Source organism: Solea solea, chromosome 7, assembly GCF_958295425.1.
Source record: "Solea solea chromosome 7, fSolSol10.1, whole genome shotgun sequence".
NCBI lineage: Eukaryota > Metazoa > Chordata > Actinopteri > Pleuronectiformes > Soleidae > Solea > Solea solea.
Window position 1 is genome coordinate 28,382,807 of NC_081140.1, and position 144,179 is coordinate 28,526,985.

The 144,179-nt window shown below is 38.9% G+C and overlaps 8 protein-coding genes, 1 long non-coding RNA gene and 1 other non-coding gene across 15 annotated transcripts in view; 4 read left to right on the forward strand and 6 right to left on the reverse strand.

Annotated features, from left to right (window-relative positions):
• Positions 1–16,467: 16,467 nt before the first annotated feature.
• On the reverse strand, positions 16,468–18,193 carry LOC131463230 (uncharacterized). The gene is made up of 3 exons (XR_009240962.1): positions 18,139–18,193; positions 17,174–17,266; positions 16,468–16,827 (listed from the first exon to the last, which is right to left on the reverse strand). It is a non-coding gene; the product is annotated as an uncharacterized LOC131463230 (long non-coding RNA).
• A 5,228-nt stretch (positions 18,194–23,421) lies between these two features.
• On the reverse strand, positions 23,422–32,290 carry socs9 (suppressor of cytokine signaling 9). 2 transcript variants are annotated; one of them, XM_058634635.1, is made up of 2 exons: positions 32,125–32,290; positions 23,422–27,990 (listed from the first exon to the last, which is right to left on the reverse strand). In XM_058634635.1, the coding sequence occupies exon 2, from the start codon at positions 27,831–27,833 to the stop codon at positions 26,172–26,174; it is 1,662 nt and encodes a 553-aa protein (XP_058490618.1). In that variant the 5' UTR covers positions 27,834–27,990; positions 32,125–32,290; the 3' UTR covers positions 23,422–26,171. The 2 variants fall into 2 exon arrangements, with proteins under 2 accessions (XP_058490618.1, XP_058490619.1); XM_058634636.1 differs by lacking the exon at positions 32,125–32,290 and adding an exon at positions 30,672–30,734.
• A 1,299-nt stretch (positions 32,291–33,589) lies between these two features.
• On the reverse strand, positions 33,590–53,532 carry LOC131462482 (protein Smaug homolog 2). The gene is made up of 13 exons (XM_058633737.1): positions 53,208–53,532; positions 49,380–49,908; positions 48,256–48,726; positions 46,880–47,122; positions 46,683–46,792; positions 44,937–45,023; positions 43,608–43,887; positions 43,170–43,255; positions 41,824–41,939; positions 41,318–41,522; positions 39,600–39,726; positions 39,009–39,092; positions 33,590–38,393 (listed from the first exon to the last, which is right to left on the reverse strand). The coding sequence occupies exons 2-13, from the start codon at positions 49,573–49,575 to the stop codon at positions 38,365–38,367; spliced, it is 2,034 nt and encodes a 677-aa protein (XP_058489720.1). The 5' UTR covers positions 49,576–49,908; positions 53,208–53,532; the 3' UTR covers positions 33,590–38,364.
• Positions 53,533–54,845: 1,313 nt separating this feature from the next.
• paf1 (PAF1 homolog, Paf1/RNA polymerase II complex component) lies at positions 54,846–62,528 on the reverse strand. The gene is made up of 14 exons (XM_058632968.1): positions 62,255–62,528; positions 60,584–60,616; positions 60,011–60,103; positions 59,793–59,914; positions 59,640–59,706; positions 58,675–58,776; positions 58,038–58,143; positions 57,795–57,863; positions 57,459–57,562; positions 57,250–57,366; positions 57,028–57,156; positions 56,330–56,435; positions 55,513–55,600; positions 54,846–55,433 (listed from the first exon to the last, which is right to left on the reverse strand). Exons 1-14 carry the CDS (start codon positions 62,299–62,301, stop codon positions 54,871–54,873), a joined length of 1,746 nt encoding a protein of 581 aa, XP_058488951.1. The 5' UTR covers positions 62,302–62,528; the 3' UTR covers positions 54,846–54,870.
• A 1,356-nt stretch (positions 62,529–63,884) lies between these two features.
• trnan-guu (transfer RNA asparagine (anticodon GUU)) lies at positions 63,885–63,959 on the forward strand. The gene has a single exon. It is a non-coding gene; the product is annotated as a tRNA-Asn (tRNA).
• Positions 63,960–65,387: 1,428 nt separating this feature from the next.
• On the reverse strand, positions 65,388–92,506 carry taok1a (TAO kinase 1a). Of its 2 annotated transcripts, none has more exons than XM_058633586.1 (20): positions 92,195–92,506; positions 84,307–84,557; positions 83,048–83,119; positions 82,849–82,950; positions 81,020–81,065; positions 80,211–80,307; positions 79,989–80,102; positions 79,066–79,157; positions 78,869–78,962; positions 77,365–77,446; positions 77,112–77,279; positions 76,803–77,003; positions 76,588–76,719; positions 75,347–75,583; positions 74,164–74,292; positions 73,841–74,044; positions 72,714–72,953; positions 71,479–71,691; positions 70,628–70,810; positions 65,388–68,743 (listed from the first exon to the last, which is right to left on the reverse strand). In XM_058633586.1, exons 2-20 carry the CDS (start codon positions 84,436–84,438, stop codon positions 68,195–68,197), a joined length of 3,087 nt encoding a protein of 1,028 aa, XP_058489569.1. In that variant the 5' UTR covers positions 84,439–84,557; positions 92,195–92,506; the 3' UTR covers positions 65,388–68,194. The 2 variants fall into 2 exon arrangements, with proteins under 2 accessions (XP_058489569.1, XP_058489568.1); XM_058633585.1 differs by having other exon boundaries at positions 92,003–92,506.
• A 4,358-nt stretch (positions 92,507–96,864) lies between these two features.
• LOC131462400 (microfibril-associated glycoprotein 4-like) lies at positions 96,865–99,864 on the forward strand. Its single transcript, XM_058633588.1, has 5 exons — positions 96,865–97,052; positions 97,575–97,757; positions 98,144–98,240; positions 98,342–98,521; positions 98,891–99,864. The coding sequence occupies exons 1-5, from the start codon at positions 97,047–97,049 to the stop codon at positions 99,142–99,144; spliced, it is 720 nt and encodes a 239-aa protein (XP_058489571.1). The 5' UTR covers positions 96,865–97,046; the 3' UTR covers positions 99,145–99,864.
• Positions 99,865–99,969: 105 nt separating this feature from the next.
• Positions 99,970–102,593, reverse strand: LOC131462908 (microfibril-associated glycoprotein 4-like). The gene is made up of 4 exons (XM_058634474.1): positions 102,172–102,593; positions 101,689–101,785; positions 101,408–101,587; positions 99,970–101,095 (listed from the first exon to the last, which is right to left on the reverse strand). Exons 1-4 carry the CDS (start codon positions 102,202–102,204, stop codon positions 100,848–100,850), a joined length of 558 nt encoding a protein of 185 aa, XP_058490457.1. The 5' UTR covers positions 102,205–102,593; the 3' UTR covers positions 99,970–100,847.
• A 2,659-nt stretch (positions 102,594–105,252) lies between these two features.
• Positions 105,253–117,151, forward strand: tsr1 (TSR1 ribosome maturation factor). Its single transcript, XM_058634862.1, has 15 exons — positions 105,253–105,408; positions 106,676–106,779; positions 106,860–107,088; positions 107,249–107,383; positions 107,814–108,268; positions 109,454–109,604; positions 109,770–109,951; positions 112,438–112,652; positions 113,750–113,909; positions 114,019–114,129; positions 114,288–114,420; positions 115,232–115,348; positions 115,461–115,604; positions 116,432–116,506; positions 116,870–117,151. Exons 1-15 carry the CDS (start codon positions 105,291–105,293, stop codon positions 117,046–117,048), a joined length of 2,508 nt encoding a protein of 835 aa, XP_058490845.1. The 5' UTR covers positions 105,253–105,290; the 3' UTR covers positions 117,049–117,151.
• A 16,382-nt stretch (positions 117,152–133,533) lies between these two features.
• hic1 (hypermethylated in cancer 1) overlaps positions 133,534–144,179 on the forward strand; it is a 19,393-nt gene continuing 8,747 nt past the window's right edge. For 2 of the 4 annotated variants that reach the window (XM_058633455.1, XM_058633454.1), the window contains exon 1: positions 133,534–133,734. Coding sequence is in view for 2 of the 4 variants with exons in the window: in XM_058633452.1 (XP_058489435.1) it covers positions 135,144–135,195 (52 nt within the window). In the remaining 2 variants the exon portion in view is untranslated. Of the gene's footprint in view, positions 133,735–134,979; positions 135,196–144,179 lie in introns of those variants that run through there. The other 2 variants (XM_058633453.1, XM_058633452.1) reach the window with 1 other exon arrangement.

Sequence of the window (144,179 nt, forward strand, 5' to 3'; positions counted from 1 at the left end):
CTCAAATGTAATAGGAACATATTTGGGTGATCACCTACCCATCACGAAATATTCAGACTGACCCATGTTACATTTGTCCTTCCAAATCCATAATCTAGATCTGATCTGGATGAAACCAAGTCTGATGGTAGAGCGTCTGATCCTTCACACACAAACCAAATTTCGTTCAAATTTGATGTTTCTAAATTTCTTGAAAATTCTCTATTGTCTGTGACGTCATCAGTGGGTAAACTCTGACCAAAATTTAACGGGAACATACTCGGGTGATCACCTACCCATCACTAAAGACTGATCCTTGAGAAAACTGTAGCCAGGATGTTGCTAATAGAAGGACAACCTTAATTATTAAACCTCGAAACACCTTCATGCACAAAATCAAACTTTGTAACTGAGAAACTTGACCCTAAAGATCACATTACAGGGTTTTTCACTGAGTCTCAGAACTTCCCTGCTGACCAGAGTGTTCCCACATCAGACCACAGACATTGATCTTCAGCTGAGGACACGCTTTGGGCATCCGACCAAGGTTGTAATGTGAAAGTGAATCAAAAATACAAGCGAAGAGGAAGTGTGAACCACTGAGCACCGAAGGGAGGGAAAAAACTGATTTAAGCAGTGGTGAGGCGCGATTAAATTGTTTATTCTGTTTCAGGACAGTGGCGTCCTCATGCAGACCCATGTCTGCTCTGGGAGTTGGGATTTATCTTCATCACACCAAAGGTCATCACCATGTGAATGTGCTCCAGGCGCTGTGTTAAATCTGCAACAACAATGACACGGAATTTAGAAAAGGTTTCCATGTGTAATCACTTTAATGAAAATATTAAATGGGGATGACACGAGGTTTAAGACCAGAGGCAACAACGTCTGTGACTCACCGATGCACAGGCGCCGGCTCGCCTGCAGCTGTTTTGCGTTTCTCCTCCCAAAGTACAAAGTTTAGGAATCAAACACAGTTTCTCTTGAGGGGCTTTCACGTCCATCATTAATTTATTAAGTTAGTGAGAAACTAAACTTTATTCATAAAGTTGGAGGAAACCGGACTTTAATGTTTCTATGTTTCTCAGGATGTAACAGGGAAATTACATCCAGGTATTTATATTCCGTAACAACATTCAGGACAATATTTGACAGATTCTTTGTCATTTGTGAAAAAGTGTCTGTTTGGACATTGATTTCACAAATAAACAATCGTAAATCCTTAGAACTTGATATTCAGAGGTGAACTGCATGAGTTTGAGACCTCTGATATATACATTACTGCTACATAAAAATAGACAATGTATAATATTTGCACATTTGCATTAAGCATGTTAGTTAGTAGTATTTAAAGAGTATTAAAAACTTGAAATATATCAATATAGATGCATTTAATACATTTTGAACAGAATATAGAAAATGTGCAATTAATAACCTGGACAATCTATATATAAAATATTGTAATTGTTTGACAGCCCTCATACACACGTGCAAATATGTGGACTGTATGCATCATTTTTTGTATATATGTCATTATTTTTATATATATAAACAAGTTTATTAAACTTTAAAAATGCTAATTCACAATTTCCACTCATTTACACAAAAACTCGAAATTCGAAATCAGTGATCGCAATTTGTTTATACATGTTTTAAATAGGGATGTCTCGATACTGATACCGATATGAAAACCGATACCAATATCATTCCGATACAATCGCTTTAGACCATTTACGAAACTGTTAACAAATTTGTGCCGAGTCATCTTAAAGACATAATTCTTCCACTGTGTCACAAATATTGTTCTCTCAAAAAGAAGAAATGAACAGCCAGAACATGACTCAGCTTAAATGGTGCTGATTTTTACAGTACCATTTACTGATTTTTACTTACATTTTTACAGTCTGTGCATAGAAAAGTATCGGATTTTATATTTTTATCTGTCTGTTATCCAATCCAGTGAATTTGAAAAATTTTAAAATTTAAAAACAATATAGTGCATCAACTAGTGGTTAGCATGTGTATAAAAATAAATCTTTCTACTCGTTAGAGGACTTTAGAAGTGTTTGCAGAAGTGATGACATTTTCGAGATGTCTTAAATGCATCTTGAAGCCGCTCCTCTAAACTCAACACTGACTTGTAACTCTTTTATTCATTTTACGTCTTCACCAGCGGTGAGAATTGATATTTAAGTCTCGTAAACTTTGAAAAGGGGAATCTGATGGAAAAACTAAATATTTATGCTTTATGAAAGTTATAAAAGGGGTCTGATTAGAGCGGACACTGGAGGAAGGTTAATAAAGGAATAGCAGTGAATCGTCTGCATAACAAGTGAATAAAAAACATGCACTTAAAAGTGATCAATGATCAAGAGTGCGAGGGGCGGCAAGGAGAGAAAGATCAAGGATGAACGTTGGTATACACGACACGTCAGAGAAGAAGGTGAGAAGACTTAATGATCAACGGCCTCAGAAAAACTCGGATCAGACAAACAGGAGGGAAAAAATTCAAGGAGAGTCATTAGGTGAGTTTCCATCAGAGCATTTTAAACTCTGCACATTAAAAACAGTAGAAACCAAGAATATTTAATAAAATAAAATCTTAAAATATGACTCATGTAGGTGGGTCGTCAAATAAATTCTGTGAATTTTTCCAGCCTTTACTAAAAAATGTACTAAATAACGATGTTAATCACATATTAATCAAACTAATATTAGGAGTTACAGAAATAGCGGGAAAATTGTCAAAAGTGAAATTAGTTTTTTCTGAATTTATAGTTTATCGTCTTTAAAAGTCAATCCCCATATAAAGAGTTTGTGAAAACACTGCTTTAAATACTTTAATTACAATTAAAGTTTACATGTATTCCCATATTCTTAAACTACAATTAAATTAAATTAACTCTATTTCACCCCTGCGTCACCTACAGTTTGTGAATATTATTTTTCTTTATAGTTAAAGCAATTTTAGAATTTTCAGCTTCTTAACCCTTTAACACCTAACCCTCAAATGTCCATCTGGACTTTTTTTTGCTTATTTTAAAAGTTATGTACAGGCGTTCTTCCCACTCTCTCCTCTCTGGTGACAAAGACGCAGATTCGCCAAAATTACCGTAATAACCACATGTTGGCTTTGATGTGCAACTTCTCAGCTTTCAGAAACAGTTGGAATTTTTCCTATAGCACAAATACCACTTAATTACGGCATATAACAAAGAAATCATTCAAAACTGAAACAATTGGGGTTTGTTGACAAAAACAAGACATTTGAGAACGTCATTATTTTGAGTTGTGGGTAACAACGATCAACATTTTCTGGACCAAACAAGTAATCTTTATTATTATGAAAATACATAATCAAATTAGTTGCAGCTTGTTAAACAGATTCAGGAATTTCAGTGCATTTGATTTTTTATTACTTATTCTTTATTTAACATTATATTTTCTGTATCTCTTATTGTGAATTGTCCTCATGCTGTTATTTTGTAGTATAACAGTTGTAGGTTCCTCTTTCTGCTAAATCAGATGTGGTCAAATTGGTGAATATATAGAATATAGAATTTAATGGAAAAAAACAACATGTAATTCTGAGTTTTAATGGTTTCTTTGACCAGTGGGAATAAAATAAATTGGGCACTAACACAAATCTAGAATCTGAAGATTGGTGAAGTCGGGATTATTGTTCAGGTAAAAACATAACACAGAATATTCTCACTTCTGATTTCACTGCCTGTGCTAATTTGTCAGGTGATAATTATTCCAGCAGTCACACAAGAATATATCCATAAATCTATCATCGAGTTCAACGATAATGTCAGGTAGTTTATTTGAGCGCCGCGCAGCGATGAATTTAAATAGCATGAAAACTCACTTAGAGACAGAGAGAGAGAACTAATCACCGTAATCAATGACGCTGAGGGATTAACAGCGCCATCATGAGTCATTATCCAGAGACAACAGAAGCAGGAATATCAATGTCAACACTAACACAAAATGGCCGAGGCGACGTCTCTGAGTATCGTCATGAATTATTGCTGGATCAAAATCCTCGCGTACATAATCCGAGCAAATCCACACAATGACTTGTGGGAGGGAAGTTTATTAAAGAAGCATCATCGTGAGCAAGGAGAGGGAAAATCTTTCCACATATTTGCTCCTTCATTCTTCACAGAATCAATATGTTCACAGAGACGACGACTCACCACACACACACACACACACACACACACACACACACACACACACACAGAAATGACAGGGTTTCAAGAAAAGATGAACACAAACACACTATGTTTTCTACACTGCTGTTTTATATGTGACTGTGGTACTTAATTAAAATTCTAAAAGTCCAGCTTCGTGACCTCAATTATTTTAAGATGTGGCAATGTGCGCTTTAGTTATTCATTACTAATTCAATGTTTTACTTGTGTGTTTTCTTTATTACTATTATTATGAGTCCTTGTTTTCCTGCTTTTTTTCATGTGTGTTATTACTCAGGGTAACGAGGGTCAGACATGGTTCGGGTTACTTCCTCTTTCTAAGAGATTCTTTGTCTTCTCAGGTCAAACACAATAACACAAATGTGGGAAAAATCCAGAAATAGAAAATCTCATACAAAGCTCCAGAACATCATCATGTCTCATTATTACATAATGCGAGTATAGCACAGCATGGACAGATAGAGTTGGTCAGTTATGACGCTTTTCCACTACATGGTCCCGGCACGATGCGCAACAGCACAGCTTTTTTTGTTTTTCCATCAGTGATAGAAGCTGGTGTTTTTTTAGTTGCTGCTCTGACGAGGTTCAGCTGAGCCGATACTAAAATGTCGTCAACAGACTGAAGGTCACTGATTGGTCAGAGAGTGTCGTCACTGAAGAGTCATGAGCGCGACGTATGACACAAGAATCAAAGCCAACAATGTCCAACTGTAGATCAAAGTTAAAAAGACTTAAAAATCCTACTTATAATTCCAAAATCTATAGTTCCAAAATCTACTTATAATTCCAAAATCTACTTATAATTCCAAAATCTACTTATAATTCCAAAATCTACTTAAAATTCCAAAATCTACTTATGATTCCAAAATCTATAGTTCCAAAATCTACTTATAGTTCCAAATCATTTAGCTGCTAAAAAGCTAAAAGATGCTTAAAGTTAGCTTTGACCTAAATTTCAGCATCTTTTTCTTTTTTAGCTTTTAGTTTAGTTTCTCTAGCATCTGTTAGCTATATGATAGCTAGATTGCTAGCAGCTAGATTGCTAGCAGCTAGATTGCTAGCAGCTAGATATATGTTAGCACTTAGCTGTTGTCTTTTAGCTAACTTTAAGCATCATTTAGCTGCTACACAATTCTGATAGATTGTATTGGAGCTAACATTAAGTATTTTCTTTAGCTTTTTAGCAGCTTGGGTGGATAGATGGATGGATGGATGGAGAGATAGAGCAGCAGAAGGACACATTTTAAAGTTTTAGTGTTTGAGGCTCAGAGAAAACTGTAATTCCACAAACAGTGGATGCTGAGACAAGGATGAATGACCTAATCTTATTTTATTTTAAAAGGTTAAGCCCCTTCTTTCTATATTTTTTACTCTCCATCTCTGGGGCTTGTGGCCAGCTCTGGACCTTCAGGTGTCTCCACTCTCAAAGACGAGCCATGTGGCCAGTTTATCGGGACATTTAGAAAAGCCGCAGTCATTAACAGTCAGAAATGTTACTTAACCTTTCCTCCTCATGAAAGAAAGAAAAAAAGAGACGTTATAAACACACATGAGGTGACGTCGTAGCTTTTTACAGCAACTGCTCAGTAAATTTTCTGAATCCGCTCTTACAGCTACTATTGTTAGCCAAATTCTTTTTATCAGGATGAACCGTTCACAGGAGCTGGGATAACAACTTAATTTGGCACAAGCAAGATTTAGTTAGTGCTGTGGCAGCAGGCCAGCTTCGACATATTTCTGTTTCTGTTCTGTCCAACTGGCCTCATGCCACATGTTACACCTCTGTGAATTACAGCCGCCTTCTCTTGGCTGCGTGTTGTGGAGGAACACAGTTGTTTCTTCCAGTCAACTGCCTCCTGGTGGTGAAATATGTGCGAGCAGGGATTTGTTTTTTTGCCCTTATGCCGTTCTATGATTTGGTGTTTTTGTAAAAGCAGCTCATTGCGTTACTCATTCTCAGTCTGTAGTTTATGTACTGTCGCTACGGTAACTATTTCATATGAAAACAACTTAAAAAAGATGAATCTTGACAATTTAGAACAGACATTTTAGGGGCAACAACCTCGAGCCACAACACACTTGCTTGTTTTGTGGTTGTCCATCAAGTCCGATGAGGACGTCCACTTCTGTCTTTTAGCGGTGAGTCTTCCGATGGGTAAGTCCTCGTATCCTGGACCCACAGGTTCTATTGAAGGTATCTGTTGTCGTGTTACTGCCAAACGAGGATGTATTTCTCCTGAGCCATCTTCCAGTACATGGGTCATGTTCTGAAGGACCACAATAATTTGATTTTGGCACCTCTTTAGCACAGTTTTTAATTGGTCTTTCTAGTTTTTCTTCTGCCCTCCAGCAGAGCATTTGTCTTGGTGTAGCTGGCCATACAGGCACTCAGGGGTGACAGGGTGGTGTCCTTTTGACCTGTTTTCCTGAGTATCTCAGTGTGGGGTACGCGATTACGCCAAGTTATCCCAGGATGCACTGGAGAAGTGGAAGGAAGTGCTCCAGGGACTTGATGTTGTAAGTTACACAGGATTCACAGCTGTAGAGGAGTGTGGTGATGCAGGCAGCTTGATAGACACCCATTTTTGTGTGGAGATGCAGGTTACGCTTCTGAAAAGACCCAGCATCTGTGTCCCCCAGCTGCAGCTTTGTTTTGATGCTTGGTGAATACGATTCTGGACCTCCTTCAGAGAGAATACTCCCAAGGTCTCTGAATGAGGGGACTACTAATGCTGCATTCACACCAAACACACCTTTTTTTGTCACGCCATTCGCGTCTATCGATTCGCAGGAGTCCGAAACTCGACGTATTTTGGCCGTAAGAGAACATCAACCATGGCTATTGCACAACACCATCCAGAGCCGACCACAAGTTGGGAACTCCTCGTGGATGAGAACCACCTCCAGCAAAACTGGAGCCGCTAATTTGACAATTCATCTCGTACCAGCTGTGGAGCATCTGTAAACTGCAAAAACTCAAGCCAGATGGTGTTGGATAGTGGTGGACCCACACACGACAGCGGTTTCTTCTCTGTAGACATTTCCAAAAGTGATGTGTTGATGGTCAAACCCAACCTGCCGCATTAAGGACGGCCTGGAGGTCTTCTGGAGTGTGAGACACAAGAGCATAGTCATCTGCATACTGTAGCTCAAGGACCCTCAATTTGTGCAGCTTCCTGGTTCTTGCAGCCTCCTGATGTTGAAGAGGTTGCCATTTAGTCTGTGGGCTACTGCTGTTCTCCTTATTTTCCTTGTGGTGACGCTGAGTGACGCAATAGGAGGAAGACATTAAAGAGCACTGGTGCTAGCTCACATCCCTGTCTGACCCCTGTGTGTGCCACACACACACACACAGTGTTATATTCATTATGTGTGTGTGTGTAAGGCAGAGAGCTGACCTTTGAAACTCATTCCGCTCCTGCACACAGATTAGAGACGGGAGTGTGAATTACTGCTTTTATCAATCAAACGTTCTCCTTGTTTGTGACATCTCACTCTGCTGAGTAATTGGACGACAGGATTAAACAGAGTGGGCGAGTGTGAAGGTGCATCAACTGCAGGTCAGACAGAAGATCATATTTACATAAAGGTCCAGAGTGTCTTTACCAGCAGAAATGATACGACCCAATAACTCACACAGTGGTGCGAGGACCTATTGTTCTTCTTGGAATTATCTTTCTCCTCACAGGATCGCAGTTTTGAGGCATTAAACGGTGAAAATGGACGGAACTGAACTGCGTCGCAAAATGATTAGAACTGGCAAAAACGTTTAATAAGGGAAGTGCATAAAAGTGGTGCAAAATGGCTCAGTAGCGCCCCCTACGATGAAATCCTGATGGAGAAAATCAAAACTTCATACATGACACAAAAGACTTACACATGAAACCTGAGTCAATGGCATAGCGCCACCTGCTGGCAGGGCAGTGGCTGTGAAGGCCCACCATATTTCTACAGCAGCCCGAATGGACAAACCAACCAGAAGCATTTGATTCGTGTTTTGAAGCGGAAGATTACAACACAAGCAAAGAAGAACGACTCAACCGACATACGATTGTTGAAGAAACCAACAAAGAAGTAGGAGGTGAGAACCACAGAGAGAGAGTTGGGGAAGTGTTTTAGATTTTTTCAATGTTTAAACCCCAAAGTTTTCAAAGCTTTTAAAAAAACACACCACACTCACGACCTGCTACGGTCACCTCAGCTGCAGGAATAGAATTAAAACATGCTTTTTCCCCAAATGGAGTCCGTAGAAAACAAAATAACTGGTAAACCACAGCAGTCTTTGACTCAGCTTTTCACAGAAAGAACGGGGAAGAAAACGTGAAACAATTGCTCTTAACTCCATAAAGAGACTTTTAATCCACACCTGCATCCATTTAATTTAACCCAATCTGTGTCTATTTTATTGGTTTTTACAATTGTCTCTAATTTCTCTCCATCTCTGGTTTTTATAACTAGCTCTTATTTTAACTGTGTGTGGTTTTTTATGAGTGTGTGTATGTTTCTGTTATATTATGTTGGCGAGCCAAAGACAAATTTCCACCTTGGTGGACAATAAAGTTGCATTCTCTTCTCTTTTATACACTTAAGTATGAAGCTTATGGCATTCACTTAAAATTAAAATAGAAATGTCTCCATTCAGCCGCAAAGAGACTGCCAGAAAAATAATGAGCTGTTGGCTGTATACACCCACAGACTAACTGCCGAATAATGAGCTATTCTAAAACATCCACCAAGAGACTGCCTGCAAAATAATGAGCTGTTCTCTATATCCACCAACAGACTGACCACTGAATAATGAACTGCTCCATACGTCCACTAAGAGACTGCCTGCAAAATAATGAGCTGTTCACCATATCCACCAACAGATGGACTGCAAAATAATGAACCGATCTAAACATCCATCAAGAGACTACCTGCAAAATAAGGAGCTGTTCTCCATAACCACCAACAGACTGACTGCCAAATACTGAACCGCTCCATACATCTACCAAGTGACTGCCTGCAAAATAATGAGCTGTTCTCTCTATCCACCAACAGACTGACTGACCAATAACGAACCAATCCATACATCCACCAAGAGACTGCCTGCAAAATAGTGAGCTCTACACTTGCTTTATTTTGCACTGCACTTTAGGGAATGTATATGTCTACGTGTATGTCTCAAGACTACCATCACAGCCTTTGTTGCCGAATCGATTCCTGTGACATCTGAATCGATACACGATGTACGTCACGATATTCTCACAAAGAATTTTAATTTTTTGAATTAAATCACAGCCCAAATACAGAGAGAAAGAAGAGACTAATCTCATCCTCATTTGTCTAAAATAAGAGAGGTTTTTTATCCAGAGGAATTTAGGCAACAGACTAAAAAAAATGGAAAAACATAACATTCACATCCCTGTATGAGATTGCAGTGCAGCTATTTTACTCAAATAAATACAAGTGAACTCTTGTACTGCCCTAGAAAAAAACATACAGTCTTTTTCTTTTTTTTCTTTTAATTTGCAACTGACTTTAAAATTTGCCATTTCACCTCAGGAGCCTCCAGATAAATTAGACCCCCGGTGAGGTTGACGGCAGAGCTGTCGGGAATCCTGAGAATGATATTTCCAGTATGAACCTGAGTTAAGGTTTCACCACCAATTAAGGGAGGAGGAAAAAAAAGAAAAAAATCAGCCGACACAGGGATATACTGCATTTAAAGTCAAAGTTTACGTCAAAGTGCCAGTTGTTTTTTTATTTTTTTTATTTATTTTTTTTAGCTGGCAGAGGCCAAAGCAAGCGGCGGTTTGACGAGAAGCACGCGGTGAATGCTAATGACTGACTGTGCCTCCAAACCACAGCCTGCTGTTAAAGACTATTATTAAATTATGTTTTCATCACTGTACATTTTCTCGCATCCTGAAACGAGGCACACATATTAAGTGAATCAATTCATATTTTATTTCTGCAGGAATTTCATTTTTATGGACTCGATAGCGCCCCCACAATGACGGAAACATGTTAGTTTTGCACATAGTTCTTCCAATTTTGATGAAATTTGGTAAACGGACTGCTCTCATCATTTCAAACTCATTTCATTAGCTCCGCCCACCTTTTAGCTAGTCGATTCACACTTAACGTGTTTGAACTTTCTTGTCTGAGCAGGTTTGTGATAGCAACGTCAAACTGTGTCCATCTGTTCTCCACATGTTAGTGAAGAAAAGTTGTTCAAAGAGTTTCTCTACGTTGAGATAAAGTTTGCCTTCAACATTGCAGGAAAACTACTTTAAAATTGTTGACTTTTAATCGGTTTAATAAGGGTTTAATGCTCACAAAACAATAATCAGATATGACGATTCATTTCATATTTATTTAGTTTCATATGCAGGGGAGGTATTATGGCTCAATAGTGCCCCCTATTGAAAGTCGTCATTTTTGCATCAATTGGGAGGAAACTTGCCAAGTTGTTTGCTTTCATTCTAAAGTGCTTTACTGAAGCTTTAGAGAATTTTTGACCAAACAGGAAGTCAGCCATATTGGATTTCCTGCAGCATTTTCACTGTATACAAAACACTGGGCCCTTTCATTATGTTTTCATGATAGTTTAGCTGGTAATTTACCTGGTACTTTTGTTGGCACCTACTCTGATTAGGTTCAGCTGAGCTGATACTAAAATGTGATGTCAGCAGACCGCCGCCCACTGATTGGTCAGAGAGTGTCGTCACTGAAGAGTCACGAGCACAACGTCCGACACAAGAATCAAAGGCAACAAAGTCTAACTGTAGATCAGTCAAAGAGACATAAAAATCCTGAAAACATGCGTTCGTCTCCAACATTTAGCAAAGCAAATGTGTTGAATAGAGGAGTCTGGTGTATGTAGAGAAAGCACTGCTGAAAGCCGACCAGCGTGACCACGTTCGCTGGTATTTCAGTTCAGTGACTGAACCATTCTGTCAACTCATCGGAACTAATAATTCACTTTCACCCAAAACAACTGCTTTACAAGTCACATAAAAAAACCACATCATGCAGCCGTTGCTATGACGATTCCGCCCACATTGAGGTGGAGCTATGAAGTCATGGAAAACAACCTGACTGATATCAACCCGAGTTGAGCAGAGATAGAACTGTATCATGGAAAAGAGCCAAACCTCCCTCCCACATCAACTACCTCCCCAGTTTGGTGCATAACGCTGTTTGCGTTTACCTGATTTAATTCAATTAAATCACGCCGACGCTGTTACTGCTGCTTCTCCACCTCATTTACCGAGGCCTGACATGGCAGCGATGGTCAGGAATGAGATTCTCCGCTGAAGAGATGGAGATAACAGGATGATTCATGGTCTTTCAGAAGGAGGTTGCAGCTTCCTGTGTGTGTTTACGGCGGGAATTTGGGATTCCCTGTGTGCGCGCGGTGACGGGCAGCGAGCCAAGCCGAGCACAGTTGGCATAGAAATTAGCTGTGGTGTGGAGACGGACCAAACACCTCACACACACACACACACTCATTATCCTGACTCCAATTGTAAAGTCTGGTGTTTGTGATAAGAGGAATGCAGTAAGTGAAATGTTTCTTTCCGCAAATGCACACATTCAAATCCTTTTATTCACATTTGTGCAGCTGCCATCTTCACTGAAACAAAGTGAAATTAAATCACAGACAGTTTGTGTTTGTGAAGTCAGTCAGGAAGTACCACCAGGGGGCGACACCACAGACTTCCACTCACTTATTTCAGCTCATCTTCAATAGAACATGAAGTCACTTTTGTAAATTATGTTCCCAAGTTACTGGGAAATAGACGATAAAGTGCAACACACGTTAATTGACAGCTGGTGTTATTATTATAATTATTATAATTATGCTATCATTAAAGTTGATATCGGTGTAATTGCTGCTGACGAATCAGAAATGTCTAAAACTTGACACAATATTTCTGCTCCTGGTCTCTCCCTCTCTCTTCTTTCTCTCCTCTGTCCCCCATTTTGCCTTTCACCACAACCTGTCTAGGCAGATGGCCGCACATCTTTGAGTCTGGTTCTGTCAGACTTCTTCCTGTTGAAAGGGACTTTTTTTTCTCTCCAGTGTTTGCTCATTGTGTGAACTGTTGTTTTGAACTGAATTGATGTCGCCTGGTTGCTGGAAACACCTCTGAACTTTCAGTTGTAAAACGCCAACATGGCACAGGCCAGAAAAGAAAAACTCCCAAAAAAAATTTAATAAATAAGTAGGTAATGTGCAATATTACTTTTTAAGTATTTTGTCAGTATGGAAATAAATTAGCTTAATTTAGCTTAGCCTTAATGTAGTTGGTTAGCCTTTAGTTTTATCTGGTTAGCTTAGCTTCAATTAGATTATCTTAGTATATGGTTTGTTTTTAACCCAGTTTTGACACATTTTTTTTTTGTTTTGCTTAAATCTTACTTGTTTTTAACTTAGCTGTGAGTTGGTTTAGCTTTGTTTACAATCCTCAGACAATAGAGCTCCGGACATCACGTCAGGAAAAGCTCCACAGCACCACAGTCAGTTTTATCTAGAGTACACATATTCTGTGGTTTGGCTCTTTGATTTAAAAACCATAGAAATCATTTTCCCATAGACTTCCATTAAAACTAAGCTCTTTTTCGTACCAGCAAAGTCGCCCCCTGGTGTCTGTTCACTACTTTCTGATTAGACTCAGCCTGCAAACTGAATGACTACGTATGTCTGAGTCCTTTATATTCTCAGTCTGTGGTCACAACAGTAAAAGATAGAAAAAAATAATAATTACCATATATATAAATATATATATATATATATATAAATACATTTAGAAGAACGACCTTGAGGACATGAGGAAAGTGAAATTGAAAAGGGAGACACTTCTTCAATACAGGAAGTGGAAATTCGCTTTTAATAAAAAAAAACAAGGGGATGTGAAGGTTAAATACAAGATCTTGGCTCCGTCCACTCGCTTTTTAATTACTGGACAAGAGTGTGACTGATTGTGTGTGTGTGTGTGTGCAGAAACCAAACCTATAATGAACATTCTGTGTTTTCTGCAGTGTGAACTGAACTCTCCTCCTGAACATTAACCTCACGGTTTCCTTCAGGGAAGCCAGCGTTGTCGTGATTTTTTTACAAAACGATTAACGTCGCTGTGTTGATGTTAATGTTGACACTAAAACATCGTTGCATTAAAACATCATTAATGAAAGTAGGGCCGAGCGATATGGAGGAATGTATGAGGAATGAGGATGTACTTTCATCATTATTATCATCATCATCATCATCATAATAACTAGGACCACTCGTAGGACACACATTTTTACGTCAACTTTACGAGAACATCCTTGTCTAGAACACACGGACCGAGTTTGATGTGGTTAGCTCAAACATGCTAGGACGAGTTCGTTCAAATGCGTAGACAAGCCATTTTTGTTTTTCCAAAATAGCCGACTTCTAGGTGGGCAAAGCTAATGGAATTACATTAGAATTTAGTTTGGAATCATGAGAGTAACAAGCGTCAAAAATTCCTAAAAAATAAATCCTCAAGAAACTTTGGAGTAAGCCCGACAGTCACCAAATTCTGTCCCGATCCGACGACTTTTGTCAGACCATGAACCGACCTCTGGGGGCGCTATAGAGTTTTCTTTATATATAGACTTTTTATATATATATTGATTTTTCATATACAAGTATATATAAATATATATATTCAGACTTTAACTCAATATATTCTTAAATTAATTTCCATAATACTGTATATGTATATATACATACATATATGTATGTAGTTCGTTTGTGTCCTGCAGAGTCTCAGGACCTCAGACCTTCTGGTTACACCTTTAATCAGAAGCAGAAGCAGAGTGAGACTCAGGTCTTTTGGTGGAAAAGAACAAGTGCATGAATGTGAGCGCTCACAGCAGGTAAAGGATTGTCAGACTGAACTCAGATCCTTCAATCACAGGTTCAGGAGTTTACAGAGTAGCCCACATATATGTGTGAAAAAATAAAAATAAAAATCTCGCAGCTCGACGCTGAGCAGCAGCAGCAGCCTTTTCTCTCTCTCTCTTCACTCCTCTGATTATCCACAGAAAGGAGACTTTGTTCTCACAGGTTTATAAATATTCATCAGATTTCAGCACATAATGTGTTATATTTCTAATTTATTTGACCCAAAAAATGTGAATACTGTAAATCGTCACCGCTCTACTGTTGGGTTTACCTGCAGGATATTTCTTAATTGGATGCAGTTGTTGTTGTAGTTGTGTTGCTGCATAAAAGCACAACAATTTAATGGGTTGTAATTTTACATCTTACTAGTGACATTAAGGCTTTTTTCTACGAGGAAAGAGAACTCTGTGCGCTCTCTGTTTTCTGTAAACACAATCTCACGATACGATTACAATTAAATACAAAACCATTTCCAACTCAAAATCATTGAGCACCACCTAAGGGAGCGGAATCACACGTTAACGCCCTCTGTAAGTTGTCCGATTGTCTGTCTTAGTCCAACCTTATCTCGATTAAATTGTGTCTGTAAACATTGTGACTTATTTTCGTTACATTTGCCGATAATTGTATTTTTTCTATCACTTTATTTGTAAAAACTGTGTTTGGTGTAAACAGTTTATGTTTGTTCTAAATGTAGTAGATTTCCATGACTTTGTTTTCTGTTGGCGATCACGTTCAATGCTAACTGTTAGCATATCAATGTATTTTGCCATAGATGTTAGCATGAAGCTAATGCATCCACCGTATACAGTGCACTGATTTACCGTACATGCTCGTAAAAGCTCAGTTTTACCGTTTTTCTCATAAATCTTTATTGTCATTATTCAATTTAACTGCTTTTGTGGATGTTTCTTCCTTCTGATCTTGAATTTCACTGCACTCTTTGACAGCAATTTTGTTTTGTTTTTTTATGGCGTTTAATCTGCTGTCCCATAATCTACATCTGCTGCAGTTTTTCAGCCACAGACACACAGTCGTTACCATGACGTGACTTTTCTGTGTTTTATTTGATCTGTGACTCAGATTAGTTTTGTTTCTGCAGCTCAGATTAAAACTTGCTTCTGTATCACATTCAAACAAGATTAGACTTTTTTTAATCCCACAATCTAATCCAAACTGTAATAGTATTAGTGATTTTGGTCACAGTGATATCAATTATAGCATAAGTGACAGATATTGGATTTTCTGTAGAAGTTTTAGTTTGAAAGGGTTTTTGAAGTTTGACCAATTTTCTTTTTTCCCTCCATAATTTATCAAAAAAAAGGACATGAGATTACAAATAAAAATGTGTAAATTAAATATTAAAAAAAAATGAAACTGAATTAAAACTAATTTGTTAAAATCAAAAACATTTGGATTAAAAAAAGTTAAAGTTTTAGTGACTATAAGTGTACGTATGTAAAAAAAAATTATTGCTAAAATTGTTGCAGCTCTATTATACAGTATATTATTATTATATCATGTTGTATTTACATAAAAGAAAAAAACAGATCCACACTGGAGCAAATTTAATTTATGATGTCAATTTTAAGTGAATTTAAAGTTTGATATTTAACGTTTTCTAGATTTAAAACACGACAGATCATTAACTACATGAGATAACATCTAAATATTCACAAATACAATAGAACTCTGACGTAGAACATTTAAAAATAGAACTTATTAAATCTTTTTTTCACTCTGAAGCTGCAGAGTTTCCACGGTGACAAAGACTCAGTGACGGGTTTTGCCTGCAGGTCACTTCTGAGTAAGGAAGGAAGGAGTGAAGGAAGGAAGGAAGGAGGGAGAGTGTTGTCAGATTCTCTCTCCTTCAGCCTCCAGCTGGTTCCCACAGACGTGTCACTCATGTTGATGACGAGCAGAGCAGGAATGAAGCAAACGCTGTGAGGTGATAACGAAGCCTAAAGCAGACACTCTGACATTTACCTTTGTTTTGTTGGGTTTTTTTTTAAACTTAGTGTCGTTAGAATCGTCTGTCACCACAAAAAAAACAGAGAAAAGTGTTTTACACCAAACACCGGTGTTAAACTTCTAATTGTTTCCATTGAAAACGCACAATTAGCAAAATTAGGCTGAACTTGGAAATTTGGACCAGTTCATTATTTTGCAGTCGACCTATTGGTGGATATAGAGAACAGCTCACTATTTGGCAGTCAGTCCATCCATGGATGTATAGAATAGCTCTTTATTTTTCTAGTGTAGAAAAAATAGTACTGTAGTAAAAAAAAAAAGGTGAGTTTTATCTATAGAGGTGAACAGTGTTGTTTCCTGCCAGAAGGGGGCGTTACCTTGGTTGTTTGACGTCAGAGACAAAAACACCTTTTTATAAAAAAGGTGAAACTCCTTGAACAAACTCCATGAACAGCAGGGGGCAGCAGCGTCTCACCATGTCGTCCACCTTCCATTTTCTAAATGGTCCATTTATGTGTCCGTGCAGCTCGTGTCTCTGTGTCCTCGATGCTTTTTGTCCCTGACGTCACAGACAGCGGCGGCGTCTCCCGCAGCGCGCGGTGTTTATCTTTAAATCCGCTCCATTATATAAAACGCTTTTATCCTCCATTACCACAAACACTTGATCTCACTGCTGCTGCGTTGCCACGGTTACGGTGGAAAAAAGGGGTTTTCCCAGGGGCGTTTTCGTTTGACCTTGAAAATAAATAAAAAGATGCATTTTAATGACAACAAATATCAACAAAAACTAATTAAAGAAAAGAAACATTGAATAAATAGAGTTTAATGTGTTATATTTAGTGTTGAGATGTAATTAGAACACTTAAATTTAAGGGTTTATGGAGCATAATGACTTTTCTTTTTACATTTATGAAAATAAAATTTGGCTTCAGGTAAAATAATGAGGAAAAACTTTGTTAATAATTACTTTTTGTCAATTTTTGACACACTGTAGCAGGTGAGTCTAAAAATGTCTCGTGCAGGTGAAAACAGTGACAGTGAAACTAAATGGAACTCAGCCATCGTTAATGTGACGACTTACACACGAAGTTCCTGTCAAAAAGTCTGCGTTTCCACGGTAACTGTGGGGGAAACTTTTCCATCTGTCCGTCCTGTAACGTCCTTGTCCTTTGACCTTTAATTTTAAAAAAGAAAGATTTGTGTTTTTGTGTAAACAAAAACAAAAACACATTTAAACAAAAATAATGATAAAACAAATAATGATTAAAATTGGTCAAATTATAACTTGAAAATGTTAAAATAAGAGCAAATAGATGTTTTTATTGCTTTTCTGTCTTTTAAATGAAGGTTTGACTTAATAAACTCTACATTAATGAACGCAAATCTACTATTAATCACAGTTTATGCATCATAACATCACATTAAAGCAAGTTTCTGAAGTTTAAAATTTACTTACCATCCTTTGTTTTCTGAAGACACGTCCAGCTTTTCCCAAAAAGTCCCACACATCAAGAATTGGTTGTGGTACAAAAAATTTAATTTTATGTGCAAATATTGTTTTATTTGGCTGTAAATTTAAACGCAGGGGTGCAATAAGAGAATTTTACATTAAGATTTGCAGGCATTAAATAAAAATTCTCCTGAACACAGAAATACAGTCACAGACACAAAGATTCTGATGTTTTAAACTACAACGTAAGTCTCGTAAAAGTGAGGACATTTTGTAAAAGTGAGGACGTTTTGTGTGAAAATGTCTCAACAGTTAAGAAAACACCAGGTCGCTGCAATATTCAAGCAAACAAACAAACATTCATTTCAAATTTAAATAAATCAGCATTTGAAATCTGAGTCAGAGTGAGACATCTTTAAACAAAAACCATAATAATCTCTCTGTTCACTGTTAAAATCACATGAAAGCAAAAATCGAACAAAATCATCTCTGACCGTTAAATTCACTCATTCATTTCCTGTTTCATAAAAACAAACAAACACAACCTTTGATGAGAGAGCGAAGTCAAAACGACTCTGGTCAGTTTAAACACTTACCTGTTACTGCACTGATGATATTATGGGATGTTTGGAGACAGCAGCAGCACTGGTGTCTCTGCAGTCGTCATAAAAGTTTGATTGACACCTGTTTGAACTTCCAAATGGCGGATTTTCAGGATGATAGAATGTCATTGGCTGAACAAGGAGCATGTGACTGTGGGGGGCGGGGCTCTGGGCAGGAACCAGGTGTAAATCATACACAGGTGAATGTAATCATCACAAATCTGCAGGAAGTAAAGACAGACAGAAACACAACTACAAAATAAAACAGGAAGTCCACAAAGCAACAAAACAGGACGTCAGTAACTGAGACAAAAACAAGTCTCTGTCCAAATCAGAAAAAATTAAATAAAAAAAAGGTGCTGTTTTTGAACGTGAGGACATTTTTTTTAAATTGAAGACATTTTCAAAGTGGGGACATTTTGTGACAGTGAGGACATTTATGAAAGTGAGGACAGCGATGTTCGTGGTCTTGAGCTCAGACACAAAAAAGAAAAGAAAGAAAAAGAAAGGTTGTGGACTCGTCCCTGGGTGTCACAAACAGGACAGTGTGGACAGTCTGTCCTTCAGTGAGACACTCTCTCTCTCTCTCTGTGTGTGTGTCACACCGTGTCAGAGCACTTTGTTCTCCTGCTGGTCAAAGTCCAGGGACACGACATAGGAGACGTCAGATTAGAATTCTTGTCACGGTGTCTTCAATTGACGCTGACAAGGTGTCCGTCTCCACCAAGCGGCTCGACAATCGTCCTGAATTTGTGATCGTGAGAGAACCCAAAAATGAAAATCACAGAAAACTAAAAAACATGAGAAATGACAAGTATCTGGCGAGGTTTAACGGTAACTGGTCAGAGCAACAGCATGATCAGAGCCACACGGAGCAGGTGCCGGGTACTTTCATCATCTCTGTCGTTAGAATCACAAACACCTTCAGTGCAGCAGTGATGCATGAGCGTCCGTCACCGCCATAATTAACCACTCATTCAAACAAAAACAAACAAACAATCCTTATCTGTAATTATATCCGTGTAATCTGTGGCTGCATATGTGCAAACGTTACATTACAACAAACATACAGCAAATTACAGGATACATTAATGTGGTCATGAATAATCCAGCACCATCATCATCATCATCATCATCGTCGTCGTCCGTCCATTGTTTCCACCCTGTTGGTTAATGACTTAATGGGCGGAAAGGGACGAGTGTATGAGCTGGTTTTTATGTCATTTACACCACAATCCCATCAATCCAGGCTGAATCAGAGGATACGAGCTGTGGCATTATTCCATCAGTGGCCTGACACCAGCAGAGCAGAGCAGAAAACAAGAGACCGAGCAGAAGAACACCAGCAGAAAAATGTGTTTGACAAACGTTCACATCTTAAATTTACCTGCTTATATCTGTTAGCGTCTGACAGAAACATGACAACATTCGTCCTGATCTGTTAACATGTCGCTGAGATATACACATCTGAGAATAGCTCATTATTTGGCAGTTAATCTCTTGGTGGATTCATGGAACAGCTCATTATTTGGCAGGCCATTTCTTGTTGGAAATTGGGACCAGCTCGTTATTTGGCAGTCAGTCTATTGGTGGATATAGATAACAGCTCACTATTTGGCAGTCAGTCTGTTGGTGGATATAGAGAACAGCTCACTATTTGGTACTCGGCCCGTTGGTGGATATAGATAAGAGCTCATTATTTTACAGGCCATGTCTTGGTGGATATATGTAACAGCTCATTATTTGACAGTCAGTCCATTGGTGGATATAGATAACAGCTCACTATTTGGCAATCAGTCTGTTGGTGGATATAGAGAACAGCTCACTATTTGACAGTCAGTCCATTGGTGGATATAGAGAACAGCTCATTATTGGGACCAGTTCATTATTTGACAGTCAGTCCATTGGTGGATATAGAGAACAGCTCATTATTGGGACCAGTTCATTATTTGGCAGTCAGTCTATTGGTGGATATAGATAACAGCTCACTATTTGGAAATCAGTCCGTTGGTGGATATAGAGAACAGCTCACTATTTGACAGTCAGTCTATTGGTGGATATAGATAACAGCTCACTATTTGGAAATCAGTCCGTTGGTGGATATAGAGAACAGCTCACTATTTGACAGTCAGTCTATTGGTGGATATAGATAACAGCTCACTATTTGGCAGTCAGTCTGTTGGTGGATATAGAGAACAGCTCACTATTTGACAGTCAGTCCATTGGTGGATATAGAGAACAGCTCATTATTGGGACCAGTTCATTATTTGGCAGTCAGTCCATTGGTGGATATAGATAACAGCTCACTATTTGGCAGTCAGCGTTTTTCTTTACTTCTCCATCAGCTCTGTCACAGCAAACATCGCAAAGGAAAAATAGACAAAGAACTAAAAACTCAGTGTCCAAACTGAGTAAACGTCCAGCCTCCATGTTTTCTTTACCTCTCATCCTCATCCTATCATGTTCATTTTTATGACCTTATATAATACAGCTCTTACGTACGGCTGCTTTAAATAACAGGTCGAGGAAACATTGTCAATGTCTCACTTGCACGAAAAACAAAGATGAAACGTGAGCCAGGAGGGAGCGCTTCTTTCGGGCAACAATGTTTCTCTGCACGCTGAAGGTTTGAGATTACACTGGAATCATCTGCTGCTGCTGACCAAAAATAACTGCTGCTGCTGCTGCTGACCAAAAATAACTGCTGCTGCTGCTGCTGCGTCTCCTCTGTCACACAAATATATTCCTCCTCTGTGGGTGGATGAGAAGAACCGAGATGCTTAGCATAATCGAGATGCTTATGAGCAGGGATTTTAACTCATGTGACTTAATGTCCCAGATACTGCGTCTCTTACTGTACATTAACCTCAACATAAAGGGCTGAAATAATCCCAGTCTCAGAATAAAGCTCCCCCCTTTTTTAAGGGCATTTATTAGATTATGAGTGGCGGATTATTGGGTAAAGTCACCGTCGTCGTCCCTCATCATCCTAAAGTCATTCTCCACTCACCGTGTTGTTCAAATGTTGAGATTAGGCTGTGGGCAAAAATCTACTCCCTCAACGAGAATGAGGTGAAAGAGAGAGAGAGAGAGAGAGAGAGAGAGAGAGAGAGAGAGAGAGAGAGAGAGAGAGAGAGAGAGAAGTCTGTGCAGCCAATCAGCTTTAAGCATGTTTCTCCTGTGGGTCCACTCATCCAGGCAAAGACAAAGAAGAGTCCTCGTCTTTTTCTTTTTTTATCCCCCAGGACCTGTAATACCTGCATGATGACACACACACACACACACACAGGCCTGAGAGCAGCCCCTGTAAAACACTGAAGCACTTCAGAGCCCCCTGCTGTGCTTCATGGGTTACTGCAGTTTGCACTGATTCAAACAAACATCCATCTTCTATCTTTATCCTCCACATGAGGGTTGCTGGTGCCAATCCCAGCTGACATAGGGCAAAAGGCAGAGTCACGGCCTGGACAGGTCCACATATAAATTCTACTTATAATTCCAAAATCTACTTATAATTCCAAAATCTACTTATAATTCCAAAATCTACTTATAATCCCAAATTCCACACGACATCCGATGCACAAAAACAGGCTCAAATTAATTTATTCTGAAGCCATAAAACCTATTTGACCCATAAAATTAAGATAATAACTTGTGCTGTCAAATGATTAAAATATTTAATCGCCAATAATCGCATTAATGTCATAGTTAACTCACGATTAATCGCAATTAATCGCACATTTGTATCTGTTCTAAATGTCCCTTGATTTCTTTTTAGTTATTTTTTTTCTACATATATACATATATATGTATATCTATATCTATATATATATATATGTATATATGTATATATATACATATATATAATTCAATCTGCCAAGAGACAACAGAGAGAAGTTAGCCTGAGGCTACAAACCTGGCATATTTACATTTGAATATTTATTGAAATGCATTGTCCTTTACCTTCAATTAATAAAATAATGGTAAACAGAGGTCAAAGGTCATGCGTGTTTAAATCATAACACCTTCATTAACAGTCATGACTCATTTGCCTGTGACGGCCAATCACTGCGTCACCGCTGGAATCCATTTTCCACGCTTTCTCATTAACACCGACGCTTTTCTTCTCTGATTATTACTGACGGACAAACAACAATCAGTGCACAGGTACACTCATAAATTGTAGATAATTAAGAAAATTAAAAGTCTGTCTGCTGTGAAATGTTGTGACTGGTCTTCATTTTATTCTCAGACGATGACATTTGTTGTTGAATAAAGTCGTAATACGGAAATAATTGAGTTGTGTTATTACAAGAATAAAGTCGTAATATATAACGAGAATTAAGTCTAAACACTGCAAGAATTAAATTGGATTACATGATTAAAGTCATAATACGAGAATTTAGTTGTCATTACAAGAATAAAGTTACAGAACTATGAGAATAGTCGTAGTACGGCAATAATTGACTCCTAATAAGGCGAGAATAACATTGTAATATTACAAGCTTAAAGTCGTAATACTACGTGAATTAAATTGTAATACAAAAATTGAGTTATTACAAGAATATTGTGAGAAATAAGTTAAAATACTGCAAGAATAAACTTCTAATAACGAGAATAATGGCGTAAATTAAGTTGTGTTATTACAAGAGTAAAGTTAGAACAAAGTCGTAATATTGCGAGAATAAAGTCTAAATACGGCAGGAATAACGTTTATCTTATAAGAATTAAGTTGTAACACTGCACGAATAATGTCATACTGTGTGAATTAATACACGAATGATGTAATACTGTGAGAAAATAACCAGAATAAAACCGGAATACGCCAACTTTCTCAAAATATTATGACTTTATTCTTATAACATTATGTATTTTTTCTCTAAATATTAAGACTTTATTTGTGTCATTTCTTTTCCTTCAGAATGGCCTCAATACTCAGACAAAAGCATTTAGTATTTATTCCTCCTCACCTTGACTGAATAAAACTCGACTAAATTACGTTGACTGGTGTGTGTGTGTGTGTGTGTGTGACTGTCATGTATAAAGCACTACAAAATCTACTAAAGTACTACTACTAATGAGTAATAACGTGGACGTCCATCATCGCCACACTCTAACGCTAACGGGAAGAAAAGCTCGTCAGAGCGCGATCCACGACAAACCCTTTTCTTTTATCACGACAATAATCCGCTTGATTTTCCCACGATTTCCACAGAGTCTTTCTTCCTCCTCCTCCTCCTCCTCGTCGTCGGATAATAAACGTCCGTGAACAATACGTCTGTTATAGAAGTTTAATTTGAGCATAAAGAACGTGGAGTGTTGTGCAAAGATCAGTCAGATCACTGTTGTCTCGTCAGAGTCGCTCAGTACAATTATTATTATCATTATTATAATTATTATTAAAGACGTGAACAGCAGGAAGTAAATAAAATAAATTAAAAAAAGAATCATCATCATCAGACAGTGAAAGTTAAAAAACAGCCAGATCATTGTTCACTTTGAAGAGAAATTAAAAATGTACACTACTGTGCAAAAGTCTTAGTTCTGTTAATGACTTTTTATTTTTGTGTAAATTAAACCATAAAAATACATAAAATATGAACATGAAAAGAACTTCACAATAAAAGCTTCTAGAGTCCATGGAGGTCACAATAAATACTTTCTCTTTTCTAATTTTCTGTTTACTTTAATACTTTAATATATACATATTCCGGGGTGGGATTCGCACGATATGACACGATATTATTGCGATATCAGCTGTATCTTGTAAATGATTGATATTTATTACGCTTCAGTATAATCTCAGATTAAGGCCCCTGCATAAACAATCACATCTGTTACACATATAGATTAATGTTTAATATGATAACATTGGCGACGCAGAATTCGCTAACATTTTACTACTTGTGCACATTAATTAACCTCAACTGTTAATTAATGTTTAAACCTAACATTTAATCATGTTTTTCAGGTTAATTAAGGTGTTATTTCATAGATTATCCAAGGATTAATCAAGCTGCTGTTAACAGATTGTGGGAATACTTAATAAGAAATAACTACTTAACCATAATTTAAGCATTTATTATCCTTTATTAATGCTCCTCGTTATAAACCCGGTAATGAAGCCTATGATTTAAGACTTTCATGACACAAACGCTGCTTTAAAAACAGAGGCAACAATCTTCCGCATGGCGAAAAATAACGTACAAAACTCAACGCAAAGACTTGAATTTCACGTAGGGCGTGTAACGTATGGCGAATTTGCAGGAGTTTAAAAACGTAATGTTTCGCCCAGGTTTACGTTTTTAAACTCCAACAAATACGCGTTTTTGCTTAATTTCCGTCACGCTATCTGCTCCGTTTGCATCGTCCAGAATAACCAACGTGAACTTTGTCTACTCCATGCTAAGCATTAGTTTCCCACTTAACACGAGTCACAAAAAACCCCATAAAGTGGAATAAATACTTGATTATAGTTAAGTGATGCTGTTTCTGTACTCATGATGTCAAAGTTAAAGGAAAGCATTGTGATAATCTGGATTTATTTAGATTTTATGGCTGTAGAATTGTCAAAACAAAATTCTTCCTTTCCTTTTTCCAAGATAACTTTCACTTTCCATATCTGGCAGTTATTGAACGACACGCTGGTGAATCTCATCTGTAATTGGGCGCTCTTTCCGCAGCGGATGTCCTGAGGTTCTACGGTAATGATAAGTATATGGAGCACAATTACAGCTCTATTTCTCTGCTATTTTAGATCTCACAAAGGGTGTTAATGAGAAGTACGTATACCAAAATCCTGTCGGCGATGACGGGATGATAACAGAAGGGTTAATATTTCACAATAAGGGTCACAAGGAGCATTAATAAAACAGGTAAAGTACGCTTAAGTAGTGCTTAATTATAGTTAAGTAATGATTATTATTCCATACTCCCACACATTTCCATTTATTTTACAATGAAGGTCACAAGGAGCATTGACAAAGATGAAGTGTGCTTAACTCTAGTTATTATGATGATTATTTAGTTTCTATTTTACATGAATTCAAATTAAGTCTCATTTAAGGGAAATAAATGTCACAAATGTGAACTAAAGAAAGTTATTTACAGTTACTTAAAACATTCAACTGTAGCTTTATATAAACCCTTGACTTTATTAACCTGAAGAACATTAAAAAAAAATGGTTTATTAAAACATGAATTAAATGCTTATAACAGCACTAAGTCATGTTAATTAAAGCTTTGTACATAAAATCTATTATCATCATTAAATATAATCACGTAAAGCTGTATTTTTACTGTAAAATATTGATCTCCTTGTAACAAACATGATATTCTATGTCTTCACCGTCGCAGTCACGTGTCGTAGCTTTGGATTTAGTTCAAGTCCGTTTGTCTGAAGACGACGGGACGTACAGACGGAGTCGCACCAAACCTGAGGCTGGACTGGTTTTTCCTCTGTGACTGAATTTTGATTGTCTTATTTCATCTTTTTGTAACTGTATTATGTTCACATGATTGAAATAAAGCCTTCGTTCACATTCACTGGTCAAAGTGATAAATATTTGCTTTAAAAACACACCAACATGTCGCCACATCTGTGCTTTTTCTTGGTTAAAAAGTTCACATTGGGGCTAATGTGTTGTTTATGAGACGCTTTTCTCCCCTCATGCATATTTCCTGTATTTTCTGGTTCTATTCTAATAAAAACTGTAAAAAAATAACTATAATTTTTTGTCATTATGGTGTTGCTAAAACAACAATACTAAAAGGTGATCAATAGGGCTGCAATGATTCATTGATATTTAATCAATTACTAAATGAAATGCCAACCGTTCTAATGTGTTTTCTGATTTTTCAGCTTCTTAAATGTGAATATTTTCTGGTTTCTTTGTCTCATATAACAAAGAAATCATTTTTTGGACCAACCAACTTTAATAAAACATTGTCTGCAGTTTACTTGCAGCGCTAGTGACCAAAAACCTTTGCACAGTAGTGTATTTAAATGTTTCTGTGGTTCTTCTCCTTCATTCCCACCATGTGTCCATCCTCCGTACACGCACCCTCTGTTTGTAGTGATATTCTTTCAGGTGCTTTTTCAAAGTGTTTGGAATGGGAAGCATGTTGATGCCGTCGTAGGTGGTGCAGCTGCTGACGACCGCTCTGCACACGTGCTGCAGGCTGAACGGCTGCATGCGGTGGATGGGGTTGGACAGCAGCGGCTCGAAGAACATGCACGAGTTGGGGTCCTTGTAGTGCTCGAGCAGCCCCGTCACCGTGGACGCGTGGAACACGCTGGGGTCGTGCACGTCGAAGCTGAAGTTGTGGTTCCACTGCTCGATGCGCGCGTGCAGCGAGCGGCCGTAGCGCCGGAAGCTGACGGAGAAGAGGTAGTCTTCCTGGGCGGAGTCCCTCAGCAGGAAGGTGCCCTCGGGTTTCCCCTCCAGCAGCCTCTCGGCCTCGTAGCGGTCCATGACGCCCCAGTAACACGGCAGGTTGGTGATCCGCAGCAGGTCTGGGACCAGACAGTGAATGTAATCGATCTGCGTGTGAATGCGGTATCCGTCGTGGGATTTGTGCTGCTCGGTCGCGGGGAGCGCGGCTTTGGAGGGCATGCTGGTCGCCGCGACCTCCGGGGCGACCTGAAGGTCGGGGACAGGATCGCTGGTGTGGACGGACGCGGACGCCGAGGCCACGACCTCATCCAGAGTGTCCAGACAGCTCTGGAGCAGGAGCTGGTGCTGCTGCTGTCTCTGGAGAAGCAGCTGCTGCTGCTGCTGAGCGGTCGTTCTGTCAGAACCCGACAGCTCGTTCATACCATGAGCCAGTTTAGGTCCGTGTTTGTACATAGGGTTAATTTGCGCCGTCACCTCGAACGTGTGGATCTCAGCGTTGGGCGGTGGCTCGACGCCTTGTTCGATGCTGATGCGCCTGCGCTCCCGCAACTTGTCGTCCACGTCCTCCACCACGGTCGCCATGGCTGCAGTCGGGGCACTGCACACGACTGCCGAATCCAGCAAAGGAGGCTGGGTAATGGGCGCCGTGTGCTGCTTAATGAGATTCCATTTCTGAGCGAGCTCTGATCCCACGGGAAAAGGACAGTCGTCCAACATCAGCTCGCTCAGATGGATTTTGCGCTTTGAGGAGGCAGAAGCACCGGCAGCTACTGGTGTGAGATCCTGTGGAGGCGGGTCTGGAGGTGGAGCTACAGCTGCTGCTGCTGCTGCTGCCGTCGCTGTGCTGTGTGTCTTTATCGGGAAACACTGACCCATCGCATCTTGGATTTTTTGCCGGAGAGTACGATTGCTGCTCGAGCCTCTGCCGTCGCCTTCACTCGGTGCAGGCGACTCACCTACAGTTCCCAGTCCTGGTCTGGTCGTCAGCCGCTCCTGTCCTGGCAGAGAGGAGGCCACTTCCATACCCTGCCATCTCCAACTCTCCTTCAGAGGAGAGGTAGAGGATCGGTCGCTGGACTCCAGCTCATTCAACAGCTCCCCGTACTCAAAGCCGTCACTGACGGGCCGCTCTGCCGCGGGTTCGTGGCAGGCGCCACCTTTTTTCTTCCCCTTTCCACCTTTACGAGCTCCGCCCGAGTCCCGCCTTTCCTCTGACCGGCTCTGTCTCACCTTAGGTCTGGCACCCCTCTCTCGGTCCTTCCCTCGGTTTCCCGATTCGTTTGGCAGAGACATGATGTGACGGGACGGGAACAGTCGCACCGCTCCACGGCGTTACCAAGAGACGTCTGGTAGTAGAAGTTATTGATCAGCAAGAGCTTTCCCATCCACATCCCTCATCGACGATGGCGCTACCGTCGTCGGTGCATTGTGACTGCTGACATTAAAGAACCTGTGAAACAAAGGGAGAGAGTTTAACACCAAGAAACACCAAAATAACAGCCTGAAATTTCAAATGTATATTGTGTATTATTATTTTTTTTATGTCAGCAAGAATTTAAGGTTCCAGGTTCACTTAATTGAGGGCAGCTTAAGACGAGGAGTTCAAAATGTGATATACTAACAATTAGCAGGTAATATTTGACGCTATCTCAGGTGGTAATAATTCTGTAACAGTGAATATTGCTCTAAAACTTGATTTTGTACACCACACAACGGCTCAAATTGCACTAGCAAATTTGAGTCAAAAACAATAATTGCAATAATTGGATATTCTATCGAAATCAGTAAGCCCTAAAAAAACATAATTCATTGCTATGTTATTGTAAAATCACCATGTCAACACTTCAAATATAAAAGCTCTGGTTAACATTCAACCTCCAAGAGAGTTGTGATAGGAGTTTTACTTTTTGGTCGAATTATTTGGCCAATTTTCCTTTTTTACTCCACTTTTAAACGTCCAATTTTTTCATCTTTTATTTAACCAGGACGTCCTTTGAGATCTTATTAGAAACACAGGTCTAACCTGATCGGATTTAACAGCTCAATAATAAAAATAGCTTGTGTCAGTGATGTAAAACTCACATTGCATCTACGTTTATAGTGTTTTCTCTTTGAACTGTTAAGCTGCTGAAAGGATTCAGGAAATATGATCATAATAAACTGCTGGTAGTCACACGTTGACAGACACTGCTTTTTGTTAAAAAAAACTAAAACTATAATTTGCCTTATGTAACAAAAACCAGGCGTTTTGAATATTACACAACAAAACACTATGACCTCTGAAAAAGGAAATTACTTCTGCTTTTTGCTTGAAAAAAAGGTGGAAATAGCCGTCATTACGACAAACACATCACATAAAAGCATCAACATTGACCACATTTGGACAAAATGTGGAGAAACTGAGCTGAAAATGGAGTGAAAATGTGCTTTTAGTGGATATCTGAAGGTTTTGGGTGATTGAAAAAGTGAACAGACATTTCAAAAGTTTTATGATTTGTTTTCACTGCTTAAAATAACAGATCATTTCCTTATTGTAATGTTAATTGTGTGGTAATTATAAAAGTGTTGTGTGTGATATTTTAGTTTTCTGTCCATTGCCTTAGCTCTGTTTTCCACAACTGGAGGGTAAAGAAAAACTCTCTTGTATTCAAAAGGGTTCTGCACAGTTAGAGTTGAGCTGTCTTTTATTTCCTTGATTAATTGATTTGTTGCAAAAAGATGTTTTGTTTTGTTGTCCACAAATCAACGTTATTCATTTTTAATGCATAACGTCTAAAATATTCACATGTAAGAAGCTGAAAAACAGATAACTTGTTTTAATTACTTAAAAAAACACACACTCAATTATCAAAAGTTATTTGTTAGTAATTGATTATTTTTCAGTGCAAAATGCATTTGTGGAGTTTATTTTATCACATATTTATTTTATTTGGACAACGTAAATTGTTTTTCATTAGGGGGTGCAACAATTAATCAATTACTAAATTTATCTTGATTAATCCATCAATTAATGTGATTTTTCAGCTTCTTAAATGTGAATATTTTCTGGTTTCTTTGCTCCATAGAATATTAAAACTGAATGATTTTGGTTTGTGGACAAAACAGGATGTTTAACGTCATCCTTTAGAGGTTTAGGAAAACACTGATAAACTTTTTTCAATACTTTATGGACCAAACAGCTAATCAATAACATTTAAACAGATTAATCGATCATAAAGGTTGTTAGTTGTTAGACAGAGATGGGTCAAAATATCAATTTGGTGATATATCGTCATCCTTCCTTGTGCAATACCATAATAAATAGAGAAAATCCTGCACTTTTAACTTTTCACACACACGTTTTTTTTATTCAATTACAGATATCACAATGTATTGCTATTGATTATCATGGACCATGTATCTCGTATCGTATCGTACCCTGATTCCCATCCCCAGTTGCAGACCTGGTTTATATAAAGAATTTGTCATTTCATTTTTGCACATTATTTGTTGTCCTTATGTTGTGGCCGCTGGACCTCGTCCTCCCTTATTTAAGCCTTGAGTTAAGCATGCAAACTAGTCTGTGTGGTCCCTCGCCTATCATTGGAGTGGATGGGCGGAGTCGCAGGTGGACTGGAGAGCGATTGGTGCAGCCGCAGAACCGCCAGGTGTCTCACTCCCAACGGAAGAGGTGTTAGAAACTTCAGCTACATGAAAATTAGGCTCAGGTCCTTAGCTTCTAAAACCATAGATTTGTTTTTAATCTTGTATAGCGATGCTGTTCCACTCTGTAATTTTTGTTTTCCTTAAAGTAAACTGAGTTAATTCAAAGTGGGGTTGTATTCCTGTAGTTGACTAATAAGTCAGTCATTTAGCTCTTTGTTGTTTGTTGTGTTTGACCAGCATCCTCTGCCAGATTATTTTGTGAGCTTACCCTCAACTCCTAACCATATTACATGTTGGTTATTTATATTGCTTCCAGTCCACACCTAACAAGCTGGGACGTAACACCTTATAATCAGCATGTATTTGTATTTCTAAGTAGTATTTAGTGACACACTCACATTTTCTTAAAACAGAGCCCAGGTTGGGAAATCCCTGAATTCCTCTTTCTGATTTGTTTGTGTTTATACTCCTTTGTTTGGTTTTTACCTCAGTGGCACAAACTTTCCACACGAGGCAGCAGAGGACCAGCGAGTCCTGAGTGTCTATGAGCTATGAAAAAAAAAAAAAAAAATGATTATCTCTATGGACTTTGTTCCGGGAGAGTGAATAGTTTCAAAAACTTTACTTTTCCGCCATTAAAATGTGTCTAATTGCAAGATAAAGAGACAATCATACTCAGGAGATATTGTAGACTTAAGCAGGCATTGCTTTTATTATGTGAGGCTTTTTGATAAGTGGCTACAATCATTTTATCCCAGGACAGAAGGCCTTGTTGTGAGTTTATAGTCACTCCCTCTTGATAACATGTATTCATGCAGTCAGGATTGGGTGGCACCTCTTGCCAGGGCTTTGCAAATGTTTGCTTAATGATTGTCCACCATTTTGCACCTGACAAAGACCTTCAAGGTCGAAACTGTTCCTGTTCCATTGCCCTATAAGAAGCCATATTTGAATAAGGCTCTTCAACCCACTTTCAAAGACTTTTGCTTACTTTGCAACGAGAGAACATTACATTGAGTTTATTTCTACATCTGTTCTTTACACCTCATCACATCTTCACCTTGTCCTTCATCAACACCTGTGTCCATCTTAAGTCTGACAAGATAAGGACAGTCCTCGAGGACACAAGTAGATTTCTTTTTTGCAGTTGTTGAAAACCCCATATATATTTGACATTATTACATATGGAATGCATTATTTTAGTTTAACCTCACGTCTGTTAACCTGAAAGTGTTTTAAAAGGTATTGTCAACCTTTTCTTGAGAACAAATACTTTCATGATGTATACAAGATGTAAAAAGACAACAGAACCCATTACAGCAATTCATTCTATCATTCATTCCAAAGTTAAAAATAGATAAAAGGAACATGGGACAGTTTAACAGTTAAACTCTTGATAGGTGCAATTTTCAATAAAATTGACAATTCTGAAAAGCTTATTATCCGTGAATACATTGAAGTAAAATGTCTTTCTTTACATTTTAATTTAAGAACCATTTCATTTTACTTCCACAGTCTTACATACTTAAGAGTCCACATAGCCTGGCCTTTAATGCAATTAAGTTTTTTAAATAATTGAATTTTAACAGTATTGATGTTTAAAACAAAAGGAAACAGACAGAGAGCCAGAGGTTTTGAAAATTATAGAAGTATATGAAAAATCAAGGTGAGCCATCATAACGTCCTGCTCGCTCACAAATCACACAATTCAAAGAAAGTGAGTTTTATTAAAACTACAAACGTTTGACATTTTTAAAGTAAAAAAAAACTAACCAAATAAAAACGAGAAGCCCTTAAATTAAATTAAACTCGCGACTCTATCTTCTGCTAAAGCTCCTGAGCGACAACATTAACGTTAGCGTCCAGGCTACGTTAGCTAGCTGCTAACTTGGCTACTTTTTCCGAGTGGTGGAAAGAAACGGGGCCGGGTTTTACTCACGTCTACGCGGATGTCGTTCTCCGAACGGCCGCCGTGAACATGTCTTCGCGGTTGTTGCCAAGTTTCGGGACGAAAGAGTGTCTGTTTCCGTGTAAAATGACGAGAAACAAGGCGGCTAGCTCTCGTTAGCCTGGTCCATCATCATATGAAGTGAAGCTGAAGCAGCCGACCGCGTGACCCGGATGTTAAAAAAAATAAAAAAATAAAAAAAAATAAAAAGTAGTGAGTAATTTCTACGTTTTTCAGTTTTCATTAACATTTCAACAACAGGACAAATAATCGAGAAAAACTGACGGAATTGATAAAGAGCAGCTTAATTATCTCAGTTTAATTTGAAAAATCCAGAATGTTGATGCAAGGCAAGTGGATAATCCAGTTTTTGTTCCATCAGATTATGTTATAATCACTTACTTTCTCATATTTAAGATATTCACTGTCGTTACTTTTAAAAGTAATTTTAAAAGTCAGTCATACTTATATTTTTGGACAAATTAAGTAATTCAGCATTTTATTTTACTCTCATAGTCATAACATAGTTTAAAATTTCATATTATACATGAACAAATATACAAAATATTAAATTATGTATGATATTTTTTTAATTATCTTTACTGGACAATTTTATCCCTTGACTCAAAGGTCTCAAACTCATGGCCCGTGAGTCCCCATGTGGCCAGCGCTCAATATCATGCAGCCAACCACTTTTTTTGTTATTTATAGATTCCTTTTGCATCAGAAATGTCTTTTATTTTCAACTATATATCGTATCAAAACAAACACTTATTTTAAGTTGAATTTCATGTGGCCCCTGGATCATACAAGTTTGAGACCCTGCCTTAAATTATGGGCCACTACAGTATGTTTTTGCCTCTTTATATTATTTAATATGTCAACATTTAATATTTAAATAATATATTTTGAGTTTTTTGTGTGTTGCGTTAGAAGGGCAACTCAAAAAGGATTTACTTTTGTGTCATTTGTTCCTCCACATCTACAGTTCTCGTTCTTCCTCTTATGTGCAATATTAATGCAATTTTATAAAACAAATTGTTCAAATTAGCTCGTAAATTAGACTAAACATGACATATTTGAGTTAATGGAGAATTAAATTAGTGAACAGTGACTGTGTTGGACAAATTACGTGAAATGGAAATGTGTAAATGTGACCCTTTTTCTTCCATTTCTGTCATTTGCATATTCACACAAACTGTTAAGCTTTGTCATTTAAAGTGTAGAATCAAAAATAAAGTTATATCATGGCAATTTATTAAACATAACAGTAAAAAAATGTCTGTACAAATAAACAAACCTATTTATGTGTACATGCGACTGATTTAATGTGGAGCAAATATGACGCAAGTTCTGCTAAAAGCTGTTAACAGTAAAAGTAGCATGTGATTTTGTGGACTTAAGTGTGAAATGTAAAAAAAAAACAATACAATTGCACAGCAACACAAACCACAAGTAAAGTTGCAAAAGAACTGAACCTTTTTATTTTTGGACTCGACGATCAGACGGACGCTGAACTTCAGACCATTCACACATATGAGTGACAGTAAAAAAGTAGAGTGTAAGCACGGGATGATGCTAAACGGGGCGGGGGAGGGGGGGCGTCGTCAGAATTAAATATAAATCGTACAAGACAAATAATATCTGCGGTGTAGCCTACGTTTGGCTTCCATCAGCTGGATTATTAAGCCCTGACATGATCTCTGATCCGTTTGACACAGGCTCTGTACCTCTTGGCTCCTGGTGGAATTATTTAATTACTCTTTTTTTTTTCCATGTAAAAAACAAACAAACAAAAAAAAAAACCCACCAGGCTGAACATAAGCGCATTTCCCAACTTGTCTCATGTGTCACTATAATGTAAACATGGAGTAAACATGTTCCTTGGCCTGTTATTAGTGTTCAGTTTACTCATAGTCACATGTTGTGTGTGGCTCAGATAAGCGACATTCGCCTCTGCTGCGTCTCCCCGACGAATAGAGCTTCGTTAGCGGACGTCACACGCACGCACGCCACCAAAACGACGCCATTTTAGCAGGAAGCGGCTCCGTTTTACACCCACAGACAACACATATATATGAGGTGTCTTCACAAGATGGTGGATCGATGTTGGAACAGGACAATGAAACAAACGGAAGAACATTAGATGCCACTTTTTATCAGGTTTGATCTGGAGTTAACATCCACATTCAAAGCTTCCCGCTTGGCAGTTAAGGGAGAAACTTAAGGGAATGGTAACCTACAATGACTGTCGCATAACTGATGTTAAAGTGGGCGTATGTAAAGTATTACTGTATGTTAAGAGACACTGACATTAATATAACCTTTAATTTTATTTGACAAAGTCAGGGGCGCAATCGTAAGTTTCCCCTTAAGGTTCCCCTTAACTACCGGGAAGCTAACTCCAGTGTCGTTACAGACTCCCACACGAGATAACGTTAGTATCATGGCCCATGCATTGGGCGAGGGGAAGAGAATTTAGACTTGTAACTGAAGGGTCAGTTTGAATCCCTGCCAGGTTAAGGGCTGGGGGTAGCCCTAAAGCAAGGCATCCAATCCCTATTGTTCACTATTAATTGGACACTCTAAATTTACCCCAGCCACAGGGTAAATGGCTGGAAATAATGTCCAATACGGCTGTTTCCTTATGAAAAGCAGCAGGGGGCAGCATAAGCATCAGTTATATCCAGTCTGTCAGGTTCTGTGGTCATATTTCTCTTATCTCCGTGGAAGTGACAGTGAACTCCTTTTGCTTGAATCCGACACTGGTACCGTTCATTTTTTCCTGCCAACATGGCCGACGACCTGAGCAAACAATGAAGTCCGGAGCTCTACAGTTTTAGTGATGTGTTTCAAAGCTACAGAGGCGATGGAAAGGAATTATCTGAGCCACTGGTTAACATACACACAATTGGTATACAGTATAGTGAGTAGATTTAAAAAAAAAAAAAACAACAAAAACAAAAAACCACAATCTTTGTGGGCGCGAGTGCGATGATGCTTTTTCGTAAAGTCAGATCAATCCAAGAGCCTGCTCTGAAGGAATTCATGACTACTCGAGACCGTTAAAATCGACGTATTGAGGATTCTGGGGAACCACGTGAACGGTTCGCCAGGACGTGATGGATAACGGTCAGGAAAAGTTACGCTCACATCACCGCATGACCAAAAGGCCAGGGTTTTTTGTTGTTTTTTTTTTTGGGGGGGGGGGGGGGGCAAAGAGTCAAAGTGTCTTGTTTTCAGGCCAGCTCATGTGCGAGAAGGCTTCAGTTCTTTAATGTAGGGCTGCAACGATTAATTAATCACCAACGATTTTGACAAACGATTTATCGGTTTGAGTGTTTTCTGGTTTCTTTGCTCCATATAACAAAAAAAATTCCTTAAAACTGAATCATTTTGGTTTGTGGACAAAAACGACTTGTGAATTAATCCAAAAAATACTCAACAGATGAATCCATGATGAAAATAAAGGTGAGTTGCAGCTCTACTTTAACATGTTACAATGGAGTAATGATGACATCACATAACATGAGCCGGGGCGTAAATCCCAGCGAGATGTAAACAGTGACATTTAGGCGACATAAACATACAACATTAGTTGCGAGATTTTCTGCTCTCCAGTCGTTGGTGTGACGCCAGCAGGGGGCGCCGCCAACAAACCATGTCCCTCTATCTACAACAGTGCTGTATTAGTGTGGCAAAAAACATGCGATTATAGAAAATAAGCATAAGTTATCAATATCAAGGGAGAGTAAAAAATACAATTGGAAAAAGATATTCTGTAAATAACCTTTTTAATTTTTTTTTTTAAACTATACCGACCTCCTATGGCTCTGCTGAAATTAAAACATGAACGTTATTTTTTTTTTTCCCCGTTTCTGTGACCGCAACCGAAAGTGATTCCGAAAAGTTTAAGACCATATCACACACACACACACACGCACACACACACGTACATGCACCTGCACGCCGACTCTGCCACATCCAAAGACAGAGGCTGAAGAAGACGGGATTATCCCCGCGATTCAACACTGATAACCACGCGATAATGTTCGAGGGGGGAGTGGTGGGGGTGGGGGTCGGAGTCAGAGACTGAAAACACATCCAGACACAAACAGAAAAATATGGACTTTTGTCAAAGCACCTTGAAAAAGTATGATTCATCAAATCGTCACGCTGGCCATTTGAGGAAGGGGGCGCTGTGGCGCACCGACAAACGCCTCTCATTGCAGTTTTGTCAGAGTAGGGATGCACGATGTTCTCTCCACGACATCCGCCTCTACGACGAAAACAGTAGGCAGAATACGCTGCCAAGTCCTTGACTTCAATTCTAGCGCCCTCTATAATTACTATTTTGTTGAAATAACAAGAGACTTTATGACCTCTGCAGTTGGGCGCAGGGGAAAACACACACACACACATCTAAATATAGATGTATATATATATATGCCCAAGAACTCCCAATTTATTTGCAAAAACAACATTGTGCATCCCTATCTCAGAGCGTAAACCGAAAACGTTCGGCTCTTCTCGCTTTCAACTGCGCCCCCAAAAATTCCTCAGCACAAAATGTGGCGATTCATCATCATTTACGTAGTACGGCGTTAAAATGACAGAGACAAACTGCAGCTGGCGTTAATTCTTCAAACTGCTGTTCTGTTCTCCTTATTTTTGTTGTCGTCTTCCTTGTTAAACAAAAAATTCTGCAGCACTTTCACTACAAATATATCCTTCCCCCGAAATGAAACCACTGTACAAGCTTTCTCTTTGGCTTTGTAGAAGTTCAGAGGAGGACAGACACTTCTACTTGGTCTACACGTTTAGGGGAAATAATAATAATTATAATAATAATAATAATAATAATATATAAAAGAAAAGAAAGAATAAACACGGGTATGTCTACGGTTGAATTACAAGTGTTTTTCTTAAATCAGTGTGGTCTTTTGTTTCTTTGCCTTTGCGACGAAAATAATTCGGAGAGGATTAAAAAAAGAACCAAGGCGAGAGAATGCGTCTAAGAACCCGATCAGACCCGGCATCAACATCCGCCCGCAGATATACAATCGTATGTGCGTCTCCTGTGACCACATGTGATCACATCTGGCTTCCTCCCGCCCAACCTCCCACTCCGAAGCCTCAATTTTCTAGATTTGGCCAGACTTCGGAAAGTAGTCACCTGCAACCAGGTTCCTATTGGACGATACCATCTGCTGTGCTTCGTCTACTTTCCCTCTAAAATGTGAACAAAGCCGACATCATGTTCTACTAGTCCAAAAATGTTTACTGTCCCCCCAAAGACTTTCAAATGAAGCTTTTCGGAAATGACAGCGCTGCTCTACGTGGTATTTTACTACATAAACAGGTTGAAAATTAAACTGTACTACATGGATGCCCAGTTTACCGTGAAACAAATGCTACTGTGAGAAGTGCTATGAAAGGTGAAAGTAGTCGTTCCGTCTCTAGACTTTTACCTCTCGTCTGTACTAACGACCTAAACATAGCGATATATCTGCTTTGGATGTCGGGGCCAGGTCTGTTCGGAGTCTGCGATCCGGGTTAACGCGGATTTAACGTGGATTTACGCGGTTTCTCGCGAGCACTGATTTATAGAACAACTCGGACGTTTACTGGCGTCAGTTAACCGACGCCCGTCTAAACTTTCCTCGTGTGAACGTTTGGGGCCAACTCCACACGTAGGAGAATAATTGAGTAAAAACAAAAAGTGCCTTTCTTCTGGAAAGGGGGAGGGGGGGGAGGGTGAGGAGAAGAGGGGACATTTTCCGGGGTGTGTTCTGGATAGAAAGACTTGTTCCATGGTGGGAGGAGAAGTAAAGTAACTCATTGGGCAGAGAAAACCCTTTAAAGACAGCACCAATCCACCATTTTTCCCTCCTCGACTGTGGCGGAGCCGAGCCTCTGCACGCCGTGTCACAGTCCTGCAGGTGACACGGAGCAGACGCCGCAGCTCGCCTTCACTGTCCTGCAATATAATAATCATCTGTATTCCATTTTTAATAAACTTAGTTGTATATAATAAAGTACAAAAATATTAGAGAACATATACACAGTTTGTTTTGTTTTTGTCATTATTGTAGTGACTGACTGCTCTGCCTGGTTTTTGCTGAAGCGTACGTTTTATCTTTGTGCTGGGTGACGAGGAACTGAGCAGGCCTCAAATGAAGTGGACTTCTCCTTTTTCTTTCTTCTTCTCCTTCTTCTTCTTCCTTCTGTTCATATCGTGGACGTCCGGTCCATTCCATCTGAGGACGAAAAGTTATTTTAAAAGACGTCGACAGTCATAAAATATATATGACGCGGTTCACGTCGTATCCTTGGAGGAGGAGGAGGAGGTGTTTCGCCGCTGAACAAAGTTATTGATGCCTCCGTGCGCGTGTCCATTAATCTTTATTTTCAATGCCTTTCATGCTTTTTATATGGTGGAGTATATGACCTGTCAGTGCGCTTGGATCTTAAATTTATGAGATACATTTCTGGATAAACGGCAGCTCATTCTACAACCTGAAAAACACACCAAACTGACAGAAATATGAATTTCTTCACGTTTCAGGCACTGTTTAACCTTTTCCCTGGTGTTATAGAAGTTAACACAGCTAAATATTTACATTTTCCAGATGTTAAATGGGCAACTAATGGTTAAATTCACTTAGTGCCCTCCTAAAATATTTCTATGCTATATGAGGGAACAGAATTTGCATCTGTTTGCATGGAGGGAGGAATGTTTTACCAATGATTGACAGTCTGTTTACAGTGTTTGTCTCATTGTGTCCGTATTACATATGCTGATGGTGGTGTTGTTGTTGCTGTATAAGTTGTTGTTGGTGGTGTCAGACTTTTATTTAGCGGAGAACACTTACCCCCTAAGGCATGCTCCGTCATACTGAGGCACAGTGACTCCAGCGTGGGGTTGATCTCCAGGTCAGTACCTGGAACTTGGCATTCTGTGGAAAAATGAGGGGGGAAACTGTGTTTTATGTCACTGCAATAATAATTAGAACCATTTTTGTGATATTTTCTGGTTTATTTGCTCCAGATAACTTATGATATGATAGAACTTACATATAGCATATATCATTAAAAGTGAAGCGACCAAACAAGACATTTGAGAACATCATCATTGTTTAGGTTTGGGAAACACTGATTGACATTTATCAAGAATTACATTAATGCAAAGTGCGCTTATGCAAACGTATCGTCTGCGATACGCTCGGTGTTAAAGAGATAACATAATTCCTCTGTTTTTATTTAAGCCGCATTATTAAATCTGTTCAATATCTGGACAAAAATAAAAAAAACAAGACTTTCTCAGAAATGGAAATGATGACGTTCTTAAATGTCTGTTCATTTTTAACGATTTCTTTGTTTGAATGGAGCAAAGAAACCAGAACATATTCACATATAAGAAGCTGAGAATTCAGAGAACTTGTTTGAAAAAGGTGACACTGTACCTTGCTGCTGGAACATGAGCATGGTTTGTGGGGACGTGTGGACGGGGAGTGAGTGGGTTCGCTGCACAGTACTGCGACTCTGACTCGGCATGCTGTTACTGCCCCCGGGGTTAGCAAACCATAAGCTCTGTAGAGAGAGGAAAAAAAAACAACAACAAAGTTCTCATGACTCCACTTCTTCTCCCTCCAGAGCATGGAGTTCTGGTTTTATTTATCTTTGAAAAGGATAGTTAAACTAAATGTTTCATGCTATGATAATGCATTACTAACCCCTGCTGTCATGTGTGTTGCTATGAATTCAAATACAAAAGCTGCTTGGTTTTCCATTTCTCTCCTCTTTAGAGGCTGCGTTCACACCAGACCTTCTTCACTGAACCCTGGTTTGCTTGCTCACAAAGTCCGGTTGGTTTGAGGACGTGTGAATGTGCAACTGAACTCTATCAAAGAAGCGAACTCTGGTCCGCTTAAAAACGCAGGTTCGCTTCAGGTGAACCAAATTCAGGAAGCAGACTACAACACAGGGCATTGTGGGTAAACACAAACAAACGCACGTGTAGGACGACAGCCGGGAGAAATGTCTGAGCCTGTATATGTGTCGCATGTTCACACAAAACGATGTTTTGCTCTGATGTTAGATGAGTGAGTTTTCTTGTTCATTGTTTGTCTTTGTCTTCTTCTTCAGTAATTCTTGATGCAGCGCCGCCTCAGGGCGAGGAGGGGAATACCTTATTCAAAAGGTTCAGGGTTTTTTTCATTAAAGTGCGAAAGTAAACTCGGACTGGCTGAATGTTGAACCGAGTCCCCAATCGTACCGAGTCCAGCGAAGACTATCAGGTGTGAAGAGAAAACGATTTCGAATAAATATCTAATTGCGATTATTTTGACAGGATGACTAAAGATGATATGATATCAGAGGGAATAGTAATTTTTATGTCTCAATAAAACAAAGACGTTCTATTCAGTCTGTAGAATAAAATGTGTAATAATAATTCATCTAAAATGATATTTTGACACACATTTTGGCTTGAAGAAATATTGTGTCTCCTGCGATTTGAACGATTAAAGTTTTGATGAATTGTTCAGCCCTACTATAATGTAAACTCATTAAAAATGTCAACATGTGAGTTTTTATCCACAGATGTGGTAAAAGACAAGATAGGGAAAAAACATGAGGTTCAATTTCTCTCAATTCCTGCTTTAACTTGTACTGAGACGCATTGAGAAGAAAATTTAAATGGTGTGTTTTTGTAAATGGAAACTGGGCTCGTAAGTGGAGGGCGCCACCTACTGTTCATCTCTGTGAACTCTCAATATTCAAATCTACATTTTCTTTCACCAAATCTCTCATAATTCAGTTAAAATTTGTGCTAATTTTGTTAAGTGTATCGATATCAGTCCCATGCTGGTCGAAATTAGTTAAGTTAAAGAGTTACAAAAGTTGATACAATAAAAGAAAAAGCCTTTGTATCACATGTTTCACGACGCACAGACTGTAAAAGTGTGAATAAACATCAGCAACAGCATTTTAGCCGAGTCGTGCTGTGGCCTGTTTATAGGAGAAGAACATTTGTTACACAGTTGTGTTTGAATAAACACCAGTGTGTTAATTCACTGGACTGGTATCAGTATCTGTTGATACTCGAGGTTGTGATATTGGCATCATCGAGCCACTCCAAAGTTAAAACCTCCAATGATCCAATGACAATGAACACACTTACTTGTCTCCCCTGGCCTGCGAGCACAGGATTAGTGAGTGTGTGTCGTGGTGACACTCCACCAATGCCACCAGGACTCAGAATATTTATGCGTCCAGCTGGAAGCCCGCGAGGAGTCATCTGAAACTGCCGCTGCCCTCGCCGTCCAACACTCCCACTCACACTCACAGAACCTGCTGTGGGGAGGGAGTTGGACCCATACGTCCAGCTGGAGTGGAGAAAAAATAAAACAGACATTAGAAAAACTACAACAGTTTACCTTAAATATAAACTTCACTTCTTTTCTTGCACAAAATTCAAGCACTTTCAATGACCCATGTCTGTTTTGTCTGTGATTTTCAAATAAACTTTCAAGGACCTGTGGGAACCCTGTTAACAGATTTTGTCATGTGAATGTAAGATGGTAACTGCTATACGCAGGCAAAGTTCTTTACAGAACGTTCTTCTGGATCCAGTGGCTAAAAATGTAAACATTCCAGGAGTTTTGGTGGAGGTCAGTGGAGTCTCACCCTTTCTGTCGGTACACAGGCATGTCCAGCATAGCTTTCCGAGGGAAGAGGCGGAGCAGTTTGAGCACCTGCTGCTTCCAGGAGACCAACCTTTTCTTATGAGTCTCTGTGAAAGCCTGACACACGGAGAGAGAGGGAGGGAGGGAGGGAGGGAGGGAGGGAAAAATAGATAAATGATAGATTATTCATGTTGGTGCAGTCAGGGTTCATACTAAGGCTGTAAAGTCCCGGGTGACTGGTCGATTAATCAGTCGATACATTCTGGTTCGACTCAAATTCTGATAACTTTTTGCCGTGTTAATTTTATACAGTCTATGGTTAATTTGATTTCATCTGGAGGAATGTACCAAGTGCTAACGGGGGGGGGGGGGGGGGGTTCAGAGCACCCCTGTTCCACAGATCACAGCGTGTCTGCAGAGAACTCCCCCCTTGTTTTCAGTATTTTGGATTTGCCCAACCCACAGGAGACAGAGAGACTACAGAACGTCCAGTGGTTTTATTTCATTTTGAGCTACAGTCAGTCCTCCTCTAACATCCATGTCAAAGACATCGGCAGGTTGGCAGCATGGCGATAAAAAAGTCAAATGCAAAGTTCGCCAGCAACAGTTTGCATATCGCAGCTCGACATATCATATAAAAACGGTAAGCTAACTTGTCTTTGTTATGTTCCTCCGTCCGTTTTGAGTACATGATCATATCAGAATTGGCATATTTCAATGTTTTGGTCTAATAGTCATTGATTCGTTCTATAACTGCAGGCGCACTCGCCCGCAACAATGGCAGCGATCTATTTGTGTCTCCTATGTTCACTGTCGCTCTGTGCGAGGACATGCATGAGAAAAATAATCTAAATATTCCTCTATATATATATATATTTTCGGAAATCATGCGCTATGATATTGCGCAGATGCACGTCGACCATGAATTTCTTTGGTTGATTAAAGCCCTAGTTCATACGCATTCCCAAATTAAATTCAAGCACCTCGCATACATTATTCATACAAAAACACACACACTCAAATTTACTGTTTGTACAGAAAATTGTCTCGCATTCATCATTCTGACAATCTGACACCTGAAAGATATCAAAATGCTGCTAAACCGCTTGTTAACTTCAATATTTAATCAGAAAATTTAGGGATGAAATTAATAAGAGCTGCTGCAGAGTGAGAAAGAAAAGTGATTTAAGTGACTTTGATTTTATTTTATTTATTTTTTTAGACACTGTTGATCTACTGGGATTTATTTTACGTGCAATTTCAAGCACTTTATCCAAAATTCAAACACTTCAAAACAACTCTGTTTACAACACTGGATGTTTTTTTTTATCAAATTAAAGATCTCACCTCATGTGCCAGACACTTCTCAATGAGTTGAAGGTAACAGCTGATATTCTCCTCATCTGGTCTGGAGACCAGCAGCTGGGTGCAAACTAAAGCAAGACATAAACACAAAAATACATCGACATTAGGGCGTCAATTATTTTCATTTATTCATAATTTTTACTCGATTCGTCGTTTGGTTCAGAAAATGTTGATCAGTGTTTCCCAAACCTGAAAATGACGATGTTCTCAAATGTATAGTATTATTATTATTATTATTATTCAGTTTAAATGATTTCTTTGTTATATGGAGCAAAGAAACTAGAAAATACTAAATTTTAAGAAGCTGAAAAACCAGAGAAACTTGTTTTAATTAACAAAAAACAGTCAAACTGATGTTTCAGCTGATGATCACGTGAGTGTGTTCACAAAGGTAAAGATAAAACTCCAACATATTCTCACCTTTTCCCATGACACGGGTGAACTGTCCGGGGATGTCGCCCTCTGAGATGGGCGTGGCTGTCGTGTCTCCATCACAGGGGGGTGGGTTGTGGGACTGGAAGCCCTCAGAGACTGAATCTTTGTCCACTCCCGTTTTCGTGACGTCTGAAGAGGAAGAGGAGCAGGAGGAGATGGCGTCTAACTGTGCAGCGCTGGGCGGGCTGTAGGTCTTGATGGGCGTGGTGATGATCTGCTGCAGCTCCTGAAGGGCGTTACGGAGGTTTCCGCCTTCCAAGATGTCCTGACAAGAGACAACATCGCGATGTATCAGCCTGACAGAAGTGCTGATTTGATTTACATTGCGATATCAACGATCGAACCCAGGATCCAAACATAGCTGAAGCCCCGCCCCGTACACTAGAGGATCATTTGCCAGACTTCAGTCCCGATCTGGTCTTTCCGACAACCGTGGGTGTCTTCTGATTTCAGGCTTTGAACAGATTATCTGGACAAATGATCCTGTAGTGTGAGGGACTAACAGACGTGATTTTACCATCATCGGACGCATCAGCGTAACTTGTAAAAGCCCAGTTGATCGCACACGCACACACACCGCTTATATTCTGAAGTCACGTTAAATCACGCTGTGAGTTTCTGTGAGATCCCAAAACCCTGGACTCTCTTCCCTGAAAAAGTCCTGAGTCTCGACTGGATCGTCTTGTCTGTGCTTTTTTAGGATTAAAACATTGAAAATCGTGTGGGGCAGACATTTTCAGTCTCATTCATTAACTAGTAATAATCTGTATTAACATCGGGCGTAAAAAAAAAAAAAAATCAGTATCGGCCCACCCTTACTTCTGACGCCGACAGGATTTGTCATGCGTGCGTCTCATTACCGTAACTCCTAGACCGTTTGTGATACCTAGAAAATTCAAAGACTATGGACTGGTGATCTGTCCAGGTTGTGACCCCGCCTTTCGCCCTATGTCAGCTGACATATGTCAGAGACTCTCATGTGGAGGATAAAGTGGTAGAAGATGGATGGATGGATACCGAAAAGCAGAGAAATAGAGCTTGCGCACATATAATTGTCATTATGGTAGAACCTCAAGATTCACCAGTGCGTCACATGTTTGTGACATCAGCTTCTCAGTGCTGTAATTACTGAACAGGCATATAACTGCCAGATGTGGAAAGTGAAAGTTATCTTGGAAAAAAGCAGCAGATGAACTCACTCACTGAACATTTTCTGACAATTCTACAGCCGTGAAATCACCATAAATTTCACAGATTATCATGACAGGGTTAAACACAAAACACTGTTTTGCAACACGCTCATGTTTGAGTTACCTTTTCTAAAGACTTGAGCACACTCTGCCTCTCTCGCAGTTTCTGGATGCTCAGCGCGATCTTGTGCCTCGCTCCTTTAGTGACGTTCTGAAACAAAAACAAAAGAATAACAAGATGGCATGAGAAGCAGGAAACTCACTGGGCAATTTATATGGTTTCTAAATAACAAAGCTAATCACCATCTGTTTGATTAAAGCCAAGGGGCAGAGGCAAAATCACAGCATTTATATGTGTGAGTGGTTTGATATAACTGTAGGGTGTGCTGCTTCATTTCATGGCTCATTGAGAGTTGATGTATCATCAGGTTTGAGGACATTAATGTTCGCAACTGATGAGGAGGGTGGAATAACCACAGCCCCGCCCCCCACTGTGTATGTGAGGGAGGTGGGATTTTTTTTACCAATCATTTTTAACTTTACCAATATCACACAAAATAAAACATACAAATAAACAAACCACATGAGTTATAATACAAATAAAAGGAGGGCTGCAACTATTAATTGAGCATATATCAATTACTAAATGAATCATCAAGTTTTTTTTAATAATTAAAATGGGTTTCTGTGATTTAACAGCTTCTTAAATGTGGATATTTTCTAGTTTCTTTGCCCCATAAAGCAAAGAAATCATTCAAACTGAATCATTTTTGGTTTGGGGAAACAGATCAACATTTTTTGAAATATTTCTTTGCCAAAAAATTAATCGATTAATTACACAAAAATACACAAATTGCAAATAAAACATCGATGTAGTAATTTAAAAACATTGTGTTGAAATATAAGTGTTGTTTGACAGAAATCTAATTTCCATAGAGGACCCGATATTGAATCATAAAACCCACAGACTGATCTTTGAATATTGTTGTTTCCATTTCCTGTGTGCAAATCTCATGAGACTTGACTGCAATCGTGTAACTGTGATTTAACAGCTGAGTACGCAGATTTGTTCATGACTTCACCGTCCACGGTGTCAACAAGAAAATAACATCACTGTTGTCTTCTTCTGATAAGCAAAGAGGGCTTGCTGCACTCACAGCGCCCTCTGCTGGACAACTTGTTAATTACACTAAAATGTCTGTTGGTGATCATAGGCTGGATATTTTCAACTTGAACCGGGTTAGAGTTGCACTGTCATCATATTAAATAAAAAGTGCATTAATGTCACTAATTTGGGTACATTTTTTCAATGTAAGTAATATTTTTAATGATGCACCAGATTAGAGAGCCACATTTTTTACAGTTTACGAAATAATTCTCTTTCATAACCAAATGAAAATGGTATGACTGAAATATCTTTAATTGAATCAAAGTCAAATCCCAAATTGAATCAAATCCAGCTAGAAAATCAGCAAACGCAGCCCTAAATTAAACACATTTAAAACTTAATAAAGATAAATAGGAAACATCGAATAAAACCGTCACACACTATGATTCAGAGGTATCAAACTCAATTTTAGTTAAATAAATACATGTTTTATGTTGACCTCCTAATATTCCATATCAAAATAAAAACTTATTCTTTAAAATCTTGTGCAATATCTTCACAAATATCATTATTGCGATGTCATGATGGAATATCATCATATTTATAATACCCCCAAAAATGTGGACTATGACCTGACCCACTTGACGCTCCGTGGTTGGAATTTGAGCTTGAGACCCCTTTAGTGAAACTCATTGATGGAAACTAGACCATAATATGACACATTATGTATTAAATAATTTAAAAAGGGAGGGTTTTAAAAACCTGTGACTCAAGGTGGTGCTCTGTGAGAATCATCATCTCCTCGTAGGTCATCTGGGAGAAAAGCGATGCATATTTGTGAAGGCGGAGACTTTTCAGCCACGCGGGAACATCTACAACAAACACACACAACACGCCACGTTACATTTCAGATCAACAGCTGCACTTCTCTCTGGCGACAACAGGTGATGAACTTTAACCTTTCATGCCGCTGCCGTCCTCCTGAAAGGTGTTGCGAGCCGAGCCCTGGTCTTCTGTTTGCTCGCTGCCCGAGGACGCCACGCTGCTCTGAGGTGAGAGCGGAGCGTGGTCCGTCGGGATGAAGTTCTGTCGTCCCCCGATGTCGTCCTGACTGATCCACTCTGAGCCGCAGGCCTGAGGGCTGGAGGGAATAACTGACATGGACTTCTTCAGAGGACTAGGCTGCATATGTCCACCCAGACCTGAGGAGAGGAGAGAAGGAATCGAGAGATGAGAGGAGACCAGAGGTAGATCGATTAATTAGGCCATTATTTACCATTTTTTAGTAATTACCTGTTTATAATCTGAGCTACACAGATCATATACTGTACATTTCATCAGTTTTTTTTATGTTTAACAAAGGATGTGTAAAACAATCATTTTCAAATCAAACCTGCAAATTGAATCAAAGCAATTAGCAAATGGCAAAGGCTGCAATTTAATCAATCTATTTTTGATTGCCTGCTCTAGTTCTGTGCAAATTATAAATGCATTAAATAAACATTACTTACAATTCATTTCTTTAAGATCTCACTCATGCCTGAGAGTACAGTAGTTCATATTTTTCATGCTTATTCATTTCATATAGTAACTATTGAACTGAAGATTGACTTGAATACAGATATGATTCAATTTTAGGCTGATTCTATGTATTTTAATTTTTATTTAACAGCATCAATTTAACTTGATACCTTAACATCAGATAGAGCAGCAACAGTTGTTTTTTAATAATTAAAACAATCTCAGGTTTTTCAGCTTCTTGAATGTGAATTTTGTTTATCATTAAAAGTGAATCATTTTGGTTTGTGGACAATCGACAGACTCATCTCATCACCACGCCATATCACAATATAACAATATCTAAAATGTATGATCTTTGTCGGACTGTCACTTTTTCAAAAAATCAACTTCAAACAAATTTAGTAGTTTCTTTGAATACATTCTAACAAACACACATCCCTCACACTGCCGTCGCCGCTCCCCGACTACACCACAAACGTCACAGTTTTCATTAAATTATTAAAATTCTCATAACCGTTACGTTATTATCAGAAGTGCTAGCTAGTTAGAGTTCTCTAAACTGAAATCCCTGACAACAGGAGAAAGCTCTAGCAGCGATTCAATTTGAAGAGATTGGAGTCTCCCTCGTGTATAGCCTTACATATACAAAATGGTGTCGCTGCTGATACGGTAGGAAACCTCACATGCGACCTCTGCTGGACTGGTTACTTGAATTTTGAATAAAAAGGTGACAGCCCCACTCTCTTTTCCTGTGTGACTACATTATAGGATATCAATAAATGGTCGAGGTGTAAATGTGACTGAGAAAAGTCACCTGTGTTATTGCTGTTGATGGGAGACGACATCCCGCCCGGGAACGGCATGTGTCCGTTCTGGCCAGCGGGAGAAGTGCTGGATGACGGGGACTTGTCGTGCCAGGCGTGTCCGGGCTCCAGCGCCTCGGCGGAGCTGGGCCACTCGTCCGAGCCCTGCCGTGGGTGGTACGGGCTGGAGGGAGGCCGCGGCGTGTAGCCACTGGACAGGTGCTCCTCCAGGTGGTTCAGCCACATGGCCAGAGAGGTGCGGTCGTCCAGTGTGGTGGCGGGGTGGATGAGAGCGTAGGACAGCAGCTGCCTGCTCTCTTCCACAAACAGGCTGCTCTCTATAGTGTGACTCAGCACTTTCTGCAGCAGCTTCATGTACTCACATTTGGCCTCGCTGTTGCGCGGCTGCAGCAGAGGCAGGTGGGAGAGCAGCAAGGAAACCACTTTCTCTTTCGGCTCCTGGTGCCACTGGCTGACAATCGCTGAGAAACAAGGAAGAAAAGAGGGTTTCAATGACACATTTAAGCTCTTATTGCATAGTTAAAGTCCCTGTAAATCAAATGCTTAACACTTTATATATGTTAGAAAATAATGACTGAGAACATGTGAAATGAATTATTGTGGAAAAAAGGCTTTAAAACTGTTTCTCTCCGGTCTTAAAAAAAGTTGTTTGATACCAGAGAGTTTACGTTAATATTCTGTGCAAACACAGCAACTAACCATTATTTTCTCGATTAATCGTTTAGTTGTTTGGTCCATAAAATGTTGATCACTGTGGAGAAAATCCTGGAAGTTTTGTCCTAAAAACTATTCAGTTTTAATGTTTTCTTTTTCATAATGAGCAAAGAAAAAAGAACATATTCACATTTAAGTAGCTGAAAACTCAGTGAAACTTGATTTAATATTAAAAAAACACTCTAATTAATCAATGATCAGAATAGTAGCAGGTTAATTTAGTAATCAATCAAGTAATTGTTTCAGCTCTACTTCAGTTAGCATCAAAAGATGTTAACTTTCTGTGGTAATGAAAAACAACAATACAATCACTGGTGATTGCACTCAAACAAGTTTTCTAATTTAAAAACTTTCCCAGGTATTTCAGGACCATGGGAATCCTGGTAAAACTCTCATGTACCTGCATTGTTGGCCTCGGCTTCAAGGATGTGGATCTCTGTGCAGTCTGCCAGCCAGTGCTCGAGGCAGATGTGCAAGAAGCGAGCCTGGGTGCGGGACACCCTCTTCAGGAGGGACAACAGCGCCACCGTCTGTTCACACTCATTCCAGCCTTTGAACCAATCTGTGAGGATACCGACCTGGTCTCGGAACATCATGGCGTGTCTCCTTGGGTAAGGAGAGCAGGAATGTGTCTTTGGGGAGGGGCTAGTGAAAAGACTGCTCTCTCAAACACAACAACAGGATCAGTCCCGCTCCCCGCACAGCAGGGGGCGCACTGGCAACAGTCCTGGGATCCCCTCAGACTGGACCGAGGGGCCCTCACATGGTTCAGGTGCAGGAAAAACTACGCGCCTGAGCGTCGTGGTGGTGAGCGTCTTCTAAGAAGAGAGACTGAGTGTGAGCGTCAGGTGTCGCTGGTGATGAAACAACCAGGAATCTTGCGTCTTTCTTTTTCACTCTTGCATGTTCACAATCACATCATCCATGCCCTAAGAAAACAACAAACACAGAAAAACATAATTAGTACATAACTGACTAACCAGGGAATACTGACGGGCAGAAGTATTATTCCTCGTCTGCAACTAATGATTATTTTGGTCCATTTTGGTCTATTTTGGACATTTAAAACGTTAAATGTCAATCAGTGTTTCACAAATCTGGAAATAATGACCAGTTTTAATATTTCTTTGTTCCATGGAGCAAAGAAATCAGAAAACATTCACATTTAAGAAGCTGAAAAACCAGAAAACTTATTTTACATGTTTACTTAAACCGACTAACCAGTAATAGCCCAAAACTGATGCTTGTAGATAATTTTTATATTAAATTAAATAAAGACTAAAATGCATGGAATCAACATAAAATCATGTACCAATAATTAATCACTTCTCAATTTTTTACCTGATTTAAATTTAAGATAAATGGTTTATAAAAATAGCTGTCGATTAATTTAGTGACTGGTAATTCAAAGACTAAGCGTTGCAGCCCCAAAGTAGTTAGTGTGACTATTCATAATATAATATAATTATAATGTAAAAAAAATAATGTTTTATAAATGATTGCATTTGTAGGAACACATTCTTCAAGAATATTCAATAAATATATCGCAAAATAATGGGATACCATATGCAAAACAACACACTGTAAAAAATAACATTGTTGTGTGCATAAACAATATATAGTTTTCTTTGTCTAGTGAGTAAAGGGGAAGTAGTGGGAGAGGGTTAAATGGTAGAATGTCTGCTGCCAACCAGTGGTCGGAGACTTAAATATAACACAAAACACCAATCCCAACACTCGAAAATCAATTTCAAGGGAGCGGAAACACCGCTCAACATTTTTCAACATAATTTATCGCATGGTGCAATTCATTTGTAGTCAGAATTCTGAATTTCCAGCCCAGAAACCGGGTGCAACCTCACCAACACAAACATGGGATTCCAAGCTGGCTGCTGCCGTACAAACACTACCTCTAATTATACTATCATATTTGTTCCACCAATTAAATTTTAAATGTACATATGGGTTGTAACTAACGATTATTTTGAATCAAGATTATTTTCTTGATTAATTTAATACATGTTCATCCACATAATGTCAGAAAATGTCTTGTTTTTGTCCACAAACCCAAATTATTGACTTTTAAGGATTTTTTTTATTGTTTTGTGGAGCAAAGAAACCAGAAAATATTCACTTTTAAGAAACTAAAAATTATACCAAAATACCATAGCACATTGTTATAGACTGGTATTTTTAGATTTAATGTATTTTGTGTTTCAGACTTCTTAACTGGAACATGGTGAAATCAGAGCAGACGTCACTCCCAGTTCCGAGTTCCAATGGAATGCAGCATTAGTTGCAGCCCTACACTCTCCCTCATCTTTAAGTTGTCAGAATTACTACATGCTGCTGACTTTTAGCTCTACCTGCAATTGTTTAGTCATATCCTGCTGCTGCTTAATGTTCTGTTACTGGACTGCTGCACATGTATACACTTACTCACATTGTAATTGCTGCTTAATGCTGTGTTGTTTCCTCATGTTGGCCAATACATGCTTTCAGTGTGTTACTGCCTGTGGGCTCTTACTAATATTACAAATTCTTGTGTTTTTCCTGTGTGTTTTCTTCCCCAGTCCTGTCGTTTGCTTTGTAGCCTTTTCTATTGTTTTCCTGAGTTAATTTAGCTCTACAATCAATAGAAACGTAGCTAAATTGTATTCATGTTTACCGTGATGCTGCGACAATTACTAAACTAATCACCAACTATTTTGATAATCAATTAATCAGTTTGAGTGATTTTTCAGCTTCTTAAATGTGAATATTTTCTGGTTTTCTTGCTCCATATAAGGAAGAAATCGTTAAAACTGAATCAGTTTTGATTCAAAAACAAGACATCTGACAACATCAGTATTACCAGGTTTTAAGAAACACTGATCAGAATTTTTTGACAATTTGCGAACTAATAAACAATTACTCTATTAAACGAGAAAATAGTAGTTGCAGCCCTGGTTTACTGTTTTACCAAAAAACTAGGGATGCACGATATAACCGGGCACAATATTGGTATCGGCAGATATTGGTTTTAAAATGAATTGTCGAATATCTGCAAATATGACTAATGACTTGGCTGATTAGGCCACTACATCCTTGATTTATATGCTGGCAAATTTATATCAACATCTACTGCGACATGAGAATGAAAAATGTGTTAATCTCACTACAGAAAAGACTAAATGACTTCTGGACACCGAGATAAACATGTAAACCATATATATGTGTGTATGTGTGTACATATAAAATTGGTATGGCCAAAGCACTCCCTATACACAACAGGTTACTCATGCCACAAGCAATATATATATGAATATAATAAACTTTTCATAAGTGCAATATGCATATACAATATCTTGTGTTCAATCCTTGTTTATACTGTAAATATCATGCCCATACTGTATATATTCATGTACATGTTTTATTTAACCCTTTATAGTGGTATTGTTAATATCTTTCTATGTTGTACTTTCAAATATGTGGAAGTGCATGTTTATTATTCATTACCTTTATCTTTACAGTCTTTGCTACTGTGACAACGTAAATTTCCCCACTGCGGGACTAATATAGAACTTAAAGGATCTCCTCTTATATATATAGGCATACCAGATATCTGTAAAGAGTCCAATATGTTGCATCACTACACAAAATAATGTCTGTCACTCCAATAATAGTATTTGCGTTTCTGGGGGGCTGCTGTAACACCAGGCCATGAATTACACATAAATATTCTGCAATATTATCAGAGATTAAGACAAAGTAAACACTGTCAATGTCAAATAAAGCAATAAATACAGCTGAATGAGTAAATAAACTCGCTGACAGAGCTGTAAATTGTACCACCTGTGACATACTGAGCTTTAAAACACTGGATTATGAGGGTCTGACTTCAGGCTGCAACCAACATACTATTACTACTATCACTGCGAGCTTTATTAATTTAAAACAAGGCGAATATTTGTAGCAGAAGTATCTTAGCATTAATTAGCTGTTAGCCACATTTAGCTCTGTCGGCCTCTTTACTGATGAGGGGATTCGGGATTTGTATTGTTTTTCGTTGACGCTGTTGCTGCTGCTCCTTTTCTCCGCCTCGTACTTCACCCACAGCGGCACGAAACACCAGCGTCAACCCGCTGTTAAACTGCTTTGTTGACAGCGGGTTGTACATCGACCAACTACGTTAACTTATTGACCTGATTAATCACAGTAAAACACACACAAAGGCTTTGTTGTTTACCTTTTGTCAGTTGTCACTGGTTAGCGAGCTAGGCTAACTTGCTAACGCACAGCTCGACGGTGGGGCAGGGACCGCTAACCTCTTAGCTTAGCGGGTGTTGCTAACAGATGCTAAAAAAGCGCTAGCTCAGCCGAAAGAAGCGTAGATTTGGATCCCGCGCGTGGCGGCGCGTGTTATTCCTTTACAGCGACACGATCCGGCGATGTCACGCAAACCATGGTGGGCAAATGTGCGCCCAAAAATGTTTTTTACAACACAGAAAATAAAAGAGTGTACGCCTGGAGAAATCTTCTTCGATTTTGAGGGTGACGTAAGACGTAAGCGCGACGTCATCACGTCCGGACTGTACGTCACGTCGTTTTCCGCCAACAGTCTGGACAATAAAAGAGACAGAAAACTGATGTTTGGGGAATATTGTTTTTGCGATTTTTAATCAGTGGAGGTTATTTTTTCATTAATTAAAAACTTTCTTATGTATAAATCTTAGTTGATATGGAATTCAGATTAAGTTACACTTTTTCTGCATTGTCATCATTATGATGAATAAAGAACAACTGCACTGAATGAAATGACTTTTACAAATCCAGAAACAATCTGGTGCACTGACGATGAGAGAATTAAATGGTTCTGTACAATAAGTAAGTGTATACATCTGGAAAGTAGTGTAAAAAAATTAATTACACAAAGTAATTTATCAAGAATCAAGAATCAAGAAGTTTTATTGTCATTATGAGACATAATGAAATTTTTGCAGAGAATCATGTCGAATTATTTGTAATTTATGTTCTACCCTGGCTGTTAGGACTGGCTATAGCAATAGATCATATACATTAAGTTTTTTTGTAATGTCTAAGATACAAAGTTAAGATAAGATAAAATATGTAATTTTGGATAAAATGAAGTCGCTTTGGATAAAAGCGTCTGCTAAATGACATGTAATGTAAAGATAAAATAACTTAAGATAAAATAAGTCAAGATATGTTAAAATAAAATAAGTTAAAATAAGTCAAGATATGTTAAGACATAAATTTAAATAAGTTAATTTAAGATAAGATAAATGTCAAGATAAAATAAGTTAGAATAAAATAAGTCAAGATAACTTAAAGATAAAATAATGATAGTTCATGATCTTTAAAAAGTGGTCTAATCTGATCTAATATGGTCTCATGTAATGTAATGTAATCTAACCTGACCTGGTTTTATCTAATCTGAACGTCTACAAAATGCAACTGCTGAAAACATGGGTGAGTGGTGAAGTATCATGTTTTCCAAAGGATTGATGACACTTTATGGTGAATTTATTGAAAATTATTCCCCATAAATATTCACCAAAATTATGCAAAAGCATATTTTGTAAAGCTGATTGTTTTTTCGTATCGTACACCAGTAATATTTACAGGTTTGACGTCACTACACTGTGTTGTAGTGGTTATCGAAACAAAACTCAAAACAATAGTGGATTAATTAGGTAATCAATCACTTTAAAAGAAAAACATTTGACAACCAAGTTTCTTAAAAAACACCACCTGCTGTTTATTTTTTAGTTTCAAAGACAAAAACACAGACGTGAAGCAAAATAAAGACATTTTTACATGATTCTGTTCTGACAGAGGAAAAAGTGAAACCATATCTATGGTAACCACGGAGATGAAGAGCATGGACGCTATTCACTGTCACTGGCGTCACTGGAGTCGGACGCTCGCTCGCTTCCGCTCCCGCTCTGAGCTTGTGCCTCCGAGTGGTTGCTGCTTCTGTCGCTGCGAGCCGGAGACACGCTGCGGCTCCTGCTGCGGCTCCTGCTGCGACTTCTGCTGCGGCTCCTGCTACGGCTCCTGCTGCGGCTCCTGCTGCGGCTCCTGCTGTGGCTCCGACTGCGACTCTTACTGCGGGCTCTGTCCCCGCCTTCGTCCTCACTCCCGCTGCTGCGGCCCGAGTTCTTGGGCTCGTTGTCGTCGTTGTCATCGTTGTCATCATTGTCCTCACTGTCGTCGTCGCTGCCAAAGATTTCCTCCTCGTCTCGCATCTCTCTGGTCCTCTCCCCACCGCTCTCACTGCCGCTGCCGCCGCTGCCTACGCTGCCGCCGCTGATCTTTCTCCTCTTCTTCCCTCTCTCCTCGCCCTCATCCGCCTCCTCTGCTCCCCGCTGCTCCGGCTCAACCTCCTCCCTTTCGGATTCGCTGCCAGAGTTCTCGGCTTCGCTGCCGCTGCCCTTCTCTTTCTCGTCGCCTGGAGGGAGAACATTCAGCAGGTGATTCGCTGACGTTTAACGGGGACAAACACACAGAGAGAAGGAAAGACAACCGACCTGAGTCCTGCAGGTCTTTGTCCAGGTCAATGTCCAAGTCTTCCTCGTCTTCAGGCTCATGATTCTCCAGCTGAGCTTTACGTGCATCCTATTAATTACAAAACCAAGACAAAAAAACATCAACAACAAGAATCGTCACAGCCATTTCCCGACGTTCTTTCATTTAAAACGTGTTTGAGTACACTAGTGCGTTCCATTTGTAGTCGGAACTCGGAATTTCTGAGGTCAATGGGAGTTCCTGGACCTCGGAATTACCAGAGACTCGTGTGTAATGACAGCCCAAGTGCTGCCACCTCGTGGTGTGGAAGACTGCGACTCACATTTGAGGCGAGATTTTACATCATTTCAAAATAAAGGTGTTTGTTTTGATACGTTATGATAAATTATTCACAATAAAAAAAAAACATATGATATGAAATTGATTGATGGGGTCACATGTGGTCCGTGGGCCTCGAGTTTCAGACCTCTGATTAAGACCTTTTACTCTTTTTTTGCATTTTTTTTTTTAAATCATTTATAGCGACAGTTTCAGCATAATTTGTATTCTCTGACAGTTTGTTCAGAAGTGGAAAGCAAATAAAAGGGACATGTTTTATTTTTAAAGCACTTATGGACCTTGTTTTTCTTTTGTCAAGACAACACAAGCGTTTATTGCTCTCAGAGGATGAATTTATCTTCTTATTATTGTGATTTATTTAATTATTAATTAAATTCTAACAGTAGCACATGTTCATAACGCCCAGATGACTCCTCCGATAATTTGAAAAAACAACCACTCACGTCCGACAAAGTACACAAACCTGAAGCCCTCACTCACCTGAGCCTCAAGCTCTTTCTCGTTCATGTCTCTGTGTTTACAAACCAACACGGCGTTTGTGGTCGACTGAGCTCCAGCTTTAGCTCGTCTCTTACTCAGACGCACCCTGCAGGAGAGAAGAGGAACTGTCAGAACACATCGTTTCCCCACTGAATCAGTCTTTCCACGATATCACGGGCTGTTCTCTGTGATTCTTTGATTCTTGCGACCACAAAAAAAAAAACCCAATTTGTAGCAGCTTTTCAGAAAAAAAAAAAAGGTTGTACTGCATGAAGGTATTTTGTCCTTCAGAGGTTAACTCTGCCCGATGCCCAAGAATTAGGCTGAGAGCTAAGTGAGGAAAAGTGAGGAGCAGCTGTGATGAATTTCCCAAAATTGCTGAATTAACACCGCCTGAGTTGGTTGGAGGATCTCAAGTCACTGAGAGAGTTTGAAAAGTCATTGGGAGGGTTTTAAAAGTCACTGGGAGGGTTTTAAAAGTCAGTGGGAGGGTCTGAAAAGTTACTGAGGGGTCTGAAAAGTCCCTGGGATTTAAAAAGTCGTTAAATATAGCAAAAATTAACAGAGTTCGCACAAAACAGACCCACAATAAGAGAAAAGTAACTTCATGTGTTTTGATGTGTAAAATGTCAAAGAGTAAATAAAAACAAGGCCCTGAAATGACTTGTATACATGTGTGAAGGTTCTCGGTGACGTACCTGGTCTCCAGCTCATTGTAGTAAACACCATCTCCATCTCTGAAGATAAAGAAGTAGTTCTCCTCGTAACCTTTGCTGGCTTTGTTCTTCACGTTCCAGTTGTACTCCCTGGCTATTTTGTAATCGTATCTGAAACGCGAGGCATAAAAAACACATGATAAACAACTTATAACATCATGGAAAAACATCTGGAAAAAGGAGAGGAGTGATATTTGTACGTACACGTCCTCAGGCATGTAATCCAAGCCCTCGTCGCAGTCTCTCTTGCGCTTACGGAGCGTTTCTTCATGTGGCAGGAAGTAGGCCACAAACTGATTTCCTTCTTCGTCCATCATACCTCTGCGTTCAAGAAACGACAGTGTTATAAATAAAACCGGTTCCCTTTATTTCAAAATTTAAAAACCCGGTTGTGGCGATGGCTCCACACTCACCTGATCATGGCCTGTGACATCATGTCCACTCCTGCAGGTCCTGAGAAGTCTTTAGGTGCAGGATCAGAGTCAAAGATGACCTGAGCACACGGGTTGATCCACATCTGAGGACAAAGAGAACGTCCACAACATTAATATCAGATACAAACACTGGCCATGACAACTTCAGGTCTACGTTCTTCAGAATCAATCACAGCAGTCAAATCCGTCGATCAACACCCTTGTGTTAAACGTGAACACACACACACACACACACACATGCTCAAAAAAGGTGCGTATGGTGCAATCTGAAGATTCCCGTTCAGTGTGACCACAGCATTAGTGAAACTAACTTACCTTGAAGTCAGGGAACACAGGTAGAACCTCCACAGGAGTAACTCTGGGTTTACTGTAGTGCTGTGCAATCTGAAGACAAAAACCACGACAAACTGTTTACAAACCAATAACTTGTTTCTCACTTACTGTATAAAATTAAAAATACACGGCCTAAGTGGCTTTCTGTGGAAAGTCCAGAGCAGCTCAACAGTAAAAGCTTCCTCATTTACGTTTATTTCTCAACACTTAAACACAAATACTCACCGATTTCTGCGCATCTTCAAACGTCTTCTCGATGGCGGAGATCTGACTGTCTCTGTCCTTGTAGATCTCTTCTTCTGTGAACTGCTGTTTGACGGAAACACCGATCCTGCACACAAAACACGTCTGTGTTACACAAACAAACACACACACACACACACACACTCAGACATGAACCCAGAGGTCTCAAACCTAAGGCTTGCGTGATTTAAGAATAAACCATTTCTGTCTGGTTTTGTTATTTATGGATTCACTTTGCACCGTAAATATGTTCAACTATACAGTTTAAATGTATATAAATCATTTCATATGAAAACACACTTTCAATTGGAAATCCTGTGAATCGCGAGGAAAGTTTGCGATATAATTTTTGAGCTCATGTCGTATCAGGGCCACACTGAGGAGGATAAATGTGTTAAATTACCAGAAAGGTTATATATTTTACGGGGGAAGTAGCCTTTAAGTAGCATAATGTATCACATTAAAAAATATAAAATATGAATACAAAATATAAAAACATGCCAAATACCAGTATAACCAAAGCATCCAGTCAACTAAAAGCAGACATTGGACTGGACCCTCATTGCCCCCGCCCCGGGTCTTCTGAGTTTTGAGGTGATACATTTTTTTTTAAACTTACTTGACTTCCACTTTCTCGTTGGAAACACCATATCTGTTAAACTCTGTGGAGATATATTCGGTCTTTCTCATCCACGGAACCACTTTGGCGTGTTGTTGTGACCTAAAAGAAGAAGAGTGAGGGGGAAAACATGAAACCAAACCTTAAAAATCTGTGCTGCAACTTATCTTTCATCATCAGAGTTTATACAGCACTTTTCATGCAGAGTATCTCAAGGAGTTTCACAGGATAAAATGAAAAATGTCATTTATGTCATGAATCTAAACAATTAACGACGAGGAAACGCAGAAGACAAAAAATACTCGAGATTTAACAGAAATCAATTTGAATAAAAGAGAAAATAAAGACTTAAATTAACATATTCATGAATTAAAAGGAACTAAACTATAAGAACAGATCTACAGAGGAGAGATTTAAAACTACAAATTCAAACTTAAGAGTAGATTAAAATGAGCAAAGTTATGAAATTAAACTGTAAGTAGAGCAAAGGTGGTAAAATAAAAATGTGTGTCAAATAATAAAACTAATTCAAGGGTTTAAATACACACTTTAAATAATAAAGATCAGTTAAAAGTGGAGAGTTTATTTATCCAGTAGATTATTGTTATTTTTTCAGTGAATTATTCAAGTTTGCACAATTTCGTTCGAGGAAACATGATAAATTCTTCTAAATGCACTAAAACATCTTTGACGAAGCTCATTTCTCTGTATTTGACCTGTTTTCCACGTGTAATATTTACTTTATATACACTATTTTCAGTAAAAATTATACAAGACACCAATGAATGTTCTTACTTTTCCTTTCACCCATTTTGTTTGACTCTTATATTACAGTCATTGTCACAGATAACACATGATACTTTCTCTACAAGCCCATAATTGTATGCATTTGTAACATCTTTACAGCTTTTCTTTCGTTCTCCGCGGTTTTTTTCATACTTAAAATGTTACAACGTTAAACGTACCTCTTTGAACTGGAAGGAGCCTGGATGTCTTCTTCCAACAGTTTTTCATCGGCAGGATCCAACAAAACTAAAAAAAAGATGGATCGGAAAACACAGATATTTGCTTAAAAAACAAAATCAAACAGAGTCACGTGACCTTGACTGGAGACTTACCAGAGGGGTCGATGCGGTACGTGTCTGGGTTGATGAGGTCGATAGTGACTCCGAGGTCAGGCTCGGTCAGGAGGTCGTGCTTGTGCTGCTTCTCCAGAGACGTCGCTTTGTACTGAACAAACCTGTCACAACAGTCACAACATAATTAAAATGTCCCTCACTAAAGGTGTTTCCTCAGCACATAAACAGGTCATGTGACCGAGTGTTGTTTTCTTTACCTGTGCTGATCGAAGGGGTAGGTGATGAACTTCGGGTCAAAAGGGATGTCGGGTAAACTGTTGCAGTATTTCACTCGACACACGACGCCAGACCTGAACGTGGACGCAGAAGGGAAAAAAAGAAGATTGAAAACAGCTGTAGAGCTGGAAAATATATATATAAATATTATATCTATATGGTGACAAGATATGGTCTTAGATGCCTACTGAACACATTAGTGAAATACACTAAATATTATATTTTGTTTAAAAAAAAAAAACAAAAAAAAACAAGCTTACTTTAATTTTAAGCCAAAAAAATTGACCATATTTATAGTCACCGTGATTGAACAGTAGATTATATTTTATCTCCTATATCAGGATATAGACTAAAAAATATAGACTGAAGAAATATCATATATTTATAAGCCAAAACCTGGTATAAAGTACTAAAAATCAATAATCAGCTAATGTCATACAGATTATAAAGAAATGGCACATATCGTGGTCCTGGTGAATCAGTCTACAAATACCTGAGGCGACAATATATGACAGTGAAAACACATCAGTGTTGACAGTTTTGAATTGACTCACCTCTCTGGGACAGTTCTGTGAGACGACGGCCGACTGCAAGACAAAAACAACACTCATCAGCTGCTGGACTGCTATGCATAAATGTCCTGCTGTGTTAATTCCCCGATCTCTTCTTTAAGCATGCACAACATTGTCTATAAACTCTATTATTGGATATCAGCCAACGCAGAATCATAACTACATTTCTATGCTTGTGCCCTCTACAGCTATTATTTTATTGTTTATTACTGCTGCTGCGACATGAGAATTACATTACATTACATGTCATTTAGCAGACACTTTTATACAAAGCGACTTGCAAGGTAATTGAGTACAGCCAAGGGTGGAGTTGAACTTGCGGCCATGATGTCTTTTGCACACAGGGTACCGGTCTTAACCACTGAGCCACTCCACCCCCATTAAAATTAAAATATGATGTTAATTTCATGACAATACCAGCATCCCAAACTATGATATATTGATCAGTTTCATATTGAGTATAATTTAGAGCTGCAACAAATGATTATTTTTGTAATTTTTGATTAATGTGACGATTATTTTCTCGATGAATCGAGTAATGGTTTGGTCCAGAAAATGTCAGAAAATGTTAAAAAAAAAACGCCAATCAGTGTTTGTCAAACCTGGAAATTATTCTCGGATGTCTTGTTTTGTCCACAAACCAAAATTAATTCTGATTCCTTTGTTATATGGAGCAAAGAAACAAAGAACCGACAAATCGATTGTCAAAATAGTTTCATTTAGCAATCAAATAATTGTTTCAGCTAAGTATAATTGTTCATATTAAGACATTTCTAGATACTATTCCAAACCCATTTGTGTTTTCTAGACCTTTTTGAATGTTTTGTTGTTGTTGTTTTTTGTACTATCATCTGAAGTTCACTGAATAAAAGTGCATATATGCACCTTCTTACACTGACCTCGACAGAGAATAATAATAACAACAGAGTTACTTTTCTACATACAGATTGTACCTTTCAGAGGTGGAGGGCTGACAGCACAAACTGTCATTATTTTAGTTTTAATATCTGTCCATCATTTACTTTGTTTTATCTAAAGCCCCAGTGAAGCAGATTTGTGTTAAAACATGTCCAACCTTCAGTATTGAACTGTAATTTCTTCCGAGTATTAGAACAACAATTTGTTTCTCCACCGTTTTGAAGTACAATTAAATATAGTAAGCAATAAGTACTTTAATTTATCACCTCAAAAATGTAAAACAAGTAAACAAAACAATCTGTGGCAGCAAATATCAAAAAAGTCGTATTTATTTTCATTTTATATTTTACAGAACATAGTAGTGTTTAGTACAGTGTAGTTTTGTTAACGAGTAAAACTAGTTAACACATTTGAAATGCCTGTTGACGTTGTAGTTAGCATTGACAGCGGCTAACATTAGCTAATAAATCGACTACAATTAAGTACAACTGAGTGGGAGAAATCCAACAATAAATTATAAAATTTGCTAAAAAAAAAAAATACGATAAAAACAATAATAATAGTAATAGGATTAGCGGGCTTTGAAGCATGTTAGCTTGTTTAGCTAACGTGCACTGTTAGCTAGCCTTGTACGCGAGTAAAACAAAACAATAAACAAAATAATAAACGATATGTTCATGTAGAATCACTTAAATAAAGACAATTAAGAGTTTTATAGGTGTGCTTTTTTCTCACCTGTGGCCGTCTTCTCGTTGAGCTTGTGTCTGAATCGTTGGAGCCATTTTTTATTATTTGTTTGGCTTCAAAACTAAAAGACTAAACTTTTATTTTTCCACAATCGGCGAACACAAAAACAGCTGCGAACAAACACAAAAACACCGCGCGTCTACGTAAGAATATACATAAACGCGTCTTTTACGCTGCGCACGGATCAAAATTAATCATTTTATTTCTTCTGTCTCCGCATGAAAAAAAAGAAAAGACAGCGGGACGTGAACCGGAAGTAGAACTCCTACTTCTTCTTCTACCCAAGTAGGTGTAAATCGCACGGACATGTGTCCGTGGTAAAGACGCTTTGTCGTGAGCGCCACCTGCTGTCCTGTCATTGAGATGCGTGAGGTGGAAAGAGGTACTGAAATATTCTACTCAATTAAAAGTACCACTATTTTCATTGTACTGGTGTAAAAATGTAATTCATGTTTGTTTAAAATGTAATTTTTTAATATGGTACAAAACAAGGTTTTAACAAGGACACACACATCTCACATGAATTGTTTTTCATTAAAAAATATAAATTAAAATAAAATATGTAAACACATAATGTATCAGTCAAAATGGGTCGAAGGTCACAGATGCTTTAACAATCTCACTCAGGGACCTTAATTTGCATAAACATAATAGAAACCGTGTATAAAAAGTTATTTAAAGGTTAAGTGTGTAAAATAAATCGAAGTAATTTTAATTTGGCAGAATTTTAAGAATGTGAAGTTACCTCAGCATATGAATTGTTCTTCTTTAATTAGCTCAGAATTAGATATTATATTTAGATCTAACATTTTCTTTAATTCATACATACTCCAGAGAACTAAGTAAACTTCCCTGGGTAGGGCTCGAACCACCAACCTTTCAGTTAAACATGAACATGAAGTCTGTGAGGAGAAACATAATTAGGTGTTCTCCAGGAGTCCACATGGTGGTGCTGTTTATATGCAATATTTGTGTGTGCTGGAGGACACTAATGAGCGTCTTTTGGCGTATTTCCATCAGCTCTACTCGCCTCGCTTCGGCATGACACGACACATAACACACACAAACAGGCTTGAAGACAAATTACTGCCCTCTATGTCCTTAAGTCATGTCTCTGTGGTACAATCTGGTTAACGTGTTTGCCTTTCGAACCAAAGGGTTGGTGGTTTGAGCCCACCCAGGGATCGTCATGTGATTTCTTTTCTCATGAGGACCTGAGTTTGAGACCCCTCTTTGCGCTCCTTACACAACTAAATGCCTAAACCCAGTTCTAACCCTAAAACCAGGTCTTAACCCTGGAAAAATCCTTTAGAAAATGTGAGGACCAGTTGTTTATATTGACATTTAGAGTCTCTGATAGAGAAAACCATGTGATCGTCACGGCTCCAACCACCAACCGTTCTGTTAAAAGACGATTGTGCCACAGAGACAGGTCCCCACAACATCAGTTAAACCTGAAATACACACACACACAACATTACAACTAAATGTCTCGCCCCAATCCTTAACCCAAACCTAACTCTGACCCTAAAACCAGGTCTTAACCCCCAAAAAAGCCCTTTACAAGAACACACAAGCTGGAAGACAGAAATGTCTGTCCTCTGTGTCTGCATGTCGTGTCTCTGTGGCGCAATCTGGTTAGCGCGTTTGGCTGTTAACCGAAAGGTTGGTGGTTCGAGCCCACCCAGGGACGGTCATGTGATTTTCTCTGTCATGAGGCGTTATTAAAAACAGAAGTATGAGGTAAATTGACTCTTGGATGAAGATAAAACATTTTCACTTTAACTCACGATAAGTACAGTTAACCCACAAATTCACTGGATCAATGTTTACACTCTTCATCCGCTGATCATCATCAATAATCCTCTCATCTGTGTCTCTGTGACCTCAACGACCCTCATTCACTCCTTAACTCAGGTGAAACTAAACAACCTGAAACTGTGTCAGAGAGAAAAACCACCTCCTTTGTTTCACTCCCTGAACTGGTTTTCAGTCTCCAGAGGTTAAATAACACATCACAATTCTGAGAAGAAACCAGAAATTACTGTTTGAGATTAAATCCAGAACTAGGAGATTAAAACATTTTGAGAACTAAACATTCTGATTTTAAAGTCAGAACTAGGAGATGAAATCTTGAACTAGGAGGTAAAAGAATTCACTCAAAATTCTCAGATTTTAATCAGAATTAGGAGATTAAAGAATATATGACGTTCTGCAACAAATAAAACAAAGACAAAATTATACTAAAATTACTTTATTACAGCTGATTTCTGTTCAATATCCCTCTGCCAACACAACAGTAAATATAATACAAACAATAATAGTACATTTGATCCTATTTTTTTATTGTTTTGTGAATCTTTTTTTTTACACAACTTAAATCCACTTTTAGTATTTTTTTCACCACCTCTTTATAATCTGTCTGTCAACAACAAGCTCCGCCCCTTTTATACATTTTAATACAGGTTAATGAGTCGCAGTGGTTGTGTGTGTGTGTGTGCCAAAGAAGAAGAATACTGACACCATCATCATCATTGTCGTCTGCCATTCACCACGTCGTCTTCTTCCTGCTTCTGTTTCCTGTGTTTTTTCCGCCCGATGAGAAAATAAAAGCATGGAGACGACGCAGTGCTTCTCCAGACTTGGCAGCTCAGCTATGGCACAGTGTTTGACCATTTCAACAACAACGGGACGCCATTTATTCATTTTTTTTCTTTTCTTTTTGCTGATTCAGTTTCAGTCAGTAGGATAAAAAAAAAAATGACATCAAAGTTTAAGCAAAATAAAAAAAATAAAAAATCCAGGTTTGGCGGAGAGAGCGAGCACAAAATTGAACAAAAAAAAACGTGTGCATACAACTTTTATTTTGGCGAGTTATGTTGGCCGGACGTTAAAAAAAAAAAATTCTGACTTGTAACTTCCGATAATGATACGAACCTTTCCCGCTTTTATCAAATATCAATGTAACCTGCTGTGATACAGTAACTTAAAACGTCATGATATAATGTATATACTCTATAGGACAGACAGACACACACACGGACAGAAATCCCACCCATTCATTTATAATGGAGACCCCAGCATTTACGAACTATGTCCTGAAATGTGACGCAGATTGTCATTTCATGTGGCGCTTCCACAGAAATGGGAATTTTTATTTATTTTTTGTAAAACTAAACAAAAAGTCAGAGATTAAAAAAATTCTGAGTGAAAAAAACCTTTGTCCTCAGAATTTGAAATTTCTGAAATTTTATTTTTCCCCCCATAAATCTGTTTTAAAACCTCAGATTTTTTTTAAAGCCTGATTTCAGAGATTAAAGGCAGAATTCTGAGAGAAAAAGAACAAACAAACTTGGAATTCAGGCTTTAATCTCAGAGTTCTGAGTAAAAACAAGGTCAGAGATTTAAGATTTATCACTTTTTCTCTCAGTCTTCTGCCTTTAATCTCTAAAATATGGAGAAAAAAAAAACAACTCAGATTTCAGAGATTAAAGTCAGAACTCTGAGATTAAATGAACAAATAAAAAAACCTTAATTTTTGAGATTAAACTAGAATTCTGAGAGAAAAAAAGGTCAGTATTCTGTCTTTTTTTTTTCAAATAAAAAATTTTGTTTCCAGAAATAATTCACAGGTCGCTCTAATCCTCTGGTGAGAAACAGCCTTAAAGGGATAGTTTGGGGATTTCTGAAGCAGGAGCGAGTGAGTGAGGTACTTGTGCAGTCAGTCGACAGCCAGATTAAAGCCAGATTAAAGTCAGAAGCGGGAGAACCTGAACCAGATTTGCACAGCAAACATGTCAAAGGCCAAACTAAGGAAATTAAGAACAATGTTAAGATTTGCTGTAGTTTATGATTCGGTCAGGCAGCCATTTTGTTTGGTGCTAGATTTTCTATGTGGATAATTGCAAAATACCCTGAACTATCCCTTTAAAAACATTTTTTCCTCAAATGACGTTTTCATCTACCAGAGAAGGTGACATTACAACGATCAATTTTCAGTTTACAGTGATCAAAGGAATAAACCTAAGTGCTTGTTGCCTTTTTCCCTGCGCGACTCCATTTTACTTTCAGCTGCTGTGATGACGTCATCATGTTTTCACTCATAATCTGCTCAGACACAACTTTTAAAACTCCATTTTAACCTGTTGTGTGTGTTTTGTTTTTTTTAAACTTTGCCGCAGTCTTATTTTAAAACAGTGTTTTATTTTTTTCATGGTGCCCCGCCTGCTGCATGGTCATGATGGTTACCATGTATGGAGGTATTTTAGTGCCCAGCTGTTTTTTTAATTCACATATGATTGGTTGTCAAACTCTTCGACACCGCCCACATCTTTGAGTATTTAATGTACATTTTAAAACTGGAACCCAGAAAGCCATGTTTTAGGGCAGAGCTAATGGACATTCTCATAAATAAACTAAACATGGACTTGTGTGCGCTCAACAACGTGGCACTAAAACACCTCCATATGCTTACTCCTCGCCTGCACAGACTGTCTGACTCTTGTCTCTTTAACACTAATAAAACTGTGGCTTAAATATTTCAAGAAAGTCTGCGTTTTGTCTTCAAAAAGAGACGACAAAACGGTAGCAGCTCGTTCTCACACACACATTTAAAAACACAGCAAAAGTCGCAGAGAGAAGTGGCATAAACACAAAATGGCTCCTCAGAAAAAAATAAACGACCGGTGTGCCAAATTATTTGTTTGAACACATACTTAAAGCTGTCTAAAGTGCTTTAATGAAAGGCAGCGGGTTTAAAAAAAAAAACAAAAAAAAAAAACTAAAAGGCACTAATAAAAATCAACAAGGTCATGAGTCGGACAATGAGACTAATAATTCGCGATGAACCAATACGATAAGATAAAAATGTAAAATCCTATACTGTATATCGCATGTTTCACCATTTACAGACTATAAAAAACGTAAATAAAAATAATCTGCATTAGCATTTTAGCCGAGTCATGTTAAACGGGCTGTTTCTCAATTGTGATTTTTTTTAAAAATTGCTTTAAAATTAGCGAGCACAAATGCGTCGTCAGCAGCTTCATAGTTTAAAAAAAGGGGTTTGTTGAGTTTGTGATATCTTTACTCCCGACTTAAACTCCACTGCTTTAACAACAGATCAAATCAAACTAAACACACACACGTACGAACACACGGTAAAATACAAATATCCGACTTTGATGACTTTGTTAAAAGGCACTGCAGTAGTAAAGCGTACGCCTCCTCAAAGTGTTTTTTTTAGGGAAACCAGGTGAAATAAAACTGCAGGATTAAAAGAAATGACCATGACAGCAGGCTGGATTCACAACAGCAGAAACAAATAAAATCATGTTTTCGTATGTTTTTAAACTACCGCAGGAGAACAGGCCGGTGTTTAAACTGTGATTGTGTGACTTTGTGTGCAAAATGAGAGAAAGAAAGAGCTGTAAATTAAAAGAAAATAACGGGAGCTTTTATCATTGCGCGTGTTCACACTTGCGTACACGGGCCGTCACTTTTCGTCACAAAATCCAGCAGAGGGCGCAGGTGAGTTCACCTAGCACATCATATACGAGGGCGTCAGCTGCAGCTGCGACAGCGACACAAACATCCGCCGACGCAGGTCGTTATACATTTGATCGCATTTCTTTGTTTTTTTGGGGGAAAAAAAGTGACAGCCGTCCGACGTCAGGGTCTGTGTGTGTGTGTGTGTGTGTGTGTGTGTAGCGATAAACTGCTGTGAGGACGGGCTGTGCCTTGTTATTTTTCCTCCAGCCCGTTTGACCTGAGCAACATTAATTTATTTAACCGCACGTTTATCCACATCTGTACACGGGCGAGACGGAGAGAGAGAATCCCCGAGCGGCGGCGGCAGCAGCAGAGCAAACGCCTCTCTGTTCTGCCATGTTTTCACGGACTCTTCCACTCCACGGCTGACAGGTGGGTTTATGTGTAGGAGAGGTGTGAGCCGTTAGAAATCTGAGAGGTAACACTGGTGCTCCTGCTCATGCCCTGCTCGCCGCGTCCTCCCGACGGTGTCCGCCCCATCGCCTGGGGGCTGTTCTGAACGCCACCGCTGCTGCTGACGCTGCTGCGGGACATGGGGTGACCCCACGGCGGCGGCCCCCCGCTTCCCTGCACGCTTGGCCCCCAGCTCTGCTGCATAGATGCCCCTCCAGGACTGGAGTGATAGTGGAGGTGGTGGCTGGAGCCGGAGCCACTCCCGCTGCCACTCCAGTGTGAACCCTGCGAGCTTCCAGGTGAGGCGTGTTGGTGGTGGTGATGGTGTTGATGATGGTGATGACTCCAACTCCCAGAACCCCCCGGGAAGCTGTGGCTGAGGGCCTCGGGGGACATGTTTGATAGCACCATGTTGCTGAAGCCCAGTCGCATGCTCTCCGAGTCGAACGCCTCGACTTCCCGAGCCTGGCGTTCCAGAAGACTCCGGATTCTTTCCAAGCGCTCGTTCTGCAGTGACATCATCTCCTCCTCAATCTGTGGAGGAAAAATTAAATCAATGACATTTTCAAATATAGGATCCTTTTTTAAAGGGTAACTAAACCCGTTCTTCTGGACCAACTACAAAAGAACAACGCCAAGAAGATGGCAGTAAATAATGGCGTGTAACCCTCTTCATGCACTTCTTGTACATGCTCAGAAGACGACACCAGAGCTTATGCTAGCTTGCTAAATCCAACAAGACAGTCGTTATGATGTTGTGGCAGGAAAAAGGTGCCAACAACAGGTGTTGGTTGTAAACAAAAGACGGCTTTTGGGGAAAGCTACAGCCGAGGAAAAGGCTGACAGAGAGAACATCAGTGCTGTGTTCGAACGGTGGCGACAGACAGGACTGCAAAGTGATGCCATGGTGGTGCTGTTTCTCCTGGACAGGTAAGTTCACTCTATGCATTTATTGTTTTTCATCACCACGTTGTCAATTGAACAAGTCTCCAAAAAACTGCACAGTATCTGTAACTTTCTGTACTTTTCGGTGACGTTGTCAGTGCTCGTGAACCTGTGTTCGTTGTGCGTTCCTGTGCTCTGGAGGCGTGGCTTATGGCGCATTCCCACCGCCTCGCCTCAGCACGGTTAAGTTGCGATTCCACTAGCAGAGTACCTGGTACCAGGTACTTTTTTTAGTACCTGCTCTGGCGAGGTTCCAAATGAGTCAAGTAGGCACTATGCGTGACATCGTCAGACTGCCGGCCACTGAATGGTCAGAGTGTCGTCACAAGAATCAAGGCGAACAACGCCGAACTGTAGATCAGTTAAAAAGACTTAAAAATCCTAAAAAACGTGGGTTCAACTCCAACATTTACCAGGGAAACAAACAGAGGAGTCTGGAGCAGTGAACAGCAGTGCAGTGACTGTATCAGACAGAGTCTGTGCTCCGAGGAAGTACTGAACACATTTTTTGTTTTAATGAACATGATTCAGTTACACTGAAAACAACTGCTTTACATGTCACCAGTCACTCGTCTGTGTGTGTGTGTGTGTGTGTGTCACGACTCGTGTGTTAAAATGAAGTCACCGCAGTCTCATGTAGCCGTATTTTTGCAGTGGAAAACCAACCTAAACTGTGCCGTGCCGAGGCGAGGCGAGGCAAGCTGGGACCATTAGAAAAGGGGCTTGGACTTCTGAATCTAATGTAGCCTGCTCCAACAGTTTTTCCAGGATCACCAACCCTACCTTTAATGACCTAATCATTTATATATAATTCATTTCTTTCTTAGAGATTTTCTGCATGATTGTGGCTGTAGATCAGCGAGAGGTGATAATTAGGTTAACACAATAATATCAACGTGAAATCAGAGTATCGGCAAATAGATATCAGTAAAAACACCAAAGCCCTATCCACACGGAAACTTAAACTTTCTCATTGTCGTTTTGAAGAAGTTTCACGTGTGCCAGGCCTCGATGATTACAGATGGTAAAGTGTAAATGTAGTTTCTTGTAGTTTTCTCTCCTTCTCTCAGCAGGCTTCTACACTTTCAGAGTTCACCTGGTTGTTATGTCAGGGCGAGGTCACACCACATGTCCCAAAAAAAACCCTGCGAGTGGGGTTTATTTAGGGATTTAGAACTAAGACCACCTTCTCTAAAAAAAAGGTCACTGTGTGGTTGTTTTGGTCTGCGTCCAGATTCTATTTCTGTGTCTACATCTGTGCACATGATTCCCACTGAGGTAAGAAAACAAACCAGATTGCAGCAGGAGAACAAATACTGTTCAATAATTAGCACACACACATATTTTAATGTTTTTTTTAACCAAATTAGACTATATGCTGGGTCATTGCAAACAGGTCACGTAAAACCACAATAACTGAGAAGACTGAGGTTTCTTTCTATCATCATGTGAGTAAAGAGTGAGTAAATGGACCTTCTGTTCCAGCAGGGCTCTCCTCAGCGACACCCTCTGCTCCAGGTCCTTCTTCTCGCGTTCGTGCTGGGCGTCCGTCTGCATCTTGATCTTGCTCTGGTAGGCGTTGAGCAACTCCAGCTCCTGCTGCAGCTGCATTCTCAGAGACTGACACTGAGCCTCCTGAGTCTCGTCCAGACGGAGCTGCAGACGGCGACACAGTCAAAAAAAAACATCTTCAGTGTCTTTCTTGACAATTTTAAGGCGGCTACATCCAAACTTCTACATTCCAGATTTAAAGTACCAATATTAATACTGTACTTTACTATAAAACAATAACACTGAAAGGTAAGAGCAAGGAATTATGTTCCTTAAAGTAAGTGCAAATAAAGCTTTCAATGAGTTTGAGATTTGTTCCGTGCTCGTGCAAAGTGTTAAAACTTACCGCAAAAAATGATTTCGTTTTTAGTAGTTAATCATATATAATGAATACATATTGTCATGTTCTTTCATTTACATAGTTAATCTTAGACAATAAAATACACATTTTTATATTACATTTTGTTTTAGTGACAAGGTTTAGGGCTAGATAGAAGTAATAAAACATATTTTTAAAGTAGAATACACTTTTAAAGTTTATTTTTAGTGTGTTGTGATTTTACAACTGTCGTAATACATTAGCGATAACAGGTTGATGTGGATAAAGATTTGTATTTAAATTTGAAAAAATCTCTTCCAGATTTTCCTAAATCGGTGAAAAGGTGTTTTCAAATTAAAAATGATCGAGCAGCGTTTTCAAACTCTTGTTTTTGTGGCTTTAAAATCCTGTGTCAGAAGCAGAGTTGTCTTGGACATGCAGTGCAGTGACTTACCGCCTGAGTGGAGAGCATCTCGTTGATGGAGTGGTCGTACTGCTCAGCCAGGATGGCCAGTTTACGATGCTGCTCCTGCTTCAGACGCTTGAGGACGGCCTTGTGCTCGGACTTTGGCGTTGTCTCCAGCAGGTGGTTCCTCAGTGCTTTGTACTGTCGGGTCTGGATCTTACATGTGTCCTGGAACTGCTTCTTGATCTGTAGCTCTTTGGACTGCAGTGCACAGAAAACGCTGGATTTAGTTGTGTATTTATTTTTCTCTGTATTTCATAGTAAAAAAAGGACCTGTGTTTTCTGTGTTAAGACGGTAACAATCACATACAAACGGCCAAACCAGAGGTTGACTAAAATGTGTTTTTCTTTCCAGTGACAGTCTTTAGATTATCAGATGGCCAAAATATGACATTTTTAGGCCAATTTGTTTGACTAAATTTCTTATTTTCCTCCATTTGATATAATATAATAATAATTAACAAACAAAACTTTCTCCAACTCTTTGTCTGCACTCTAGTGTAATTTGTATCTTAGAAATAACAATAGTATAAATACATGAAATTAATCTTTTTTGGTTATTTAATGATTTTTCAGCTTCTTAAATGTGAATATTTTCCAGTTTCTCTCATTATTCAGCTTCTTAAATGTGAATATTTTCTAGTTTCTTTGCTCCATAAAGAAAGAAATCATTCAAACGGAATCATTTTGGTTTGTGGACAATAACAAGACATTTGAGATCATCATTTCGAGGTTTAGGAATCACTGACCAACATTTTCTGATGTTTTATCAACCAAACAATTAAATCAATTAATCAGGAAAATAATCCTTCATTTTCTCCATCCATAGCTAACGTTTTAATTCTGAATATAGCAACAAAATTTAGAGACATCTGACAGTTTCTGAGATTTAATGGACCAAAACTATTAATTGATTAATCAAGAAAATCGTTCACAGGTTAATCGATTATGAAAATAATTGTTAGTTGAAACAGGTCATCAAAAAAACTAAATTTTTCAACTTAACCTTTGAATACAAAGTCAAGTTTCTGAGAAGGAAATGTCACTGTTGATGCTGTTTATTTAAAAAAAAAAGAGGCAAAAATCTGCCTGAGTCTCTCTGTAAGTAATTGCATGAATCAATGCTTTTATGCGATAAACAATATGTCTGCTTGTTAGACAGATCTACAGTTATCATTAAATGAGCATTTCGCTTCCATATTGACAGATTTGGAGGCTCTGACCTTGAGGCTCTTGGGCTGTTGGCGGACCTCCATGACGTGTTTGCGCCGCAGCTCCCTCTCCCTCCTCTTGTTGTACTCCTGCTGGTTGGTGAGCTCGGTCTGGTGCTGCAGGCGGATCAGCTCGGCTCTCGTCCGCTGGATGGTGTTGAGCTGGCGGAACTCCAGCTCCTGCATGGACTCGTGGTGCCGCAGGAGCATGGCATGTTCCAGGTCCTTCTGGGTCTGACGCTTGTTCAGCTCCTGTTTATTTTTGAAACGCCGAGACATGAAAAGAGATGAGACCGTCGGCAATAGAAAGCAATTTTAGTTGTTTAATAGCTAATCAGCATTTGTAATACCACATTTTCCACTGGTCAAAAAACCAGGGGCCGTGGGAATCATTTTCCACTCACTTTCTTCTTTGATTAGTAATGTTTAATCTCTTTTTTACGATATACACAGTGCTGCACATCAGTCTCAGACCATTCTGTGATGTTGGTCTTGTATATTAAAACTGTAAATGTGTTTAAGAATTTTTCCAGGTTTGCCTTGTACCTCAATTGTTTTGCTTCATAACTCAGGGTTGCCTTACTACTTTTGTTGTTTCTGCACTGCAGCACAATGACAGTGAAGTTTCTTGATTTTAATAAATATTCCTTATTTACAGCAACAAACAGTTTTTTTAATCAGCTTCTGCTACGATCGGCATTTCTTCTTGGTCATCTTCATTTTTTAAAGCTTTACAAATTCATGCTTCATTTCACATCTCTTTCTCACTTTCTCATCTTCCAGTTGTTAACATCTAAATACCCATGAATGTTTGTCACATTAACCTTTTTACTTATTTTATTTTTATTTAGCACCTTATTTTTTTCTTTTAGTGTCGAGTTTGTAAAGGGAACAGAAGTAAAAGCTACCAAAAAGGGACAACTACTCCATGGTATTGATGTTGTTTTCTTCTTCCTCTTAACTAAAGCTAATTCAGGTGTAACGCGTTATATTGTATCAGCTTCTTGTTCACAAGGAACCAGCGTTTTGGGAGCACTGAAGCGGTAAAAGTTGTGTTTCCATGTGGAAAAAGGCACAAATTAAGTGTGATAGTGATTTAACATGAAACCCAGCTTCTGTGCGTGGCAGAGACGACTGACCTCTCGCACCAAGTCCTGCTCGACATTGTGGCGAGACATCAAGATCCTCCGTTTGAACCTGCGACACTCCAGCTCCAGATACTGTCTCTGTCTGCGCTGCAGGTTTGCCTCCTCCTCTGCCTGGAAGTGCTGGAAGTTCTCCTTCTGCTTGGACAACCATTCCTGCTTCTCCTTCTTAGGTGTCGACTGATTTTCATTCAGCTCCTAAGGAGGAAATATTACTAGTCACGGATTTAAATCGCACTGAGAGCAGGTTTGTTTGCTAGCAGCGAGTCAGTGGGAAGGAGAACTTCTAGAGCAAGAACAAAAATGAACTTATTTACCTCTTTGAGTTGTTCCTTGCGAAGTTTGTACTCCCGTTTTTGTGATTCTAAGAAGCTGTTGAGTTCCTTCTTCTGTTGACTCAGGATGTGCTGCTGGAACTTCTTTTCATCGTTGCTCACAGTTTTTGCCTGATGGAGAAAAAACGCAAAATACATCAGTTTGATCTTTGTTAAAACACGAGTTAATGGTCAATCGAGAGCAGAGGTCGTCAATTAAAGGTCCAGAGGAAATGTACTCAAGCCGAAGATTGGATTGGAAGTGCAGCTGTTTAAGTTTGATCTACTGTGTATTTAAATATGTTTGTGTGTAGTCAACAAGAAATTCAAATCAAATTAAGTATAATTTAATAATAGTTCATTAAAAAGTAATATTGCAAATTTGACGTGAATGGGTTACAAAAATGCCTTTACCTGATAAATCACTCTAAATGCAAATATAAAAATACCTTCACGAGTTATTGTAAATGAATTATACTATAGTAAGTTCAAAGATAAACATTTAAATTAATCAAACTAAATGTAATTAAAAAATAAAGATTTACATTAATAACATTAAGTTAAAAAATAACCTACTTATACCAAATTAAGTCAATCTTAATCTTTATTTACTCGTGTTTTGATTAAAACTGTGCCGTACATATTTGCCTTCTCAGATCAAACCAGGTGAGGTTACTTTTCTCTGATTATCTGATTGTCTTTGATAATGTCATAAAATGTTTAAATACTGCTCTGAAAGAAAGAAATACCAGGAATCTTCAGTGTGAAGCTGCAAATCTGTCAGTCCTAAAAATATTCCACAATAATTTGTTTTTTTAAACAAAAGAATGGATTTAGGAAACTGAAACACTAAAGTGCTTTTACTCTGAAACAGGAATTGTTGGATTTGTGGCATATGCAACACACAGCAATGTTGAAACTGCGACAACAGATAATTTCCTTCGTTTAAGTTGATGTGAAACGAACATGATTGGTAAAAAATAGACGAGAAAAGTATAAGCAGCGCGACTGCTGTGATCATGTGACGTAGACGTGTTATATCTACTGTGGCTCCAATTCAATGATATGATTGGTCTTACATTTTATAATGATTCAAAGAAAGAGATCCAAGGCCAAATCTGGACCGGAGTCCACCCTTTAGTGAGCCCTAATCTATAAGGAGGAGATAGATGAGAGAAAATCATACATCTTTCTCCATGGACGCCTGGTGCTTCTTGATGAGTTTCTCCATCTCCTGGGCAAAGCTGTTCCTCTGGTTCTCCAGCTCCTTGTCCAGACGCAGCCGGTGCTCGTCCATCTCGGCCTTTAGCTTGTTCTCCAGGGCCATCAGCTGTTTCTGGTGCTGCCGTCTCATGCGCTTGTAGCCTAAGATCTGCTCTCGTAGCTCAGAGTCCTGCTCGTGCTCCTTAATCTGCCGAGTGAGCTGGTGAACAGAAGACGACACGGGAGTGAGTTTGTGAGGAAAACAGTAGAAATGTGAGGTAACAATATGAATGATTTTTAAGTGAGGTCCGCCAAAAAATGGAAAAATACTTCCAAGCTTAAATTTAAAACTGCAACTAAAGATTATTTTCATAATTGATCTGTTGATTAATCGTTTGGTCCATAAAAAGGTTTATAAAACGTTGATCAGTGTTTGTCAAACCTCAAAAATATGTTCTTAAAAAATGATTTTTTTAGTTTTAGTCATTTCTTTGTTATATGAAGCAAAGAAACCAGAAAATATTCACATTTAAGATGAAAAGCCAAAAAAACTTGTTCAATGATCAATAAATTGATTATCAAAATAGTTGACAATTAATTTAATCATTAATTGTTACCTAAAATCATTCAATAATGTCTTCTGATGCTCAAAACTAAACTATTTTGATCATCAATCATTTTGTTTAACAAATTAAACCAAGTTCTCTAATGTTTCAGGTTCTAAAATGTGAATGTGGAATATTTTTGGTTTTATAGACAAAATAAGATGTCTGAAAATATCATTCTGAACTTTAGAAAACATTAATAAGGGACTGGCATTTGTAGCAAAAATGTTATTTGCATATTCTAACCTGAAAGTAATGCAGGGGTCATTGCGTGTTGAGCTAATGGGAGCAGATGACGAGATGTATTCAAGAAACCTCGTAAATTTCTGCTGCCACCTTGTGGTAACAGATGCACCACAAATTAGGTAGAAGTTGGCGTAGAAAGAAATACATTACTAATAGTCACAGAAACTGTCTAATCCTTTTATAATAAAGAGAATAATCTAATATCCCCATGCCCAACAGCGATCAACACTTCCACGTTTTCTGAGATTTTTATGGATCTAAAAACGAATCAATAATTGAGAAGAATAATCGACAGATGAATCGATTATGAAAACACTCATGAGTTGCAGCTCCATTCTTATTTAATCTGCAAATACAAAAACTGAGCAGTTACCACTGATGCTGTGCGTATGGTGGCGAAGTGTTCGCGGTTTCGTTTTGGCCGCGGAGTGTGTGCGGGTGGCGACTGTGGCTCAGTTGGCCGGTTAGCATGTGGTTCCGTCTCTGGATTGTATGTCTCTTGCTCCTGGAAACAATCACAAGAATTTGAACGTTTCATAATCTGATGTTCTGTCAGTGAGTTGAGACGTGGTTGTCAGAACTTCTTACCGGTTTGAGGTGAATGACGGAGCTGTTGGACATGACCGTGTGGTCTCCCTCGATGCCCACCTCGCTCTTGTCGTCGCCTGCATCTGTCAGACTGTTGACGGAGCTGCTCTGGGAGCTGGCACTGATGGACATACTGGGGATGGACTGGTTGCTGCCCACACTGTTCACAGTACCCGTCCTGCTCACATTGTGTTCTGGCTCCTAAAAAGAACACAGACATGTAGCACAGAGAGGAACAAGGTTACAAACAAGACTCTCTAACCACAGCACAGGTTTCTACGATGTTATACTGACTGACACATGACGCACCTCCTCTTCGTCTTGTGCTTCATTCGTGGGACCATTGTGGGCTTCCTGAAACAAGATCTTCTTCATTTTACGATACTGCAGATTGTCCAGCTCCCGCACGGCATCTTTGGTCCGGTTTATCAGGTCCATTAAAACTGATTCTGGTCGTTCACGCTGGACAAAGGCATGCTGGACGAAGGATACAGAAAACACATTGTTTAAAAACAAACCGTAACATACGACTAAGTCTGTCTTAGCTAGTTTTAAATCGTACCTTTAACAGCTCTTCCGAGTTCGGTCTGTCCTGGGGAAATTTCTGGAGACAAGAATCTACAAAGTTTCGGAAATAATCAGTCCTGAAATAGAGACGAGAGAAGATGTTACTTTATGGCAGCCTTTTTCAAACTGTGGGGCGGGCCCCCCTGGGGGGGCACGAGTTCTGTTTTTTTACAAGTCCTAACTAAGTTTAGCAGGCGGAACTTTTGGTCTCGCTGTGACCCGGACTCATTTAAGTGACGTACCACAACCAAATCTACACTGGTGACAAGGTTTGGATAATGGAGAAGTTTTTGAAAGGGGCAAAAACAAAACTGTGCAATGTTTCGGAAACAAACAACAAGCCAACGTCAGCCAAACTCATCGACCGAAACCCAAGACGCATATCGCAGTCTTAGATTCACAGCGAATGAGGAAGGATATGAAGAAAGACCTCTGTGTGTTGTGTCTCAAAACAATATGTTTATTTGGAACAGATTATTGAAAGTGAAACATTTTATTAATTCAATAAATGTTATACACATTGTTACAATTTTGTGAGAGTCTTCCTCCAAAGGGGGGCCGACCCAACAGAAAAAGTTTGAGAACTTTCTGGTTTTAAATCATTTCTTAAAAAGGTCCAGTGTGTAACAATTGGTGACATCTAGAGGTGAGAGTGCAGATTGCAACAAATAGAGGACATCATCTGCTGACTCCTCTCTTTCCAAACACATCAGGGAACTACTGTGGCCTTTACATTAGGGTTGTCATGGTAACAACAAAGATGAAATGCAAGTCTGACAAGCAGGGATGAACAATATTGGACTTTTTGCTGATATATCAGGAGCCAATGCTTGGGCCGATGACCGATATCTTCATTTTTTCCCCCTGCATTTAGTGTCTTCTATAGTGAAATTAACATATTTTTCATACTCATGTCACAGCAGATGAATATCTGTCGATAAGGCTTGGCGGAATGGGAAAAAAATATATATTATATCAATTGATACAAATATCTATCATGATATAAGTCAGGGCTATATGTCTGTTTAATAATCTGCGTATATTTAGAGTTTATATCCTGATATAGGAGATTTATGTGGATATAAAGCTGCACACAGGTTGTTTCTCTGGACTCATGAAAAGTGTGTGTGACAACACACTGTAAATACACTGTTTATGATTTCATCTCAGAGAATACCTGCTTTATTTCGTTAAATTAAGGACAATTACGTGTTACAAACAATCACATTGAGGAAAAATTCTGCTATAAGTGACTTTCAAAACATGATTTTGTCAATTCCATGCATTTTTTAATCAGTATAAAATATACATAATATAATAAATGTGATAATTATCAATGCAACAGCCTTGAAAACAAGGAAATGTCATGACAGATACTTCATCATGATACAACAATATCCAAAATCCAGACCAGATCTTATGTCATGTCACCATATAGATATTAGATCCATATATTGCCCCGTCTTTAAAAGTTTAAAAATAGGTCATTCTGAACTCACCATTCACTGGACTGCAGCATGGGGCTCTCATTCTGTGCTATATGGTATAAGGCACTCATTGCATTCATGTTGAACAGTGGAGGCTTCCTCTCAGCTATGAGCAAAGAGACAGATTACAACAAAAGATTAGTTTTATTATGAAGTAAATGTATATTTATATATAAATATACATATATGTTTACATATGGTGACTTTACCTAATTCAATGCAGGTGATTCCCAAAGACCAAATGTCCACCTTTCCATCATACTGACCCTCGTCCATGGCTAAAATGACCTCTGGGGCCATCCTGAGAAAACGCACACACATGAATGACCTTGAATTAGGGCTGCAGTGATTCATTCATTATTCATTGAATACGAGCAACAAGCGTTCTGTTTCTCAGCTTCTAAAATCTGATTTTTTTTTTCTGTCTTCTTTGCTCCATAAAACAAAGAAATCATTAAAACTGAATAATTTCAGTTTCAGTTTCAATTTTGTGAACGAAACAAGACATTTGAGATCATGATCATTTCCAAATATATGAAATACTGATCCACATTTTTCAACATTTTCATACATATTAGGGACGGGAATGAATATCCAATTTTTATGAGAAGTCGATCAGTTATGTGACCTTTCGTAATTATATTAAAAACATACAAAACTCAATTCTGTATTGAAAGAAAAGTCTTTCTACTCCAATGACAGTTCGCGGACTTTGTGTTTTTGCAGAAGTGATTTTGTTTCTTCAATGCATCTTGTAGCTGCTCCTTGAAGCTAAACAAGCAGCAGATCCCGTAAAAGTGATGACATTTACCAGAGTCATTGAATGCACCTCGTTATTTTCTTCTTCTCCCTCTCTAGAGGTCTTCACCAGGTGCCCTTCCTGACACAACCCTCTCATCTCTACCTTACTTATAAAAGGTACCCAAGCCCTTGACCAGTCTGGGATTTGAACCGGCAACCCTCCAGTTAGAAGACAAGTTCCTTTTACACAAGGCCATGGGCTGCCCCAAATATTCAACAACTCATCCCAGCAAATATAGAAACAAGTACTTGATTAAACGAGGAAAATAATCGACAAATTAGAAGATTCATTTACCTTCTGAACACATACAACACAGAGGCGTTAACATACCAATATGGAGTCCCCACAAAGGAGTTGGCGGGACAGGCAATGGAGGCAGAACCAAAGTCTGCCAGTTTGACCTGCCCCGGCTCTGTCAGCAAGACGTTTCCTGCTTTGATATCTCTGTCAACGGCAGGAGAAGAAATATTACCACTCCACGCAGGAGACGGACCACCTGAGGGCACAAGTGCTTTGTGTGCCAGCATGTTCCTGAACTCTGGAGACTCTCACCTATGAATCATGTTGTGGGAGTGAAGGTAAGCCAACCCCTGCAGAGCACCATGGGTAATTGCAGCTATTTCAACTTCTTGCAGAGGTTTCTTGTGAACTAGGCGGGGGAAACAACGACCACACAGAGATGATGAATCAAGAACAAAATTAACATGCATCAGTAAATTTCCAGAAATTATTCGCAGGAATATATGAGAATTAACTGAAAATAGTTGGTTTTTTGTTTTTTTTAGACAATAGCAAGTTTTCCTTAGTACAGCAGGAGGCGTGATCGATCCGTCATATTTGACAGGAAGATCACGCCTCCATAACAGCTGATAAGGCACGTCACCACCTAACATCAGATGACAGTTCTGAGGAAGGCAGAAGATACATGCTGAAACTGGTTAGCAAGGTAAAAGAAAACTTATTGTCTAAAAAATGAACCAAGAAAATAAATAAAGTTCAATCAGTAGACATAATGAACTTTCATAATATATTAACTGAAAATGTTGTTTTAAAGACACTGTGTCATATACAAATATGAATATATTGCCAACATAGCAGCATTTTTAACAAGTCACACATTAAAAACACACTTGTCTGGCATTTCTGCAGATGAGCATCCTGTTAGAACTCCCCCAACTTCACTCATGAGTGATCATAATGAGTCTTAAATCTGATATAATTGGTATCGGATCAGGCCATCCCTAATTAAAAACTTTTCAAAAGACATTCACTTAATTCCACACCATTTCCAGACCACTTTTTCCCACGGTAGACGGAATTCTGTCATGTAAAAACCACGAGTTCAAATACATGTCACTCACCTTCTAACAAATCTGAGGCGGAGCCAAGACAGTACTCCATCACCAGCTGCAATCAGACGAAGAAAGAGTTCTCTGTGTTAACTTGTTGTTTTTATTTTCCAACTTTTGTAATCAGAGGGCATCACTGCACGGTCGTAATCTCTGACTATTGGTAGGACTCTCTATTTACCTCATAATTCCATAGGGATTATTTTTTTTAATAAAGCAGCAGCATGGAGGGTGGAAAATATTCTACACTGTACTATTTCATTTTAGGCTCAAAAACATGGCTGTAATCTCCAATATTAACATAAAAGCAGTGACCAACAACTAAATGAAAACAAAAAGAGATCAATCACGCTGATCTAATCACAAATAAAATCAAACAGCAGTGCGAGTTAAATAGCTGAAAGAGATGCACGGATGAGCTGTAATGTCATGCGCACCCACTGCTAAATATCAATAATCCACCCGCAGCAACGTTTTTTTCAATAAATAATACTCGCAACCGCCATCCACCCGATCATCATTCATTGTAGTAGCAGTCTGATAAACATAATATGCTGTTATGGAAATGTTAACTAATTTCTGCCTCATTTTAGATCTAGTCAATATGTTAACCTACGTATTATTTATTTCAAACGAACCCGCCCGCACGCAATCCACCCACTTCGCGGATTATCTGCGGTGACTGCGGGTGTAACCGCCAGCCGTGCATCTCTAACCATTTCATAGAACACAAGCATGTCCACATGTTTTGGAAAGAAGACGAGTTAATTCTCTCTATTAATCCCACGGCAGAGAAACTCTCTCCACTGGCACAGATGTGGCAGGGATGCAGAGGTAGGCTCATGTTTTTGAACCTGCGCTCGTTAAGTGTCCATCAGTGTGCAGGATCTTGACTGGGTGAGATGCCATCTTCTTTTGTGTAGCGCACTTTATAATGTTTATTTGAAAAGGCAATGTAATAAATTGAAAGACAAAATGCAATTCATAAATACACATGAAAATCCCACAAGCTCTGCCCCCCAACATTGACATTGACAATTTTTTTGTCAAGGTGAGCCTGTGCCGTTTGTCGGTCGTCTTGTCGAAAAAAGGTCCCATCCTTATAATTCCATCAGATTACAATATAATAATAATAATAATAATAAGACTGCACAAGACTCGTATAGGTCTTTTTCCACAGTACTCAAAATCAAACACGTTTAAAAACTTTTATGAAAGCATCACTTTCTTTTCATAAAGGGGGATGTTATAGATCCTGCATTTGTGAAGTTGCTCGCTTCAGCTTTAACCAAACAAATTATTTTCTACTTCACTCTTCATTTACTTCTTCCCGGTCCGTCTTTTAAACTTCACTATAACCTAGCTCAAATGTTTACAATGAGCATATATAATGGAACGCCGTCATCTTTCCTGCTGTTCCACTGACAGACTTATTATTAGTACCACACATGTCTATCTATGTCGTCTGTAAAAGAAATAAGAGGGGGAGGTTACATATTGCTCTCTTCTCTCTTTTAGCTTTATATCATAAAATAATCCAAAATAGTGAAAACAAGGGGGGTGTTCTCTGAAGACACGCTGTTCCCTGTGAAACACGATTGCTCTGACCCCCCCCCCCCATTAGCACTTGGTACTTTAAAAATCCAATATTCTTATGTTGAAGGTTAAAATGTATGTAATCCATTGTTTAATAATAAATGGGTCAGTTTTTCTCAGACCTACTGTTGCTGACTATTGTTCTCTGTTTAAGTAATATCACTTGATCAAGCCTATTTTAACATTCCACAATACAAAATATGTAATTAAAGTATGTATGATTCGTGCTGATACGTTTTCCTCACCCAGGCCGTGTGCTCTCTCAGGTAACATCCTTTGTACTCAATGCTGTTGGGATGTTGTATCCTCTGCAGGAATTTCACCTCCTTGATTATATCTTGCCATTTCTGTGAAAACAGGAATTGCATCAATACACACAACAACATTAAAGAGCTGTAAAAATGTCACATTAACATGATGTCGGGCAGTAAAAAGCCATCGTACCTCAGTAGACTGCTTCCCACTGTAGGACATCTTCTTGATGGCCACCACCTCGTTTGTCCGTGCATCTTGGGCCTGAATAATAAACACATTACATTTAGGTGACGGTCATTATATTCATTCCATAAATGTACCAATTATATTTTACCTCTCTATAAAGCTTATTAAAATGTTAATATATTAGTTTTTTCCCTACACAAAGGAGCTCATTAGAATTAAATCATCTGGGGATGTAGATTAAGATTATGTCCCAAATACGGATTTTGGACTCAGATTAAAAAAGACTACATAAGGCCAAACATTCACAAATTGGCTGCCAAATAGTGAGCTGTTCTATACATCCACCAAGAGAATGCCTGCACAATGATGAGCTGTTCTAAACATAAACCAAACAGACTGACTGCCAAATAGTGCGCCGTTCTAAACACCCACCAAGACACCAACTAATCAGCTGTACTATACATCCACAAGGAGACGGTCTGTCAAATAATGAACTTAACTATACATCCACCAAGAGTCTGCCTGCCCAAAAATGAGCTGTTTGATATGTTCACAAATAAACTAACTGCCAAATCGTGAGCTGTTCTATACATCCACCAACAGACTGACTGCCACTTAATGAGCTATTCCAGACATTCACCAAGGGACTGCCTGCAAAATGATGACCAAACAGACTGACTGCCGAATAGTGAGCTGTTCTAAATATGCACCAAGTCTCTGACTGCCAAATGATGAGCTATTCCAGACATCCACCAAGGGACTGTCTGCAAAATAATGAGCTTTCCTAAACACAATCTAACAGACTGATTGCAGAATAGTGAGCTGCTCTCAAAATCCACAAAGTGTCTGACTGCCAAATGATGAGCTATTCCAGACATCCAAAAGGGACTGCCTGCAAAATAATGAGCTGTTCTAAACACAATCTAACAGACTGACTGCCAAACAATGAACCATTCAATAAATCCACCAAGAAACTGACTGCCAAATAATGAGCTGTTTCCATATATCCATGGAGATCTATTATTAGTGAGGTTATCATGGCATCACGTACTTAATCCTCTGTGACCATGATGTAGAGATAACCACTGAATCTTGCCTGTATCATGTGATACAGTTTGCCAACTGCTGAATAATTGAGCCAGGAATATCAGAATTGTATGCATGAGAACACAGTGAGCCTCACTGAAATGAACAAGGACACAGTTCAGGTTTTAGAATGAACACGTCCTTACGTTTGAATCCAACACAGTGAAAATACTCACGAAGTATACAGCACCAAAGCTGCCATGTCCAATCTCACGCAGATCTGTGAAGAGCTTCTCCGGGTCCTCCTTGAAGAAGAGTTCGGCTATATCGGGGTCCTTCAGGCTCCCCGCCCGAGTGCTGTTGGGCATAATGTGGAGTTGTGGGGGCGATGCCGCTGCCGCCAGTAACTATCTGGGTCTGCGACAGCGACTCGAAAGCCCCCACCGGTGGCTCATCTGCAGGACAGCGGTCTCATGCGTGTTCAGAGCTATAAAAAACGTACAAGGAGAGGAAAATATGAGTCCGACAAACTCATTATATTGTTACATATTAAAACTGGTCATTATATGGATATTATATCTATTAATGGTGACATGAGACAATATATGGTCCATATCTGTGAGACTTTTCCTGGTTTTAAAGGCTGTTGCATTGATAATCATCATATTTATTATATTGAAAACATACATACATACATACATACATACAACATGGAATAGACAAAAAATACATCTTTAAAAAACACACACAATTATTTGTGTTACAGCAGACTTTGACCATATTTACAGTCAATGTCATTGTTTCTAACACATGTAAATATCCTTCATTTAACATTTAAAAAAGCCAAAACAATGAAGCCGATATGATCTGAAATGAAAGGTAATAACAAATGTATTTTAAACAGTAACTTAAACATAAACAGTAGATTTTATTCCATTTTAGAGTGTATTTACAGTGTATTATCACTCTCGCTCATTGAGAAACTATATCCAGACATTATTTATAAAAACATTTATAAAGCCCCGCCTTACAGAAATATTCATTTGATTTAAGGTCACTAATAGTTTTTAGTTATCTGGATTTCCTCCTCCATTCATGAGATGTTTTATGGGAACATTTAGGTTTCATGTGTTTATTTATTCCCCTGATTTTACAAAGGCCTCTGTGCACTGCTGGTGCTGCGATGGGAATGTTTAAGAGTGTTTAAGTGTTCAGGATTCTATATGTCAGCCTTCATGTCTGGTCTATGTGAAATACTAACATTGATTGGACAGGTACATACTTTGTGTTGGCCTTTGTTTCATACCTTGGCAGTGTGGTCAATCGCCCTAAGGCGACAATGAAGTGTCTATTCTATTCTATGCTAAATTTCTTTGATGTAAAATGTGACATCAGAGATGATGACAAGGGCAAAAAGTCACTGTTCTATTCATTCAAAGAAACGCCTGCCTGTCCATTAATCACATAACCGTTCAACGGTTTGCTCGGCAGGTGACTTAATCAGGGTAAATCTGTAGAAATGTGACTGATATATCACTAAACAAGCCGCTTCCGCATGCCTGAGGACAGTCGGGCCAACAAAGCGGGATTACGCAAGAGTATGTGATGCTGAGTCAGCTGAGGCAGGTACTGCACTACTGAGAGGACACACAAGATACAGGTGAAGCCACTAAATTCTTCTTCTTCGTCTGCTTTATTTATGGCAGTGCTGCGAATTCCAGCGTATTTTTTTGGCACAAAGCTAATTTATTGGCATAAACATTTTTCCTGAAAATTACTTTTTGACAATTGGGAACAGCACTCAATGCTAAGGCTGCAAGTATTCATCGATTAACTATTTTGATAATCTATTAATCAATTTGAGTGTTTTTTTCATCATAATCAAAACCAGTTTTCAGACTTTTCGGCTACTTCAATGTGAATATTTTCTGGTTTCTTTGCCCCATAGAACAAAGGAATCAATGAAACTGAAATGTTTTGGTTTATGGGAAAAAAATTATTTGAGTGCATCATCGTTTAACAGGTTTGGGGAAACTTCTGACATTTCATGGACCAAACAGCTAAACTATTATACAAGAAATTATAAACGGATTAAGCGCACAATAATCTTTCCTTGCAGCCCTACTTAGTACTTTCATATTAATTGTACTTTATTTTATTAGTGCCTTAAAATTGTCCACTTGATTGTTGTTTTCTTTTTCCACGACCTAATTTTAGTGAGAAAAGGGCTAAACAGTGCCATCCAACACGCAGTTCCAACAGTGATTAATTGTGATTGAATTGATCACCTGCCCATTATTTTATCAATTATTTGGCCATTTGCTTGTTGTACAAATAGTCAGAAAACGTTGAAAAATGATCAAACCTCGAACTGACGATGATCTCATATGTCTCGTTTTCTCTCGTTTGTAATTTTTTTTTGTTTTTTTACAAACCAAAAATTATTCAGTTTCAATGATTTCTTTGTTATATGAAGCAAAGAAACCAGAAAATATTCACATTTAAGAATATTAAATACGTAAAAATAGGAAACGATTAATCAGCCCTGACACGTAAGAACAACTTCAGTCTATCGGTTTGTCCTCATCTGCAGCAGCAGAGTCTAAGGCTGGACTGGTTTCCATAGTTACTGTGGCTACAGTCAGAGAAACCAGTGGACTGTGTCCTAACAACCTCTCCTCACACCTTCACACACTGGTATGTGGACAGATAGAGGTAATGAGGACACAAAGACGCAGCCTGAACAAAGAAACCAAGGTAACGACACACTGCTTCAGTGAGACAGACGCCTGAGCAGACTGAAAACATTCCAGTGACAGTGACGACTCGTTAAACCTGAAAGTTACTGGGTAAACACAGTCCTCAAACATACCAAACATGGTCCACGTTAATCTGCCCAGTGTGATTCACTCACATCTCGTGAGGAAAAACACTTTTCTCATCAAACGACCCACAATCCCAAAATCTAATTTCAGTGCAAATTATCTGTGTATTTGTAGTTCTTGTTGATGGTGACGAGATTACACCTAATTTACAGAATACCCATCTAAAAAAACACATTTAATATCTGGTTTTTACAGGTTTTTAACCACTGGGAATGCTTTAAAGCAGCTTTAACTTGGTGTAATGACGATCAATAAATTTTTAATTGATGACTAAATTAACCATCGACTATTTTGATGATAAAATTGTTGTTTGATAGTAGTTTTTAGATTGTTCAGCTTCTTAAATGTGAATATTTCCTGGCTTCTTTGCTTCATATAATAAAGAAATCCTTAAAACGGAATCATTTTGGTAAAAAAAAAAATATATATGATTTTGGGGGGTTTTGGAAACACTGATCAACATTTTCTGCATTTTAAGGAAATTCATCATCTGTTCCAGCCCTAAAATACTGAAAGAAATATAGAAATAAATTGTTGACATTATTTTTATTTTATTTTCTGTTTTTAGTTATTTTGTTTTGAGTGTGTTTTATTGTATGACTGCTACTTTTACCCATGTTTTGGGTCTTTAAATTTAGTTTATATGTTGTTTTTATATGTATTTTATTGTCAAGTGTGAGCTTATGAGTCTTTTATTCAGATTTTCATTCATTTACTAAATGAATCGTCAACTATTTTGATCATCAATTAATCATTTTTTCTGGTTTATTTGCTCCGTATGACAAAGAAATCATTAAAATTAAATCATTTTCGGTTTTTGCACAAAACAAGACATTTTATGACATTTTATGGTCCAAACGAGTTCTCCATTAATCAACTAAACAATCGACAGATTAATCGATTATGAACATAATCCTTAGTTACAACCCTAATTCTGTACAGCCCTTTGGTCCACTGTGGTTGTTTTAAAGTGCTTTACAAATAAAGTTGGATTGGATAAATACATTTGAATATTTCATGATGGATCTTTAAATACAAATCATGAGGTAACTAAAGATTCCCACCCCTATTACGAGCCTTTTCCAGAGGTCTGTGCTCTCCGAGTGACCTTGTTTTTAAATTATAACACCTTCTTTTAAATCTACAAAACATAGGTTAAAGTCCGCCAACCCACAACAAGGCTGACATTATTTTTTAACCCCATGTGCTGCCTATTAAATGATTTGTTCTGGAACACCACTGCTGTTGGTCACAGATTGTCGACTGTAAAAGATAAGTGAGGGCTGAGTTGACTGAGTACATGCTGCGGCTCAGATGATCTGCTGCAAACAGATGCAGGGGCTGACGCTAGAGTCACAAGACTTCTTTCGTCGGCCGGGAGAAACATCCCCCCACCACCACCCCCAGTCTGAAGCTGACATCTTTTGTCTCACAACAACACTGAACAACTGACTATTCCACACGGACGCAGCCACGGCCCTGAAATCAAACCTCATAACCATGAGGGACTGACTGTGTTCTCTTTATTGCCATTGTTCGTCACATTGTTGCTCTTGAATGAGCTTTGTTGTCGCATCTCATGATGGCATTTTCCAACTATGGACAAGTGAGGAGAGAAGTGAGTGATGATAGCTGATACCTTCATAAAACACGCCACGTCCCGGCCAAAAACACACTACACACACACACACAACATCAACAAGAATGCAGCAGGACAGGTCAACAAAGCTGGAGGGCTGGAATTCCCAATGTATGTCCTCACTGCGCTGCATTTCCTGTTCGCACAGCTATGAGGAGGTAGGACTGGGCCCAGTGGTGAGCACTGACTAGTGATTATCTGTCTCCCTTGACTTAACAACAATGGCACGCTTTCAGGCATGTGTGAGTTGCATTTTTTTTGGATGCCATTTTTTTTTTTTTTTTTTTAAAGATGACACAAGGATGAAAAAATGTCACGACTTCTAGGAAATTCAAATTTTAAATCATCAGTGATGTCACTCCATTGATTCCCGCCCCAAGTTCATAGAAGGAAAAAACTGTGTTTCTGTCACGATCTGACCAAAAATAATCGAGATTCACGACATTAAATAGAGTACATATTTTTGATTTAAAAAATGATTAATTTACTGATATCATATCAGTCATGCACAGGCACATGTAAAAAATATACTATGATGGTGAGCTAGACAGGATTTTCAAGTCACACACGTGAAATATGAACGTTTTTCTCCATTCACGAACAAAAATTCATCATGATTGACGTATTCTAAGTACTTTTTATCATGATAATATCATATATTGTCCCATAACTAGCAGAGCTATCATAATTTCAGCTATAATAATAATAATAATAATAATGGAGCATTCCTTTTGTAGTCGAGACTTGGAATTTCCAAGTACGGGGGCTTTTCTGGAAACCTCAAGGGAACCACACCAACCGACATGGAATTCCACGACATATGAATACTGCTACTTTCACAGTTAATAGCACTTCTGTTATATTTGTGTCACAGTAAATCTATCGTATTCATAGCACTGTTGTTGTTACACCGTTAATGCAAACACATAGTTAATTCTCATCATTCTCATTATTATGTGATTGAAAAAAATCAATACAATTGAAAAATTTTGGGGGAAAAAAGAGAAAATGTTGAAAACTGTTAATCAGTGAACCAAATGAAGGTGAAGCATAGACAGAAGACCATTTCCATTAATGCAAAGTATAATCTCATAGTGATCACAACAGTAACTTGAATCACAATTATTTTGATCACTGTAATGGTACGGTGTCTAGTTGGAACAGGTAAACACAAAAAAGAATGCAGTTGTGTTGTTGCTCTGACAATTTTAAAGAGCGTCTGAAGAACCTGTTCAGCCTTACATGCTGCGTCTTATCCTGTGTTACCTGTGGCTAAATAACACCACACTGCAGTTACAACACCAGGTGGATTACACACAGCACTGTGAGGGATTTAAGGAAAGTTGTTACTTTCCAACTACAGACGTAAACAGTATTGTCGATTTCATGATAACATGAGAACAGTGTGTGGACACGGTTGTGGACATGTGACCGTATCAACGTAAAGGTAATTTTGTTTCCTCCACAGTGAGGCAGAGTGGAGAGAAGTGGGAACTACACAGTGTATATAAGGAATATTCCGTGCACACTGTGTCTCTCCACCTTCATATGTTGTGGTAGGCAACCTTACATATGCTTATGAAATGGCAGCCTGCATCATGAGCACAGTTAGAATGGGAAGTTTACATCCCACCTAAGAAATAACATCACATTTTGAATAAAAAGTGACAGCTCTGGAGTGAACAAGTAGGACAATCTGGTGCGTTTTGAAAATATGGTAGAACATACAAGCTGCTGGTAACGCGGGTGTTGACTAATGGTTGGCTGTAGGTTTTCCATTGTAAAGTTCTAGCACTACTCTACTCTGTTTTTATTGCTTTTCCATTAGGGATAATACCTGGTACCTTTTTGGTACCTGCTCTGGCAAGGTTCCAAGTGCCAATACTAAAATGTGAAGCCGACAGACTGACGGTCCGACACAAGAATCAAAGCAAAACAATGCCAAACTGTAGATCAGTTCTGTTTAGTCGTATCTCAGTTCAGTGACTGTGTCAGACAGGGTCTGTGCTCCGGTCATGCAGGGAGTACTGAACAAATCTTTGTAATCAACTGATTCTAATGATTCAGTTACACCCAAAACAACTGCTTTACAAGTCAGTAGTTTGTGTGTTTGTGTCGCATATAAAACAACGTCACGGCGGTGCAATGGCGACCCCGCCCACGATGAGGAGGTATTATGAAGTAATGAAAAATAATATGCCTGATACCAAACCGAGTATTGCTAGAACAGTATAATGGAAAAACGCCATTAGTGCTGGCATTAGCCGGTAGTAACAGGAGTGAATGATCCAGGATTGCAAATCACATACTAGTACAACTATTACCAGCTCTCTACTGAGAGTCAAAAGCTTAACTTAAACAGAGCCTCCAGAATCAGACTAGCAGTACATCTCATCAAAGACGAGTGGACAAAGTCGTAATAAATATCATACCGTGATAGTGTGCCATGGAGTTGTAACCAAAATGTCATCATACAAGGAGTTCCTGATATATTTATATCCCAATTTCAAAGAAATGTTCCAGTTGTCACACTAGAAACTTTCCAACCAAAGCCCTAACATGACTTAAAGGGAAATTAAGTTTGGTAAGTGGGACTTAGTTCCTCATAATAAGTAATTTGTGAACTTGTATTTTTATATAAAAGAGTTTGATCCATATGAAGAATGAGCTAAAACTCTTCAAGAAATCATTTCAAAACTTGTTTAAGGTTAGGAAATCATTAATTTACTAAAGAGGCCTGTACAACATACATTTCTTAAATACCACTTAAAGTACTGACCAATAATATACCTTGATATAAGGTTTATGTTATGTTAGAATGTTTTACCATTGACATGTGAAATGTTTCTCTGTTTGATATGATTGTTGTTGTTGTTTTTTTGCCAATAATACATTTAAAATCACAAGTAATTGGTTTGAACTAGCCTTTAAATATCTGACATTCATGTATATAGACTGACATCCTTTTTGGCCACATAGTCAGGCCCTACCCTGTGGGTTGTTTTTCCTAATTATTGTGCATGCTTATATTTCTGTATATATTTTTTTCCCCCTTATTTAAATCGCAATGCGTTGTTTCTGTTTTGTTTTTGGTTCTTTTAATACACAAACCAAGGCAGATAGTTGTATTTGATTTTGAAATGAGCTCGGATTGTTTGTTATTTGAGGTTTAAATAAAGTTTATCAAAAAAAAGCCAAAGTTAACGCTAGCTAAGCTAAGTTACGTGTCATATGATGAAACAACCTCAGCCATAACATTTAGTACATTTATGACGTGAAGGTGAGGAGTTGAATAAATGTGCGGATGAAACTTTGTTTACGCCAATTGTTAAATAGCAAAGTGCTGGATTAGCAGGCTATCCTGTGTGATGTTTGCTAAGTTAGCTTAGCCACTTAGCCGAAACTCACCCTCCTCTGACAGGCCAGCGTTCAGCGCCGCGGATAATGTCGTTAAATTCACAACACTTTGGGACCGTAAAAGTGTCCCTCCCGTCTCATTCCACGTCCGACAGCTCTGCGAACGGAATCCACTCGTTTCCGAGTGCTGTCACTCGACTGCGGCACAGAGTTTAGATAAGGACTGTAGCTTAAAATCCCCACCCTTGAAGTCACTGGGGAGCCAGAAGAGTCGAATCCCACTCCCAGCAGCAGCAGCAGGCAGCTCCAAAGATGGCTGCCGAGCGCGAGCTCCGTCGCCGCCGCCTCCCTTCGTCAAAAATAACGTCGCGGGGAATGAAGTGAGGGAAGTTCAAACCCGAGTCCGCAAACACCCGTTAACACGCCGCGATGTTGCTACCAAAACGGGCTAGTTTCACCTAGCACGGCGGCATGTTCTCTACTTTATTTACTGTAACTCCACTCGGTCTTCCGTCGAAACAGGGAACAGCAGTTCCGCCCTGCCTGTTGCACTAAACTCTCTCTGACCCAACATCCAGAGGCGGAGACAGTGGAGCAGCAGCAGCAGGCATGGGACAGGAAAACTGTCCTGTCATGATGGTCGTGACCGAAATAACTGCCATTCGTGCTATTATTGTGAAAATATGAGTGATTTTTCATCAACTTTAGAATAGTTTTTTTAGGTTCTTAAACGTTAGAGGGGCTTGAAAACGTGGAATGGAGGTTTACATTTATATTATATGGGATTATGGGGAAATTAGTGTGTTACTGTTGTAGTCAGAATTTCACATTCCTAACTTAAAAAGTCACATTTCTAACTCAGAATGTTGTGCTGCATTCCATTTCCAGTCGGAACTCGGAAGATCAGAAGTACCGGGCGTGTCTTCAAATGGTGTGTTTCCACCTAGTGGAATGTTTTGGTATGACAGAGGTGAAACAAGTACTGAAATATTCTACAAGTAAAAGTACCACTATTTTGATTTAAAAAAAAAAAAAAAAAAAAAAAAGTACAGGTAAGTACTGATCTAAAAATGTACTCAAATTAAAAGTGTTTAAAATTATTATTTATTCAGAGTAAAAGTTACTTATAGTTACTTTTTTCACAAATTTGGGGTTCTTTCTTGAATGGAATGGAGGTTTTCGTTTATATTAAATGGGATTATGGGGAAATTAGTGTGTTCCAGCTGTAGGCAGAATTTCACATTTCGAACTGGGAAAGTTGTGCTGCATTCTATTTCTAGTCGGAACTCAGAATATCCGAGGGTGTGTCACAGGGCGTGTCTTCAAATGGCGTGTTTCTACCTAGTGGAATGTGTCGGTATGACAGAGGTGGAAAGTGTACTGAAATATTCCATTCGAGTAAAAGTAACAATGTTTTTGATAAAGAAAATAAAATTAAAATACAAGTAAAAGTACTGGTCTAAAAATGTACTCAAGTAAAAGTTACTTATAATTACTTTTTTCACAAGGTCGGGGGTTCTTTCTTGAATGGAATGTTTACGTTTATATTGTTTATAGTGCGTTCCAGCTGTACAACACATAAGTTTACTCATCCCATGTGCAATATATATAATGTACTTTACATAAGTGCAATATACAGTACATATACAATATCTCATGTTCACTCCTTGTTCATATTGTAAATATCAAGCCCATACTACATACATATTCTGGTAACTGTCTACAATGTACGTTCTTTTTAACTTTTATAGTCGTATTGTTAATATCGTTCCATATTGTACTTTCATATATATGGAAATGCATCTTTATTATTTATTATCTTTATCTTTGCTGCTTTAATTTGACAGGACTTGCTTATCTTATCTTAGTCAGAATTTCACATTTCTAACTCAGAAAGCTGTGCTGCATTGCATTTCTAGTCAGAACTCGTTTGTCCTTGTATGGAATTAGATTTGTTTCAATATTTTCAAACATAATTTCTTAAGAAGTAAAAAAAAGAATCAATTTAATCATTCAAAAATATTGTATTTTATTGTGTGAAAATACACCTGTTCTTTGCGCTCCCTGATTTGTTCTTTGCGCTCCCTCTCAGGCTTGGAGTCCCTGTCCGTCTTGAAGTCGTCCCCCGTCAACATCTGACAAAATAGTTATAAATATCTAACATTTATAATCTGACAAATGTTAGATATTTACAATTATTTTGTCGGATGTAGGCGGGGAAAACTTGGGGAAAGAGTTCCAGACAGAGTCTCCAAGCCTGTGATGACTTCCAGTCTATAGAGCTGTTGCTCCAAAACTCAGTGGCCAATCAGCAGGCAGCTTCCTAAGGCCCGCCCACAAACAAAAAAAACACGGTGCAAACAAATCAACAAATCAGGGAGCGCAAAGAACAAATGAGGGAGCGCAAAGAACAAGCGAGGGAGCGTAAAGAACAAGCGAGGGAGCGCAAAGAACAAGTGAGGGAGCGCAAAGAACAAGTGAGGGAACACAACGAACAAATCAGGCTGCGCAAAGAACAAGCGAGGGAGCGTAAAGAACAAGCAAGGGAACGCAAAGAACAAGTGAGGGAGCGCAAAGAACAAGTGAGGGAACACAACGAACAAATCAGGCTGCGCAAAGAACAAGCGAGGGAGTGCAAAGAACAAGTGAGGGAGCACAACGAACAAATCAGGGTGCGCAAAGAACAAGCGAGGGAGTGCAAAGAACAAGCGAGGGAGTGCAAAGAACAAGCGAGGGAGTGTAAAGAACAAGCAAGGGAGCACCAAGAACAAATCAGGGTGCGCAAATAACAAGTGAGGGAGTGCAAAGAACAAGCGAGGGAGTGCAAAGAACAAGCGAGGGAGCGCAAAGAACAAGTGAGGGAGCACAACGAACAAATCAGGGTGCGCAAAGAACAAGCCAGGGAGTGCAAAGAACAAGCGAGGGAGCACAAAGAAAAAGCGAGGGAGCGTAAAGAACAAGCGAGAGAGCACAAAGAACAAATCAGGGAGTGCAAATAACAAGTGAGTGAGCGCAAATAACAAGTGAGTGAGCGCAAAGAACAAATCAGGGAGCACAAAGAACAAGTGAGGGAGCACAAAGGACAAGTGAGGGAGCCCAAAGAGCAAATCAGGGAGAACAAAGAACAAATCAGGGACAAAGCACAAAGGACAAGTGAGGGAGTGCAAAGAACTAAATATTGACACAAATCGAATTCCATACACTTCCTGCCAAAATGGCGCCGTTTTGGTTGCATGGCGTCAGCTAACAGAGCTCTACATAAATAAAAAACAGTCCACAAACCTATTTTGTGATCATTCACACACAGGAAATGGTAGAAATTAAACAGAACCAAAGTGTTTTAGCATTAGCGATTTAGCAGTACCACTTGAACTTACCTTGAGGATCCTCAGCTGTAGGTTCTGTTGTTGAGGAGCTGCAGAATTCATCTCCAGGCCTTGGATGAGTCAAAGTGGCGATATTGCATCAAACCACATGGTATGAGTGATCTTCAAAAAATGTCTACTTACATCATACTTACACAGAGAGTATGATTTTTTTTTTTCTCCTGCAGGCAGAGCATGATAGTCCACTATTGTTCACTAATTCATTCTCTGTTGGTGGGGTCTGTGCATTATGTAACAGAAGAAACAAACCCCTGTAGCCAGGCCTTCAAGTTCAAGCTCTCTGCATGGAAACCGTACAAAAGGCGTTTTCACAGTAGGGAAAAAAGCACAGGTGTGACTTATGAAATGATTTATTTTGACCCCTGAACTGGACAGAGCTTTTGTTCTTCATCAGAACCTGACTGCTGTGATGAAGGCTCTGAAAAATGACAGCATTGCTGATTTACTTCCACGTCAGACAATGCCACATGTGACTGGTGCTTTGTGTGTGTGTGTGTGTCTGTGTGTTGCACAACTTGGGAAGTTGTTTTTTTTCCAGGAAGAATGGAGATCCCAGGAGATGGAACTGGAACTGCAGAACACAAAGCAGAAGAGCATGAAACTGAAAGAGCGGTGACTCTCATCCCAGTGTAAAACAAATGAGTCAGCAAGAAATGACCTGATGTCACTGGTGAAGAAGGCGTGGAAGTGTGAATCATATATGACACTTTACTCATATTAGCTACGCTGTGTCATGATATGCTATTTGGTTGCATAATTAATAGCAGTCAGATTTGATTGTTTTTGAAGTGGCAGATGCAAATCTTTTTTGTGGATTAGCATAAAAAAGCAATTGCCGTCTCAGTCTCAGTCAGAATATGCACCATAAAGAGGAAGATAAAGGAAGGAAAGACAGAATGAATGAATAATTATATAAATACATGAATAAATTATTGAATGAGTAAAAAAAGAATAAATGGCTAAATAACTAAATAAATGTATAGATATATATCAATTTGGTCTGTATTCCTTTTTAAATTAAATTAAATAACATTTTTAAAAAGCCACACGCACAATGTTTTGCACAAGCATGTTAATTGACTGTTGAATATCAAACTCACTTAATACTGGTATAATTTCGACAGGTCCTAAAACATTTGCAAGATGGCAGTGGCACAACTTAAAAAAAAAAAAAACAGCAGAATAGAACAGGGCCATTGTCAAATTCCTTATTAACTGCTTTGACAAAATAAAACTCCACTTGGCTTACAGATGAAAAGTCAACTCACCAGTCTTTCATTTTCATATTTTTGACTTTTTGTTGCTAATTACTAGAAAACAGACATATCATCCTTTTTATATTCACTAACTGACATTCATGGCTAAATAGCCGTATAATATCACTATGAGTGTTCAACAAAACGCTTTGTTTCACTTCACTTCCATATATTTTCCATTCCAAAAACCAACACCAGAATCAATAGCTGTCGGGAAGATCCACCTCCAGCTTTGAGTGAGGCCACCTCACATTACTTTTATCTTCCCAGGCTTTCGTCACCAACCGTCCTCCTCTGGCCACACCCCCAATATTATTCTTTGGCTTTTATCTCCATCATGTGTCCCCTCAAGAAGACTTTTATGTGTTGGAACATAAACTCAAGGAGTCAACTGCGGTACCAAACCGCTCGGAGATAATCCTTACCATTACCCGTAAATTACCCCTTCAGAGAATGATGGTGAGTTTGGTGCATCTGATGCAGGTTTTTTGTTTTTTTTTTAATCATAAATGGCTTCACTCCTCAGTAACTGATGGTGTCCCACAGGGGTCTGTCCTAAGACCACTCCTATTCATTCTTCAAATCAATAGTTTCTCACATTTCAATTCAAAATCAGTCACAGAACCTGTTCATGGTTTGCAGGTCTCTTTACAAATATCTGGGTTTTAAAGTGCTGACATATCGTTGCTTAGTTGGGCTGACTTGTTTTTATTTATTTATTAAACCAGATAAGTCAGTTGAGAACCAATTCTCTTTTACAATGACAGCTCCCTTAGACTGGAATCATCTGTAGGATCTGCTCATATTGGACTCTTTGAGGCAGGAACATCTGGCTGTAGAGGTTCCTGTCGATATTGTATTGACATTTTTTATGTATGCTGTGTGTTTGAATAGTCTATGACTTTTATCTTCTGATGCCTGCCTGAGTCAAGACACTCATACAAAGAGTTTTATTTCTGTTTTTTTGTGTTTTGATTTCAGGGTTTTATTCTTTTACTCGCTCTGATCCCAGCAGCCATCTGTGCACCGGTGTTTCGTCCAGACGACTGCACTGACGTGTACAATGGAGGCTCTGAATACAGTGGTGTGTACTCCATCTACACAACAGGACGTGTCCGGGTCTACTGCGACATGGGCTCTGATGAGGAAAGTGTGAAATGGACTGTACGTATTGTTCCATCATCGTTTGTATATTTACATTGTTGTTCTATTCTTCTATCACTGAAGTGCTGCTCGTCTAATGTCATGCTTCTCTGCCCGCTAAAAGTTAATGGTTCCACACAGTTTTTACCATCTGCTCCATTCTTGTGAATGTGGTGGATATGTGCACAAATCCATGAAGGAGTTTCTCCAAATGTGGTTGGTTGGTAGACAGACAGGTAGGTAGATAGATGGATATGTAAGTAGGTAGGTCAGTCAGAAGGAACTGTGACGATCTCAGTTTTACGACCAGTATCATCATCTATCACCAAAAAACAATGATTGATCATGCCACAGCTGGTGATGGATTAGATTGGAGAACTTCCACCTAACACAGAAATCTATTGCAGGTGATTCAGAGAAGAAAAGACGGCACCGTGAACTTTTATTATGGATGGGACCAGTACAGAACTGGATTTGGAGAACCATCAGGAGAATTCTGGCTGGGTAAGAGTTGAGACTTTATTGCTTCATCACAGCTCTCATCAAATGACCCGAGTCAATCTCTCTGTCTTTGACTGTCCCTGCGTATCAACCTTGTCCTCCAGGACTGGAGAACATCCATGTCCTTACTCAGAGGAAGAGCTATGAACTGAGAGTAGACATGGAGGACTTTGAGGGCAACAAGGCCTACGTCTATTATTCCACCTTCTCTGTGGGTCCGGAGGAAGACGGCTACAGGCTTCAAGTCGGTGGCTTCAGAAATGGAAGACGTGGAGATGTTGCTGGTGAGTCTTAGTATATCTCGGCAGGAATGTGCTGACTGATCCAAATATTGATTTGGTGCCAAAATCTGGCAGTTGGAATCAAATCAACACCATTTTGGCAGGAAGCCACGCAGCTGAAATCAATAGACGTACATTATATAACAAGCGGCACGTATAGCCGGTAATATGTCAAGAAAGCTGTTGTTGCCTGGGAAAAGCAAATTGTACAATATTTCATTTATTCCAGAATCGTGCAGCCATAGTTATCTCAGGACTGGAATCATGTCTGCTCTGGCTGTTTTCATTCTCATGAAAAGCACCAGGGGGCAGTATAAGTGTGACAGCTTCTGTGATATGAAGTCATTATTTTATTCTTTCTTTTTTATTCAGGAGATTCATTGATTTACCATGATGGTATGAAATTTTCTACATTTGACAAAGACCAGGACCTCAATGGACAAGAGAACTGTGCTGGGCTCTTCCGTGGAGGATGGTGGTACAACAACTGTCACTATGCTAATCCTAACGGTGTTTACTTTTCGGGCCACGACTCACCCTACGGGATGGGAATCAACTGGACGACTTGGAGAGAATTGTATTATTCTCTGAAGTCAATCGAAATGAAGATACGACCCAAAGAGTGATATCAGATGTCAGATTATCACGCTCATCACATGCGCTGCCTGGCCAATAAACAGCCACACACACTGTAGGACAGTCTTTTGTAGAGGTTGACCGATATGGGTTTGTTGATTTTTCTTTTTTTCTACAAAAACATAACATCTAGGGTGATTTTCTTCATTTCATTTTTCTTTTTGGGGAAAAATGTGATGATTATTGTTGATGGGGGAGAAACATCTTTGTTACTAACTTTCACCAGTAATCCTTGATGATGTTGTAACATCTTACACTGGCTGGTGTGATAATTTTGATGTTATGCTTTTCAGATTCTTTACTATATTACTCTGATGATTGATTTGGTGTTTTTAATTAAGAATAGAATAGCAAGTATAATCATTATGATATCTTAGTTTGATGGTGTTGAAGAATGCTTTACGATTCTGGGTTGTTAGAATTGATTCTTGTTTTTTTTTTAATTATTTTATGATGTTTAGTAACTGTGTGTGGTTTGTTGTTTATTGTGCAAGTAATTGTGTAACTCCTTGTTGTAACCACTGGAGGGCAGTGAGCACTATCTTAAATGTTGTGTGATGAATAAAGATTTCATAGGTGGAACAGCTTTTGCAATATTGTGTTCAAAGAGAACAAACCAAGCAGCACTTTAATTTATTTATGGATCTATTGACAAAATTATTACCCAAATAGGAGTGTTATTAGTTAAGCTGTTTTCCATAAACACACACACACACATGGAGCCCCCAAAAACATCAAAAGAACCAAGACATGTGGGACTAAAAAAGAAAAGAGACGTTAACATGAACCAAAACAAGTCAAAAAGACAAACCACCAAAGACAGCTTGCTTCCCACTGGTGGTACATGTACCACAGTTTGAGAACCATGGAGCTACTATATAAAAATATGCACATCACTTCTTCCTGACAGATTTTCGTTTATTTTTACCAGGTTGCCATGATGATTTCATAGCAAAATAAACCCCTCACAGTAAATGAGTAAAGCAGCATGTCATCGTATGATATGCAGATTTCTTTCATTTTCAGAACTTGATATCAGATTTACTTTTAGCTTGTGTTTTCTTCTTTTGCATCTCTGTGGCAGAAAGCTGTTTGAAGATTCTGTGACGCCACTGTAAGTGATCACACAGATTCAAGGACCTTCCAGGACCAATTCCCTCAAATTCAGGGACTGATTGTACTGACACAGCTTAAGATGGGAGGGCAACTTGTAACTGCTGCTTCATCCGTGGCATCCACTTTTATTGATTTGCAGCACGCTCTGCATCTGGACAAGTGAGGGTCATTAGGTTATTAGGTGAACCGAGTCAGAGATGAGTTAAGTTGAAAAGCTTTTTTGGAAGCAGCTCAGATGGGAGGAGAACTGAGAGATGTTACAACATCATCATGGATTACTGGTGAAAGTTAACAAAGACGTTTCTCCCCCACCAACAATAATCATCACATTTTTCCCCCCCAAAAAAAAGAAATGAAGAAAATCACCCTAAAAAGTTATGTTTTTGTTCCCCTAAAAATAAATAAATAAAATAAACAAACAAAAACTCCCATAGTATCATCATCATTGGTCACAGAAAAAAAGAAAAATCAACAAACCTATATTGGTTAACCTCTACAAAAGACTGTCCTGCAGTGTGTGTGGCTGTTTATTGGCCAGGCAGCGCATGTGATGAGCGTGATAATCTGACATCTGATATCACTCTTTGGGTCGTATCTTCATTTCAAATGACTTCAGAGAATATTCATGTCCTCTCCAAGTCGTCCAGTTGATTCCGATCCCGGAGGTTGAGGTGCGGCCCCATAAATAAACACCGTTAGGATTATCAGCGAAACAGCCTCTGTACCACCATGCATGGTAGAGCTCAGCACAGTTTCGTCCATCGGTGTCCTGGTCTTTGTCAAATGTAGAAAACTTCATACCATCATGGACAGTGAATGAATCTCCTGAATAAAAAAGAAAAGTCAGCGGATCATTTCATCAGGACACGAGAAAGTATCTCGTGCGCACCAGAAACGTTTAGTTTTTTTTTCGATGTCCCTTTAGGGGCTCCGTAGTTTTGGAATCCCAGGCAACAACAGCTTTCTTGACATATTACCGGCTATACATGTCGCTTGTTATATAATGTACGCCTATTGATTTCAGCTGCGTGGCTTCCTGCCAAAATGGTGTTGATTTGATTCCAACTGCCAGATTTTGGCACCAAATCAATATTTGGATCAGTCAGCACATTCCTGCCGAGATATACTAAGACTCACCAGCAACATCTCCACGTCTTCCATTTCTGAAGCCACCGACTTGAAGCCTGTAGCCGTCTTCCTCCGGACCCACAGAGAAGGTGGAATAATAGACGTAGGCCTTGTTGCCCTCAAAGTCCTCCATGTCTACTCTCAGTTCATAGCTCTTCCTCTGAGTAAGGACATGGATGTTCTCCAGTCCTGGAGGACAAGGTTGATACGCAGGGACAGTCAAAGACAGAGAGATTGACTCGGGTCATTTGATGAGAGCTGTGATGAAGCAATAAAGTCTCAACTCTTACCCAGCCAGAATTCTCCTGATGGTTCTCCAAATCCAGTTCTGTACTGGTCCCATCCATAATAAAAGTTCACGGTGCCGTCTTTTCTTCTCTGAATCACCTGCAATAGATTTCTGTGTTAGGTGGAAGTTCTCCAATCTAATCCATCACCAGCTGTGGCATGATCAATCATTGTTTTTTGGTGATAGATGATGATACTGGTCGTAAAACTGAGATCGTCACAGTTCCTTCTGACTGACCTACCTACTTACATATCCATCTATCTACCTACCTGTCTGTCCACCAACCAACCACATTTGGAGAAACTCCTTCATGGATTTGTGCACATATCCACCACATTCACAAGAATGGAGCAGATGGTAAAAACTGTGTGGAACCATTAACTTTTAGCGGGCAGAGAAGCATGACATTAGACGAGCAGCACTTCAGTGATAGAAGAATAGAACAACAATGTAAATATAGAAATTATGATGGAACAATACGTACAGTCCATTTCACACTTTCCTCATCAGAGCCCATGTCGCAGTAGACCCGGACACGTCCTGTTGTGTAGATGGAGTACACACCACTGTATTCAAAGCCTCCATTGTACACATCAGTGCAGTCGTCTGGACGAAACACCGGGGCACAGATGGCTGCTGGGATCAGAGCGAGTAAAAGAATAAAACCCTGAAATCAAAACGCAAAAAAACAGAAATAAAACTCTTTGTATGAGTGTCTTGACTCAGGCAGGCATCAGAACATAAAAGTCATAGACTATTCAAACACACAGCATACATAAAAAATGTCAATACAATATCGACAGGAACCTCTACAGCCAGATGTTCCTGCCTCAAAGAGTCCAATATGAGCAGATCCTACAGATGATTCCAGTCAAAGGGAGCTGTCATTGTAAATGAGAATTGGTTCTCAACTGACTTATCTGGTTCAATAAATCAATAAATAAATAAAAACAAATCTGAACCCTGAACAGGTTCTGTGACTGATTTTGAATTGAAATGTGAGAAACTATTGATTTGAAGAATGAATAGGAGTGGTCTTAGGACAGACCCCTGTGGGACACCATCAGTTACTGAGGAGTGAAGCCATTTACCTACACTGAGAACCACAAATGCAGTGTCTTTACTGAACAAATGATTAAAAAACCCAAAAAAACCTGCATCAGATGCACCAAACTCACCATCATTCTCTGAAGTGGTGATTTACTGGTAATGGTCAAGATTATCTCCGAGCCGTGTGGTACCAGTTGACTCCTTGAGTTTATGTTCCAACACATAAAAATCTTCTTGGGATGACTCATGATGGAGATAAAAGCCAAAGAATAATATTGGGGGTGTGGCCAGAGGAGGACGGTTGGTGTCGAAAGCCTTGCAAGATAAATATCAAATGTAATTGGAGGTGTTTATCCAGAGAGGCGGTGCATACACCCATTAACACAAAATACGTTATTCAGATACTTTACCTACCTGGATCACTGAATAACATTACTAGATAACCATAAACACTAGTTTTAACTTGAAAACAAGTGTTGAAAATGGGCCTCACTCAAAGCTGGAGGTGGATCTTCCTGACAGCTATCGATTGAGACACAGCTCAAATGAGCCATCTGGTGTTCGTTTTTGGAATGGAAGATATATGGAAGTGAAATGAAACAAAGCGTTTTGTTGAACACTAATAGTGATATAAAAGTGAAATTTAATGCATGAGAAAATACAAATGGCACAGATGTTTCTAAAGCAGGTGCATTTTTATAGCCTGGTGTCTTCCTTGCATGAGCGTGTGTGTGTGTGAGTGCCGACCTGTCTCCGTGATTTTTTCTGCTGTTCAGCCTCTGAAGTCAGTCAGTCGTCTGGGCAGGCGTGCGATCACAGTTGTGAAGCTATCACATCATCTTTGCCCCCACACCTCCTCTCGCACCACCTAATTCCTCTGGTTTGAAATATCTCTGGCCCAGCGCCCTTTTCCGCCACACTTAAAGCATGTTCAGGGTCAAGGTCAGGTTGATGTGGGGATGTGTGTTCCTCTCTTTCCCGCATCACAGTCTCTGTATCTGCCTCTGACGCTTGGAAGGAGTCTCTCTTTGTAGCAGAATGCATGATACATGTTACCAATTTTCTTGTGTTTGTTCACTTTGGGTCATCTTCTGTTCGTTGAGAATTCCTTGTGCGTGTGAAGCGTGGCGTTCTAGTCGAGCCGGGCGTGCACAAGATTTTCACGGCAGATGCAGTTTCTCCCACCGTCCCATAGACCCTCGCTCATAGTTGTCAGGGCTTTCCACACCACTGTGTAGGTCGTATGCTGTCATGAGGCGCGCCAAGTAACTTTCTGCAGTTTCTCCATCCCGCTGATGACACGCCACAATCTTGGCCATGTTGATGACGTTTAGTAAATGTAATAAATAATAAAGAAACATTTAATAAATGTCATCAACAACACCAGCAGCAGCTGCACTGTAGCCTTATGAAGATATTATTTTGTATGGTGTGATTAGGTCAGGACAGCTACAGTGACATTAAAGGGCCACTTCACCCATAAAACATAGAGTTTACAGTCATGTTTACACACATGCACAAACATGTTTTACCAGGAAACCATCCTAAATATAAGACACTTTAAGAAATGACCTGGAACTCAAAATTAACTTTGCTAAACATTTTTTCAGATGAAAAATTGTATATCCTTGTAAATTGTATATATATATATACACACACATATATATATACATACATATGTACAGTGCTTAACAAATGTATTAGTCCGCCTGTGTTAAAAACCCCCAGAGAATATAAGAAAATCACTATAGTTTGACATCAATCATTAATCAAGAAATAATAAAAATTTAAACAATAATAACAATAATAACAATAACAATAATAATCATATTTTAGTATTAAAAAAATCATTCCAGTTAAAGAGCATCTACATACTGGTGTGTTAACCATTACAGCAACATAACATATTATTTTGATAATTACCTATGACGTTTGAATTTAGGGAAGCTGTGGCTTTGGGTGGTGGTGTAATACAGTACATTTGTTCTTATTTTTCTGAAAGAGTGTGAATAGAAGTCACGTCCAGGGCTGGTTCTAGGCAGTCAGAAATGTGACCGACCACAGTGAGGTGGCAATCCTGAAAATTTAAAATAAATAGATAAATCCAATAAAATAAAATATCCTTCATCCAGATTTATAAAGTATTTTTGTGTTTGTTCTGTTAACTCCATTTACCTTTGGGGATTCATACATGCCACCCTGCCAAGACCTCTTGCCACCGCTTTGCCACCCCATGTGGAATTTGAGGGAAGAATGAACATGAATAAGTCTGTCCATTCAGGGTTGAAAGCTCTGTTTTTGCTGTCCACTTTTCTCGTCTTAGAAAGTGCTAAGTTAAATTAAATAAAATAAAATTAAATTAAATTAAATTAAATTAAATTAAATTAAATTAAATTAAATTAAATTAAATTACTTTTATTTTTTATAAATTAATTTTATTTTTTTAAAAAGCCACACACGCAACACCGTTTTGCACTTTTATTTTGAAGGATTTACTCCCCGGCATAGGCGAAAAACGGAAGTGAACTGTCGGAGTCACCCACGTTTTTTAAAATGGTGGCGAACGAGGAAAAACAACAGGGCCATAGAGCCGGCGCTTACAAACAGAAAAATAAAGGACACAAACATGGCAAGCACCGGACGAAAGGCGAGATCGAGAGAGAAAACAAAGGTAAAACACGTGAAATTACATCACAGAAGTGCGGCCTCGTAATGGCCGGCGTTCGCCCGTTAGCTGTGTGGCGTTAGCTTGTGGCTCTGCACTCACACACACACACACGTGTTGAGATTTGAGTGGAACCAAATACAGCAACATTAGCTGTCACATTAAAGTAAACCATAGAATTTATTGTCTGTAAATCTGAGAATTTAAAATTATTATAAACACGTGAAGTGTCGCTAGTCCTTGTTGCAGGACTGTTCTGTTGGATTGCAATGTACTGACACTATTATAGTGTTTACTATTATTATTATTATAATAATAAAACACATTAGAATACTGTTAATTCATAACAGCTGCTGTTATTACTACTTGTGCATAGGTGTTACTGTTGTCTTTACACCTGCTGCAGTTTCTTAGTTTATTTCGGTCACAGTTATTAATAACAGATAAATGCAGGTACATTTGTGTTGACACACATTAAACGCACATTCTTATAAATCAAATAGCAGCATTCTGCACATAAACAAATAGACACTGAAATGGTGTAGGCCGAAGCTCAACTTAATCGTTATTTATAGTTAAATCTGATCTGCAGCAGCCACCAAGACACATACAAATACCAAAAGACGAAGAACTAGTGCTGCATTGCCTAATGGATTCTTTGATTTTTGATTGATTTCTTAATTCATTGCCAGCTGTTTTCATATCGATTTGATAAGTTTGAGTGTTTTTACTTTTTTAGGACACGCTCATTGTGTTTTTAGCTTCTTAAATGTGAATATTCTTTATTTCTTTGCTCCAGATAAGACATTATTATAATATAGGTATTCTCTAATTCACTAAACCTTGTTGTTTTATCTATAGAATGTCTGAGAATGTTTATCAGTGTTTCCCAAACCTCTCAAATGTTTTGCAAAGAAACTATTCTTATAATATTCATAATTTAAGAGGATGAAAAATCCCAGAAACTTGTTTTTATAAGGAAAATATTTGATGATTAATTATAATAAATTATTATACAAGATATATCAGTATAAATTCATTCGAGCATGATTTTTGGGAAAAGTGGCAGCCCTATTCTCCTCCTGACTGGTTCTTATCAGCTGTGATTCGACGATAAGCTGTGAAGGAAAAGCTCTGTTAAATAACTACATTTCAGTTTCTCTTTTTCTGTCTAATCATGGGTGCACTGCCTTGAGATCATGCACGTTGGGATTTGGATGTGTACATTTCCTTCTGTCTGACTTTAGAATGATCCCTATAAATTGTCTCACAGGGAGAGTGTCAGTGACAACTCTCACCAAAAAACAGAGGAAAGAGCATAAGAGAATGGACAGAAGACACAAAGCCAGCCAGCTACGCAGGAACAAGAAAGACATGGTAACATTTCTTTTCATGTTTAGAATCACTTAAATCTCCCACCTGTTGTGGTTAATATCTAATACACCGTGTTTGTTTAGGTCCTGGCAGAGAAGCGGCGTTTAGGCAGCAGGGACGGTCCTCCTCATTTGGTTGCTGTGGTGTCTCTGCACGCTGCGGTCGACGCCGGTGTCGTGACCAAACTGCTGCGCAGTGAAGGAGCTGGAGGCGTCGTACACCAGGAGAGGTGTATCACAGGCGTCAGTGACAGCTTTGGGCTGATTCTGCCTCGATTCAAACAGAGGTTGACCTTCTTGAGCCAAAGCACCGGTAAGAAATGAGTGATTCTTCAGCCTCTTAAATGTAAATATTGATTTCAAAACAATTATTTCTACTGTTGCTACTGTTTTCCTTGTTGTCATAGACCAGCACTTTGTTTTTCCTCTCTGTTAAACATTTTCCTCTCGCATTTTCCTGTGTGTTTGCTCAGCTGACCTGCACTCCCTGCTGGACGTGGCAAAGATTGCAGACAGTCTTGTGTTCGTGTTGGACTCCACTGAGGGCTGGGACAGTTATGGAGACTACTGTCTCTCCTGTCTCTTCGCTCAGGGCCTCCCCAGCTACGGTGAGTAGCAACACTGAAAAAAACCACGTTTTATCGACTGTGAGTGAAATGCAACATAAGTAATAACAAGTAATAGAATAGAATAGAAATACTTTATTCATCCCCAAGGGGAAATTGTTTCAACGTAGCAGCAATACAAACAAATATTATAAACAACGTGGACAACTGTAATTAAAACACCATACAAGCTTATATACATGTATGTAATTTAATGTTGAATGTAAAACACTTTGAGCTGCATTGCCTTGTATGAAAAGTGCTATATAAATAAAGTTCAATAAATATTGCTGGCATCATTATGACATGATATTAAGCGGTGGGTTAAAAATTAGCATTCTATACAAATACACATGAATTGTAACTAAAAGGAGGATAATGTAATCTAAACTGTTGTCTTTTTTTATTCTTTGCATGAATGTGTTCCTTTTAGCGCTGGTGTGTCAGGGCATGTCCGATCTCCCCGTGAAGAAGCGTGTGGAGTCGAGGCGATCGCTGTCAAAGATCACAGAGATCCGTTTCCCCGACTCTCGTCTCTTCCCTGTGGACTCGGAGCAGGACGCCACTCTGCTCCTCCGACACCTGAGCACTCAGAGACAGAGGAAACTCGGCTTCCGCTCCAGGCGATCTCACCTCCTGGGTCAGCACGTCACTTTTACACCCAACAGCCCCGCCGAGGGCACGGGGGGAGGTGGAGACACCGGCTTGGGGACGCTCCGCGTCTCCGGTTACGTCCGCGGTCGTCCTCTGCGTGTGGACAGACTCGTCCACATCACCGGACACGGAGACTTTACCCTCAGTCAGATCGATGCACCGTCAGACCCTCTTCCTGTCAACATCACGTCCAGAGCAGGAAAACCTGGAAAAGGAGGCGAGGTTGACATGATGGTAAGTGTCTTTTGTTATGACTTAGATTTTAAGCTATTAATTATTTAATGACCAACATGAGACATGTGACCAAAAATATGTAGAGTCAATCAAAGACAGCGAAGGGGTGGGTCTTTGCCTCTGATTGGCTTTAATCTAGATATTCCTTATATATTCCATTTTAAACATAATTTAATCTTGTTCTAAAAGCCGTTAATCTGTTTTATGGTAAACATAAATTATTCCTCTTATAAAAGCCGTTAATCTGTTTTATCGTAAACATAAATTAATCCTTTTATAAAAGCCATTAATCTGTTTTATCGTAAACATAAATTATTCCTGTTATAAAAGCCGTTAATCTGTTTTATCGTAAACATAAATTAATCCTTTTATAAAAGCCGTTAATCTTTTTTATCGTAAACATAGATTAATCCTTTTATAAAAGTCGTTAATCTGTTTTATCGTAAACATAGATTAATCCTCTCATAAAAGCCGTTAATCTGTTTTATCGTAAACATAAATTAATCCTTTTATAAAAGCCGTTAATCTGTTTTATCGTACCATAAATTAATCCTTTTATAAAAGCAGTTAATCTGTTTTATCGTAAAAATAAATTAATCCTTTTAGAAAAGCTGTTAATCTTTTTTTATCGTAAACTTAAATTAATCCTTTTATAAAAGCTGTTAATATGTTTTATCGTAAACATAAATTAATCCTTTTAGAAAAGCTGTTAATCTTTTTTATCGTAAACATAGATTAATCCTTTTATAAAAGTCGTTAATCTGTTTTATCGTAAACATAGATTAATCCTCTCATAAAAGTCGTTAATCTGTTTTATCGTAAACATAAATTAATCCTTTTATAAAAGCCGTTAATCTGTTTTATCGTAAACATAAATTAATCCTTTTATAAAAGCCGTTAATCTGTTTTATCGTAAACATAAATTAATCCTTTTATAAAAGCCGTTAATCTGTTTTTATCGTAAACATAAATTAATCCTTTTATAAAAGCCGTTAATCTGTTTTATCGTAAACATAAATTAATCCCCTTATAAAAGTCGTTAATCTGTTTTATCGTAAACATAAATTATTCCTCTTATAAAAAACGTTAATCTGTTTTATCGTAAACATAAATGAATCCTTTTATAAAAGTCGTTAATCTGTTTTATCGTAAACATAAATTGGATTATCCTGTCATGTGTCTCAGTCTCAGGACGCAGGTGAAGACGAGGCTCCGGTGCGAGTGTTGATGACAGCAGACGTGTCCTGCAGAGAGAGTCTTCAGACCGAGGCTGACGTTGATCCCATGGACGGAGAACAGACGTGGCCGACAGAGACAGAGCTGCAGGAGGCTGAAGGTGCCGTCACATTACAGTGTTTTCTTCTATCTGCTGTATTATAAAGTCGTAAGAGCCTTTTGGAACTCCCTCCTCCCTCAGCTGTGACTTTGTGATGCAGTTAATCCTGGAACATACACCTGTATACACCGGTTAACGTTTCTTTGCTGCTTGTGTGTTGTTCAGAGGCGAGGAAGCACAAACGAGTGATGAAGGTTCCTAAAGGAACGTCAGATTACCAGGCCACGTGGATCGTCGATGACGAGAATGATGAGGTAGATGAAGAAAGCAGCGATGATGACGACGATGAGGATGACATGATGGACGAGGCAATGGACGGCGGGGACGATGAGGAGATTGACTCTCAGGTACGTGTTCAAGTATTTTTGGGGCATTTTTAGCCTTTGTTACAGGAGGTGGAGACGGCAGGAAATGAAGTGGGAAGTTGCAATATTTTCTATATCTCACACGACCCACCTGTGGTCCCCGACCCAGTGTTTGGGACTTACTGATTTATCTATAAATACAAGGATTGTCTGTCCGTTAATCACCTAACTGTCCAATAGTTTGCTTGACAGGCTTTAAACTTGGCAGGTGACAGAATCTAGAAAATATTCACTTTAAAGAAGCTGAAAAATGACAGAATCTAGAAAATATTCACTTTTAAGAAGCTGAAAAATGACAAACTAGAAAATATTCAAATTTAAGAAGCTGAAAAATGACAGAATCTAGAAAATATTCACTTTTAAGAAGCTGAAAAATGACAGAAACTAGAAAATATTCACATTTAAGAAGCTGAAAAATGACAGAATCTAGAAAATATTCACATTTAAGAAGCTGAAAAATGACAAAAACTAGAAAATATTGACATTAAAGAAGCTAAAACAATCTGAAATTCTGTTTTAATAATGAAAAAACTCTCAAACCGATAAATCAATTATCAAAATAGTTGACGATTCATTTAGTAATTGAATAATAATAACTGATTATTCGAGTAATTGTTTTGTTTATTTTAGTCTTCAAACAAAGCAAATACAAAAACACAAATAAGAATTCGTGGATGTAAAGGAGCAGTACAAGGTACAAAAAACAAAATAACCTTTGATTTGTGCTGCTCACAAACTACGGCTGCATCAATTAATCGATTACTAGGTTAATCACCAACAACTTTGACCATCGATAAATCAGTATATTTTATAATCAGTATATTTTTAGTGGTTGAAACTAGTTTCTGTGATTTGTCAGCTTCTTAAATGTAAATATTTTCTGGTTTCTTTGCCTCATATAACAAAGAAATCATTAGTTAATCATTTTTGGTTTGTGGAAACACCGGTCAACATTTTTCAGCATCTTCTGGCCCAAACAGTTCATAGATTCATCCAGAAAATAATAATTAAGAGATGAGTCGATGATGAAAATAATGATTAGTTGCAGCGCCATCACATACAGACAAACAAGATAAATCTCCTCTGTGGAAGAAATTGCTTGAAATATATGAAAAAAATCAGTTTATTAGATAAAATTCCCAGCATTTAAATGATTTAGTTGGTCTTTGTTTATTCAGCTGCGTCTTGTTGCCGTAGCGACAGTGTCGGGAGGCCGGGCTCATGTCTCGGAGGAAGACGGGGAGAGAGGACGGGTCACGTGAGGGGACACCTACGTGACCCGTGGTCGGTTCACCTCGCTGTTTGTTTGCGCCACAGTGCCCGGCAGCTCGCACCAACAATAGTGTTTGGAGCGCGAGTCCCGGGAGAGAGAAGCCTCCCCACTTCCTGTCCTGTGAAAAGAACTTCCTGTCTGGACGAAAGGGAGGAGGGGGATGGTTGTCCGTTGATTTATTTTCAGCACCGCTTGAAAAGAAGTCGCGGGGGCAGAAGAGGGTTTATTACGATCTGTGTACGTATTTCTGAGAGCCTAACAATAGGAGAAAGGCTACTTCAAATGATTATTCTGATTATTATTATTGTTATTATTATTGCAGCAGCAGTAGGGATGTTGTACAGGTTGTGAATCAGCCTCATGCTGAGCGATTTCCCCTCCTGTGTCTGGATCCCAGTGTAATTTGCCCGTCACGTCGTCTTTCATGACTCATTTCCAGATACAAACACTTATACAAACACATATTCCAGGAGTCTGGAGACGCTGGACGTCGCTCTGTGTGGACTCAATGTTGCATTTACATTTATTATTATTGTTCGATTCTTTAGATTCAAGTTTGTTGTTTTTCAAATGAACGTCGCCTGAAGTGTCTCTGCTGTCTGGGACAAATTCCCTTGTGTGACAATAAAGTTTATCTAGAATCTTGAATATTTATTCTCTCAGCTCAAATCTGTCTTAAAAACACTTTTCCTATTATTACTGAGCTGATGTTATTTGGATTTTACATTACTAAATTTTATATATATGATTTTACATTATAAAAATATAAATTCGTGTAACAATCTTTCCCCCTCTAGGGCCGCAATGTACGACAATTTTGATACTAGTAGTACTAGTAAAGTAGTTCTCTTTTAGGATAAAAATTACGATTTGGCACAAATCAATTGGGTTTTTTTTGGGACTAATATTGACTTTCTATCAGAAAATGATATCATAATCAAATTTGGATGCAAAATATGACTTTTTCCCCGCGTGTGTTGTGTGCGTGGGTTTTCTCCTGGTTCTCCGGCTTCCTCCCACAGTCCAAAAACATGCACTATGAGGATTAGGTGGATTGGTCACTCTAAATTACCTATAACCTACCTAAATCGCCCTATGTCAGCTGAGATTGGCCTCCCGTGGAGGATAAAGCGGTAGAAAATGTACGGATGGTTGGATGCAGAATGTCTTATTGACTGGTTTTCTTGTTGCTCAGGATCCTGGTTCCTGTGGATCAGAAGGTGAAGATGATGAAGAGGAGGAGGAGGAGGAGGTTTGCTCCACAGAGCGACCTGGAGCAGACCAGCGCTATGATGAGCACATGGATGAGGCTGCAGAGGAAGAAGGTCTGAAACGTTACCGCGAGGCTCGAGCCAATGAGATGTTCCCAGATGAGGTGGACACGCCCCTCGATGCGGCGGCCAAAACCAGGTCAGTTCTGATGGTTTTTTTTTATCTCAAGGCCCCACACAAGAGAAGGAGTTTAGGAGATCGTATCGGCTTTTTATCCGACTTAAGAGACCTAAAATCGCTATTTTTAAAGAGTGAATTACGCCACACTTGCATTTTCACATTTATAACTTAATTAATCTGTTAACTAATTCATTAATTATATTGCAATTAAGGGTATTTACAGAACGTGTGATAGAAAAAAGACATTAAATATAAATATGATAAAAACTCTACTATAACGCTAATAATTAGGCTCTAAATTAAACAACTGTTATCAAGTGACTTTGTAAATATAAACCTGTTCATTACATGTGTTTTTTTAATCCATATGTATAATATTTTGTGTATTTGACAAATGTAATATCACAAAAATATGGTGATTATCAATGCAAAAGCCTTTAACCCTTAAGAGTTCCTTTAAAAAAAAAAACTGACTAATTTCTTCCTAGTGGCAAAAAATGTCACCTTCCCAAAAACTGCTGTAAAAATAATATATGAGTCAATCTTTTGAAACCTTTTCAGCCTGAAACATACGTATCATATATAAATAACTTTATATTTGATATTCTTTAAAGATTTTAACCCTTTAAGAGCCACTATGTTTACACAACTCCACAAAGAAAACTACAATAATTTCCATAAAATACATTCCAAGGAGAATTTGATTATAACTATTATTAGGCCCTGAGATGGGTCAAAGGCTGAAGTAATATTTTCAATTGAAAGATTGAAAATATTAATATATAATGTTTTTACAGCTGTTTTTCAGAGGGTGTAGTTTTCTGCCTTAAGGAACTGAGATGACAGTTCTAAATCTTTCCCAAAATAAGTATCCACTGGCAAATATGAGCTATATTCATTCAACACAGCCAAAACAGGCTTAACAATAATAAAACACATTGGCATGAAATGTCCCTAGGAACTGTCAAGGGTAAAAACCAGGAAACGTCATCACAAATTCCAAAACCTAAGACCAGATTTTGTCTCATGTCCCCATATTTGATCAAATATGGGTATACTGTATTGCTCAGCCTTGAATAAATGTATTTTTAAGTGTTTTAATCGTGTGTTTGTAGGTTCCAGCGTTACAGAGGTCTTAAAAGTTTCCGCTCCTCTCCCTGGGACCCGATGGAGAACTTACCTCTGAATTACTCGCGCATCTTCCAGTTTCAGAGCTATGAACGCACTCGCCACCGCATACTGGCCGAGACTGCGGCAGAGGAAGAAGGAGCCATGGTTAGAAAAAGAAAATGGTTTCACGTGTTTACTGCCCTTTGTTTTAATAGATTTAAATGTGTGTCTTCATCATCATCATCATCATCATCTGCTGCTCGTCTTGTTTCAGGTCGGCTGGTACGTAACGCTGCACATCACTGACGTGCCGCTCTCTGTGATGGACAGCGTCCAGTCAGGCAAACCTCTTGTGGTGGTGTCGCTCCTGCCTCACGAACAGAAGGTGTGGCCCACAGAATCATAATCAATGTTTGGTCCATAAAATGTTGTTCTCAAATGTTTTGTTTTGCCCAACTTCATTTGTCCACCCTGAGGAACCGCGACGGTCTTCTTGTATCATTACTAAAAACCTCTCTATCTGCGCTGGTGATTTTTCCACAGATGTCCGTGATGCACGTCCTGGTGAGGAGACATCCCAGCAACATGGAGCCCATCAAATCCAAGGAGGAGTTAATTTTCCACTGTGGATTTCGGAGGTTCAGGGCCTCGCCCATCTTCTCTCAGCACACGTCAGGTACGACGCATGAACCTTAATGTGTTTTTATTTAAATGATAACTCCAGTACAGAGGAGTAAGAGGAACAGCATTAACATATGTAAACAGTCTGAAGTGATTCTGTGACGCAGAGAAGCAGCTGCAGCTTCATTTATTTATTCATTTCACTCCACTGTGAATTTTTTAGTTAAGGAGCTGGCTAATGATTTAGCGGAAGTTGCAAGTGATGTTCCGTCTATGTACATAGTCCATTGTCTTTGTTTAATTTAATTACATTTACATTCATGTTTGTGGCATTAACTCAACAACACAGTCACTTAATAATTTGTGATGGAACCAATTCAGCTGCTGTATCGTTAAGGAATATTTGACCCAATATTCATGTTTTTGTTGTTCCATGAAAGAATTATTTGTTCAGTTAAATAACTAAGCACTGATACTGCTCTACCAATGCATGTCTGCTTATGACAAAACACAGTATTTGTATTTGTATGAGAGACAGTTTCTTAAGATTATCCAAAGTTTCCTCTTAATTCTCATTAATTCTTGCTATTCCCAAACTAAAATTCCCATGGAAAGATTCTGGAAATTTACTAGGACCTTTCAGCCCCTTTGTTACCCTAATTTCACTACAGAAGAGACTAAATGACCTCTTCAGTTGGACGCAGGAAAAAGTGTATTTATTTATTTATACTGTATTTATATATCGGTATCAGTATCAGTTATGGGCCCACATTCTCCTGATCCACAAAAAGACCAATATCATGCTTCTCTACTACACTGTATCAAAACAGATAAATGAGCTAATGTGGTGTTCTCTTCTTCTTCAGCTGACAAACATAAGATGGAGCGTTTCCTCAGAGCAGACGTTCCCGCCGTGGTGTCCATTTACGCTCCCATCACATTCTGCCCTGCAGGCGTCCTGCTCTTCAAGCAAAGGACCGACGGTGAGGTTCATCAAAGATTCATTTTCTCAATTACATATTAAAATATTTTCCACTTCATTTAATCGTGGTCCCGGTTTGTTGTCCCTGTTGTCGTGTGTGTGTGTGTTTCCAGGAGACATCCAGGACCTGGTGGCCACAGGAAGTCTGCTCAGCTGTGACCCTCGGCGTGTTGTACTGAAGAGGATCGTCGTGAGCGGACACCCGTTCAAAATCAACCGGCGCTCTGCTGTTGTCCGTTACATGTTCTTTAACAGGGGTAAGTCAGTAAAAAAAAAAATTGTTTTGTCACCAGTTTTGGAGGGATTACACAGCCTGGAATATGTCACTTATTATAAAAACATTATTAATGTGTTTTTTTTTCTTCTTAATTTTGTGTTATTATTGTAAGTCACTTTGGATAAAAGCGTCTGCTAAATGACATGTAATGTAATGTAATGTAATGTGTTGTATCACTTTTTTAAAAGATCTGTACTCTTAGCACCTTAAGTCCAAAAATGTCCCATCTATTAAACAATTTATTTTTAACATCAGCCCTGATCATGAAAACTAAGTTAATTATTAGGGCCCGAGCCATGAATGGCAGGGGCCAGGACGGCTATAATGGATTAAAAAATGTATATTGAGTGTGATGGATTACCAGGGAAACTGCATCGATGCCAAACTTGAACTTAAAATTGGGTCAAAATGATGTTGAATTGTAAAAAAACAACGTTTTTTTTAATGTTTGAGTGGGTACATTTTTTGTACTTGAATGTAACAATTTGTTTTAAACAGTATTTTATATATATATATTTATATTTATATACATGTATGTATGTATGGGTATGTGTATATATATATATATATATATATATATATGTATATGTATATGTATATGTATGTATGTACTGTATGTGTGTGTATGTATATATATATATATATATATATATATATATATATATATATATATAGTAGTAGTTTTATATTTTGAAGTCTCACATCATTCCTGCTTAGGACAATACCATGTCTAAAAACTAGAGCAGCATTGTTTTAAAACGTTTGACTTCTCCGTTTCATGATTTTGTTTTTTTCTGCCTGTGACAGATGACATCATGTGGTTCAAACCAGTGGAGCTGCGAACAAAGTGGGGTCGTAGAGGTCACATCAAAGAGGCTTTAGGTGAGAAAACAAAACAAAAAATCTGAAACAGCACATTTTTGATTTTTGCAGTAAAAACAGTTGGAATGGTGGATTCAGTGGAGGAGAGGAGGAATCTGTGGTTCTCCGCAAACACTGCATCGTTTCAGATAGACTTCATTCACACCCTTACCCTTACAACCTTACAAATAATGAAGAAACCAAGAAGTATTCACATTTGCTGAAAAATCTGAGAAATTTGATGTAATTATGAAGAAAGAACCACAAATTGATTATTAAAATAGTTGACAAGTAATGCAGTGATTGATTAATCCCTGTTCTTTGTTTTTTTCCCCTGACAAACCTGTACATTTATTTATGTTTGTATTCATTTTTCCCCCTCAGGAACTCACGGTCACATGAAGTGTGTGTTTGATAGCCAGCTCCGTTCTCAGGACACCGTCATGATGAACCTGTACAAGCGAGTATTTCCTCGCTGGACGTACGACCCGTACGTCCCCTCGTCCTCCCCCTGGGAGAAGAGGGAGGGCACTGTGGACATGGACGACTTGGACATGGACTAGTTAGAGCGCTGAAAATGCATCACAGAACCACAGAACATCTTTTCACAAACACATCGTTTTCATCACGTTTATAAAAATAAATCTATAATTGTGATCCAAAATACCCTCTTTTTTACATATATTTCTGTATTTATACTGAATTGTATTAGTTTTTTTATTTGAGAGTATGTTTTCTACCACGTATTTCACAGGTTATTGACTTGTGTGTGGCAAAATAGCTCAGTACTTTTCTTGTTTTAAGGGACGAAATCTGCCAATAGGGTCAACACATTTAGCTTGGCCTGAATTAAAGTGTAAATGGTGTCACTTACAGACACGTTTTTGCCTTAAAACTGGAAAAAATAGGCAAACATTAGCGTCCTATACAAACTAGGGTTGCATTCAAACACAGAATTGCATAATAATGTTTCTACCACACATTCAAGGCATTTTTAGCTTGTTACTGGTTGTGAAATGTTAAATTAAGCTTTAATATCTGAAGACATATTTAGATATTCGCAAAATTTGTTTTCGCAAGATTTTTTTCTCTTTTTTTTGACAAAAAAATAAAAACAATTTCCAAGAAATTAAGTTGTTGAAAAAATCATCTCCATACTATAACTTTATAAATACTACCTAATCTATGTACTTTCAGGTAAACCTGACAGATTTGACAGATTCAAAATAGTTTGGAATTAAAGAAAAGCATTTACGTCTGCACTGAAAAAACACGACAGAAAAACATTGATTTCTCAAATAAAAATAAAATGTCATGTCTTTCCTGCTTTTGTAAATGTAGAGTTTATTGTAAATGAGAGGATCTTGTAGCTGTTGAGCCTGTTTTGACCACTTGATGGCAGCATTTATTAAGAATGCAGAGTTTCCTCAGCTCAGCTGTTTGGAGAACAGTCACAAATATTTCAGTGAACACATAAGTGTGTGTGTGTGTGTTCTTGTATTTGTTTCCTCTTTTTTTAGGTCTTTTTTCTGTCATGGAACAGGACCAGCAGTCCTCATGGAGACCAAAACCCGGTCCTAATGAGGCAGAACATCATTAGGATGAGGTCACATGTTTGAGTAAGTAAGTAATTCTCCAGGAAATGAATGTAAGTCGATGAAGTGTGTGTGTGTGTGTTTTCACTCAAAAAGAGCTTTATCTAAGAGTTTAAATCCAGTTAAACTGTATTTCTATATTAAATTTGTGCATATGAAAACAGAAGAGACAGAAAAACTGACCTAAAGGTCTGAAATGTTGATACTTCTATTAATTTTTTTGTCTTTATCCATGTTTTATTCCTTACACAGTAAACTTTTGCAGTGTTTAAACGAGTCACATCAAATTAGGACCAGATCCACTCCAGAAAAGTGGTTAGTTTAACTATTTTTATTATTTAAGTAGCAGTTAAAGAGTGTAGTTTACTCTTATACTAAATATATATTTTTAAAAATAACAATTTAAGCATTGGAGAAATCAAAATCAAAACCGATAACACCCCCTTATTCCAGAGTTTATGTGGTTCTAATCCAGATTAGTGTTAAATCAAAGTGTTGCTTAAACACTGTACTTTTTTTTGCCAATGTCAATGATTCACGACGTCTGTTATACTTTGTGGGACATTTAGCATTTTCTTTTCATTTCAATTTCATTTACTTTTCCAGCGCAGGTCGAACTCTGTGTTCCCAACTGACTTTTCTGAAGAAACGCACCGAGTTTAGTGTTTGTATAGTTTTTAATGACATAGAAACTAGTTTATTATCTTCTTACAACTTATGAGAACAGGTGCATTTCACCAGAGAGTTCCCTCACTAGGAGGGTGTACACGTAGCAAATAATACTGCCCTCTACAGGTCAAACTTCTTTACACGCACTCATGTTTACTGGTGCTGTTGTCTTTGAAACTTTGCAGGAAAAAGTGGAATATTTCAGAAAAGTAGGAAAATAATAATTATATAATAATGATTTTATAGTAAAGAAAACAGGAAACACTGGTTGTAAATGCTGACTCAGCATTCCTTACTCATTCAAAATGTAAAAAAATGGTCTAAGGAAACTATAATTACCCAAATAACTAAGGATCTACAACACAATGGACAATAAATAAATCAACATATCTGTCAAAACTCATTCATTTAAATGAAATCTGGAATTTACGTTGTACGGATTTCCGGCAAATTAAATGTAACGTAGTTCAGTCCCGTTGAACAAGTTCAGATGTGTATATCTAACAACAACAATAATAATAATAATAATGATATCAGGATGTCATGTTTATGTAAAATGGTAATAACTATAATCGGGTAAAGTTCTATACAGATCCAGAAAGTTCTTCTGGATCCAGTGGATCAGAAAGTAAACTATCACTTCCAGATGCTGGTTTGTAAAAACACAGTTGCCTTTAAGATGGGGTATGAGTTAAGATAAGGGTTGTGATAAGGCTTTCATTTGAGGGTAAAAGTTTCCGGAATCCACGTCTGTCCTCACAACTATAGAAACACTGTGTGTGTGTGTGTGTGTGTCTGTCTGTGTGATTGAACAGATATCGACAGCTGTAACCACAACAACGGGCAGGTCAATCATACTTTTGACATTAGTCATATGTGGAGTCCATTACGCTGGCAGCAGCTCTTTGAAGTGGTTCTGTGTCGCTTCAGCCTGGAATTACTTTTAAAACAAATCTGGACCAAATCATTTGATAAAGTTTGTGATAATAAAACCACTTTAATCATACAGAGAGAAAAAAAGAAGAAGCAGGAACTCCCAGATTGTTTCTGCTGTTTCATCACAATCTCTAATGATGGGGCCGTTCTGTTCTTATTTTGTGTTTTTAAAAGTCGGGTGTATAGAATTAAGCAGATATTAAAGTTGTTTTTTGAAGTTAATTTTACTATTTTATATATTTACTGAACTCCTTATGAAGGAACATCCTACTGAACTTGAATTTTTACCTCACTGTACTCCACTGATGCCTGTTGTTTGCTCATTGTGTGAATTGTTGAGTAAGCAAATAAAATTTAATTCATTTTCAATTGTAGACATGCTGCGATTGAAGATTTGTGTGGTTTTTGTACACCACTGTTTGGGTGTACAAAAAAAGGGGGAAGTTCTGGTATTGCTAACAATGGCTAACCTGAGATACAGTTTTTTCCCACTTCCAACTTCCAGGTTCTGATATAAATGGAACGCAGGACCTCAGTGGGGTCAGCTCTACAGTGGCGGACAAACTTGACATGTTTTAAAACGTTTAAAGCTCACTGAAGACGACGCAGGTTCAACAACAACACGCTTGGATGACAAGAAGAGTGAGGTGAGAGACATTCACCTGCAACACCTTTAGAATGAAAAGAGACATTTTTGTTCCTTAATCTGGATCTCTAGCCGCAAAAAGACTTTGAATTTGACCCTTAAAATTAAGATAATATCATGTATAAAGTTTTTTTTTATACATACACTATATTTAAAGAACTGCAAAAAGAAGACTGTTGACATTTCACTGCTCTTTATACCCAAACCTCTTTATAAAGTGTAGAAAAAATAATTTCATGTACATAGTTCATGCTTGAGAAAAGGTGGATCCAAAGATGGACAGGACATAGACGTCGGATATAACGCACAAAATATCAAAACACTTTTATCTACGCCTTTATCTCATCAAAAAGGGTGAAGAATGTGAAAATGAAATGAAAATAATTATCTCTGTATTTACAAGTGGTTACAAAAGTTACAAAAAGCCTTATCGCTAACCTTAACCATAACCAGTTAATAACTAACCCTAACTTTATCTTAACCGTGATTCTCAGCAATGAGGTTCTGCCTCACCAGGACCAGGTTTTGGTCTCCTTGAGGACTATGGATGCAAGAACACACACACATTCTTGTACAGAACTCTTAGTGAGGACATAATGCATTCCCTCGTCACTCAACCTAACCTTAACTATCACAAATAATTAACCTTACCTCAAATCTAACCCTTAAACCAAGTCTTTTAAATTAAGTGAGCAGCTCATCTTCTCAGGACTCTGCATTGGGACTAATTTGGACAGACTTAACAAATCCCTTAACTTAACCTAACTACAGTTCAAATCGTAGTCGTAAACTTGAACCTGAAACAGTTCCTCAGAAGTTAGTTTTTGCCTCAGTAGGACCAGGTTTTGGTCTCCAGGAGGACTACTGGTCCTAACAAGGTAATTTTTTACAAGAATACACACTTACACACTCAGTGTCTCTCCCTGGTGGTCTTGTCCCCATAAAAAAAATTGTGAGGACCAGACAAAATGTCTCTTTATACTTGTCACGGTCCTCACAAAGATACACACACAAGAACACACACACATTCTCATATAGCATTTTTACTGAGGACACTCACAGACATGATACATTCCCTCATGACTTACCTTAACCATAACTATCACAACTAAATGCCTAACCCTAACCCTTAAACCAGGTCTTGTTGAAATGTCCCGTCTCTTTATAGCTCATACGTGTCACGGTCCTCACAAAGGTACACGTACAAGAACAGTTACCTGTTCTGCATGTTTTCCTCTTCTGTAACGTGAGGGGAAAAACACTGATTTATGAATTGTGATATTGGTCCTAAAAGTGAGTTCTAGCAGCAGCATGATTCATGTGGACGATGTCTTCTGGGACTGTCTTCTGCCAACACGTCTGTCTGTCTGTCTGTCTGTCTGCCTGTCTGTGAAAAGCATGAAGGTGAAGAGAGGAGAACATGATCCAAGCGAGCGAAAGAGCAAAAGTTCACTCTGTGCATGTTTTTATTTGATTACCGTGAAAAAAAACAATAAAAAGATAATAGAACGGAGAGAGATGGATTTCTTTATTGCCCATGAGGCGTGAGGGGCTGGGGGAGGGGGGGTAAACTGCGAGTTCTGGACAGTTTTGTGGTATCACTCCATTTGTTTCCTGTTTTTTTCCTCCTCGTGTTGGTGTACTGTATTAAGTCAAGGGCACTGTGATGTGTTGAACACATCTTGTTGAGGCTGAGAGGAGGGGAACAGCGGTTCACGCTGAGGAGACGAGGAATTTAATCCTCCCATGATGGAGAATGTTCTTAAAGCTGCAGTACGTCACTTCAGGCGGCGTTTGCTGACGTTGTTGTTGTTCTGAGCGCTCTGTGTGCATTGGTTCTTCACAAACAGAAACGTTGTGACGTTGTGTGTTTGTGTTTTTTCAACAGTAGAATTCACTTCTGACACTTCTTTGTGTTTAACAAGGGAACAGATTTGATAACGTGAAGATTTTCGGGGTCAAAGGTCCCTTTAGACACTTTTTTTTTTTTTACATACAAATGCACTAATTCAATTTTCATTGTCACAATTATCATCAACACTGTCATCAAATCTGAGTCACACAGTAGTGAAAAATAATTTTAAAAAAATGTTCACATCTGGAGTCAAATAACATAACAGGATGAATTTGAAAACCATAAATAATAACATTATTACAGGCTTTTGTATTCAGATATCTAAAAACAGTGAGACATTTATTTTGTTGGTTAGTGAACTTAAATTAGTCAAATCATATCCCCCCCAAAAAGTTTTTAAATCCTTGTAAATCCATATTTCTATTCACGATAACGGATGCCTTTTAACGATGTCGTCCACTTTACAGCTTTTGCTTTAATGCCACATTCCATTTACATCAGAAGTCAAAGGATGTTCCGAGTTCACCGCGTTCCAGTTTAAGAGTCGGGGAGAAAAAAAACAGGCATGCAAACGTATCTTGGGGCGATAACAACGCTGTACAAAAACAGCAACATATTCACTGGTACAAATAACAAAAATAACAGTACTAATATGTGCACGACTGATTTACAGTGAAACTAATTCCACAGAAGCAATATTAACGGTGAAAGTAGCAGTTGGTCAGAGTCGGAAATTTGACTTCAGAAACCCAGAAGCCACCATTAATTACATCACAGACAAAAACAACTACAGCTAAGCGCTAGCTGTTAGCAAATGTAGCTTCTATTCCCTGTCTCTCTACCATCCGTTAAAAATGCAAACGGGAGAACTCAAAAAACGTCCGATAACTATTCATTAGCATTTGCTGCCGTGAAACACAGGACGAACAAAAAAAACATACATACATGTTTACATGCACTTCAAATATTCAGTAACGTGTGCACAAATTCCAACAACTATTCATCACGAAATGCAGGGAAACGAAACGAGACGATCTTAATGAAAATAATAACTAAGTCATTTGTTATTGTTTTGTTTGAGAGACACCTAGTGGCAGAAATGACATACTGTACATTCATGTTAACAAGCTTCACAAATCTACTTAGTCAGATTAATACATTAATTCCACCCATTTTTAACATTATATAAACATAGTGAGAGGTTTACCTGTAACAGACATTTGTTAACATTTTAAATGGTTTCAATTTTTACTTAAAGTTTTAAAGTAACACAAATTCCGACAACTATTCATCACTATATGCTGCTGCAAAACGCAGTGAAACAAAACGAGACGATCTCAGTGAGAACATTAACTTAAGTTATTTGTTTACATGTACTAAAAACTTTGGTTACAGTTGCATTAATACATTAATTCACGTTTTTTTAAACTTATTGAGAGGTTTGAATGTAACAGACATTTGTTTACATTTAAATTCAGGCCTCTTTAAAGTGACATGTGCAATATTCCTCACTCTTTGCTGCTGCAAGACGCAGCGAAACGAAATGAGAGAGAACTTTAACTGAAGTTGTTTGTTTTTGTTTTGTTTTGAGAGACACCTAGTGGCAGAAATGAAGTACTGTACATTCATGTTTACAGTTTAACTGTAACAGACATTTGTTTACGTTTGAATGTATGCGTCGCTTCCCATTTCAAATGCAAACATGACATCTTTTCTTCCTCTGTGTGTGAAACAGATAACCGTGAAGTGTGTGTTTGGCACGAGTCAACGCCGCGGACGACAGCGACGACGTGAGCGACGCTGGTGACTCGGCGCTGTTTGCATGAGGAATGTGTTGTGGTTCCCAGTTCACTGCCACCACACTCTGCTCTGGCTCCCACTGAAGATATAATGGCTGAGAGAGTTTTCCGTTGGATGTGGATTTGAAAAAAAAAATGAGAGAGAGGAAGAGGGAAGAGAGGAGGAGGAGGGGGGTTAAGGGAGTGAGCGATAAGGGAAGAGCCAGTTGATGTTCAGCATGAATAAAACCAGAAGTGGGAGGAAGAAGTAAAAGGAATGCAAATGAGGGGATTCACAGAATTTAGAAATTAAAATAAAAGTTAGTGGACGAGGAGAGAGAGAGAGAGAGAATGGAGGAGTGTGAGAGAGACGGAGAGAGAGAGGGAGACTGGCGTTTATGGATTGCAGATGTGGCGCTGTGGGGTTTTGGCAGGGGCCATACGTGTGTGTGTGTGTGTGTGCACCGGCTGGGTGGCACCGGGGTGAGAGGGAGGTCAGTGCACCGCAGCACACAGCCAATAAAACACACACACACACACACAGAGAAAAGGTCTCCGATACAAAGTAACCATGAGTGTGAGCAGATCACACTTTCAAGTGCACGTACACGTACACACACACATACACACACAGGCTAATGTATAAAACAGGTCACAGTTGAAAAAGGTGATGCACTTGCTTTTAATCTAATCTGACGGCGACAAAACATCTGTTTACTAAACCTGTGTCGTCATGACGACTGCTCTTCTAACCTCACTTTATGTCTAATTTACAGGAGTTTTATTCGTGTGAAAGATACAATTCCTGACTGAGGAGGGAAGGAAGGAAGAAGAATGAAATATAGGAAGAAAGACAAGTGGGAGGAAGGAAGAAGAATGAAAGGAAGGAAGGAAGGTAGGAAGAAAGAACAAAGGAAAGACAAGAGGAAGAAAGGAAAGAAGGAACAACAAAAGAATTGAGGAAGGAAGGAACTTTGTAAATATAAACTCCTGTGATTCTTTCTGGTCTGTGGAGGCCACCGTGGTTCCCTGATGCTCTTATGAAAGTTGAGTTGTGAGTGGACAATCTGCTTTCTTACCACTAGATGTCACTAATTATCACCAGTGGAACTATTATAGAAAGTATATTTTCTGTTCTGATTGTGTCACGACATAAAAACATGAAATTTTTTTATAAATGAGTGAAACTTTCACAGCTTTTGTCGGTAAAAACCTGTGAGGAACATCTTGTTCTCTCTCTCTGCAGATGTAGATGTTGCCTCCTGACTGAGGTCAGCGCTGTTTTCCTTCTCCTTTTTGTCGTGTCCTCCTTTTCCTTTTCTTGTTTCGCCCCTTTTTTCTCCCCCATTAGCCTGGTCCTGACTCCCTGGTTCCTGGTTCCCGGCCAACACCAGCGTCCCAGGAGGAACTGGAGATGGAGATGGAGGAGATGGAGGAGAGGGGGCAGCAAAGAGGAGTGACTCCAAAACCACAGCTGCAGCAGCAGCACCTCCTTTCCTCTCCTTTTTTCCTTTCCTGTCTCCTCTACTCTTGCCTGGCACACTCCCCAGCTCTGCCGTTAATCAGAGAAGAACCGTGTGTGTGTGTGTGAGTGTGTGTGTGTGTGTGGTATCGCACAACAAAGCAGGAGAGTTCACCCAGAGAACAAAAGCTGGAGGGAGAGAAGGTTGACAGACATGGAGCCTGGTGAGCAGATTGAAGCTGCCAGTGAAACAGATGATGATCTGCAGAAGGTTTTTTTTTTTAGCATCTCTGGAAGAAACCAGAAAATCTGCATGTGTGTGTGTGTATGTGTCACACGGGCACAGTTCCACAGACCTGTTAAAAAAAGTCTTAATTCTGATTGTTCACAATCAATAACACATAAAAAATGACACATAATCCCATAAATCTGGCATTCCAATGTCTTCTAAATGCCACAATGACACAATAATCCAGAGAGATGTATTTTCTTTGGAGGTTTTTGTAAAGAATTTGGCAAATTTGCGATGATCAGTGTTTTGTATTTTCACAGAACAGAGATCAGATTAAATGGCCGTGTGGTGAGATTTAGCAGGAATTGTCACGAGAGTCCACCCAGAACATCAACAACAAACTTCTGAGGAACCACCAAGAGGAAATGTGATCATGAACTTTGAACTGTGGAGGTCAGCATTGCACATCTTAGTGTACAGCCTTCTGGATTTTAGTGGAAGGAGAAGAAGAAGGAGGAAGGAGGAGGAGCCTGGTTGCAGGTGATGTCTGTGAACTTCTGGTTTCAGAAACTTCTTGGTTGCGGTTCTTCTCATCCTCTCATCTGCACGATCCCGTCCTTTTGTCTGTCCTCGTCCTTGTTCCTTCTAGGTTCTTCCTCTCTCTCTACTGCGTTGAAGATTTCATGTTTTTCCTTGGGGTTTCTTCAGGAGAGTAAAGCATTTGAAAATTTCTTGGAGGAAGAATTGACATGACCACTGAGAGAAAATGTGGTTACAGACTCTGAACTGTGGAGGGCAGCATTGCACATCTTAGTGAAGAGCTTTCCTATTGGGAGAAGAAGAAAAAGAAGAAGAAGGAGCCTTGTTGCAGGTGACATCTGTGAACATCCAGTTTTGAATGTTGAGGCTCCAAAACGGGAACTTGTTCGGGGTTCTTTGTAGCGGTTCTTCTCACCTCCTCAATCCAGTCCTTGTCCTTGATCCTTCTGGGTTCTTCCTCTCTCTCAAAGCTGTGATAGAAGAACCTTTTATTAACTTAAGAAACTTCTTATTGGTTTGAGGTTTGGTTTTTGGGGTTGAGAAGAGTCGCCGCCTCACTGTTGGGGCAGTTTTGGCGTTGACAAGTCGTCATTTGGGGCAGTTTTGGTGTTTCTTCATGGAACTATGTGCAGGAGTATCAAGCAACGGGAACGTTTTTGGAGGAAGAAAGAATTTGATCTGCGATGAGAGGCTTTAAACTTCTGAGGAACCAAAAAGAGGAAATGTGATTACAAAGCACTCTGAGTGAGCAGCTTTCCTATTGGAAGAAAGGGAAAGAGGAGGAGGAGCCTGGTTGCTGGTGACATCTTTGAGATGCAAATTGCGAATATTGAGGCTTCAAAACGGGAAGTTCTCCCTCTCTAGGGTTCGCCACCTGCTTTCTCACTGATCTACATATTTCAGATTCGGGGAACGCCAAATAGAGTTTCCACTTAGCCCAATCAGTGGAGAGCAGTGGGGGATTGGGTGCCTCTGGATTCACATTGGCAACCCTCCAATTACAAGCCAAGCTCCCTTTCCACTGGACCACGAGCTGCCTTCATATTGTGTAACTTAGGCTTCAGATCCAAACCAGAGTTGTGCTATGACTGAGATATTTGTCGGGATCTATGATATACCGCATCGACACCTGCACTCAAACATAAACAACAACACAAACAAGTCCATAACCTGACCTGTTACCACAGCGCAGCAGCGCTTCCTTCCAGGTGTGCACTCACTCACTCTCCATTTCCCTCTTTCAGTCCCTGATTATCCAGGTGGGATTGAAATCTGACAAGGAAAAGAGGGATAAAGTTTCCTGGCTGCTCTGCTCTCACCCCTGAAGCGGCCTCCCAGAGTGCTTTTCTGCTGACATAACTGCACTGAGACCTGGCAAGCCCACCGCTCCCTCGCTCTACCATTCCCCTTCTCCTCTGCTTCCTGCCCTGATGATGTCACTCACCATATGGTTTTCAGCAGCATCGAGCCGGAAAAGAGATTTGGAGAGGAGGAGGAGGAGGAGGAAAACAAAAGGTTTGCTCTTCGCCCTTTGTGTGTGTGTGTGTTCACTGAGTGGAGGGTAAAGAGATGGAGGAGGTGAAGAACGCTGTGTGAGGCTAATGAGGAGAGTGCGGAGACCAAGCATTGGACAGACATGTGCTGCGCAGACACACACACATTGGACTGCTGTGTACACACAAACAAACACACACGCACACATTGGACTGCTGTGTACACACAAACACACACACATTATTCTTTTAAGGACTTTGGGGTATCGCATTTGTACATTGACTTTGTTTGTAAACTTGCGCGACACATTTACGTCTGTTGTGAACATAAAATAACGCCATCGCTGCCTTGCTCGCACAGTCGGTACAGGGTTAGCTGTGTTGATTTCTCTAAGACTGTAAGTGAAGCTCCGCCTCCTCTGAAATGTTAAAGTCAAATATGTTCTGTGTTGTGTTTACATTTCAACACTAAACGTGATCAGAACGTTGTCATTAGTTTGTTCAACATCAACTGTTTATCACGGATGACGGATCGTCTTACGTGATTTTTTATTGGGAGATGATGGGCAGGGCACGGGCGCTGGGCTTCTGCATGATGATTGGAGGAACTGTCTGAAAGGGCGTAGCCAGTTTTTGATTGACAGCATTGCAGATAACATACATGACAGTGGAGCCTTTTCTGCCTCAGTCCTGTGTGGATTTTGTGATGAAGTCTCTAGACAAACAGCTGCCCGTTGTGTGTTATTCACTCTACTTTCTCGTTGTTCGTTTGCAGAATTTCCTGAAAGAATTTATGTATAAATAGTTGGACCTGAAATGAGCTTTGCCTGTTTCAAAGACCAGCAACCGCCACTGCTGGCTAGGGTGTATGTGTATGTGTGTAGAGTCAGGAAGCAAATCACGTTTCTCTCAAGACCCGAGGCTTTGAAGTGTTTTTGCTTCCACCACCATATTTCCCCCAGTCTCAATCACTAGTTTCAGCTCTTCTTCAGTACAACATGATGCCAGTTTTCTAAATGATGTTCACATTTAGAAGAAAATAGATGATAAACATGAGTGGTCACCAGTGTGAGTGTCACCTGGTATCGTCCAAAAGCTTCCAAATTGCAATTCTTGAAAACTGTGGACGTGAGATGTGGAGAGTTCAGAGTCAGACGAGCAGAAAAGAGTGGTATCGATTTTCTCATTAAAAATGAGGAAAATGAGCAAATAAGTGGATTTCCCCGAGTGGCAAACATCCAGATAAGCTAATATATATATTGATATTTATGTTTTTTCTGCCAGCTTTATTGTATTTTTTTATTCCACTCGTAAATTGACATGACTACTTAATGGACCGTGATTGGAAACGACCTTGTGCGCGACTAAAACATGGTCTATATGATGAGTGTTTTCACAAAACCAGAAAACTGTTTTGCATTCATATGTTTCCATTTGAAGGGGAGAGAGAGAGAGAGAGAGGGGAGAAAATACAGGATCTGGCTCTAATCATGGCATGATAATTGTCCATCACCAGCACATGGGTGAACTAGAATAGCGAGCGAACGCACACAACATCTCTGCAGCTTTAAATGACATGCTTTTGCGCGGCCGTGCTCTAAAGCTGTCGCTCAAACCGCTCATTACAGTGAATTAAGAGAAGCCTGTGTGTAAATGTTGAGCCTACCGTTCAATTTCTGGTGGTGAAGGGAATCTAGAGCTGGAGCTGGGTGTGTGTGTCTGTGGACGGTGGGGCGGTCGCACCAGGCATCTGCAGATATGTGTGGCCACGGCGTCCACTGCAGAGACGGAAAAGAAAAGGAAAGTGAAAGGCATGATTGATGGCAGTGAGAGAGAGAGAAGAGAGGGCAAAACAGGTCTGTTTCTCGGTGTTAAGGGTGGTGTGATATGTAAAATATGTACAACAGCAACCGTCAGTGTTTAAACATGGAACTGAAATCCCACTTCAGAACACTGTACAACGTTGACGTCGAAGCTTGTTTTATTTTTAAAAAACATTCAACCTTTTCTTTTTCCACGTATTATGTTGTTTGCAGATGATATTGTAATCTGGAGTGGGAGTAGGGGACAGGTGGACGAGAGTCAGGAGAGGTCAGAGTCAGAAACTGACTGCCAAATAGTGAGCTATTCTAAACATTCACAAACAAACTGACTGCCAAATAATGAACTGTTCCATACATCCACCAACAGACTGCCAGCAAAAATATCGAGCTGTTATCTATATCCACCAACAGTCTGACTGCCAGATATGGAGCTGTAATAATAATCAATGTAGAGACTGACTGCCAAATAATGAGCTATTCTATAGATCCACCAAGAAAGTGACTGGCAATTAATGAGCTGTTCTAAACATTCACAACCAAACTGACCACCAAATAGTGAGCTGTTCTATAAATCCAGTTACAGACTGACTGCCAAATAATGAGCTATTCTCTTCATCCACCAACAGTCTGACTGTCAGATATGGAGCTGTAATATTAATCAATGTAGAGACTGCCTGCAAAATAGTGAGCTATTGTATACATCCACCAAGAAAGTGACTGTCAGTTTGGTTGTGCATGTTTAGAACAGCTCATTAATTGCCAGTCGCTTTCTTGGTGGATCTAAAGAATCCAGTAAAAAAATCCAGTTACAGACTGACTGACTGCCAAATAATGAGCAAATTAATAATTCACTAATGGACTGACTGCAAAATAATGAGCTGTTCTATTCATCCACCAAGAGACTGCCTGCAAAATAGTGACAGGAGGTGTCATAGCTGAAGACGCTGAGATTTTGGTTGGGAGTGACCAAGATGGACAGGATTACAAATGAGCATATAATCCACGGACTAGCTCATGTTGATTAATTTGCTTTAAAAAGTTTGGGTAACACTGGACATTTGTTTACATTTGAAAGTCACACACTACAGCATTATGAGACGATACATTTGTTACATAATGTACCTTTAAGGTTCATAGTACCATCCTGTCTATTGTGTGTTCCTGTTCTGTGTCTGTGCTGGCAGCCAGAAACGCAGCAATAACAAGGTGATTATTCAATATTCAAAACCTAAAATTGAAACAAGATGCTCTGGGCTTTGGAGACTCACTGGTGACCCTGCAACATTTCTGCTAAACCGCACATGGTTTTAAGGAAGAAAAAAAAAAACCCAGCTTGGCTCGAGTCATTCAGAATATTCTCTCCCATCATCGTGTTTCCGTGTCGGCCAACGTTCCTGCAAAGATATATGTCGCGTGTAAAACCCGCAGAGCTCACACTCGGAGGGAAACCGGTGGGAAAGGTGTGTGATTTAGAGAGTGACGGTGAACTTATCTCCACACGCTCGGTCTTCAGGGGGGAAGTCGCTCTGGCACCGACTCTCATACGTCTCAGCTCTTACAACCTGACAGTTTTTTTCCTCCAGTTCATTAAAAGTTCAGTGTTTCAGGTTTTTTGGTCCAGATTATGGAATGCGAATGTGTGTTTTGACAGGCTGGAGTTTAATGTCCAGAGCCTGCAGGTCTCTGGAGGCTGATTGATTAATGAGATAAAGTCTGTTTGGGAAGACAACAGCTGGACTGACACGCACATACACACGGGTTTCCATGACTTCAGAGGACATCACTTTGACTTACACTCATGTCCTGGAGACTTAGTCTAACCTTAACCTCATCTTTACCTTTACACACGTCTTCACCTTAAAATGGAGTCATTTACATTGTGGGGACTTCCTGTCCCCATAAGGACAAAGGGCGGGACCACAACATGAGGAATAAGAGTTGGGGGACTCAATTCTGACTTAAGTCACACATTTGAGGAATTAAGACTTGCTTTACTCAAACTTGAGTAAAATAACTTGAGCCTGCAGTCATGATGTCCCCACGCCAGTCTGACTGCCAAATATCAAGCTGTAATATTAATCAATGAAGAGACTGACTGCCAAATAATGACCTATTGAATAATTAACCAATATACTGCCTGCAAAATAGTGAGCTATTCTATACATCCACCAAGAAAGTGACAATGGCAATTAATGAGCTGTTCTAAACTATCACAACCAAACAGACTGCCAAATAGTGGGCTGGTCTATAAATCCAATTACCAATTGACTGCCAAATAATGAGCTATTCTCTTCATCCACTATCAGCCTGACTGTCTTCACCTTAAAATGTTATCATTTACATTGTGAGGACTTGATTTGTATCCCCATAAGGACAAAGGAAGTGACCACAACCTGAGTAAGCAGAGTTGGGGGACTTGACTCTGACTTAAGTTGCAAATTTGAAATTGAATTAAGAATTAAGACTCGCTTGACTTAAACTTGAGTAAAATACCTTGAGCACGCAGTCATGTGGCTTGGTGCCTAATAAAATAACATGTCTTTTTGTTTTCACAGAACAAATATTGAGGAGTTAATGGTATGATTTATTTTTGAAACATGGAAAACACCTGATTCCTGTTTTTGGCAAATCAGTCGATTGCTATTTGCTATATTATGTCCCATATGATACTTGGTTGTTTTTTTTTAAACCAAATTCAGTTTTGTTTTTCTTAAATCCATTATTTTGCTATAATTTAATTCTTATTTCACTCTGGAACGTAATTGAAATTGAATATTTCCACATCTTCAAGGTGAGACTATTATCTATAATAGCAAGTTTGGTTCAGATTGGACCTTTTATTGTGAAATAATAACAATTTAATAGTTTTTGGCGAGATTTAAGAAATCGCAGTCACTTGTCGCCCCCTAGTGGCTGCAAAGTGTGACATTTAGAGAAGCTTTTGGTAAATTTTAATCCCCATCTTGTCCATATTGACCTGGCCAAATTTGAAAGTGATCGCAGCAAAGCTGTAAGAGGAGTGCATTCAAACACAACATGTGCTTAATTGCTAATATTGCTCCAATATGGCAGTTTGTTCCTAGAATATTGGTCTTATTGTGCGGTTTATTGTGATTAAATGGAAGGAAATCAGAGTTTGAGGAAGACACGGTGTACCTGTCATCACTGTGTGGAAAAAGACTATTTTGGAACATGAATTGAAACATGTTATCACATCCTTTATCACACACACACACACACACAGGTTATCACTGGTTCATCAGGAGAACATGGAAGTCGGAGACAATACCTTTGAGCCAGTTAAACAGCAGCAGCAGCAGCAGCAGCAGCAGCTTCAGCTCAGATAGAAATCTGAGGAAAACGTCATAGTTCTGAGTTTAAAGTCTGAAATCTGAGAGAAAAAAGTCAGAATCCTGAGAAAAAAAGTCAGAATTCTGAGATTATAGTCTGAAATCTGAGGAAAAAAGGCAGAATTCTCAGGTTAAAGTCTTTTACTTTGTTCTTTTTCTGAAAGGAAAAAAAATGGCTGAAGCTGCAAACATGATGTGACATTTCATTTTAATTTTATTCAAACTTCTTTACATGATTTACACACATTTACAAACACATGTATGTACATACAGCATTAATATAAAAGATCATCAAAAGAGCAGAAAATTATTATTAATTATTGTTCATCTTCATCATCATCATCATCATTATAATTATTATAACAATAATAATAATAATAATAATAATAATAATAACAATAATAATAACAATAATTTGTTTTCATCGTATTGTATTTGAATGTCAGCTGCAAATGTTCTGTGTGAAATTTAATGTGTGTGTCTGTGTGTCTGTGTGTGTGTGTCACTGTGACACTGTGACACTGCAGCGCGCGCTCCTGCTCGTTCACCTGGATGTGACCAGCAGGTCTCTCAGTTGACCGGCAGGTGTCGCTGTCCCGCGTGAAAAGAAAAGTCTTCACCGGCAAAACAGTGTGTGTGTGTGTTGTGTGTGTGTGTGTGTGTGTGTCAGAGAGAAGCAGAGGCTCGTGAACACGTGAGAAAGTCACTCTGTGGAAGAGAAGGAAAAACACAAGGAGAAGAAGGAGAAGGAGAGTACAAACCAGGCGGAGGTGAAGTTTGGATTGTGGAGAATCAGCAGCGGAGACGTGGACGAGAGGAAGCCGAGAAGGAGCGCGGACACAGGGACACAGATCCAGACATGAGTCCGAGGTAAGAGGAGGAGAGGAGAGAGGAGACGTCCACGCACACGCGTGAACACACACACACGCGCACGCGCGCTACATAACTGTTACATGTTTCCTCATCAAGTTCACTTTCAAAACCAGGATCCAGACTCAGACTGAGCATCAGAACTCGAACTAAGCTTCATCATTCTATGTTTTATTTATTTATTTAATTATTTGATTAATAATTTTACACTTTATTCATTCAAATGAATCATTTTTTCACCACAAAAAACAACAACTTGAATGTTCCCTTATTTCCATATGAAATATTCAATATTAGTTATAAAGTTGATAAATAAATAATCAAGTGTCAGCGCCTTGTTCTCATTACACACATGAATATGAGTGAACGTGTGTTTTTCATTAAAGAGTGAAACAACATGAACACATGAAGCCAGATCTCAGAGGATGAAATCATCATCACTTCATCTGTCACCCCTTCATTTAAAAAACAACAACAACCACCCTTTAGCTTCTTAAACCTTAAGTTAACCCTTTTAATTCACCACTTTTTAATTAAAATCCTTAATAATCAAAACACATATTTTTACAGTGTTGTTTTAAAATCATTGCCTTTTTATTTTAGCTCCTTAATAAATAATTAAAAACATGTCAAATTAACATAGAAATGAACACCAATATAGAAGAAAAGAGAGGAAAATTTAAATCATTTGATACCAATGTTTTAAATGGTCATATAATTAATATAAATATGAATAATAATACAGTTTACACGTGGTGTTGACAATAAAGTGTAACATATGGTGATTTAAAATTGTAATTATATGCTGAATTAATGTATGTTAAACACACACACACACACACACACACACACACATACACACACTGTCTCTTTAAGACGCGACGTGTGGACAAAGTTCAAGTCAAGGTCACGTGAAAGTTCCTGCCCTCAACTTTACCTTTGAACTGCAGAGTGACACGAACGCGCGCACGCGCACCGTGCGCTACCGCTACAATAATCTTCATCATCTTCATTAAAGTCATTTTCATCATAATGTGATCATGATTGTGATTCTGAAATCAGCGAAGACAAAAGAAAAGAAGACGAAAAGAGGAGGAAACTGATTCTGCGTCTGTTTTTTTAAAATAAAGAAGAGGGAGGAGTTTAAAGAGAGAGAGGGAGAGAGAGAGAGAGAGAGAGAGAGAGAGAGAGAGAGAGCGAGGACGGACCTGAACTGCGACAAGAAATTCATATCAATTAATAATCATAGAAGAGAGAGAGAGAGAGAGAAAGGGAGAGAGAGGGAGACAGAGAGAGAGAGAGGAGCTGGCAGGCGCGCGGAGGAAAACTGGCATGGTTCGTGTTGGAGGCTGGCACTAAAAACACGTCAGATATGAGCGCGAGAGGCTGAGGCTGCAGCGCGAGCTGACATGATCATTAAGGGAGACTTAGAGCGGATGGCACGAGACGTCGGGCATGCAGGTAAGAGCGGACACAGAACTGGATTATTATCGGCATTATTATGATTGTTGTTGTTGTTGTTATTATTATGGGCTGCCCTTTTTATAATCTCCATAATCCAGACACAACTAATGCAACAACAAACAAACTTTAATCTGCTGTTGTTTCTGTGACAGCGAGAAAAAACCCAACAAAAAACTCCGCAGCTGGTTTTTATTAAACTTCAGTCTAATCTCTGTTGTTTTTTACTCCTAATTTCTGCTTTCAATCAAATCTGATTCAGATTAAATCTGCGAAAACCTGCAAAATCACATTTTAAAAAGACAAACAAACATGCACTGACTACGAATCTATAACTGTCACTAACAGGAGATTATAATCCGACTCTTACTCGCGGGTCAAATTAAGTTTAAATGCACAAAAAATCAAAAAAAGTCTGATTCCCATTTAATCCGGAAAACCTGCAACAATCTACCGACACATGCAAACTGTCACTCTTTTAAAATTTAAGTCAATGCATTCTCATCAGTGTGATTCAGATTAAATATGCGATTTAATACGAATACCTGCTCAATTATTACACTCAAAAACATGCACTCACTATAAACCTATTATAACTGTCACTCTTTACTGGAGATTATAATCTGACTCTCTCTCGAAATCGCGGGTCAAATTAAGTGTAACTACACAAAACAATCTTAAATTAAAGTCAATTTATTCTTCATATAATCTGCGATTTAATCCAGAAAAGCAAATGCAAAATGTCGTAAAAATAAATTAAAAAACATGCACTGACTACAACTTCCCTCATTACAGGAGATTATAATCTGAGTGTGAGTCGTAGGTCAAACTCAGTTAAAAATCCTCAAATCTCAGGTTTTATTGTAAATGATTTTAAAAAATAAAATGAAAATAAAAACACTTAAAGGGAATTTGTGAAAAGAAAACGGATCTAATCTGTTTGAAAATAATAAAAACGAAAGACGGAAGTTTTAAAAACATCATAAACGTTTACTGTGCGCGTGATCATCGGCGCGTGTGAAGGAGATGAAAGAATGATTTTTTTGTATTTTATTATTTCTATGAAAAACAGATGAATTGTCAGATTTTTGTGTCGCAAAGACGTGACGATGTGTGAGGGACAGCGCAGACACTGTGGACACTGTGGACAGAGGCTGGATTAATAGGGATTAACAGTCTGCTGCCAGGTTCACGCACAGAAAGCAGGAGGTGATGCGCGTGTTTTTTCACTGCTGCTACAAACAAAAAAAGTCATGAAAATCAGATTAAAATCACCAGAGAAAAGCGACTTGAAAGTGTATTTACTGTAAAATACACATTTAACTGTAGATTAAACGCCAATAATCTGTGTTTTTTTTGCCTGAAATGATGCACTTTTGTTTGTGAGGTTGAATTTTTAAGCTTGATCTTTTGTTTTGAAGAGTTTTTACCTTTATTTTATTTTGTACAGTCTCATATTTCCTGTCAGATCCTAGTTTTTACACCGTTTTTGTGTGTGTGTGTGTTTTTAAATATATATTTTTAACTTATTTGCATCTTTTTTCTCCTTTTAAATAACTGGACTTTGGAATCTTGACCCTAAAATCATGCAAATTTCAATGTAAAGTGGCAGCTTCCTGTGTTCATGCATGAGCACAGATGTAATAATCATTATTATTTGGATTCTTTTTACTCTCATTCACACCTCCTGCGTTCATTTTTACTCACATGTGGTGAGTTTTTTTGTCGCAGCCGCACAGGAAACTGACACTGACTGTTAATCATGTTTTCACCAAAACGCACACTCACTCACTCACACACGCACTCACACATTCACACACACGTAAAAGCGTTGCTCGACTCTTGTGAAAAAGTGAATTTGCTGCGTCTCAGAAAAGCTGTGATGTTTAAAGCAGGCGTTTGTGTGTTTGTGTGTTTGTGTGTTTGTGTGTCTGTGTGTGTGTGTGTGTGAGCGAGGCCTGAAGGTGGAAGCAGGTTCACAAAAAAAACACAAAAGTGACAAAACAGCCAAAAAACCTGGCACAGAAAACGTCTAAAATCACCATGAAATCACTTCTCTCTGTCAGTGACGCGGCCAAAGTTAAAGTTTCCTCCGCTCGTCTGTCGACGGTGACACGGAGAGAAGCAAGAAATCAACGAAAATATGAATTTACAGCGTTTTATTTTGTGTCTCAGGCCTGATTCAGACCCTGTTCCCTCTGCGTGTGTGTGTGTGTGAACGCAACAATAACAGGATGCAGCGAGAGCGCTGCTTTTAATGCGACTGCTCACTTCTTTTCAGTAAATAAAAAGTCACACAGAGGTCAGCAGGGTTACAAGAGAACGCTCGACACTCAACGTGAGACACTAAAGACACCAAAGACACTTCACTCTGTCACAAATCCATCAAATTTTGTTGCTTTTCTGTACAAAAAAGTCAATTAATGCTAAAATATAGACATGAAAGCTCGAAACGTGTCACTTCTTTAAAGGGGAAGTTTGTTTTGTTGTTGGCGTAGACAAAAAAATCCGTTCATGAAACGCAGTAAATATGAAAAACGGCTCAAATTTTAAGAATTCTCATTCAATTTTTACATTTAAAAAAAAGTGCAATTAAGGAATCTGTTTGTTCTGTTTAAAAAAAAAAAAAAAACAGTTTTAATTGATAATGATGCACTTGTGTGTGTGTGTGTGTATGTGTGTGTGTGTGTGTATGTGTGTGCGTGTGCGTGTGTGTACACAAAGTGTCAGCATGTGCCACCGCACGCTAACCGCTAACGATGAGCTGAACGCCTGCTCTCTGCTCGAGATCTGGGGGAGAAAAAAAAGGGTTGACGTCTCTGTCGTTTGTGAACGTTTGATGTGAAGCGATGTCGAGAATTAGTGGCTGAATAATCACAGACAGACAAACAAGGACGCGATGGAACGTAAACACAACGTTTCAAACAAACTGAACTTTATTTATTTTTCTCTTTACGTTGTTGTCAGATCGTGATTTGAGAAATTTAAAAAAAACAAACATTGACAATGAAAAAAGAAAGGGGAAAAAAACACAAGATGTTGCTTCTTTTTTTTCAAATTTGCACTTTAATTTGGTGACGAGCGCGTTCACGTGTGAACAAGTGAACGAAGTAGTGTCTTTAAAAATAAAAAGTAAAAAAAGATTTGACGAAAGACGCCTTTAAATAAAATCAGAAATATTAATTTTTTATTTTATTTTTTTCCTTTTGTTGTGGATGACAGTTCCTCATGTGACGATGTAGCAAAACTAACAATGACTCAGCGTTATCCTCAACATGTATTTATAAAAAAAACTTTAAAAACTCCAGGACTCTATACACACACATATATATATATATATATATATATACATATATATATATATATATATATATATATATATATATATATATATGTGTGTATATATACATATATATATGAACACATGAACACACATATTGTTGAATGACAAAATCTGACCTTTTGTGTCTTTTGTTTCACTACGTGATAATAACAACACTAACTGTAACAATGACTCAGCGTTTTACTGAACATGCAGTTAAAAAAAACATAAACATTGAGCTAAAGAGTGACCGTGAATCTTAAATAACAATAACAATAATAATAATAATCATTTAGATTTATTTATTTATTAATTTAAGTGCCTTTCACGAAACCCCAGGTCGCTGTACAGTTGAGAACAGATATAAAAAAAACAAAAAACACAAAGACTCACAAACACAACACAGGTGTCGCTTCAACACTGATTTAAATGACTCCAGAGTTGGTGCGTGGCAAACGGCCAGAGCGTCGGAGCAGCGACACTGAGCAAAGAAGGAGAACGGATCACCGTTCATCACTGTTCATCACTGTATCATCATTAAACCATGACTGGGATATTCATACTTCAATCTTCTGCTGCTAAAACATGACATGACGTTATCAGACGATGATTTGACGCTTTTTAAATCAAATATTTAAAGAAATATTAAAGACGGTTCCCAAAGTAACATGTGTTACATAAACAGTAACAGTCACACAGCTTTTTCCATTAAAAAAAACAGCCCTTTTTTTAATGTTTTTATGGGAAAAAAACACATAAAGGGGATTTTTTTTGTTCAAGAAAAGTGAAAATCTGATGAATTTAAATAACTAAATAAACGTTATTCATTCATTCAAATCAGATTCTGATTTGATAACAAAGAAAGATGAAAATGACACAAAGTGGTTCCATGATGACCTTTGTTTTAAACAGAGTTTCTGATATAAACACTCTGAGCTTCTCTCGTCTGAGTTCACTGAGTGAAATAAAACACAAAAGTGATTCAATCTGATCATAAATCAGATAATAAGACGCCTTTAAATCCAACCAGAAATATCACAGAACGCTGTTTTCTTTGACAACGATGTTTAATATTTATTCAACTCAATAAACAAGGAACGACATCAAATTGTGTGTTTTAAAAAAAGACTAAAGAGCATGAAAACTGTTCACGTGACAACGACACAGACACTGAAGTTTCAAACTCAAAGCCTGAGCGACCGTCACTGTGTTCTTGTTCCTGGATAAAAAAAACTTCCTTCTCGTTCCTCACGAGACAAACTTTTCACTGTCTGAAATAAACAAGAAGTGAATGAGATGGAGATCACACACACACACACACACACACACAACTGATGTTTATTTAGCTGCTCGCTTCCCATCAGGGAGAGAGGTGAGGAGAGAGGAGAGAGGAGAGCAGAGGAGAGGAGAGGAGAGGAGAGAGGAGAGGAGAGGAGAGGAGAGGAGAGAGGAGAGGAGAGGAGAGGAGAGGAGAGGAGAGGAGAGGAGAGGAGAGGAGAGAAAGTCCCTCGGGGAGAGTTAGAGATCTTTAAAGTGTCCTCACTGATGACACTGATTCAACAATACATGCTGCTGCTGCTGTCACTGCTGCTGCTAATGTCACTGTTGCTGCTGCTGCTGCTGCTGTCACTGCTGCTGCTAATGTCACTGTTGCTGCTGCTGCTGCTGCTGTCACTGCTGCTGCTAATGTCACTGTTGCTGCTGCTGCTGTCGTCACTGCTGCTGCTGCTACTGTTGCTACTCTTGTAACTGCTGCTGTCACTGCTGCTGCTGTCGTAACTTCGGCTGCTGCTGCTGTCGTCACTGCTGCTGCTGCTGCTGCTATTGTCACTGCTGCTGCTACTGTTGCTACTCTTGTAACTGCTGCTGTAACTTTGGCTGCTGCTGTTGTAACTTTGGCTGCTGCTGCTGTCGTCGTCACTGCTGCTGCTGCTGTCCCTGCTGCTGCTGCTGTCGTAACTGCTGCTGCTGTCACTGCTGCTGCTGCTGCTGTTGTCACTGCTGCTGCTGCTGCTGTCGTAACTGCTGCTGCTTCTGTCGTCACTGCTGCTTCTGCTGTCACTGCTGCTGTCACTGCTGCTGCTGCTAATGTCACTGCTGCTGCTGCTGCTGCTGCTGTCGTCACTGCTGCTGCTGCTGCTGCTGCTGCTATCGTAACTGCTGCTGCTGCTGTCGTAACTGCTGCTGCTGCTGTCGTTACTGCTGCTTCTGCTTTCACTGCTGCTGCTGTCACTGCTGCTGCTGTCACTGATGCTGCTGCTGCTGTCGTAACTGCTGCTGCTGCTGTCGTTACTGCTGCTTCTGCTGTCACTGCTGCTGTCACTGCTGCTGCTGTCACTGCTGCTGCTGCTGCTGTCGTAACTGCTGCTGATGCTCGTGCAGTTGATTGACGGCTCTTCATGGAGCAATTAGTGTTGATATTAAAGTGCACGTGTCTGACACTATGTGTGTGTGTGTGTGTGTGCGCGCTCCTCTTGCTGTGGAGTAGTGAATCATCTCAGACAGAGTTGTCAAAGTTACGGCCCTCGGGCCTCCAGTGGCCCCACAGTTTATTCAGCCTGACACTTGAATTGTTGTCTGTTTCTGAATCATTTCTGAATGTATTAATCATCATAAATACATTTTATTTTTTATTTTTTACATTTATTAAGAAACGATGTTGACGGATTGTTTCGTCTTTTTATCCAAACATAACCAACGTTTTCAGAGCTGTTTTATGAATTCAGATCTCAGAATGAGAACATTTGTGCGTTTTTGTGTTGACAACCAATTCTATACGATGATGTCATAGCCCCTCCTCTCTCCGGCTCTTTCACTCGCCGTTGCTTCGCTTTGTCGTCTCGTGTTTGGAGATTGTTTGCTCTTGTTTTACTTGATGATAACGTTGAGACCTTTGTTTACATTTAAATGATTGTGTTAGCTCGACTAGAAACATAAAATATAAACATGTGAGTCCAACTGTGAGTGTATGAACTTACACACTCTGAAAATGGACTTGTCCACACTTTAATGTTTTCTCAAACTTTCTTTATGAGGACTGACTTTTTAATGTTGGTAAACAGGATGAGAACAAAATTGCTAATATCATTTCCAAAAAGAGACGTTTGGTACATTAATTTAAACATTATTTTATACATGTTATTCAAAACATATGCACATTTAAATCTTAACTAAAAATGTTTTGGAAAATCATGCAAATTTGTTTAGGGACCACAAAAAATATCCCACAGCCCATCTGTGGGTCCCGACCCAGACTTTGGGAACCACTAGCACACAATGGGATGTATATTACTGACTAGACTAAAGCTTTATTTATTTATTTGAAAAAAGTTGCACATGCTTTATTCACATGCTTCACATCATCTTCTCCATTTTTGGTGTATTCCTGTAGCAGCGTTACAGCGCCACATACAGGCCTGACATATGCACTGCAGTGTTTTTATGTGGATGAAGTCATTTCTTGTGTTTATGGAAAAGGTTTTGTGAATACATAAGAAAAAGATTGTGTTGGGAAAGTTCTTTTTTCATGTGAATAAGACCTGAGATTATGAGAGATTTTATGTTTTGTGATATTATTGGTATCGTGGACCACGTATCGTGATGTTATTGGTATCGTGGACCATGTATCGTGATATTATAGGTATCGTGGACCACATATCGTGATATTATTGGTATCGTGGACCACGTATCGTGATATTATCGGTATCGTGGACCACATTTCGTGATATTATTGGTATCGTGGACCACATATCGTGATATTATTGGTATCGTGGACCATGTATTCTAATATTATTGGTATCGTGGAGTGTGTATTCTGGTATTATTTGTATTGACCGTGTATCGTGATATTTTTGGTATCATGGACCATGTATCGTGATATATTTGGTGTCGTGGACTGTGTATTGTGATATATTTGGTATCGTGGACCATGTATTGTGATATTATTGGTATTGTGGACCACGTATCGTGATATTATCGGTATCGTGGACCACATATCGTGATATTATTGGTATCGTGGACCACATATCGTGATATTATTGGTATCGTGGACCATGTATTCTAATATTATTGGTATCGTGGAGTGTGTATTCTGGTATTATTTGTATTGACCGTGTATCGTGATATTTTTGGTATCATGGACCATGTATCGTGATATATTTGGTATCGTGGACTGTGTATTGTGATATATTTGGTATCGTGGACCATGTATTGTGATATTATTGGTATTGTGGACCATGTATTGTGATATTATAGGCATCGTGGACCGTGTATTGTGATATTATTGGTATCGTGGACCATGTATTGTGATATTATTGGTATTGTGGACCATGTATCGTGATATTATAGGCATCGTGGACCGTGTATTGTGATATTATAGGCATCGTGGACCGTGTATTGTGATATTATTGGTATCGTGGACCACACATCGTGATATTATTGGTATTGTGGGCCATGTATTCTAATATTATTGGTATCGTGGAGTGTTTATTGTGATATTATTTGTATTGACCATGTATCATGATATTTTTGGTATCATGGACCATGTATCGTGATATATTTGGTATCGTGGACTGTGTATTGTGATATATTTGGTATCGTGGACCATGTATTGTGATATTATTGGTATCGTGGACCATGTATTGTGATATTATTGGTATCGTGGACCGTGTATCGTGATATTATAGGCATCGTGGACCATGTATTGTGAAATTATTGATATCGTGGACCATGTATCGTGATATTATAGGTATCATGGACCACATATCGTGATATTATTGGTATTGTGGACCAAGTATCGCGTATCATATCGCGAGCTGATGTTTTTTGTGTGTGTGTGTGTGGAGAGTGGGCAGGGCCTGGTTTGTGTTGGACACCAGTGAAGTCGGATTCTGTGATCTCAGGTTGATTTACTCCCTCATTGCTTAGCGTTCCTTATAAGACTGCACAGAACAGGGACCAGAAAAGACTAAGTCTATTTTTTACTTTTTTGGACGTGTGTCTGCGTCACAGCAGGTTTATTTACACCTGCTCTTCATCACAACATCCAAACACTGCTCTGTTTAAACGTTCGCTCATCGTCGCTTCTAGAGGACTTGAATTAGGAAGCCCGACAGTTACAGAGCATTACAGAAATGCGTGACTTAATTCTTTTGTGTGTGACTTTCTCTTTTTTCCGTTCGCGCCGCAGAGGAGGAAGGCGATGAGAAAACATCAAGACTTCTTCAACTTTAGCACAAAGCTGTGTTTGACGTACAGTATACTTCACCACTGCTGCACCAGTTGTCCAACAAGTCTTATTTTTCTTATCCAAACAACAACAAAGTCGGCGCTACACACACTGGTGCCCTGAGTAAGACACCTGCCAAATTTGAACCCGGTCGAACTGTCAGACTTTATGAAATCTGTTTTATTTTTTTACGAATTCCAATTTATTCTTCTAAAATTATTATTTAAATTATTTTTATACATATATTTTATGCTTAATTTACCAACAAAACGCCTTTAAACCACATAATAAGTAATAAAAATAAAGTCTGAAATACTTGAGTTGTCAGTACCATTACATGACTTTATCAAGCTTTATTACAGTAATATCGTGATTTGAATACATCGATATATGATTGCCTCGCGATATATTGATTATCACAGAATCGCTGTATCG

Bases quoted from the DNA above. Each gene is read 5' to 3' on its own strand.
- socs9 (XM_058634635.1), bottom strand. From the start codon at position 27,833: ATGTCTCTGCCAAACGAATCGGGAAACCGAGGGAAGGACCGAGAGAGG.
- LOC131462482 (XM_058633737.1), bottom strand. From the start codon at position 49,575: ATGATGTTCCGAGACCAGGTCGGTATCCTCACAGATTGGTTCAAAGGC. The intron at 45,024-46,682 runs GTTTTTAAAACC...TTTTTGTTTCAG, and splicing joins AGCACCACCTTGAGTCACAG to AACGTCACTAAAGGAGCGAG. The intron at 38,394-39,008 runs GTAAGTGTTCTC...TTTCGTCCTCAG, and splicing joins GACGGAGCATGCCTTAGGGG to ATGGAATGGACCGGACGTCC.
- paf1 (XM_058632968.1), bottom strand. From the start codon at position 62,301: ATGGCTCCAACGATTCAGACACAAGCTCAACGAGAAGACGGCCACAG. The intron at 58,144-58,674 runs GTAAGTTTAAAA...TTTTGTGTGCAG, and splicing joins AACGAGAAAGTGGAAGTCAA to GATCGGTGTTTCCGTCAAAC. The intron at 57,563-57,794 runs GTAAGTTAGTTT...CTTTGTCCTCAG, and splicing joins CTGTGTTCCCTGACTTCAAG to ATGTGGATCAACCCGTGTGC.
- taok1a (XM_058633586.1), bottom strand. From the start codon at position 84,438: ATGCCCAACAGCACTCGGGCGGGGAGCCTGAAGGACCCCGATATAGCC. The intron at 80,308-81,019 runs GTGAGTGACATG...TCCCCCGCCTAG, and splicing joins CGCCTCAGATTTGTTAGAAG to TTCACAAGAAACCTCTGCAA. The intron at 71,692-72,713 runs GTCAGAGCCTCC...TGTGCACTGCAG, and splicing joins AACAGCCCAAGAGCCTCAAG to TCCAAAGAGCTACAGATCAA.
- LOC131462400 (XM_058633588.1), top strand. The intron at 98,241-98,341 runs GTAAGAGTTGAG...CTTGTCCTCCAG, and splicing joins ATCAGGAGAATTCTGGCTGG to GACTGGAGAACATCCATGTC. The intron at 98,522-98,890 runs GTGAGTCTTAGT...TTTTTTATTCAG, and splicing joins AAGACGTGGAGATGTTGCTG to GAGATTCATTGATTTACCAT.
- LOC131462908 (XM_058634474.1), bottom strand. From the start codon at position 102,204: ATGGGCTCTGATGAGGAAAGTGTGAAATGGACT. The intron at 101,786-102,171 runs GTACGTATTGTT...AATCTATTGCAG, and splicing joins AGGAAAGTGTGAAATGGACT to GTGATTCAGAGAAGAAAAGA. The intron at 101,096-101,407 runs GTGAGTCTTAGT...TTTTTTATTCAG, and splicing joins AAGACGTGGAGATGTTGCTG to GAGATTCATTCACTGTCCAT.
- tsr1 (XM_058634862.1), top strand. From the start codon at position 105,291: ATGGTGGCGAACGAGGAAAAACAACAGGGCCATAGAGCCGGCGCTTAC. The intron at 114,421-115,231 runs GTACGACGCATG...CTTCTTCTTCAG, and splicing joins CTTCTCTCAGCACACGTCAG to CTGACAAACATAAGATGGAG. The intron at 116,507-116,869 runs GTGAGAAAACAA...TTTCCCCCTCAG, and splicing joins TCACATCAAAGAGGCTTTAG to GAACTCACGGTCACATGAAG.